Source organism: Eleginops maclovinus, chromosome 22 (assembly GCF_036324505.1).
Source record: "Eleginops maclovinus isolate JMC-PN-2008 ecotype Puerto Natales chromosome 22, JC_Emac_rtc_rv5, whole genome shotgun sequence".
NCBI classification, from domain to species: domain Eukaryota; kingdom Metazoa; phylum Chordata; class Actinopteri; order Perciformes; family Eleginopidae; genus Eleginops; species Eleginops maclovinus.
The window spans coordinates 17646685-17783785 of record NC_086370.1 but is presented as its reverse complement, the minus strand read 5'-3'; the positions used below and the strand labels follow the sequence as shown (position 1 = coordinate 17783785).

The 137101-nt window shown below is 40.5% G+C and overlaps 7 protein-coding genes across 15 annotated transcripts; 4 read left to right on the top strand and 3 right to left on the bottom strand.

Moving 5' to 3' along the window:
- The first annotated feature begins 23332 nt into the window (after positions 1-23332).
- rgs17 (regulator of G protein signaling 17) lies at positions 23333-41279 on the top strand. Of its 3 annotated transcripts, none has more exons than XM_063875238.1 (6): positions 23333-23492; positions 26140-26293; positions 29169-29299; positions 32573-32647; positions 32724-32955; positions 33587-41279. In XM_063875238.1, exons 2-6 carry the CDS (start codon positions 26291-26293, stop codon positions 33773-33775), a joined length of 630 nt encoding a protein of 209 aa, XP_063731308.1. In that variant the 5' UTR covers positions 23333-23492; positions 26140-26290; the 3' UTR covers positions 33776-41279. The 3 variants fall into 3 exon arrangements, with proteins under 3 accessions (XP_063731308.1, XP_063731307.1, XP_063731306.1); XM_063875237.1 differs by having other exon boundaries at positions 26140-26483; XM_063875236.1 differs by lacking the exons at positions 23333-23492; positions 26140-26293 and adding an exon at positions 27767-27865.
- A 1476-nt stretch (positions 41280-42755) lies between these two features.
- pcnx2 (pecanex 2) lies at positions 42756-66074 on the bottom strand. Its single transcript, XM_063875034.1, has 40 exons — positions 65669-66074; positions 64164-64366; positions 63214-63331; positions 63057-63093; positions 61480-61940; positions 61168-61362; positions 60539-61036; positions 60254-60449; positions 59583-59733; positions 59340-59482; positions 58863-58941; positions 58428-58563; positions 57648-57790; positions 57125-57278; positions 56806-56838; positions 56312-56483; positions 56013-56123; positions 55483-55574; positions 55078-55187; positions 54765-54873; positions 54188-54280; positions 53949-54099; positions 53391-53532; positions 53120-53297; positions 52489-52597; positions 52259-52388; positions 50878-50936; positions 50425-50640; positions 49722-49975; positions 49058-49291; positions 48719-48822; positions 48281-48425; positions 47952-48182; positions 47140-47297; positions 46807-46923; positions 45063-45241; positions 44480-44646; positions 44317-44391; positions 43771-43947; positions 42756-43141 (listed from the first exon to the last, which is right to left on the bottom strand). The coding sequence occupies exons 1-40, from the start codon at positions 65819-65821 to the stop codon at positions 42968-42970; spliced, it is 6387 nt and encodes a 2128-aa protein (XP_063731104.1). The 5' UTR covers positions 65822-66074; the 3' UTR covers positions 42756-42967.
- Positions 66075-67095: 1021 nt separating this feature from the next.
- Positions 67096-88715, top strand: map3k21 (mitogen-activated protein kinase kinase kinase 21). Of its 2 annotated transcripts, XM_063875241.1 has the most exons (11): positions 67096-68790; positions 78826-79006; positions 79139-79287; positions 79777-79952; positions 81427-81667; positions 81937-82059; positions 82534-82629; positions 83380-83530; positions 83716-83810; positions 84137-84967; positions 85072-88715. In XM_063875241.1, the coding sequence occupies exons 1-11, from the start codon at positions 67998-68000 to the stop codon at positions 85437-85439; spliced, it is 3204 nt and encodes a 1067-aa protein (XP_063731311.1). In that variant the 5' UTR covers positions 67096-67997; the 3' UTR covers positions 85440-88715. The 2 variants fall into 2 exon arrangements, with proteins under 2 accessions (XP_063731311.1, XP_063731312.1); XM_063875242.1 differs by lacking the exon at positions 82534-82629.
- A 309-nt stretch (positions 88716-89024) lies between these two features.
- Positions 89025-94565, bottom strand: il22ra2 (interleukin 22 receptor, alpha 2). Its single transcript, XM_063875248.1, has 7 exons — positions 94515-94565; positions 94217-94356; positions 92914-93034; positions 92343-92524; positions 91915-92057; positions 91148-91305; positions 89025-90163 (listed from the first exon to the last, which is right to left on the bottom strand). The coding sequence occupies exons 2-6, from the start codon at positions 94278-94280 to the stop codon at positions 91156-91158; spliced, it is 660 nt and encodes a 219-aa protein (XP_063731318.1). The 5' UTR covers positions 94281-94356; positions 94515-94565; the 3' UTR covers positions 89025-90163; positions 91148-91155.
- Positions 94566-96755: 2190 nt separating this feature from the next.
- On the bottom strand, positions 96756-108199 carry ifngr1l (interferon gamma receptor 1-like). 5 transcript variants are annotated; one of them, XM_063875243.1, is made up of 8 exons: positions 104378-104429; positions 102339-102413; positions 101251-101368; positions 100637-100833; positions 99739-99893; positions 99180-99348; positions 98596-98714; positions 96756-98502 (listed from the first exon to the last, which is right to left on the bottom strand). In XM_063875243.1, the coding sequence occupies exons 1-8, from the start codon at positions 104412-104414 to the stop codon at positions 98149-98151; spliced, it is 1224 nt and encodes a 407-aa protein (XP_063731313.1). In that variant the 5' UTR covers positions 104415-104429; the 3' UTR covers positions 96756-98148. The 5 variants fall into 5 exon arrangements, with proteins under 5 accessions (XP_063731313.1, XP_063731314.1, XP_063731315.1 ...); XM_063875244.1 differs by having other exon boundaries at positions 98596-98711; XM_063875245.1 differs by lacking the exon at positions 104378-104429 and adding an exon at positions 103141-103216.
- Positions 108200-109783: 1584 nt separating this feature from the next.
- si:ch73-52p7.1 (uncharacterized protein LOC100321084 homolog) lies at positions 109784-117716 on the top strand. Of its 2 annotated transcripts, XM_063874213.1 has the most exons (3): positions 109784-109832; positions 111474-111588; positions 115930-117716. In XM_063874213.1, exon 3 carries the CDS (start codon positions 116003-116005, stop codon positions 116777-116779), a length of 777 nt encoding a protein of 258 aa, XP_063730283.1. In that variant the 5' UTR covers positions 109784-109832; positions 111474-111588; positions 115930-116002; the 3' UTR covers positions 116780-117716. The 2 variants fall into 2 exon arrangements, with proteins under 2 accessions (XP_063730283.1, XP_063730282.1); XM_063874212.1 differs by lacking the exon at positions 109784-109832 and having other exon boundaries at positions 111475-111588; positions 115925-117716.
- Positions 117717-132970: 15254 nt separating this feature from the next.
- On the top strand, positions 132971-133950 carry olig3 (oligodendrocyte transcription factor 3). The gene has a single exon (XM_063875413.1). It carries the CDS (start codon positions 133072-133074, stop codon positions 133948-133950), a length of 879 nt encoding a protein of 292 aa, XP_063731483.1. The 5' UTR covers positions 132971-133071.
- The last annotated feature ends 3151 nt before the right edge of the window (positions 133951-137101 follow it).

Genomic DNA, 137101 nt, shown 5'->3' with positions numbered 1-137101 from the left:
TGAAACATGCTGTCCCCATACACCAAAACCGCATTGTCAATTATGTCCTCCTCTGTATTCAAGCCATCACTGTGTGCAGGTGCTTTTATGCTTTTAGAATTCTCTCTGTCCCCCCCCATAGCCCTGTGCCTCTCATCGTTTAATCTCCAGACACGAGAGTGAAGCCAGAACAAAAGAAATTAAAAAGGGAAGGATGAATAATATAGTAGGTGAAAGAGATGTGAGGTGACGTCACTCTCTGTTCCCCGCAGAGGTTTTCAACCTTTTGTAACCTAAAACACCTCCAAGGACCAGCTCCCCAAATAAAGGAGAAAAATACTGCCTCTCAGATTGATGAGTAGGGTTTCATTTAAGGACATTTTGCATTTTTGCTTTTGGTCATAACGCCCTGTAAAGTAGCAGCTTTACACTTTGTTAACATACATTTTGAATTCAGACAAAATTACATGGATGTGTCTAGCCATTAAATATTCCTGTTAAGGTTTAGGGAAGGATCATTGTTTAGGGTAAAATAAATTAGTTTCTCACATAAATTAAGTCACATAAGTTGGGCGGTGTATCTCAGTTTGTAGGGAATTGACTTGTGGGTTGAAGTCCCGATCAGAAAAGATTGAAAAATGCGAAGCCTGGTAGATGGCACTGCTGAAGTGTCCTTAGGCAGGCACCGAACCCAAAACTGCTCCCTGGTGCCGAAAAACCCTGGCAGCCTCTTCACTCTGTTACCTCTCAATTAAAAATGCATGTGTTTGTGTAGATTTGGATTTCTATTCATGTGTGTATTTGTACTGTTCACTTTACAGTATGAATTCTACAGTGTGTCAAACTGAATTTCCGCTCGAGCATTGATAAAGGCTCGTCTTCTTTTAGTCAAACGTTAAACGGTAAATGACTGCATCTATATAGCACTTTCCTTTATGAAGTCAGCATTCACCCATTCGTACAGATGCATAGGCCGTCATGCTAGGTGCCCCCTGCTTAGAGAAACTAACATTCACACACCGTTGGTCAAGCCGTCAGAGGAAGCTTCGGGTTTAGTTGTTGCCAAATCTTACATTGAGATGTTGACTGCAGGGTCTGGGGATTTGTGTTTACGGATAACCCGCTCTTTACTCTACGTCACTTGCTTTCCAGTGAACTTACTCTGAGCTTCTCCTAGTGATGTAAGGAACTGGCATGTTATTCAACAGATGTACTGATAAATATAACAGCAGCCATCCAAATATGCGTTTGGCAGTGCAGGCCGGTTTACTGACAACTGATGATACACTCAGATGTAAAGACGTTTTACACACGCATCCAGGGACTTTATTTCATTAGTCTCCATACAGACGTGCTGTTTTAGTCACTATATTGTTATTAAAATCCGTGATTGATATCTTTTTTGTGCTTTAACATGGAAAATCCCTGTCTAACCTCATTGTCACTGACACATTTGGCATCCTTGTTCATTTTGTCACGCTTATTACTTGACAGTTCTTGGTACACTGTCTGAATTTTCCCTGACTCTATACACCCCCCCCACACACACACACACACACACACTGAAACGCATACACACACACACACACAGTAATTTGGCTCAGTATGCAACCTGCATCTCATCCATGTTTACAGTTAAATGGCACCTAATTAGTTCTAATTAATAACCTTTAAGAGAGCTTGTGTTGTCCTCCAGACTCTCGCTGGCTGCAGAGCAGGAAGGACACTTTTAATTAACATCAACTTGTTATGAACGCAACATTTCATTAGTTTACGTTATATTCAGTTTAGTGTTGAGGTTGTCATCAGTCATTATAGAGGACAATGACCATACACCACACAGCCTCCAGAGGGACTCCAGTTTAGCCGAAACACGCTTGCATAAAACTAATACAAAACGTTTTACAAAACCGCTTTCCCAGATGAGACCTTTAGCCAAGGTCTCATCTGAATCCTTTATTTATATTCTGGAACATAACAGCTTTCTCAAAGACGTTCTGCCACTTCAGACAATTGTCTTGCAGATTTGAAAAGAGAAGTAAATCACTACTGTTTAGGGACAAAGCCACAGGGGTAAAAAGCTTTCGATGTGTCTGTTTGAGGCAATTTGTCACTGGCCAACTGGCATATCCTTCTGTGCCAATAAGATAATGGGACTGAGTGGCAGGCAGGTAGCTTGGCAGCAATTTCCGTGCACAGAGTAATCTGATTATTATCCGCATCAACAATCAGGTGTCTGGTGGTGGTTGTTAAATAAGCCTTCCTAAAAAAGCTTGAGCAGAAAGACCTCTAAAGCCGGCAGTGGAGCTAAACAACATGACAACCCTTTTTAAATGAATAGCCAACGTTTATAGCATTCTTGCTTTTCCAAGTAACTATAGTGTAAGGTTGTGGCTAGACCATTGTTGTATTAATGCCAAGCTTAAATTGTAAACTTAATATGAAGCTGCAGCCAGCAGAGGATTTGCATAGCTTAGGATGAAGTCTTGTTATCACTGTAAGGTTGCGATGATTCAATGATGCATAGACCCCAGGAAGTCACCGGTCGCCAAGAAATAGCCAAGTGCATAACCCTCATTAAAATCACAACTTGAAGAACATGCAAGACTTTGGTGTGCAGGCATCTCATCAAACAAGCTTTAATATTGTAATTAGTGAGTTTAAGAGATGTTGTGTAGGTGGAAAGCTCTTCTTTGAGTCGAGCAAGCTGTCTGTTTCCAGTCTGCATGCTAAGCTAATGGCTGCTAGCTGTTGATTATTATGAAAGACATGTCTAGAATTTCCTGCCACACATAATGAAGTTTAAGACAATATAATGTTCAGCCAACTTTGTGTCAAATGTTTGTGGATGGCTGTTTACTGCGAAACAGGGTCCGATGTATTGAAAGATTTGACTGGCTTGCACAAAGCCCCAAACTCAACGCCTCAGAGCACTTTTGGAAGGACATTTGGACACGTCACAGTTGTAAATAATGAAAAACAATGACACAGCTGTGGTATTTAGTTTTCATTCTTTATTTATTCTTAATGAAGGTTCCATGTGAGTCACACACAACAAGAAAATAGTAAAAAGGAAGACCTGGTATTGTGCATGATGGATCACAGCCACACTATCATGGCTTACTGTGACACTTGACTAGAGCAAAGCAATGTGATGAAGACACCTCAGCTGGGACATTCCTGTTCTGTCAAGTCAATATGTCTGCTCTGAAAAAGACCCCAAGGACTTATCCCGCTAAATCCGTACGGAAGCTCTCATTCTCAGGAAGAAATACAACCTAAATCCAAATGTAAAAGACAAAGAAAAAATGCACTCATTGCGTTCATGTAAATAAAATGTTTTTTCCATGGCATAAGAGACCAATACAGTACATCAAAGCTTCATTTATAATTACCATTTACTCTAGCTAAACTCTAGAAACCGGCATGAGAACAATGAATGGGTAATGGCCGTAAACATCTATCTCTGCATCATCACTTGTGTTTTTGTTTCCGTACTCTCATCCCTCACGTTTTTTCTCTCTGTATCTTAAAATCCAATTTCCTTCAAAATCCTTTTGCTCCTTTCTTTTACCGAGGACAAAGGATGATAATCAGTCGTCATTTTCTTTATATATTTATAAATGTCTACTCTGAAGCCCATATGGTGCACCATGACTAAGGCTGATTCATTTTTAATTAAACAATTCATATTCTCTTCCCTTCCCGGAATTTAAAAGCAAAGCTTTGTCGAGCTGAAAAATAGGCAACTTTTACTCGTAAATGACTCTGAGCTGATGACAAAAAAAGAGATCTAATTAAGTGACATACCATATCCTCTCACATAATTTGGAGAAAGGTCTGACATTATAGTTCCCCTCACCAGCTGAATGTCAATAAATTCTGACTGCACTTTAAGTCAAAATAAAGAAAGCTAAATAACAAACAGCACAGAGTAAAAACATGCTACAAGATGCACAATACAGACAGTACATAGCTAGCAGCATATCGCAAATGTATGCTTGTCAAAGAAAGGAGAGGCCTTAAGACAGCAAGAGAGAGGGTCAGTGAGTTTAGCAGTTTTGCCAGAAGTTTTTTGTGAAAGCCACATCATCAATACTGATTAAACACCCTGCTTCAATCAGAAAATTATTTACCAAGTAGCACCATTCCTCACTAAAGAAAATCCTAATCTCTCACTTCTCCTCACACTGATTTAAATTAGAGTGGAGAAAATGGAAAAAGAACAGCAATAAGTCAGTGGGAGGATCAAACTTGTTATTGGTTTCTGGACATCCAGCAACCGCACACAAATAATGAGACGAGGATACGCAATTATTTATTTTGACACAGCATCTTCATTGTGGCAATTGAAACAATACAATGTCTGGATGAACAGAATTTGAATGTGGAATTGTTGTTGTACCTTCTGTTAGCAGGGGTTAGACCAACAAGCAGGTGGCTGCGTGAGTTTAAGGTACTAGGGAGATAATAAATACAATCGAGGGAGTCCAGTTTCAGAAACAGGTCAGTGCTGAAGTTGGTCTTAGCCTTTGCATTAGGGTATAGATAAATTAATTTCTCTGTCGCAGTATATAAGCTCATTTAAACCAGACAGATTGTAATAGGGCATCTGTTTTCTCCTTCACTTCACAGAAATGTATTTGTCACCAATTATGCTGAAATAACCCAGACAGAAAATGACCCCTGCAGGAATTTCATTTCTGTTGTTGATGGGGTCTAGCTGTACCCACAACTGTCCAGCATTGTTGGGCACACTGTGTTTATGAATCATTTGGATTTTACGGGAAAAAAAACAGTGTCAGGCAGTAAAAGCAACTGAACATCTGAACAGCCTAAAGCAAATGTTAGAGTGAAAAGCTTCAGCTTAACATCAAATCAAAGCCTGTGTTGAATATTCATGAACCAAAAGCGCTTAAAGTGATATTCTTTGACTTTTGTTTACGTGTATGAAAAGGAAAAAAAGAAAGGACAAAACCAAGTCCCCTCGGGGTTAACCAGAACATTTCAAGGGTGAGACTTTGCTGAGTTTTAATGTCCTGTTTGGCCAGCATGTAGTGGTTACATCCTAAAGGTTTTGGTTATTTATTCCTTCACAAAATGTGTCCCAAAACTCCATAGCTGTGTCCCAAATGTATATGTTACAGGTACATCACATGTTTGAATAAAGTAAATGATAGCTGCATCCTCTGCAAATGCACAAGCAGTCAGGATCATTCTGGTTCTCTGTTTACTGTGATTGCTGTTTTTTGAGTGTGAGTGCACCGTCAGGATTGCTACTCTATTTCGTTGTACTTGTGTGCAAGGACAATAAAGGAGTCTAAAAAAATTAAAGCTTGATGAAGCAAATTCTTTGTTTTTTAAAGCTTACCATATCATGGCGTCTCAAACATCTGCAATGTGGAATTATGAAAACCAAGAAAACAAATGTAGGCTTTTCCCTGCTGTTTCCTGCCTATGGCTTAGTTTACTGTTTTGATTAGATAACCTTCATCTACTTGAGTGATGATTCCAGCCCCCTCTGATGGTCAATGCATGTAAAAAAAAAACAAGTTAAATACATTACTGCTTGGAAAAATATGCAGCTGATTTAAGGGTTTCTCACCTTCCAAAGGTAATCATTTGAGTGCTATTCCACATGTAAATTCACATCTTCAGACGTGTGCAGGAGGGTGTGTAAGAGCATGCGTTTTGGTCTCAAAAGACCAATTAAAAGTAAGTCATACAGTGACTCACTACAAAGACATTGAGGTTAAACACACACGCTTCCACAGTGTTATACTCATAAATGAGTCAGTCCTGCAGGGTGTTTATTTTATGGATGCACTCCAAACACTCTCCCAGAGCACTACATTAACATATATGATGAATAAAGCAATCAAACACCTTATCTTTACTGTCTTAAATCAGTTAACTGCTGGAAAATAGAAAGAAATCTTGTTAATTTGACAGTGATTTCCCATTATTCTTAAAGGAATTATTTATTTGTCTCTGGATAGCGAGGTCACACTGGCAATACACTCAGCTATTTATTTATATATATTTTTTGTTACTAATTGAACTCACATAGTGCTTTCATCTCTGGCTTTGTAAGTACCCCTTTCAGGAAATGAGTGGCTGAATCAATATTGCACCAAGAGTGCAGGAACACAAACAGAGTTAAAAGAGGCATTGTCTAAAAACACATTTTGTCTGTGTTGCAGACCTGAAGGCAATGGTGAAAAGCGACTTGAGTGATGCATTTTTCTCTTCACTAATTTTGAAGGAAGAGAGCTAGATTTATGTTTTCACATTTCAAGAAAATGTGCATCTATGATACAATGATATACCTTTTGTGTTACACAAACCATATGGTATGGTGGTTAAACTAACTCCACCCAAACCAGTTGCAAAGTATCAAAAGCATACACATTAAGTGAAAATGATATTATACTAATGTATAAACGTATATTCCACCTAGTGAAGTCTCTGCACTGGCATACCTGTCTGCCTCAGCATTGATATTAAAATACTTTAGGCTCTTAAAGGGTCCTATTTTGCTTATTTTCAGGGTCATATTTGCATTTTGGTCCTCTACTGTGACATGTTTACATACATTAATGTTCAAAAAGGTCTCTTTTCACCCTCTGTCTGAAACCAGAGCCCAGTCTGCTGTGATTGGTTGGCTTGCTGGCTCTGTTATGATTGGTCAACCGCTTAGAGATGTCCCTCCCCTTAGCCTATGTACCAACCAAGCTTCTATGTGATGTCCCTATGTTACACAAGTTAACATAGGAGTACAATGGAGGCGTTTCAGGCCGGCAGGGGGGGTGATTGTGGGAGAGAAACTCCCTCTGGAGAGAACTTTGGGATTTCAGCCTTTGCAGACCATTTACATGCTCAAAAATCTTTAAAACACACTACAGGAAAGGGAAAACCCAAAAGGGACCATAAAAAGGCCCCTTCAATGGTCTTAAGCCAAGCGGTTTATTTTATATAGATTTGCTTTTTAATTTTAAACCCTTTGGGGACTCAGGTCATTAGGTGGCCTTTTAATCATAAACCAATGTGTGTTGCTCTGTTTATGAACTGTGTGCTCTTACTTAGGATGAGTCAGCGCAAAGTAAATGCTAATGGTCATAGAACTGCTCTTCGTTCCAAGCAGTTCCTGGCTTAATATCCCTTTGTGTTCTCTTGACAATGCTGTTCGCTGCTCTGTGAACTCAAAACCCTCCGCATAATGAGACATGCCAACATGGGTCATCTGCTCCACCAACATCCATTTGAATTTGTGTATCCATGGAAACAGCACTCTACAATTTCCCAAGCGTCTCTTTTTACTAAGAGCAGGTCAACTTTTGGCCACCTTTCTGTTGTTTACAAGCATCTCATGGGGTGTTTAGTTTTTTTGTTGTTTGTCTCCCACACATCTCCAGACCGGATTTTCCTCCAAAGCTTAAGGAGCTGCCAACACCTCATCTCATTTAGTCGATCTGTCCTGAGGCTGATTGGAATTTATTGGGGCGGACACTGAGGAGCGATAGGAAGCATGGTTAACTTACCAGGAGCCAACTTTGTCACTTTCTCTTTCTTTAGCATGTTCCTTCAGCTCTTGGTGATAAACTGTGTGACCGTGACATCAAGAAAAGCATAAGGAGAGATCGTTTGGTTGAAATTTGGAGTCTCTCCCTCTGAATTCACCCCTCCCTGCTTCCTTCGTGCTCCAACAATTCCAGTCTTGAATTCAGATGTTTATTTTGTTGTTGCTAGAAGTGTAAATTCTTAATAAAATACTTTTTTAATTGGTGTTGCCTTTAGCCAAAATAGCAATGCAAATGTTGAGAGTTAAGTGTAACCTTTATATTTATTCAGAGTACATTTTCAGAAAATAGTTTTCTGCATTTGTGTCTTCAGGGTCAATCACAAAATACTTTTGTTTGTTTTTAAGAGGAAACACAGGATGAATATACATGTGTCCATTTACAGGGGCTCACTGATTCATGATTGCATTCATAAGACTAAAGTGGACCTATCATGCTTTTTGTGGATTTTCTCTTTCCCGTAGTGAGTTATATACGGTTTTTTGCATGGTCTGCAAAGGCTTGGATCCCAAAGTTCTCTCTAGAGGGAGTTTCTCTCCCATCTTGCCGGAAATTTCTCCATTAGACTCCTTTTTTTACCTACCTAACAACATCACACCACTTTGTAACACTAGCGCTTCGATTGGCTAGCGCTCCAACACATTGTATTAGACAAAGGAGTGGGACATCTCTAAGCGTTGGACCAATCACAGCAGAGCCAGCCAGCTAATGTCACAGTAGAGGCACATACAGTCATTTAAATATGAAAATGAGCATAATGAGGCCCCTTTAATGATTAGGCTTAATCTGTGTTAATACTTGTAGCATTTTTTCCGGCCAGCTGCTCAACTGAATGTTCACTAATTGTTTTTTCCATTCAGTGTCCAATATTTCTAAAGCATTAATGATGATGGATGAAGGTGGAGCATTTGCTCTGCTGAGACCGTAACACGATGTGATTGTTGTTGTTGTGTTTGGCAAGGACATTTCAGTGTTGCAGAATTTCCCCTCCAAAATGTATTTTGGGAAGTTATTTTGTACAAAATAACAAGTGAAAGAGGAAGAAATGTTACACTGAGAGCATAGTGTTACAGGCACAAACAACACTGTTGTCTCTATAAGGACAAACAAACACGGAGGTATAAACACACACAGAAACACACACAATGTGTTCCAGGAAGTAGCTTCAGGGAGTTTCTCCTAATCACCTTCACAGCCAAGCCGCTCAGATGAGTGTAATAAACCCCAAAGGATGCTGAGTCATTTTTATTAATGATTGTGCACACACTCAAACACATAAATACACAAATAATAACGAGCACTCCTGTCTTGCTAATGCAGTTTTTTAATCAAAACATTGTGCTTGCTCATCCGATTCAGTGCAGAGTCTGAAGGAGGTTTTCATTGCCGTCCCTGCCGAATTCTTTGTAAATGCACATGACATTTACAGAATCACAAATCCATCCTTCCTGAAACTAATGGCCACAATAACATCCTGGAAATACATACGCAAAACATACTCTCCATGTTTAACTAGCGTCATATGTTTTTTCCTTCAGCAAATAAGTATTTCTTAATTTAAGAAGTTAATAGATCAATAAAAACAAGTGGTTTCTACTAACAGGACCTCACATGTATAAATAAAAGGTAAGGTTTATCATTTTACAAAGTATGTTAGTTAATTTTCTTTCATAGAGTTATAGGAGAATACCAATCTCACGAGTCCTAAGTATTTCTTGCCATCTCTTGTCATCACGGCGAGGTTGCCAGGCAACCAGCAGAGATGCTGCACAGATGTTCGAGACGGATGGGTGAACTGTTGTAAACCACATTACATTACTGCACGTTGTTTGGAATGCCTCTACTGTGACATATCTTCATGCTTTAATGCTCAAAAAGGATAACCAGATAACGAAACTGAAAATCCCTTGTCAGCCAAAGTTGTGCGTCCTGGGTATTTATCCAAAAGACTGTGTCTCAAAGACGAGTGAGCGTGCACTTATAGAATTGTGTCTTTTACAAGCTAAGAGGGCAATAGCTATAGAATGGAAAAATGTGAAGAAACCAAGTATGAATAAATATATTTAGGATCTGTCAGCATGTGTTGCTTTAGAAAAACTAACATACATTACTAAAGGAAAGCTGGCTGTTTTTGAAAATATCTGGGGGAGCTTTATTGAGTTTTTGATAAAGAAATTTGGTAATGATCAATAAAACCAAAGACCGGGGCGGGGAGGGGGGCAAATGGAAAAAGATTATAAAGTGGAGGAGCCCACGTCATATTCTTTCAGATTTCTTTAAGATTTCTGTCCTGTATCATCATCATGTATACTGACCTGTGTTTATTTGCATACCTATTCATTTGAATGTATACTGTATCTGCCACATTGACTGACCGTTTAATGTATGTGTAATGTTCTTTATATTTGAAAACTTGAATAAAAATATTGTAAAATACAAAAGAATGCTCAAAAAGGTCTTTATTTTCCTCATACTGCCTGTGCTGAAGCAACTCTTTTCACCCTCTGTCTGAAACCAAAGCCCAGTCTGCTCTGATTGGTTAGCTGGCCCGGCTCTGTTGTGAATGGTCACCACTTTGTGGCAAAAACAAACTGCATATATCCTCATTCTTAAATGTGTGCTCCTCCTTAAACTGCTGCATGTTTCTGTCACAGTTGAGAAAAACATCCACCTACTGCTGTTGTTTAAAGAAAAACTAATCCCGACCTTTATTCTCCGAGCATTTCTTGAGTGTTGCAGACAGAAGTGTGCCAACAACAAACCAAGGAGCTCAGTGTGATGTGAGATCATGGTTTTGACTGATTGGGCCTTTGGGAGGTGCTGACAGTGATGAGGGACCACTGCTCGCTTCTGGCCATGACTGATTCCTTTGCTTGCAGGAGAAGTTTCTCACTTTAAGTAGTTCATTAGTTTGTTAGGGCGTAAAGAGGTTGTTACAGTGAACACAATGGCAGTCGCGATGCCAGAGTCCCAGTGGATCATCAGTCTGTCGTTTCTGCCATGAGAGGCATCCCCCGGCTGCATGTCCCCTCTCTCTTTCTGCTTCGAGTGGGCAGACAGGACTGAGAGAACAATCATCCCTCTGGTTTTAATTAGGCTTTTTAATTACAGAGTGGAGATGCTATTCATGTAGACTTGCACCGAGGCAACGGCTGAGCAGAGGCGATAGAAAAGTAATCACATCAAAGGGTTCCAGATCTGCAACGCTGAAATCCTACAAGATAAGTTATTCATCAGATGAAAAGATTTCAGGTTTAGAAGTAGTTCACAGCAGTCTGGAAGAAATTACGGTTGTTATGCGTAGCAGAAAGGTAAAGAGGTTGATCTTTTACATAGTGTGCTTCCTGTTTCAGAGTGAAAATCCAAGAAAAGAAGAGAGCGGCATCACACAAGGCAAGCTTTCCCACTAACTCTGTCATTGTCAAGGACCTTCTGATCAGTGATTAGTCATTGTTCATACAAATGATCGTAAGCACACTAAGATTCCTGTAGCTTTAATGAGTCATTTAATCTCTACTGTTCAGAAATTAGGGCTATTATGCATTTGACCTCTCATGGATGAATATCTGACATTACAGTTTTCCCCATTGTGCTCTCTGAATAACAAATCCATAATGTTCTTACTTAGTTTGACGTATGCTCAGTCTTTAACATTTGATGATTCATTTGGCTATATGGGAAATGTTACATTTGACGTGGTAGAGTCTTTATAGCACCTGTAAACCGTGAGTATTCTTTCACAGCGGAGGGTTTTTTGGGCTTAACTCACAATTGTGTGCGTCTCCTCTTTGGTGCAAGAATAACAAGTTTAGAACCATACTTTAAGGTTTGTACTTTTAAGATGATTGGTACAAATGGGAATTACGGCACGCACTTTTGAACATTCTTTGATCAAAGGTATTCAAGGTATTTCCCTCAGTGGTTTGAATTGTCAGAAATAATTGTGTGGAAAGTGGAGAAGAAATAGAGCTTGAGAGAATAGGTCATCTCACGCGTACTTTCACACCTCGGCACACCTGATAAATTGCTGTAAAAAGTCGGAGGTCGTCTGAAAAGCTACGATACAGCTCAACAAAACGACATTGTCAATTACGAGAGAACCTTTTTTTTTTCCTCCTTGATTACAGTTTCTTTACTATTGTGTTTCTGAAGTCACCCTAAGGAGGAAGAGGCTGGTAAGTGAAATCACAGCGCTTTTTCCCAAGAGGCTGTTGTTCATTTCGCACAGGTTGATTTAGTCACAGTACCCTAAGTAGTCGTGAGTTCAGTTTTGTTTCAATTTACAATCACTTGTACAAAACTTCAACTGTAAGCCGGGATGAGCTACATGCTCCCCTCTCTTAATGGAAAAAAGCCATTTAGTTTGTATGGTTACATGCTTTTAAAGGAGACATGATTTCAGATTGTCTATCAGGTTTGTGATCATGTAAAACAATTTTACAAGTACTTAGATTTGAAGTTAATTGATGTTTTCTTGATACTGTCATTTTTCTGACAGTTGACAGGTAATTGTGCGCCATGATTCTACATTGCTTGTCACGTTTTTCTCCCTAAATGTCAGCCAGTTAAAAGGAATCGTGTGTATATGTGTGATTTTCTAATCTGCAATATGCTTGGATGTTTAGACCGTATGACAGGACTAATCCATCACCTCCCACCACCTGTTGTTTTTTATTTTCACCAACTGGTATTTTGACTCACTGCCTGGTTTTCACGTTTCAATTCTTTTTGACACTTCCTACTGTGTGCTGCCTGTGCGGATAGGGAGTGAAAACAGTCATTTATTGTTAGTTTCAGAAAAGGAGGCCCTATAAGCTCCAATGGGGATGTATTTGATAGAGGAGTTGAGGAAGGAGAGGGTTGAAGAAAAGGGCAAGCCAGAAAAAACAAACTATCATAGAGAAGAATACGGAAGAGTGCGTAGTGAAGGCAAAGGCAGGAGTTGCATGCAGATGAGTTAGAGGTGAGAGCTTACCAAGAACAAATGAAAACAACTCACAAAGAAATGATAACACAACTAAAGTTTTGTTTATGAATTTATTCTCTAGTTAGTTAGCTTGTTGGCACTCCAGTGTTAAGCCAATCATGGTTGAATTTATTATTTAGGCAAAAGTGATGGAAACTTTCATTTTATGTACACTTAGAATGGACTTTACATAACATTAGGAGGAATCCTGTGGCAAGCTTTTAAATAATTTAAATGAGCAATGTTAAGATATTGCACAGCTTAGTTGAGTAGTTTATTCTGATAGGTTGATTTAGACATTTCAGAGGTTGTTGTTTCTCGCTAATAGACTGCTGTTAAGGAGAACAGACCGTTGCCAAGGGATGTGCAGTCATATCAATGCACAGAAAGAAGTCTGTTCATTTTTAAACCAGCTGTGGACAACAAACATTTCTCTATCTGAAAACACAAATTGAATATTCAACTTATGATCCCGGTTAAGAAAAAGAATACAAACACTATTAGGGTCAGGGTATGGGCTCTGCCTCGCATTGGGATCACCATGTCTGTGTTCTTTGTTCATTAATGACCGCCTCGCTGGACATTATGCCTTACATAAAATATTGATTTGTCTTAGAGCTCAGTGTGGCTACTCGTTTATGTTTCAATACTTCCTTAAATTAAAAAAACTAACAATGAATGCTGTTAGGTTGATTATAGATCAGTGATGAGCATTACAATGTGTTTCCTGTGGCTGCTTCACAACAACATTCTACTTGCTATTTTGATGTTATGCAGCAGCCGTGGGATGTTCAGTGTGAAAGGGCAGTAAGTGATCATACAGATAACATTGAGAAAAGTCATGCTGGGTCTCACACTTTCCCCTTTTCATGCGATTTGAATCCAGTTCATGCTGTAAATGGTGGACACAACCTGGTTACAAACAAAAAGGGTGTGTCAATCATGGCTATTGCTAAAAAAAAAAGGCGCCTAATAAAAGCTGCAAAAACAATAGAAAGATGATATTTGTATGTCGTAAGCTTTCCATTTAACTCTGGGTCGAGTTTTTGATATTCCCTGTGGTCAGGTTTCTAATGTTAAAGATTGTTGCTACAATCCTCTTTATGCTAATTGAAAATATGCTGTAAAGGAGTTCACTACTGTTTTACTTCTGCTTTGTCTTTTCTTTCGTAGCATAAGTAGACCATGCAAGTACTGCATTCAGTTGGACCACCCTATATCGCAGAATGACAATAAATTACCGTTTAAGCCTTAAAGGATCATACCATTAGAAGATATCATTACTTTGAAGTTTAAGGTAATGGTATCTTCCAAAAAAACAAAACATTGTTAATTTGGACCATTAGATTACATAACCAAACCTCAAAGGCCGACATGTTTATGAAGAGCTACATCATTTTCTTATGCTGGATCCAACACAGAATCTCTGGCTTTTTCTCCTTAATTAGACCTTTTGGTCATATCAGCCCGCTGACATTCATTAGAGTCAAAGGTGAGGACCTGGGGAGAGAAGGGGCAAATAAGGAGAGGAGGATTTGAAGAGCTAAATGAGTGGAAGTCCAAACGTATTATGCAAAAAGAGGGGATGTGGATAATTAGAAGGGAGACATTCCCTCGTTTCTTGATCATTTCCACCTAAGAGCTTCTGAGATAGACATAAGAGTAGCCATGGAAACCAAAGAGTGCATGAGTCATGGGTTGCAACATTAGGGTAGGGGGTGGGTAGGGAATAAATGAGGCTCAAATTATTAGTAAAGGGACCGTAAAACGAGTCAGAGGGAGATTATGGTAGTCACAATCACCAGCACAGGATTAATTTACCAAATGTTCAGCTCATATGATTTTGTTATTAAATATCCCCAACCCTAGCTCCAAATACGTCTGTTTCATTCGTCTTGTATGACAGAAAATACACTCTGGTTTACACATACATTTTGAAAACCTGACACTCAGGTTCAAGCACTTGACATTAATGTCTTTCACCAATTGTGTTTAGTACAGGGTCACAAAAGAGCAGTGTGCAATATTGATTTTGCTTTTAATCTCTATACCTCAGCTGTGACTGTGGTTCAAGACTTAGACTTAGAGTGGACCCCCATGTTGAACACACTGTGTCTTTCGAGGGTCATTTAATTAATGACACAGCTGGATTTTCTATTAAAATTACATTTTCAGAGACTCGGTTCCGGATAAACTTCAGGGATATCAAAGATCAGTTTCTTTTCTCAACAAAAATGGATTACAAATATCGACATTGAATCTATAAATGCACTTGAGCAGGTTAGCATAATGAGAGATTAAACGGCTCCTCTACAAGACTCAGTTGTCATTTAATATAGTGAAAGAAACCAAGTTTAATACACACTGCATTCATAACAACAAGCTACTGGTCTCATGATTCAATTAATCTTGATTTTTCTGTTTAAGGAAACTGTAAATAATACCTCCAAAGTTCTGTATACAATCAGAACAGAACAAAATAACACAAATATCAAGGGCCTCGTTTTTTCTGTACTGTCATGTTCTCCATTTCTTCCAGGGTCATTTACCGCTGAATGATATATTAGGTATGATTAATGCAGACAGGAGAGCTGCAGAGAGCGGGATGAATGGCCTGATCCATATATCCAACGTGTTTGCAGTTCCAATATGTTGCAGGAATCAAGGGAGTGGAAAAGTGCTGCGGTGCTTAAAGCAACTTTCTTAGATTCCAAAAGTCATAAATCAGGTGGAATTAATAAAGAAAGCTAATGGATATTATGTCTAAATTCTAAAAGTATTTTAGTAGAAGACTTTCGAAGGTTATCAAACGCGAGTTCTGCAGCAACTTCTCTTCCTCCAAAGGGCTTACCAGGCTAGCTGTTATCGCAGTTTTCACTCCTTCTTACCCAGCTCTTGGAAAAGGGCATTGTTACACCACAAAATGACATCAATCAAGTGACGCAGAGACATGTGGCCAAGTTGCTAAAAGGTCAAAAGTCTAAACCATCTCTGAATGTACTTAATGAGACCTTTCTGTGAAAACTGGGGAAAAACAACATTCAGGGATGCTTCCTCTGTGTCTGTGTGCATTTGCAATTTTCCATTACCAAACTGAACTTGACAAAATATAACACATCTAATCTAATCTTGTTATGTGGTCATTTCTGGCACAAATATTGTGTTTGGGATATAAAATGTGATCCTGTTGACGTTTCATGCATCTGAAGGAGTGTAATTCAGAAAACTGCTATGTTTTTAAATGTCATCTTTCAAATTAGCTAATGAGCCATGAGAAGGGACGCATCATTGACTTTGAAAGCGACTGGTGAATGTTTTCACTAACTCAATGCATTATGCATTTAAAGCACAGCTTCACAGCAATGAAGATACATTATTATATATATAAATTAAAAAAGGTTTGACAGAGAGCTTAAGAGAAAGAGAGTGAGGGCCAAACAGAGTTACTGTGTGTTCTGACATTTCACTCATACATTATGAGAGATAGCTTCAGAGCACCAGATCGTGCTGCTTTACTGCAGAACTAAATCTCATGACTTTCCTAAAATCTCCACAGCGGCTGTACATCACTGCTGTCAAATGCAAAGATTTTCCATCATCAAAATGTCAACTGAGAAAAATCATACTTGTATAGAGATCTAATTTCTGTAGGGAGTAAGTTTGGGAAAGTTGTGTAGAGTTCAAACCACAACTTTCCAAAACTTACTTACTTGAAATCATGGCTGCCTTTCTCTTTGTTGGTTGGAATTTCACTCAAAGTTAATTTGATTGGGTCTTTTTGTATTTTTTGTTATTATTGAAAATGTAGTTATTTTAGTTATTCTGAAACACAGCAGTCAAAATGCTGCATTGTCAATAGCCATGAAGGCATCACTGCAACAGTCAAAAGACTGCAACTGTGTTGTTTTTGAAATGGGTCATTTTAGGACCAAAATGCAGCACACTGGATAGCAGGTAACAGCTTATAATGATGTTTAATACCAAAGATCAGAGCAGGGCAGCTAATATATGCAGAATACGTACATTTCCAAGCAGGATCACAGACAGGGAGCAAGCAGCAGACAGGTTGAGGCCAGGCAGTTGATCGTGGATCCGGTAAATAGCAGCAACAGGAACCAGGACGCTGAAACAAATCTCTGAGCAGGTCAGTGGCAGACAGGATCAGCTATAGAGAATCAGTCTGTGAAAGCGTGCTGGAAACTCTTGCATGAAGCGTAGAACAATCTTGCAATGAGTGACTAAGGAAGAGAGGCTTACATTCCGGCTTGATTAGCATTGACAAGTATCTGGGGACCCAGGTGGGCTGATTGAGTTGGAGCGGCTGGCTGGTGGTGTGAGGTGGAGGCTGGGGATGTGAAAAATGACTGAGGTGTAGCTTGCAGGGAAAGAAGCAGACAGTGTCGGTTATTCCTATGGAAATTGTTTTCAATGCGGATCCTTTCGAAGCACACCGGTCTGATTTGCATCATGGGAACATGTGCAACCAAGAATAGAACATGTGTGGTACATGTGAGGCGAGTAGCATCATTGGGTGTGATTAGATGCTGCTAGGTTGTGTACAGTAAAGATCTTATTCTGAGTAATGCTGAGAACATCATCTCAGAGCTCAGTCTTTACACCACAGGCACAAGCCATCGGGACAAAGGAAGGATCCTGCAAAGGAAAATAAGAACAGCTAGGTTGAGCAAGTCTTTTGTTACTAGACTGTTAAATACAATGGGACAGTACCTAAACACGGGATTCATAGTGTTTTAGTCAAAGCGTATAATGGTGCAATACTGTACAGATATTTATATTCATTAGTTGATTATGCTGTTGAAGGGATCCTTATATACAGTAAGTGTGTGGGTTTGTGTGTCAGTGTATGATAGAGTGTGGGTGGTTGGAAGTGCTATGTGTGCTTTGTTACCTTGACTTTTGATGTCCATGTTGACACATTTCCTTTTGTGGTTGAAAGTTTAAACAGAAAACTGGATGTAGAGCACCATGCAGCTGGCCTTAGGGTCGTTTTTCTCCCAGTAAGGCTCCTTTGACATTTGACCTTTTTCAGAAACATCATGTTGACTTGGTTGCCTCTTGCTGATATGCCATAAATAAAATGTTGCTTTGGTCTTTACATGAGATGTGTAGATAAGAAGAAAAAGCACAGAGCTGAAATAAAGTTTAAAAATAAAATGCAGTTTTCCGAAACAAGCTTTAATTACTTAGATAAACATGGGGACGATATGATTGATTATAATACATATACATAAGAATGACTTTAAAGGTTTTGATCAAGAACAACACATTCAGTACGTGCTGTGCGGCACTCTGTTGAAACTGTTTAAACACCTGCCATCTCTGAATGTATTATTCAACATATTACGTTCCTGGTTGTTTTAATGCAGCTGAGATTAAAGCAGATTTAATTTCAGGCTTGTTGGACTCCACTCAAATTCTGTTTTCATTGTTGCTTTGACTGAGAGCATTGTGCACATTAAGAAAAAGGGTTTATTTCCACACAAATTGAACTGTCATGTTGAACTACCCACGCTCTCAGTGCTTCAGAAACAAGTTGGGTAGTAAAATGCTTTTATTCTGCCTCAACGCCCGTTGAATTCAAACCCATTCACCTGTGGACCAGACTGTGACTGTGATTCAACAGGACTGTGCCATTACAACATAACAGTTCTTCATAGTTTGGAGACTCATTAATCTTCATCATTGTGAGGTTGAACCGTTCTAGCACTGCATGTACTGGGCAGTTATTTTCTGATTATATCATTAACCATGTCCTTCACCATGTATTACTTTCATAATATGCTTGAGTTTCAGCATCAACACTAAGTTAGAGGAGAGCTCGGTCCCCCTAACCTAAGCCTACACACTGTATCTCCCCAAAGGCTGCCAGGCTGCTTCACTTTTTCACATTCAACTTTTTTTTATAAAAGGAGCAGGACTGGAGGGCATGATGGTGAGAAAATGTTTTTCTGGTTCTATCTGGAAAATGTGTTGAAGATGATCTATTATTTATGCCGCTCTGTCCTTTTTATTTCATCTCTTTCTCAGTGACACACTATATACAGTATGTTGTGGATAAAGTATATCATTATACTACATTACTAAAAGTGAACAAACAATACATTAAATGAGAAGATCATTAAATAGTGTGCGTCTTTTAAAATGCTTTATACCATAATTATCCTTTCATGTTCTTCTTTGTTGTAAGGTATAATAACAGCAGCTATACAGGCCATGACCCTGACTCACAAATACTGTTACTGCAAAGGCACTTAGAGAGCATGGACGAATCCACTTCAAAATGAAATGGGTTCTTCCTTGGCCTACACTTTACCCTTCCAACAGGTTTCATGAAAATCGGTCTATTATTTTTCACCATTAACCTGCTGTCAGACAAACAAAACAAATAGAAAACACAATTTCTCCATCTTTACTAATGCTTTCCCTATAATTAAGAATACCTTTCTCGCTATGCATCACATTGATGTGTTCATAGCCCTGTGAACTTGTAGAATTTCTGTCATTTTATTCCTAAAATAATCAAATAATATATAAAAGTATATAAAGTGTTGATGTAAAAGTATACGGTGTTTCTCCACCAAAGTAGAAGGTTGAGATGTCATAGCAGAGTCACAAAGCAATGTTATACTGTTAAAAATGATGCTATCTTGATTATTATCTAAAAAGCAATAACATATCACACCCATCTGATATTATATAGCAATTTATAAAATACCGGTAATATTGCACCTGCTTTGGACAAAGAGTCTTTATCAGTCAAGCCTGAGGTGTGCAGAGACTCACTGGGAGGCAGTGCTGAAATGTGAAGGGCAATTTCTGAGCTGTCACTTTGTCCCGCTGGGATAATATCCTGCACCAGAAACTTCAACAATTTTGAGTCCGTATCGAGCCTTGAACCATTGCTGCTTTCCCATCTACTGTGTTTTTGAAACACCGAAACCCACTTTAAGGACCAAATGTCAAAGCAATCCATCCAATAGTTGTGGAGACATTTCATTCTAGACGCAGGGAACACAGAAGTCATTACGATCTGGTGATCATGACACATGTCACAATGTGCAGAATTGTATGGCAATCCATCTATGTTGTTTTGATACTCTGTGGGGATAATACAGGTGGACTGAACTACAATCCTTAGAAGCAAACCAAACAACGATGGTCTGATTGAAAAGTTATGTAAGTAAAAATCCAATTTAGTAGAGACTGAGTAAACAACCCAGACAGAACAGCACATTTTAAAGAGGTTGTTGAGATACTGCAAATTGAGATGCCGAGTGAAGTCTATGTAACAGTAAATGGATGAAACTTGCTCAGAATCTCATAAAAAATTAAGATTGAGACAGCCAGAGGATTATTAAGCCTTATATTACCTACTCTTCTCACATAAAAAAAGATTTCACACTTGTGTCGGCAGGCTTCAAATCCAGCTCTGTGGAAAAGGGCTGCAGTGGACGCTTAATGCTTTACTGAACAGGAGCCTTTGAATGTGACGGAGAGATAGCTATTGCATGTTTAACAGCAATCTCATTTATTTTTCATGAGGTGTTTTTTTTTGTTGCCGTGGCATATTAAAAATCCTAGATAGGCACACATCTGGCGTAAGGTGTTAGAAGGCCAGTGTTTCTTAATTATTAAATTGTGTTTTAGTGGGCATAAGGGATCAATGAACTATTTTTGGTTCTTCTTCATCTAGACGGAAATCAACAGCCCTTTAATTTTGATTTTGACCCTCACTCAACCTGTTAAAATCATTGTTTTACGAGTGGCCTACACACACACACACACACACACACACACACACACACACACACACACACACACACACACACACACACACACACACACACACACACACACACACACACACACACACACCGAGGAGATTTACAGACACTTGCTTTTGTTGTGAGCTATTGATTTTCCCAACCTATGCTCTTGTAAATGTGCATTCAACACTGATGAATTCTCTGAGAGACTTTCAGACAAGCAGACAGATAGTCTAACTGCAGGCTGTATGTCCATCACTCCTCCTTCTCTCCCTCTCTGTATCTCACACATACAGCCCCGGAAAAAAATCAATAGGCCACTCCAAATGTTTCTTAAATCTCAATCTATACATATATGCAGCCCTTTCAGTATCTGTTGAATTCAAACACAGAGAAATGTTGTCAGTAGTTTATAGAATACCATTAAACAAAATTTAATAATTGAACTCAAAGACAAACCTAAAAATAGTAAAACCGGAGAGACTGATAATGCTGCCGTGGTCTCTTAATTTTTTCCAGAGCTGAAGATGTAAACCGCAGTGAAACAAATTAACACGCGAGCCCCAGAACGCAGTCTGAACTCGGCTTGATAAATCACACAAAATCAATGACCCCAGGGTGGAAGATAACAGTTGAATGCTGGCTTGGATCAGAGATTGTATTATGGTCTGCAGGTTGGGATGTGATTGAAGTGACACGTGGCAGTGTGGCTCCAGGGAAGGCACTGCTTGTTGATCCACGGCTTCAATCCAGACTGAAATCTCTCAACAACGGTTTGAGGGATTGCAAACCTGCAACGATCATTGCAGTAATTAATAAATCATGGAAAGAAAAATAATAATTAGCCAACCATGCTGATAACTGAGGGTATAAAACAGTTTTTAGCTGCTCAAATGTGAAACAATCCTGCTCTATTTTTACATCATATCTATATTTATATAAGTTTTGGACTAAAATCTTCCCCTTTTACTATTTTCTGGCAATTTAAAGACCAGTGAACTGTTTATATTTAATAGCAAGATGAAACTCAGTCAATAATGAACATAATCATTAGTTTCAGCCATAATGGATTACCTTTCCAAAGCTGTCCAAACCCTTTAATCTCATGTCTTTCAAAGAAATACCCACATGTTTGTCCACACATATCGATTCCTTTACATACAAATGGTATTCTTTGCTTAATTTATCACGCAGAGAATCTGAATTCAGATGCACGGACGTGTTTGGACTTCAATATTCATCCCTTATACACACTGACAGAGTGGGTAGAGAGGCGCCTCTCTCTACCCACTGCTGCGTGTTTGAGAGCCACAATGAAGCGGAGCACTGTCTTAACCTTTTTTACATGCAAATCAGTGCAACACTCCTCAGTGCATGAAGAAACGAGGAGTTGATCCAAGCCACTTTAGATCCCTTTCTATGAGCCAATGTTGTCAGGGAGCATACACATGGTGCACCTTTTCCCCTGCACGCTCCTTATGTAGACTCCCTCATGTCAAGGTGCATCAGATGCATAAGATAGAGGACTGACACTAAATAGCCTAAATAAATACATTCAATACTTCCATTCCAGTATGAATTCCATGCATACGTATGCCTAGTTTTCATAAACACCAAGCCATGAGCCTCTCTTCATGCTCTCCGAAACAAAGTGTGTTATCTGTCAGATAGAAGCCCCTTATTGCCACTGCAGCGGCAATAATGTGTTTTCCATTTTCTTTTCACTCAAAGCTAACATACATGCATAAAGATTTTTCACTGCTGCATCAGAAAAGCTGTGTGTGTGTGTGTGTGTGTGTGTGTGTGTGTGTGTGTGTGTGTGTGTGTGTGTGTGTGTGTGTGTGTGTGTGTGTGTGTGTGTGTGTGTGTGTGTGTGTGTGTGTGTGTGTGTGTGTGTGTGTGTGTGTGTGTGTGTGAGGAAGAGAGAGAGAGCAGAGTTTTGGTGCCCCCCTGTGTTAATGACAGGAAAATATAGTTTGATCAGTCATCACCACTGAGTCTCACTGACTCACGCTGCAAGTAAAATATCCAAACACAAAACCCCGAGAGACACTCGTTCAAATGTTCTCAGCAATAATGATGTTTTTCTTAAAATTGAGACTTCAACTGAGTAGATGATGCATGACTTTATAAGCTACAGAATAGTATATTGAGTCAGAAAGATGCGCTGGTCTCTGATAATATGAAGCAGAGATTACTCAACAAATACATTAATTAGAATAACTCGTATTATTTTTATTTTCTTGTCAGGATATTTTTTTTTAATAGGTGTATCAGTGCTGGAATATGAATTCTCCCACAAATGTACACTAATGATAATCAAATATCCATTTACAGGCCTTGCTGTTTGACTTAAAATAAAGGATTGCCTATTGAAAACAGAGAAACACTGTTTGAAACCATCTCTGTAGCATCCTTATTTCACAATTTCATTTCTAACATTTCACATTTATTTCAGCTGACTGAACACTGTGCAAGTGCAGTTTAAATGAAATCTGACAAAAAGTATTGTATTAGTATACATATATTAAAATGTGGTATGGTCATTAGAACTATTCTGAATAGGCCTCTTATAGAAACATAATCACAGAAGGATATTTTTAAAGAGAAACAATGTAAGATTGTGTGTGACAATTTATTGCATGTCACAGTGTTTGTGGGTCATAGAGGCATTTCAAATATATATATTTAACTGTTTTATAACCTGAGGATGCATTTCCTCTTGTGGTCTCTAAAGGTTATTACTAAGTGACTGTTTCTCTCCCCTTTAGAAAGATGATCATTTCAGATTTTGCAAGGATTTCTGTCATAAAAATGTTTAATATTGAAAAAAAAACTGAATGCAGCAGCGTTTTTATAAAGAATATCCTGTGTTTTGGAGTTGTTGTGCAGTAGCAGTGATGTAATATGTGACCCTCTGTGCATTATACCCTGTACGTGTGGAGCCTCCGCGGTGCATCCCTCTCACTCTGCAGCCCCGGAGCAGCGGTGGTAGCGCGCCTGCGCAGTGCATCCAGGGGCTCGGCGGCGATCGGTGCTGAAGTGGGGCGGATGGCAGAAAAACAGCGGCGATGGACATTACACCACAGGATTCCCATTTATGATGTCGTTAAATAAGCATCGGGACATCGCATTTTCACACCCATCACCCTAGGACACTGACAGCCGGACGCAAAGGGGGTAAGATGCTGATTATTGAGAGTAAAAGCTCCACACGGGCAGGCTAGCTGACGTTAGCACGGCGCTAGCTGCTGCTCCACCTCCTCCTCTCGCTGCAAAGAGATAGCGGATCTGTCGGCTAAAGCTAGCGAGGAGAAAGTGGGTGGTGTTTGATTCCTGAAAAATGTTCGGTGCGACAGTGAGCACCATGCAGCCCTCTCTTGTAATCGCGTTATCGCACCGTGGTGTCAGCTGGGAGGGGAAACTCCTCTCCAGGCTGGTCCGACCTGCAGCGGCGGGGCTCAGATGTTTCGGACAGCTGCAGGAGAAACCATGCAAAACACCCAGCAGCTACTAGCAGAGCTAGTGCACAGGGTCCGATCAGCCTGCTTACTTGTTATCTAAAGATATGTACAGGCCTTCGGGCAGATGCAACGGTGCTGCGACAGCTCCCTGCATGCATCAACCTTTAAAGTAGATTTAGCTCTGTCTCTATCAACCTTTTATTCCTTTACTGTCATGCACTGGTGAGAGAAGGTGTCGTGCACAGCTGAGGGAGCACCCACACTGCAGTTTCCCATGGGTGTGTTGAGTCACAGGAGGATGACCCTGTTCTGAGGAAGGCCACAACGCAATTTTCTTACAATAAACTTGAGTGCTTTTCACTACTACTAGTGTTGTTGACCGTTTGAGTGAAAGGAGCTACTAGATCCTGACACTTTCTGATTCATCTCATTCAGCTTTTACTCCATACCAGCTCTCTTATCTACATATTGAGGGTGTGTGCTTGTAGGGTGGATATGTTTTACTTGATGGATGTACTTCAAACATTCGAATGTACTCCTGTTTGAAAAAGATGAACAAACACTTCAATGATCCCTAAATACAGTGTAAGGGATATCGTAATTGAGCACATAGAGCTAAAATGGCCAGAGGGCTTATCTTTTTTTGATAGATCGTTGTGGTGATGTGGATGCCCAGCTGCATATCATCAATAACATGATTCAATAGCGTATAAGTCAGATATCGTATTAAGTCTGCAGAATAACACTTACTTTCATTATCAATTGATACAGGGATTTTTCTCCTCAATTTTGGTTGAACCATTGTTGACATTTCCAACACTTTGGTAATTATCATCTTTTTTTGGAAGCATACAAGTGACTGGCCATCTTCCTCCTGGGAACTCTCACAAGTACTACACACAACCCTTTCTTTGCACACAGCTATGAAGAACATCACCCTTCATATGCTTCTAATATACAAGGGAGACTTTTGTTTTCAAACCTATTGATGCTTCTCGCTTCAGGAATGGTTTAACAGTATTGATACAACTAGCTGTGCCATATTTGAGGGATTTTGGCTACTTGTGAAACGTTTTTAGGGGTTGACTTTTGCTACAATTTCTATTTGCTGAAAGGGAAAATGATCTACATTCAGGCAAAACAACTTAAGAAAAAATACACAACTTGACTTTGCACACATTTTTCAAAAGTATATAAGTGATTATCTGTTCTCCTATCCATTTGTTCTTCAATGACCTTAACTTTCGGATATTAGTCACAGAGTGTAACAGACTGCTGATAGTTCACAACATAAAGAGTCTCCAGTGTTGCGGTCAACATGTGAACACATCTTATCTGCTGTTATGAGGAAGCAAATTGTCTAATGAGTAATTCATGTGAGAAAACATGAAAACAGGCAGCATGAGAGTGTCCGAGGCAGCTGTTTCCTCAGGCTCTTAGTCAGTTTCTGTCAGGGACAAAATCACGCTAATGGCATCTGACTGTGATTGAGTGTTGGGTTGTGACACAAACGATGGGCCTAATCTTTTCATAATGAGTGTCTAAACTGAGGACAGGTCCCCACATATACACAGGGATTACGCTTTTAAACGTAGCCTTTTCTATCATGATGATTATGCATTTCCTGATTCAGTTTATTTCATCTTATTTCGACCACACCAATGAGCATATTACAGATATATCGTTTTCAGTGCATATGTTAGGAGATGCAACATTGGAAATAGCAGCACAGAAATGCCAAAGATATGGTTGAGGTAGTTTGGATAACAGTATTGAGCTGTAACATATTGTTGTTCCCTATATTGATAATCTGTACATTATTTTTCCAGATAAATACATTTAAAAAGATGTCAGAAAATAAGGGACATTTGCCTGTGTTTCAGATATCCAGTTTATATGCAAATGACATCAAATACCTTTTCAATAACATACAAATAAAATAGCACTTGAAAAAGTATATTTTTCGTTAATGGATGAATCAGCTAATTGTATTAAACAGTAGGGCTGTTTCATCAAGTCTCCTCAGCAGAGCATTTACATTTTATTTTTCAAACCTCAAGTAGACTGTAAACATTTCTGGTCAAAACAAGATGTAAGGGATTCATATCAAAAGTGTTGGTGTATAAAAAAAAGTCTATCTCCTGATAGAATCAATACAAGAGAATTAGTATGCAGCGATAACTGTAGTGTATACAGTTCCTGCTCTTACTTCAGCATTTGCAATATGCACTTATGTCATTGCATAAGCAAAGGATATATTTCCACATTGTTAGCCCCAAAGATACATTTCTGCACCTTTGCCTTACTTGATGGATAAAATGGTTCTGTTGTGATTCTGACTCTTTGTCCTGTGTGCTTTTCAGATGCTGTACTTTCGCTGCACCCTGCACTCTCGAATCCATAAATGACCCTTTCACCGAGATCTGAGGAAGCCTAGGAGGCGACGGCGAGTGAAATCAGGAAACGAGGAGAGGAAGTTGTTACGTTTCACCTCAGCCCTGGTGTCAGTCAGTGATGGTGAGACGAGTAACTTCTCTTCCCTGTGGTGAAAAGACCCTCCCCCTCCAGAGAGACAAACAGCCGCTCCATTAGCCGATAAGACGCCCAGAAACGCACTCCTTTAACCAGCCTGCTATCATCCAGCAACCTGTTACCTCACGCCATGACTACTCTGTCTCACCTGTTTCCTGAAAATCACTAATTCATGGTAAGCTTCACTCCGTCCGGTGTGACTGAGGTGCTGTGTTTTTAATAACTTTCTAACTGAGACATTGTATCTCCAAATTCACGTTGTTTGAATGGGCGAGTTTTAAATTGAAGTCATAATCACCCTTTTGTGTTCAAAATGTTTCACAACGAGATAAAAAAAAGTGTACAAATGAGTTGGTTTGTTTTTTCTAGTCATTTGTTAAATGTCTCCAGCGTGCAACTAAACATAAAGAAACTTTGGGTTTCTGCAGAACAAGCAACATTGACTTAGCGTTGTTATTATAGCCCAGGGCTCCCTATATAGCCCCACGTATCATTTCCTGCATGGTGATAGTCAGCCCCGAAAAATTGCCGTTGCAACAAAAGGTCACTAGGGCACTTATTTAAAGTTGAAACGCTGGAAAACGGAATATCATGAAGAAGCACAGTGGATATTTGTATCTCCATTTCCTGCTAAAATGAGGAAAAAAGGTTTCTTTGATGCATCTGTTAGGTGGGGAAGTTCCCTCAGAGCCCTTGGAAAAAATAAATAAAAGGTCCTATAAATTGGAAATCTCTCTAGCCCCACAGGTGCACAACAGCAGAGGCAAGGCCATGATCTATACTAAATAAAAACATATTTTTAGCATGTGTGTGTTTTCCCCGGGCGCTGCACGATAGCTGCCCACTGCTCCTAGTACTAGGATGGGTTAAATGCAGAGGACTAATTTCACTGTGTGTGCTCTGCTGTGTGCATGCATGTGACAAATAAAGAGGGTTTCATCCTCCGATTCTATCTATCTATCTACTCCTTGGATAATGAGATGGTGGTAAAGCGAGGTGGAGGCTTCAAAAACCAGCTGCATTTTTGGATGAATATATTTAATTTTTTTGGCTGATATTATTCCTCATATTTTAGTCTCAAAACATTGATTCCCTAATACAATTTAAATTATGTCTACATTAATAGAATATAGAAAAAAGTGAGGAGTCGTCTGAATACTTTACAACACCTCTGCACCTCTACACCCCCCCCCCCCCCCTTCTCATCTGGCTGTATTTGTATTTACACTCCATATTTGCATGTCCTGTCAATGCGGCCTCCCTTTATGGGTTCACAACAAAGCTGTTCCCTCGCTGTCGTTTGCATTTACCACTCTGGTTTTCCACTGATGATGTACGGTCGCTGAATAACTGATGACAACTCCACTGGTCAGGTGACAACATTTGCATGTCAGGCAGGTTGTCTTAGCCTTAGACCTGCCATATACACTGTCATTATTGTAGTATATCCCATGTGTGTATACATTGTAGAGCAAGTGAGATATAAAACTCCACTGTTGGTACCAGAGCCCAGTTTAGTGTTTAAAAAGGAGTTTGATTTTAATTATGGCTTTGCAGGTAAGAGTTCTCTTTCATTAATTTGACCAGCCAACAAGACTTATATTTACCCGGTTCATGTTTCACTCTCTGGTCAAATTAAGCTTAAATGACCAAATTGTGAAGTGGAGTTTGCATTCATTATTATTTCTATGTGGTCACAGAGGATGAATTTGTTCTGACATTGTGTCCTTCGTCTGATCTTTACAGTGTCTCCTGATTTTGTCCGTTGGACTGCTTGTGACAGGGCTGTTGTAGCTACAGTAGATCAGGGTTTTCCCGACCAATTTAGCTGATAAAAAAACAGCCAGGTGTGATTTTCTTCCGCTTGGAGGAAAAGGAAAAATAGTATTGCCAGACTAGACTATATTGTGTATCATTATCTCATTAGAGTCTGTTTTTAAGAGAGTGGTAACTTGAGTTAATGAAAGCCTTGCTTAACTGTTCGTAGGAACATTTTTATTAACATTATACAGTCCACCTGAGAGAGCACCTGATCGTGGAAATCATAAAATGATAATAAGACTGTCCAACATTTAAGCACTGAAAACAATTCCAGACTTCTTTTTTTTATTTTTATAGATCTGCACGCTATAATATATAGTGTGTTTTCTGGGCTTTTCATTAACCATTCTCACTCCACAATATTCCTAGAAAAACTCAAAAATGATAACTGTGAGATTAGTCTATTAATCGCTTAGTCAGCCTACTGAAAAGCTAATCTTCAAATATTTTGATAATTTATAAGAAATTTCAGTATTTGATCAAGCAATAACTCCAATTATTAACTTAAAGATATAACGTTTTTATACAAAACTAGCAAACTGAAGACATTACCATGGCCTATAGATGGATTGGCACAAAAATGTATTCCAATGTCTCTACTATTATTATTTTTTGTAGATTTGCACATGAGATCCTTATCTCCCCCTATGCAAAAACAGGTTGATGTGAGTGTGCATCAGTTGGTGTGTTTACTGTAGGCTTGTCCGTGTGCATGTGATGTGTAGATCCTGTGTCTCTGTTTGGGTCTGCCTCCATTGAAATGTGTGTTGTGTCCCTCAAAGCCAAGTGAAAGACTTGGCTGGATGCCAGAAACAAGGCAGGGAATCCTCTCTGTCCTGCTTGAGTGATCTCTCTCTCTCTCTCTCCTTGCTTCATCTCTCTTTCCCTCTCTCACACACACTGTTTATTTCATGTTTTCCCTCTAAGTCATATTGAGAGAGCCAAAAGTACAACATGGGAACCAAATTCGAAATTGATTTATGTGATCATGAACTTGAAGGGTATCTAACGGTGTTTATTTTCTGTGTGCATTGTAAAGCCCCGCAGTGTGAGTGGAGTGGAGATGAGAAAAAGGCAGGCGGCGCACATCGAGGCCCCACCACAGGCCCCCGGTCAGCCCCGACCCAACACCTGCTGTCTCTGCTGGTGCGGCTGCTGCAAGTGTCTCTGGTAAGAAAATACTGCTATGCTATGCTATGCTATGCTATGCTATGCTATGCTATGCTATGCTATGCTATGCTATGCTATGCTATGCTATGCTCTGCAGCTATATACTATACCTACTCTACTCTTCTTCTTTTTATTTTTTAATCATTTGGTATATAAGGTACACTGTGGCCCAGGATAAGAACACTTTTAATACAATCTATATTTTTATAGATTATTTCAAAAAAATAATGTTAATTTTGCCATCAAATAACTTCTGTATAACCACTTCAAGGGCTTACAGACTAAAGCAACTATGTGTCATGATATCTTCTGGTGACTTTAAGCAGGTTTTCTTCAAAAGCCAATTATCTATTTGCAATTGGAAAACAATGTGCAAAGCTGCTTGTAATTCATAAGCTGAGGTTTGGACTTGTGGACTCATAAATGAATTATATTTTTAATTGTTAGAAGTACGATAGTTATAACCCAGTTACAACCAGTCCAAGCAACTTCTGAGTTAAACTTGTTTAACTGTAAAATCATTGCTAGTATACATTACCTTTAAGTGTTATTGGACATCCTTTCACACGTTCATGGTAGTGATTTCTTTATTTTTGTGAACACAGAACTTCATACTTTTTTTATAGTTGATAGTTGTAGTTGTATCTGGAAGAAAAAAAGCCCCCTCTGCCTGACACATGAAACAGTTGCTACTTTAAATCCTGTTGCCTTATCTTCGATGTACACTGATTTTTAAGCTCCTAGAAAAGCATTTGAAGAAACACACAAAAGGCTTCCTCAATCTGTAGACCCTCTGTTCGGTAAGGAAAAAGTCCCAAAATGTTACATGAGATTTTTCCAAGGAGCGTCACCACTGATGTCCAGTTTGCATAACTTTGAAGGCCGGGACTTTATCAGTGGGTTATGGGCTCAGTCACCATTGTGTTACCTCATTCAGCAGAATACTGTGTCATTAATCTATAGGACAATCTCCGAAAAGATGACCTTAATCTTCTGTGACTGTACTCGAAATATATTTGGCTTTTGAAGCAAAACAAGCAATTTAATTGTGTCAACTTTGGGAAATATCCTCCGATTAATTGATAATGGACATTGTTTCAGCCTTACATTATCAAATCCTAATAATTCCAGATTGCAAACCTGCACCAAACTGCCTCTGAGCAAGGCACCGAGTCCAGTAACTGCAGTGTATCGCCCACCGCTGCCTGGCTGCGACTGCACTCTTGCCAGGAGAGAGCAGTGAATGAAACATTGTGTTCAGGCAGTGAATGGTGAATGTGCTGCTTCTTTCACACCACTTCATCTGAAGTGTTGGCAGCTTGTGGACCGAGCCTGCAGTGAGTGCTCTGTGACTCGGCCGTGTGTTTCTCAATCAAATGCTGGTGTCAGATATCCAGAATGAGCTTGGAAATGTTACTTCAGCACCGAATATGTTTATTTATTTTAGCCTTAAGGCTGGCGAGGATAATTAGCTTTTTTTCTGTGCAGGTTTGTATGAGGTACGTGTTAATTACTGAATGCTCTCTGTGTCATTCTATTTTTTTTACTATCAGAGTGGAGTTGTGTGTGTGAGTCATCTGCCTTTGTGGTTTAGTCAGAGACTGAGGGACTAGGAAAGTGTTAATGGGTCACAACATACTGTTACATTTTGTTTTTAGTTTTTTAATTTATCCTTTTTTTCTCTACTTTCTAACCACTCCTCATCTGCCCTTACACAAGGCCCTTATCTAGCTGGGGTTCCTTCTATTTCCATCCACACATCACATGCAAAACAGCTGTGAAGAACAGCCTGTATATTTAGCTGCATTGTGAGGGCGCCCGGGGCTGTGGCTAGCTTAGCCCATTACTGCTGCACAATGGGGACTTTGACAAGAGACAGCAAGAGGAAGGAAAGATCCTCCATGGTGGAACAAAAATAGACATCTCAGTGTGTGTGGCTTTGTGGACTCAGCATGTGTGACCAGGCTACGATAGACAGAGAGGCTACCCTGTGTGTTTCAAGTGTTTGCATAAAGGATTGCACTGTAGCTTTATCGTTTTATGGACTTTTGAACAAGTTGAGTAGAACTGAAATGATGCAAATATTATTTATTTGTGTATCTACCCATCACTTTTTGATCAGAAATTCCTTATTTACGCAATACTTTGGCAAAAAATTGTAAAAAAGTAGTGCTCTAACAATTTCCAATAGACCCAGCTGATATCTTGTTTGTTTTGTCCGAAACAAGTTGTTTTGTCCAAACCCAAACCCAAAGATATTCTAAACCCAAAGATATTCAGATTATCAAAGAAACAAACATCAACTTGTGACTTCTGCTCGAAAAAGTACTTGTAATGATTATAAAAATTGGCTCTGACCAATTTTCCAGTGATCACTTAAATAAAAATTAAGCTTTTGATTCTGAGGTTTAGCATTGGAGAGATTTATGCATAAGGGGCTGAATACTGTGGGACCTGACCCCCCCCCATTGCATATGGTGGTTGACATCTTCATTGAGTACTTGACCATTGCCCTTTCATAAAGTTTAAAGAGCACATTTTGAAAAAGAGACAATATTGTAAAGAGAAAGCTGCAGACGGATACAGTGTATCCTCATTTTAGTCTTAAGTATGTAACCCTGTATTTGCAATACAGGGTTACATTTTTTACATATTTCCCTACAAAAATATAGAACATATAAGAAAAATCTGTCTTAAATTATACATTTTTTTGCAAAAGAAAGGTCATTATCCACAGAATACAAGCATGTGGGATATGCTTATGACTATATGAGATGTCATTTGGGTGAAATAAGAAATAAAAGGATGGACATTTTTTTAAATAATACCCAAATAACCAATAAAGTGTCTAAAATAGTTGTTCTACTTAAGAGGGATTCACATGTTTTTATGTGGTACAAAAATTCCATCCATCTCTGAATCCTGATCCATGTTGGGATCATATGAGGTCATTTTTTATCTGCCGATGCTGATCCTATATTTGAATGGATTCCTCTTTTATTTTCCCCAGTGGAATTTGCTGTGCACAAAGAGCATAGCACGTAATACAGCATCACACAGAAGCGTCATTAAAAAAGTACATAAACAAATCACTTTGGATCTTTTAAAATTCAATATTTATCACAATCAACACATTGTTTCTACTAAATCCTGATCTAAGTGTGACTATCTATGTGCAAGTTTAATCTAATGATAATACCTCAAAGTTACCAATTTTTTATCCTGTCTAGACTTTTGCTTTGCCGAGCTAATCATTTCTTGTGTCCGATCCAGGAACGAAGACAGGATCGAGAGGAGTGAGCGTCAGACCTGCACCAAGATGGACAGCATCGAAGCTGCAGAAGAACAGTAAGTCCAGCCAACCCTCAACTCTTTTGTTTGGTAAACAAATGTAAGTCCTCATTTTTTTTTTTCCGGTCTCTAGACAACCCAGTCTAGACGAAGCGCTGTCGTGGGCTCGGAGCTTTGAGATGATGCTGCGCTCGCTGGAGGGCCGGGAGGTCTTCCGGGAGTTCCTGCGCTCGGAGTACAGCGAGGACAATCTGCTGTTCTGGTTGGCCTGTGAAGAGCTGAAGAAGGAGACGGATCCCATAGTGGTGGAGGAGAAGTCCAGGATCATATATGAAGACTACGTGTCCATATTATCTCCCAAAGAGGTACCGGATGTATTCACGCTGAATCAGCAACTGTAAGCTGTAATCGTATGTTAGAAAAATGGCTCTAGTGATGGTAAAGCTGTTTTTTACAGTCAACCATCACTTTAATAAAGACGGAAATCCATTTTGCTATGAAATATGGTAGCCTAAAAAAAATCTTGATGATGTCTTTTAATAACTTTTCATGTATTGCCTTTATCATTTACATTTGTACATTTTTCAAATGTTTTGTTTTATGACTACACGTTAAGTTATTCCCTCTGCTGTGGTGCCCTTGAGCAAGGCACCGGACACCTCCAATCCCCCCCACTCCCCATTGCTCCCCGGGCGCTGCACAATAGCTGCCCACTGCTCCTAGTACTAGGATGGGTTAAATGCAGAGGACTAATTTCACTGTGTGTGCTCTGCTGTGTGCATGTATGTGACTAATAAAGAGGGTTTCATCCTCCGATTCTATCTATCTATCTATCTTTAACCTCAGTTGTACTGTAGCGTTAGTGCTAATTAAACGTTAGCTAAACCTTTATGTTAGCACGCTAACCCGCTATATTAATCTGTTGAACATGGTAAACCATTGTTGATCAGCGTGTTTAGCTTTTCATTTTGAGCATTTATATTTTGTTTTCCTCAGGTGAGTCTGGACTCGCGTGTCAGAGAAGGAATAAACCAGACCTTGACGGAGCCCAGCAACCTGATGTACGAAGAGGCCCAGTTCCAGATCTACACCCTGATGCACCGCGACTCCTTCCCCCGTTTCCTCAACTCCTCCGTTTACAGAGACCTCCTGGCAAACAGGAGGCGCACCTGCCTCGAGACCTAGACCCCTCACCGTCCCTCATCGCCATCGTACGCCAACGAGACTACTACTTAAACTTCAAATACTACTATGGTGCCAGAAGTCGGGTTTGGAAAATCTCTCCCTCTTTTTTGATTGAAAAGACTGAACGACATCCAAGATAGCTGGTTGTTTTTTTATTTATATTTTTTAAGCAATTTATATCCAGTTCTGCATTGGAGCCAGGTCGGCCTTTGCTGGTTGGTTTTTGGTCAATTTAAGACCATGAATGCTGTCCAGTGATTGTTTTGCTAGCATTTGTGCTGTTTGTTACTGGCCAACCCACTTGTCAGCTGTCGGTTGAAATGGCCAACCTGACGGCCAGCTGCTGGTTAACTGTGGACAAGGACTCCTCAGGCGGTGGAGACAGAAAGAGAGAGAGAGACTAAAAGGACACGCCAACTGTTCCTGTACTGTAATATCTAGACCTCATGCTTTCTATCCTCACTTTTAATACTCTCTCTCTCTCTGAAACTCATTCAGTCATATTGTTTTGCTTTTCTATTTCTGTCACATTCCTCCAATGTGTAAAAAGTTTTATTTCTTCACTGTCCAAACATGACATTTAGTAGTTGGTGGGAGTCGGGATGTCTCTGCCCGTTTAACCAATTGAAGCACTGGCTCTGCATGTAACTCTCTCTCTCTCTACAGTAGCTTGACGATGTAAGCCGCGGACTGCAACTATTTTTGAATATTGAGATGTGTAAAGACAGGGGTCCTGTCTCGTTGTCTGGGTGTCTTTATTCGGTGAAGGGAAAAAGTACACTTCTACCAATTTTAAGCTTACTGCAGTTTTTTTTATTGAGCAGATTTGATGGCTTCTGCAGCAAAGGCAGCAGCACCTACCCATCCATCCATCCACCTGTCCATCCATCTGTCCGTCCAAGCACTTTCCTTCTTTAGGATTGTTGAACTGGGAGAAGTAAGGGCTAGAATTGTGGTTGGGCAGCTACATGTATTATTATAACTCATGAACTTTAGACAAAAAATCTCTCCTTCGAGAAAATCACAATGCCTTTACATGTAAGAAAAGGCAGCACAAGCGCTGCTGGAGTTTTTCTGGAAAGCAACCACAGTTTGTCCAACGATCCCTACCTCCCATCTTTTTCCCTCCTCCCTCCGACTCAGACCATCACAGCCTGACAAGCACAGGTGCCCAACGGTGGGAGGGGGGGAACCACTACTGAAGAAAATTGAAACAAACCCACGTTGACTCCAGATACATCATGAAATTCTAGCGCAGATGAAGGGTTAGGGATTACCTTTTAGTGTTTCAATATTAATTATATGCAGATGCAGCAGGCACTGATCCAACTGATAGGGTTTTTGAGCCCTGGCCTTTGACTGTAAGGCTTTACCTTTAGATGCTGTAGGTTACATAGAAGTCACTGCAGTTTGTTGTCCAGTATCACGCTGCAGATACGAAACCCGGGTGCCAAACATGATTTTAAAGATGCTGTGATATCAGATGTGATTTGCCACCAGGTTGTAGACTCCCTGTGTTTCTGGTGCATGTCGGTGTCTCCAGCAGATGGAGCTGGGAGAATGTATGGTAGACCTTCAGTTAGCTACCGCCCATTCAAGACACTAATTTTTAACCTGAGCTAGTGAAGAGGGTTGGTATAATAATGCTAACAAGCTACCGTACCGGGCTAGCGAAGACGTTTGTGTAGTCATGCTACATGCTAGCCTTCTCGATAGAGGCTAACTAGGTGTTAGCATGCTTTAGGCAAGCAGTCAGCATGCTTGTGCTAGTCATGCTAACCCTCCATCCGACTGCCAGCCCTCACACACTCTGGTTTGTTTTTCTAATCTGACTTTCACAGCATGCGATGATAATGGCTATGTGTGTGTATGGTGTAGTTACACACTTAACAGAAAAATGTAGAAAAAAAAAACTTTACGAGGGTCTTGCCAAATGTCCCATTAACCTGTTTAGTATATAAAAGGACATTTGGTCTTTTGATGGTGTGAACATTTGAACCTTGTTCCTGGCCTGTGGATGTGCAGTAGAAAGTGCATGAGTGCAGTATATGCTATTTTGTTTAATTAACCAGGCCTCCGAGTATATTCATTGTTTAACATGATGGATAGCTGACCTCTTGGTTTGGTGGTTAGTGCGGTCTTAAAGTGTCAATTAAAAACAGTGCCACTCCTCACTGATAAATCTAGGCGTCCATGTTGCCACCTCCTTTTACTACCTGAAGTCCATGTGCCAAGTTTGGATAGATCAAATTAAAGAGTAGACAGTGCAGGATGTCCACAGAGTAATGAAGTGCAATTGGATTTAGTTATTAATTATAGATTGGAGTCTATATAAATAAGAAATCATTTATTTTAATCTAAAAAAGTAGAAGAATAGAAATGCACGTCCTCTGCCAGATCTTAACTCAAAAAAATATCCATAGTTGAATTTTTCTTAACACTTATTTACGTTGACGGTGTGGAAAATGCTAACTAGATGAATCTGCCAAGTCAAAAAAAAGTGGCTATATTCAAACAAAAGTGGAAATCAAATATTGATTTTAAATCGGTCAAACTGACACTGTAAATCAAGAAGACAAGTCTAAACTAAACAGTTTTGCAATGTTCCTTATTGAAATGATGCTATGTTCAACCTTGGGCAACACAGTACTACCTTAATACCCCAAAGGACTTGATAGATATTGCTTGGCGGCTGTAATGAAGAGCTGTGCATGCTTGCACCAACTTTATCAGATCCATAATAATTTAGAGTAATTTGCCAAATCTGATACTGATACATCAGTAATCTCACTTTAGACGTTGCATTTGGGCAACTCTATAACTTTTTGACTGAATAGAAGAATGCCTGTGACTCATTAAAAGCAGAACATGTCTTCTTCTGCACGGTACAGCTACATTTCCTTGTGGCTGACTACACGGTAATTTAACACGAGAATGTTTCACCAAGAACCAGATAATGAAATGATGGTGCAATTAAACCAAGTTTACATTTATAAATAGTGAGATGTGTGTACCTTATTGAATAACCGCGGGGAGCTAACTGTCCTCAGTGTGAGCAGAGAAGCCAGCAGGTCTCTGCCCAGTGCTAACTCCATTAGCACTTTACAGGGTTTACAGGGAGGACAGACGCAGCAGAGCCCCACGATTTCTGCTCACGTCCTTTCCTCATAATTTATTGTGACTTTTACACAGTGGGGAAAAGTACACGGTTGTTTATTTTTAATAACTGCATTTCAAATGTAGATTTTACAAGCAATGATGATGATGTGAAGTGATGTAGTGTCATCGCTGACTCTAGATTTTTGTCTTTAACTTTCCATGGGTTTAAGTGAGTGGGTTTTTGAAACGTGGCTGTGGTTTCATCGACTACAAAGAAAGGTTGCGAGCTAAAGTGTCCTGATGGGTTGGAGGAGGTTTGCGAAGCTTTGGCCTTACTGACACGTTTTATTTTTTTCCTTTGTATAAAATAACAACAACAAGCGTCTCTGTAGGCTTTTCACTACCTCTCATGTTGGTTAATTTATTTCACATCTAGTTGTCAATGTACAAGTTGTTTTTAGATCTACTTGAAGCCTAACACTGTAAACAAAAATGTGCACAGAAAAATGACTATGTATATGACCAGAGGGGTTAATGAGAGCTTGGCCTAGTCGACATTATTTTTTTGTTTGTATGTATGTTTATTTTTAATTATGTTGAGCTGAATTAGATTTTGCATCTCTATAACGAATTCAGGAATCCACTGTCTAAGGGCTAATCCCATTTTTGCCTATGCAAATCTGTTACTGTGGGTGAGTTGGGAAAGGGCGAGCTACCGCACCTTTCACCTGTTTGATGGACCATGGTTTACAATGCCCTTTGCTGATATTCTTCAATCTTATTCAGCAAAAATGTACGCTTTCTTTTTGTTTCTATATAAATATTATACATAAATATCTATATATATAGATATACTGTATATATAACAATTAATATACAGAGAAAATAGTATATGCCTTCATGATGATAAAAAAGAAACCTTGCTGAAAACAAATAAATGTGTTGTTGTCTGACATGTGGCTGTGTGCTGGAGTCTTGGTAAAACGACGACTGGAACGGACGGTGAAGCGACTGACAGAAGAGTCGACTCACTGACTCTCATTACTACAACAGGCTACAAAACCAGTAGCTGACCCTTTGCAGCAATCCCTAACTGAGGGGAAACACATTTTTTCATTTAACTAAAAACCACATCATGACTTTCAAGTACTTTATTCCAGCCCTTAGCCAGTGAGATGAATGAGGTGGTCGGGCCGCGCAGGACTACGTCTTTGTCATTTTTCAGTGTAACATTTGGTCAATTTTAAAGCAAGACTATGTATCTTTTGCTTAACAGAAGCTATAGATACCACTGGAGACAGCAAAGCCAAAACATTGTGTCAAGGTAGCAGAAATAGAGACATGTCATAAACACAGCAACTTACTGTAATATCAATAGAAGGATGAGATCTGGGAAAAGATTGCTAGCATTAGCTAACATTAGCCGCGACAAGCTTGTGGCTACACTCAATCTAAGTAAAGATTTAACGCCATGATATTTGAGCAGATCAAATTGAGCAAATGTTGCGTTTTACTGCTCATTAATTAAGTTTTCATTAGGAATTTGACAGGCTTTGTTACTTTTATTCAAAAGTTGCATAGTCTCACTTTGAATGGCTGAGTTCGAGAAAGGGCACTGTCAATATGAAGTCCCATTTCTTATCCAGTAATCCATTAATAGTATCTAAGAAATGATAAACACTTTATTGTGATAATCTTTTTGTTGTGCGTCAGTGGAGCCTGCACAGATGTTAGTGCGAGTTAATAATTCAAAGTGTGCAGCACCATGTCGTCAGCAAACAGCAGGAACTTATTTTACAATCCTCCATATTCTTATTCTTTATGTAGCCACATCCAGTCAGACTATCACTGTGCTAATACAGTAGCATTGATTTAGGACACATCAGCAGAAGTGGGCTTTCTGTTTTTTTAATAATCCCCTAATGCAAGATGTAAGAAAAGTCAATAATATGTTACTTATAAGACCATTCACTCCTGAGAGCATCTTTAAGCTTCAAGTTGAGGGTTGATTTAGGTCTGATCATTTATTTTTTAACTCTTATTTGTACAGAAAATATGGCTCTGTGGAAACGACAGTAGGAGGGTTGATGTATAGATTTTTCTCCTTAAGTCCTCACAGTGCATCATGACTGAAGAGAGACAGGTTATCGACTGATGGTGGTTAGAAACGTAACCTTCTTTGTGTGATTTGGTGCCTCTTTATGCTTCACAACAGACCTCAAGATCTCTTTCTGTCACTAAAATAAAATTGCAGTTAAAGTGAGATGGTCCCGTTTTACAGCAAAAATTCACCAATGTTTATTCCTCCTACTGGCACCCTCATATTGTCTCTTTTGTACCTCTTCCGAAGGTGTTAGTGCTACTTCAAGGAAGAGATTATATTTGTGCAGGTACCTGGTTGAAGTTTCAACAGTTTAAGGCAATCACTTTCCTCTTTATTGATTTAGATGCCTAAACCTCCTGGTTTTTGTCATGCCTTTGTAGATAAATCACAGTCGTTGAGAGATGATCTGCAGGTGAAAATAAAAATAATGTTACCGTCACTTTACACGATAAAAAAAAAGTGACATTTTTTCTATTCAGCATGCTTTTTGCTAAATAAATGAAATAATTCAGTTATTTGCTATAAACGATACTGTATGAGTATGTATTCAAGTACTGCAGTATGCAGACAATTAAAAATATCAGAAACTCTCTTGAGAGGTTCATATTTTTCTTCTAGTATGTTTCACTAATATTGATGGTTATGGGTTCCTAATTCTTGTTCGAGTGTCTCATGAATTGCCAGAATTACTAAATGACCCTCTCTGTATTAACAAATATACACTATGGTTGGTTAGTCCACATGCATGACTTGCAGAGTAATTTTACCTGGACAGTTCTATTGCAGCGGGCTTTTTAATCAAAAGTTATGTCAGTTTCACGATGTTCCACTGGAAGCTTGACAAGTCTGATTATGGCTGAGATCCTGACTGAGATTAAATATTTTCCTTGTGCACTAAAGGTCAAGAAAATGCAAAGTAAATCAAGAATCATCTTGCCACACAACTTAAATGTGACCTCAAGGTTTCATATGTAAAATGTTCGGATAATGCTGAAGCTTCGAACAGCAGCCAGTAAGCTCGAGAGTGAAAAGATGTTGCCAAGGATATGACGGCTTTCATCATGACATTTTTGAGTTTTTTCAAAAGTAAATGAACCTCAATCCTTGATTAGAAGTCTGGAGTGCAGGAAATCTCTTCACTGTAGCATTGAAAGTGCTTTCCTGTGTTATTAGTCCAACCTTGATTGAACACCACCTTCTGATTAACAGGATTGACTCGTCTCGTACTCATTTGAACAAATTTAACACAACTGAACATTCAGGAATTTGTACATTGAATCATGTTGGTGTTGGCAATCCTCTGCATGAATAGAAAGCCTTTATTGTCATTGTTCAAAGATATACAACGAGATTTTGGAGCGCAACCCTGTCACTAGTACAATACAGATATGACCATAGTTTTCACCAAGGACAGCAGAATCAGGATTCAAGAAATATTAATATTCTTTTTATTACTTACTTTTATTATTCAGATTATTTTGGCTTGTTAAAGTTCACAAAAGTTGCATAATTGTAAAACACACTTTTTCTTGAAGAAAGTTGGAGAAGATGAATACTTCTCTTTTGACATGAGAGTGGTGTTTAACTCAAATGAGCAAAATAAATCGATTTCAATCCTTGTATTAAAGAAATTGATGAGCTACATAAAGTCAAAGGAGAAAGACCTGACACACTAATCAATGCAACTGTCCCAGGAAGTGTATTAAAGAACAAAATGTGCCAAATTTATTACTTTTGATTTCATGTAAAAGGGTCAATGGTATTGTTGGAAATCATGTATTCTGTTGGAAATGTTCCTCAAGAAACACACTTTGTTATCTGTCTTTTCACGTTGCTGTCGTGGGTTTTTGTGTAATTTCTCTGAATCATCCAGATATAATCTACTTCATCAACATGTAACCAACAGACCTTTGTAAACAGCATTTTGACTCATCTTGATTTCATGCAACGTTATCCGATTCAACTGAAATTGTAACTGTCACAAACAACTATTTTAAATATGTTTTGTATTCTTATTTATTTGAACAGCAGGTTTATTTCAGTCGTTGTTTCTTCTTTCAATACAAAGAAAGTGTTGTTTATTCACCTTTATCACCACACGAGTCGCCGTCACATCACCAGCGTGTTCAGTTGTGGTACATTTTGAGGTTCAGTCTCTGTCTTTCTTTACATGATGGCATCTTTTATTATGAGAAAACTCTGATCTACGGTAACTGCCCTTGAATATCTGTAATTTAAATAGTGCTGCTAGAGAAAGAAATCTAAATGTAACAACTTACAATAAAACCTTAATAGATTTTTGCCAAATGTGCCTGTGTCTTTCTTTAAATGGAGGTGTGGGAGAAGTTCCTGTATGCCGTCTTTTCTTTTTACATTGTTCTGTGAAGGTGCAATTCTGCAACTCGACAAATAATGAGGTTTCAACATTTCAAAGGCCCCTTTTTCAGCCCAAAAAAAGTCACATTCACTTATCCATACATAAATGCACTGACATGTGTTTTCATTATATTACATACTGTAAGTGTGTATGGAAGTATTTCTTGTCTAGCCAATCATTTGATTTGTAGACAGTAGTGGACATTTAGTGACTAACTGAGCTTTCATCACATCACGTTTGGCAAGGATTTTAAAAATATGAGTCCAACACTCCTTTTTATCAGTTTCAGAAAACTTTGATTTAAAATCTTTCATTGTATTTATTTAGCTACTAAAGAAACAGTGCTTTTTATTTCCAAATATTATCGTCTAAATGGTGTTTCACAGCTTGCTTTTTTTACATCAAACTGTGCATTGATTTAATACATATATTTGGCCCTCAACAAATTCCAACACATCCAGAACTCTGCCGCCCGCCTCCTCACCCACACCCGCTCTTGAGTCCACATCACTTCCGTCTTTCGAAACCTGCAGTGGCTCCCTGTCTGTCAACAAATACAATTCAAAATCCTCCGCCTAACCCACATAGCCCTCAACAACCAGCCACACCGATCTGCTCCACCACCACACCCCTTCCCGCAGCCTTCGCCCATCAGAATCCAACCTCCTGTCTATCCTCACACGAACCAAGCATCGAACCTGGAGGGACAGAGCATTCTCCATCGCTGCCCCTACCCTCTGGAACTCAATCCCACTACAAATCAGAGACTGCCCTGACCTCCCCACCCACCTCTGTAAAACGTCTTTGAGCACCTGATAAAGTGCTTGAGAAATAAAATATATTATCATTAGAGTAGTCAAGTTTAAACGAATAAAAAATACTTGAAGCAAATCAAATATCATTTGTGTTTTCGTGTCTAATTATAAATGCTAGCTCAAAACTTGGGACCTGCTTCTAAAGGCCTGGAGGAGTTTGTTTGTTAGTAAATTCCTCCATGATGTCAGCCACAGTGTGAAACTGCTCATCACAAGTGATCCGTAACAGTGTTTCCGTTTAGAAAAAAGCAGCTCAGATTGCTGACTCGGGGCCAAAAGGTCTAAGGGATCACATGCTGCCCAAAAAGCGAATATATAGACATTTTCTTCGAAAGTGGAAACAGGAAACTGCATTGTTTGTGAGACATTGGCAGAAACTGCATTGGAGAGGTTTTTGCTTTTGTATAAAGGTTGAAATGGGGATGTTTGCCATTAATGCAAATAGGGTAAACTATGCATGTCACACTCTAATAATCAACAATAAGGCATTTTATTAACAAAAGTATAACCTTCCATCTTATAACACACATTCAAACAAAACCTGAGTTACAAACAAAAGGCAGCCTCATTTAAAAACGTCTTTATTTCATCAACCGGATCCGGGATCATGTTTTTTCAGACTTGTTTACATTCAGACAACAAGGTGAGAGCACATGCTGAGGACAGGAGAGGAGGCAGGTTCGAGTGCATGGGTGCTCTGTCATACAATCTTCTGTATGTGTTTGTGGATATGTGTAACTTTGTCATACAGTCCTCTTTGTATATGGGCACGAGAATGCGTGTGTGTTGTCTCTCTTTCAGACAGTCTTTTGATCCTCTTCCTCCGGAGCTGTTGAGGCAGATTTTGAGTCCTCCTGGGTCTCGTCTAATTCCTGGCTGCAGCCTCGGTCAGCTGACTTCACGCTGTCTTTCACCGTGATGGCTGCATTGGAGTAGCTCGCGTCTATACTTTCATATGGCTCTGATGTCCACTGAGAGAGCACAAAGAGAGGACGCAAGGAACAGAAACACTATTTACATTTTATTTGTTTATAGCCTGTTCTGTGATCACCACATCTGTGTTTAAAGTCAAATAAGCGAGGAGGATATTAATATTTTCCACCGTACAAGAAATATCCTATCTCTGTGTTCTGATACAATGCTTTTGCCTTGCTGGATTTTAAACACTTTCCAGCCTATCCCTATCTGAGTTTTACCGGCACATTTAAATGAATGTATGTTGATATTTGACTTTGAAGTCTAGTGTTCCCCAGAGAATGCAACAATGATTGCACAGCCAATTAAAGTTAGGGAATACAATAATTGTTAACGTTCGTGGAACATTTTACCAGAAAGACGGCTAGAAATGCACATTTTGTCCAGAGGGATTTTCCAATTAGCCAAATGTCATATTGATTTACCCATGATATTTGAATACTTCGGCCAAATGTGACCTTTTCTGCAAATACGCTGCCCGGACCATCAATACCACTCTCTTTATTTTGCTAAATATGAAGCTGCATATTGTTGTGTATATCTTCCTGCTGGCCTGAGTGAATGCTGTACGAGAGAACTACATTTTGTAACAGGGAGTGTTCATGCACCTGTTGAATTTTCCTACCTGCGTGGCTCTGCTGCTGGACCTGTGCGAGGGGCCCATGGCGATGTTGACGCTGGACGACGACTGCGTGTCGGTGGTGTTTCCCCCTTCAGCAGCGGACAGCCCGGATATCACCAGGCCGCTGGAGAAACTACGCTTCCCAAACAGCAAGCTGAGAGTGGACGAAGATGAGGAGACCTGGAAAGCGTAGAGTAGTGTACAGTAAAAGTTTTAAAAGTCAGTAACTGAAGAGGAGATTTTGTAATAATGAGGAAGATGAAACACTGAATTGTTGTTAAACCATGCATTGATAATAACATTGTTTCAGTTCAAATGGAAGACTATACATGTTTATTTTACACATTGAAGCAATTTGACACTAGATTAAAGACTTTTACTTCCTTCTTCTAGTATTATATGTAAAATATAGTAACTAAATGTCACAGAGGCATTATATTTACAGTTATTTAGATCAGCATGTATAAGTAAGAAGACAAACATATATACATATGGCAGTTTTCTTTCTAAATATCCCTGTATCTGCATAGAAGTATAACACGTGTTAACCTGGCTGGAGCGCTGCTGATGCTGCGCTGCCTGGATTTGCGAGTTGATCCCCCCTGCTCCTGAGAGACGGGGGACCTGAAGAGAGAGAGAGAGACATCTCTTACTGCTTTATTCTCCTGGTGTAAGATGCATGCTTTAAGAGTGTGTGTTTGTGGGTGAATACCTGTGAGAATATAGAGGCTATGGAAGTGTTAAAGGACAGCTGACTGTTGGACAGGCGCTGGACGAGGCCGTGGGTGGAGCCTGAGTCCAGGATGGGCCCTGATTGGCTGGCGACGGGGGGGCGCTGACTCTGTGGCTGCACTGACCGACTGCGGTACTCTCTCCTGGCTGCAGGAACACACACACACACACACACACACACACACAGAAGTAGAATAACATACTTTTATAATCGAATACAAGAATAATCCCTGTGTGTATATCTACTGCAAATAGATGCAGTTTATTTTTTAAGGTCAATTTATTTATTCCTAGTTTATTTAAAAAGGGACACTTCACATAAACACACATTGCCTTAAAAGAGTTAGCCACAAGGAAAGTCCCTGGACAGGCATTTCAAAGTCACCTTAGCACAGACATACATACAGTACTGTGGAGTAGAATGTTCAATGTTATTTCGGTGCTGACATTTCTGTGTACAAATATTTTTAGGATTACAGTTTGAAATTGGTTCTGATTTGTGGATTAAATGCAGTCAATAGAGATTTTCCACAAAGTAGACTGAGACACGTTTGTGTGTGTACCTGCGTTGTGGTGTCTGCGGCTGTGTGTGTTCCTGGCTCTGTGCTGGTAGAGACTCAGGCTGTTGGATGTGACGGAGGACGGCCGGTTGTTGCTTAGCGAGGAGGAACCGCCGGCACCGCAGTCCACATCCTCCATGTTCACACCACTGTTACAGCTGGTCAGGTTGTCCTTACGCACCCTGCAGGACACACACACACAAACACACACAGCTCAGATTTACTTATTAAGTTCACATCAGTCTAAGGGACACAAACTAGCAAAGGTCCATCAAAAATGTAGCAACTCTTTACTATTTTAGCTCGTTGAACACACACACAACAAGCGAGAGGTTACGCAACTTCGCTGGCATACACACTGCACACCACTGCAGCCTTCCTCTTAAATTACTTAAATGTGTTCAAGCTGACGAGGCACGGCTCGTCTCCGTGGCTCCTCGGCTACTTACTGAAATTAAGAATACACCTTTTAACTCGAGGCCGATGAAACCGGATTTACAAACTAATCTAATCTGAAAGGAAAACTCAGCCTCTAAGAAGCTTAAGAGCGAGCCACACACACACATTAACTGACATGCAGAGGTTAATGCAGAGCCCATACAATAAGCTGGGCTGTAGGGACTGGGTAAAAGAGAAAAAGATAGAGGAATGTAGGGAGGAAATGCCCAACAAGAGAACAACTTTGGCTGTCCTCCCACTCTGCAATCCTCTTTCTCCCACTGCCCTTGTGTCTGTGTTTAAAACTACATTAAGTTGGCAGTCCCTCCCCAGCACTGGCTTCCAGTAAGTCAATAACTGTAAATGCACAGAGAAGCACTGACTCAGCATTACACTGTGGAGTGATTTACACCAAATACAACCAGCTGAATTATAAATAAACATTTTGAAGTTACTTTAATCCCTTTTTCATCATCACATCTTTTCCCATCATCAAGAGATCATAAGCATTCCCTTGATGTTCTGTGTTCACTCATTATTTCGTTATTTGGCTACATGTTTTTGTAAATTATGTTGATGTTTTCTAATTGGCTGGGTAAGATTAAAGCTGTGTAGATCTAGAGCTGTCTGTTTGTGTGAACTGTTTTATAGCTGAAGTAAAGGTGGGCGGGTGAGTAGGTGTGTGATCAATACTGGTGGTAGAGTCTATGAGTAGTGATGTTTTTGTATTAAATAAAGATACGAGGCACTAGCTAAACATTCTTCAATGTATACGTTGCTGGCCACAGTTTGAATAACATGAACATATCCTGGAGACCCCAGACTCTCAAACTGCTCAAAACATTCTTTCTGCCGTTTTATCAATTTAACACTTCAGGAACTTTTCTAATTCAACATGAATTGCTTATCACCGGATTTATTGTCTTGTCAAGAGCAACCTAATGGATTGTATTTGTGTGCAATAATAATTACATTTATTTTAGTGCAATAATACCAGTTATTCTAGTGCTAAATTATATTGTATTTATTTATTCCACGTATGTTTAAGTTGTTTCGTTTTTGAGGCAGAAAATGAACCCATGATCTCTCAGTTACAGCGCTGCCTTTTTACCCACTAGACCGAACTTAATAAAAAATGATGAGAGACTTTAGCATGCGAGGAATGTTCATTTATCAGTGCACTTAAAGGGAGACTTCATAAGGGAGGTTGAGTCAGAAAAGGCTAGGAGGAAAACACTGTGCTCTTGACTGTGATTGGAATATAACGTATGCTTTTAAATATGCAGAAATGTATTTATTCTCTACTGACCGTAACCATTTAGAGCAGAGCCAGGATCGTATGGCGTCCAAGCTTAAAGCGCCTCCTCCGATGCTGCGGAGCGTACGATGTGTTCCTGCATACGATGTTGTCAGTGGGGACACATACCTGAGAGATAATAGAAAAGACATCAGCAACAAGAGACCCCCTGCACATAGACAGAACCATAACGATGAGGAAGTTAAACAGAAAAAAGTAATAGATTTCATTTCATTTAAATATCCAAAATGCATCCAACAACAACGATGCAAACATTAAATTCAGTCCTGAAAATGTGCTATGTTGGTGTCATGATCTACACATCTAGCTGTGAATGACGCGTACATGGGGTATCCCAGCGGCTGGTCACAGGACGAGTTCACCATGTTCCTCAGCGCCTGCTTCGAGTTCTGGATGCTGCCGCGCTCCGGGTTTCTGTTTCTTAAAAACACCAACTCCTGCTGCTGGCCTGCCCACAGTCCTCGCACACACTCCTTATTGATCTGCAGGGAGAGATTCGATCATATCAAACAAAATTATATATTATAACTTTTTTAGTAAATTATGTTTCATCATCCTCCATTGGCAAAATATTAACATAGCTTTTACTATTCTCTGTCACAACATCTGACATGTTTGTAAATCCCTATACCAAGAATGTCACCTAGAACAGAGATTAATATGAGGAGCTAAAATGTAAACCTGGAAGCAATTACAACTATGTTGTCATCGTTTCTATCAGCTTGATCCATGAGTGAGGAAAGACAGATAGAAAAGTATTTGTGTCGGCTTAGATAAACCTTGTTTTTTTGTCCTTATTATGTTCATTTTCAGGTATATTTGTATTTTGTGCCTCTTCTGTGACATGTTTACAAGATTCAATGTTCAAAAAGTGCATTATTTATTCGTACTGCCCGTTCTGCAGCACCTCTTTTCACCCTCTGTCTGAAACCAGAGCCCAGTCTGCTCTGATTTGCTCAGTGGTGATTGGTCTATCCGCTTACATATGTCCCGTCCCTTAGCCTATCAAGTACAATGTGTTGGAGCGCTATCCAATAGAAGCGCGAGTGTTCCATGGTGATGTCATTATGTTAGAGAAGTAAATATAGGAGTCAAATGGAGGAAACTCGATCTGGATTGAAACAATTGACTCTTACCTTGATGACCTTAAAGCTGAGGTGGCGTTTGTACAGCATGATGATCTTATACTCGTCTGTGCCGTCGTCGATCATGTGTCTCAGAGTGAGCAGCGTGTCGCGGCTGGATAACACCGCCTTACGCCAGGCGGGGTCACTCTCGTGGCAGATGACCAGGCTGCTGCGGTAGTTTGTGATGGCGTCGTACAAGATGGAGGCCTCCTCCGTCTCCTCAAGGCAGGTGAAGTGATCCTAAAAGGCATAATGAAGCATTTTAGTATTTTGATCAGATTTTAGAAAACAGTCGCAGCGTTACAGCAGCAGCCATTTGAAAGTGTAGTGCCCTTTACCTGATGCAGTTTGAGGCTCATTCTGACTGCAGGAGCCACCACTTTCTGCAGGAGGTCAAGATCAGCAAAAACCCACTCGTCTTTGGTGGCGATGCGGAAGTCGCCTTTAAACAGGGTGTTGAAACCGTACAGAAAAGATTCCAGACTTTGTATTGGAAGGCAGAGGTTTGCGGGGATAATTAAGATATAATAGGAAAGAGGAAAAAAGAGGGGAGAGGTTATGAAACTGTGTAGTATTTTTAGATTATAAAACCACATGAAGACAGAGAGTCATGAGTTCAGCATTTGGATCAAAAATTGGGTTCTATCGCCCCCCTCAGGTGAAACTATAGAACTGCAGGCAACACAAATAAGACAACGAGCATCAGTAGAAGTAGGTTCCTGCTACTGATACTTGATATACTTTTAGTATTGCTCTTTAGCCTGAATATGGTTTACCTGTTAGACATGTTGTGTGATGCCGTGCCGAGGGATCTCCTCCCCAGGACGGACAGAGCGTAAGACAGAGTGACCAAGGGAGAGTCTTCATCACTGTCAACAGGCTGAACACAAGCACAAATACAGGGGAAACATGAAGACACTGCCATACAGAGGAATGTATACACAAAAACAAGCAATCCTTCTCAAATGTTGGTTTTCCTATGACGTTAAAATGTATTCGGAGATACATTATCAGTATAATTCATATTTAAACACTGAACAAAAAAAACAGCTGATTGAGGAAACAGCCAGTGTTTCTCCTCTGAGCCAAAATGAGGCTTGAAAGAAAATCTGTACCGTCTCCATCTTCCCAGCACAGTGCTGGATCCACTCCAGGTAGACGTTGCAGAAGCTGGCGCGCGTCACTCCCTGCAGGCAGTGCACGTAGTCCTCATCGATCTTCACACTAAAGACCTGAGGGTCGCGCTCGATGTGGTGCCACTTGGTGTAGGACTGCAGCGCCTCCTGCACCGTGACATCTTTCAGCCAGGTGGAGAGTTTGGGGGAGTGGATCAGGTAGTAGATAATACTCTGGGGGGAGAGATGGGGAAGGACCAGACAAAAGCAAAACACTGAGCACAAATGAAAGAGATGGATGTGTGTTGTAGATGCTGGACACATCTGGAGTTTCTTTTGGCAAGCTGTCGTTTGTTTTAATGATTAATGCATAAGATACCAGTTTATCTATTTAACCTTTTGGCATTCAAATACTTAAGAACCTTTGAGACAAGAAAGGGTGATTGAATATGGCAAAGGTTGATGCCTTATTCAAGCTGCACAATGCTCCTTTCCATAACAGAGACTCAGTTCATTTAGTGTATTAAAATATCATCTTATTAACAATGAAAAGGAAATAACAGGAGTGAGTGAAATATGCTTTGGTGTTTCAACATGTGAATGGGTCTTGGGCCTCTACATTAAACTAGGCTCACACTCATCTATACAAACAGATGAAGCTTACCTTCAGGTAGTAGGTGATGAGCAGCTTTCGGAGGTCGTACACTTGCAGCATGGTGGCGGCGTTGTTCTCGCTGATGCTGTAACCCTCCAGTAGGTACTTGGTGGCCATCACTTCCCAGGCCAGCCAGCGCAGGTTGAAGGCCGCGTTGCAGGACAGCATGTGGGGCAAGTGACCGGGTTCACAGCAGCAGCAGGCATCGTCCTCCTCCACCCCTTCCGTGATGGCCTCCACCTCTCGCTGCTGGCAGTATGTACCTGGGACAGGGAGAGAGATGAAGGTATTTTTTTCAGAGAGCGAGTTGGCTTTTTAACTACAAGGGGTCATATAGGATGTTATCACCATAAAAACATGTACAAAAATGCTTGTTTTATGTTTATTTTATTCTCTTGGCTATTTCTTAGTGACTGTTTTGAAAGGTATTCAAATGTTATTTTATAATGTGTTTCTGGTGCACTATATCTGAATGCTTTTAATATTTGAATTGCCTTGTGTTGAAATGTGCTAAATGAATAAACTTGCCTTTCCTTGGAATTATTATGAAGATTCCCTACATCATGTTTAGTAAAGGGTTTCTTTTCAAAAACGTTTAGACATGTTTTGATTTTCAGGATCATATCGTGAACAGCAATTCTTTCTGGCAGGATTATTGTAACTTTAAATGTTCATATAGTCCTTTGCCTAGGTACGGATGCTAAGACTGTACCTCTGAACTCCAGCCCCCTAAGCTGGAAAGTGACCAGCCCGTTTCCAATCTCGATGAGGTGGACCAGGGCGTTGAGGTAGTCAGAAGCCAGGATGAAACAGTCTCCGGCGCTGTAGTTGCCCCATCGGCCGAGCATGAGGTCGCCACAAAGCGAGTGCTGCAGCGAGCGGGTCAGGTACTCGTAAAATATTGAGTTTAGGTTGCTATCATCACACCCTGCAAGAGAAAAGACATCAGGAAATGTAATAACAGATAGATGGATGTGTGTAAAGAAAGGACAAAGATGGCGCGCAGCAGTCTGGTAGCTTCCTTTTCTAACTGATTATAAACTATTATCCTAATTTATTTAAGAGCTTCACAAGAAACACTTGATATACTACTGCTGGATTTAGGTCAGGTAATTAAAAAAAGAGGCAGCGTTTAACTGATTGAAGTGTAGTTAAAAATACAAACCTGTCTCTTTATCCACTTGGGACACCAGTCTGCTGTTTGAGTTGTCAATACGCTTTGTGCTAGAAGACACGAGAGACAAAACACAATTAAAATCATATGTTAGAGCCCCCAAAAAAGCTCAAAAATTACATTAATGCTATGGTCACAAAGCTTTCCGAAGAGTATGTCCTGTAACATAGTGTGAATAAAATGTTGCAGCAGATGGGACACCATCCAAATAATATTGAAACCAGCTGATAAGGGTAATGAATCTTGTTGAAATCCTCCTCAGACTGTATAACCATGTCAGGAAAATAAAGATCTGTTACCTCTGCAGCCATCAGATAGTCCGCAGCTAAATATTTTAAGACTGAACTATTCTGTAGTTGCTTTCGATGTCTTATTCCTTGTTGTCATGTTCTCTCTGTGTTTGGCAGAGGTCTAAATCAACAAACCTGTACAACAGCTGCTAAAACACTAAGATCAGACTCAGTCAGTGATTTAACTGCCACAAGTTTCAGACACCAACATCTAAATATAATCACACAGACACCTTCATGTCAAACCACTGAAGTTTAGAGAACACAGTTACAGGAGTAGTTTTGGCAGCTCTCAGCGAGCTGAACTACAAACAGCTTCTCACATCAATAACTTACAGTGAACAGAACAATGTACATTGTGTAAGTGTGAGCAAGAGAAGAGGCTCTATCTGTTAACCTGACTAGCTCGACTCAAAAGCATTGGCTGGATTTCTCCTTCTGCATAAAATATGTAATGTTAATATTGAGAATTTATAGGAAAGAAGTCATTAGTTACAAATAACTACATTAATTTTGATATTCCCTGCTGTGCTTGTTGCTCTCAAAACCAAGCCAATTTCTTTCTCAAGCTGTAAGTCTATTACACATGTCAAAAATATATACTTTTATTTCAATAAAAGGCTCAATACGTTCCTAAACAGATGGGCACTGTAGTTTTCTGAAAACTAAACTCAAACAGAATGAAAAAGCAATTGTTTGGAGTGTGCTAGTGACTATTTACAGCAGCAGGATGGGATTACAAAATACACTGCAGTGTGTGTGTTAATATTAATGAATGAACATGTAATGAAGTGCATCAGTGAGGCTGATTGATGTCTTTAATAGTTGTTGGACAACAGTTGAGGTCAATGGCACAGATAAATAAGCAATTGTTAATCATCCTGTGTGATAATATGAACTTGTTGCAATATTGGTTTTAGTATTTTCATTGGATTTATCGACACTTGAGACTATTATTTAAGTAGCAGCTTGTCGGGATTTTCTTAATCTGGACTCACAATGCGAGTAAACAATTTCCACACACCTGCAGGCTGTTTAGGAAATTCACACTCGCTCATTCACACACATCGTCAGGGCCTTACTTGTAGTTTCTTTCCCAGAACTTGATGGGCCGTGGATAGGAGGAAATGAAGATGGCGCTGCCCAGGAAGGGAGCCAGAGGAATGTAGAAGATGGTGGTGAGCAAAGTCTGGAGCAGCAGCATGGCTGAGTCTAGACACACACACACCAGTCAAGGAAAGAAAAGCAGGTACTGATGGAGTCAGACCCACATACACACACACTCACTGTACAGGTCTTAGAGAAAGGATACGAGGCACAGCGAATGGCTGAGCAAAGGCATGGAAAGCGCTGCCCCAGGCGATCTGCCAGGGAGCGATGTAAATCAAGATGAAATGAAGCTTCAGCAACAGCTCACGCATCTAGAGAGAAACAAACAACACACACTCAGTCGCCTACAAACAAACCCCGTCAGACCAGGAGTTGTATTTTAAGGGATACTAAAACATTTGACATTGACAAGACCAGACCAGAAAAAACACAAAACATAAGGCAGTTCAGTTAAAAATGTCCTATTTTATGATCTCCTATGACAAAAGATATATCAATTGTGCCAGATCTGTTTCTGACTATGAAGATTTTTACTTCTGATCATTACTGATCCTCCATGACAAGTATACGTACATGTCTTTGAAACTCTCCACATTTCATTTCTAACACAGACTTACTGTTAAACATGCACTATCTCACACCACAGCCAAGATGTTGCCATGTCCTCATATCTTCTTTTTGTTTGTCAACTTTACTGAATGAGTTTGTTTCTATTTCTGAGAAGCTGTTGGATTCTGTGTTTAGTGTATGAGTGTGTTTTTGTGTGTTAAAGAGAGATTACAGTTTGTCTCATTTACAGACAAATAGACACACACAAAAACACAGTCACTCACCTTGTGGAAAACAATAGACATGATGAAGAAGTCGAGCAGGAAGCTCTCGGAGGCGCTCGGACAGTCGAAATGGAAAAAGACGAGTGTGAAGAGCAAGGTGAGGAACTGGAAGCTGGGGTCGCAGAACGATGAACGCAGGAGTTTTAGTCCAGCGACAGTCGTCAGCAGAACGTCACAGCTGGAGGTGGCACAGAAAAGAGTTTAGACAACAGATTCAAGAAATGGATTGACACACACATGCTCTGTATTTGTGGCTGTGTGTGTCACTCACTGGATTCCCAGCTTCTTGCGGTGACTGAGGGCGAAGCCGTCATTAGTGAGCGCGCTCAGCACGATGGCGGGGTACACCACGTACTTTTCAAAGCACAGGAGCCCCACGTACAGTCGCTCGAACCACATCAGCACGGCATCCTCTGTAACACAAGAAATAACAAAATAACAAAATAGCAGACCAGATCCCAGATTTATACAGAGAGAACTAGTTCAGAGTTTCTACAAGGATGCTTTTTATTTTGTACTCAGCAGACAAGGTCACAAGAAGACTCATGATCTTGTTGATTGTTGTTATTTCTGCCAGGGAAACCGCGTTTTTAGCCATTTAAGATTGTTTACCTCGTCTTTGGCTAAAAGAATATCCCTTTAAATACTGAAAACATTACCGTTAGATTTGAAATTTAGAATTCATGCAAAATATGAAGCCATTTCATTAGTAAGTGGTAAAATAATACATGTGGACACCTTTAAAGCCTCAGTAATTATGTTTGCTCTTTGCAGGTACTACTTAATTATTAACAGAAACCTCTGGTGTATATACAGTATGCATGCTGACCTCTGGGTTCAAACTGGTGGTACTCCTTAGTCTTGAGAACTGGATGAGAGATCCACAGCCAGGGGTGATGCTTCCTCAGCTGGGGGATCAGGTAGTGGGTAACAAACCCCACCGTCCCCGCCAGAGCGTACAGCACAATGGTCACAAAGGGCTGGATACAAGTTGGTATATCAAGGAAACATAATGAGGATACATAATTAGAAGCTAAAACACTTGGGGTGCTGTTCCTGTTATCTCACCTTGAGAGACAGAAAGACGGTACTCGCAGTGATGGCGAAGGTTAAGATGTAGGCAACAGAGCACACGACTACATCCGACAGCAGAATCTCCTTCTGCAGAGCACAAGAGAGCGGGAGAGCTGCAGTCACTAATGATCCACACCGAATGAAAAACCCACTCCCTCATCAGACTCATTTAGGTGTGAGATTATATCTGTCTAATCCAGCTGAGCCTCTTACGTTTGAGATCAAAGATGCAACAGCTGGAGAACACTTTTACAATCGACATTAATACTGTACAAGGAGACGGGAGGCTTGTTTTCTCTGATGCATAATTCCCTCTAATCACACACGATGATCGACAGCACTCAACACATACACGAATAAGATTTCTAAAACTGATATTTAACGTTTTAACAAGGAATTGATTTCCTGATGTGATAATTGTAAATCTTCATGAGCTAAATATGGCTCTGGGCTGCAGGAATTTAATAAAACTGTTCACTTATTACTCAGAGGATGAAATTTAGCAGCAGTGTCAAATGTGTTTAGGATTTCACAGCAATGGCAGATTATAAACAGAACAACCTTTAGTTACCATAGAGTTCTGCAGTTTCTCTGGCAGTGGGTCTTTACTTTCCGTGTCTTCTTCCTCCTCTTCCTCACTCTCTACCAAAGTTGGCATGATCTTTGACTTGACCAAAGATCTGTAAATAAAAAAGCGTGAAGGACGAGACATTAGAAATAGTGTTTGTTCTACGATATAAACAGATGCTATATTCAAATAAAAATGAAGTTTTATCTTCAATAAACTCATTTCCTTCTTCATAGACAAAAAGAAATGACAAAATTCTCTAAATAAAAATAAAAACTTGTGCATTAAACACACAAACACACGCTGTGATACTCACAGTAGTACAGAGGGGTCGCTGCTCTGTCGGCTGAGGTGGTAGGAGAAGACCACCAGAAGGCCACAGAATGCAGAGAACAGAGCTGGTGTGTGCTGCTCATCCCACGGCTCCTATAACACACACATGTATACACACACATACATCACTGCGAATCATATCACCATCATGCACCACATAATGATTCTAGATCTCCACTCCTAAAACCTTCTTCCTGCAATTGATATCTTGTCACTTTTAAAAATGTTGCTGCAGCTAGAGGGAAACTGCCAGGCTGCACGCTATTTTAACCTGAACTTCCCTCCACTTTTATTCCTATAACTAAGCTGATGACCAGGAGAAAGGGCTATATTCACATCTCCTACCTGCTATATGCTCCGTTTTGTTTTACATTCAGTTCATTTGTACCTTTAGAGCTCCGAAGCAGAAACCGTAGAGCAGAGACACAGCGATCAGACTGCGCAGGATGCCATAGACTGCAGAGATGAGACTTGTAGCAGCTGAAACGCAAATGAGAGAGAGGATGAAGAAATGTGCATAGGAATTAAACAAGGAGAAGCATGGTTAAGCATTTACTCTAGTCTCTTGTTTTCTCAATAATTTTGTTTTCATACATAAATATACTTTAGCGGCGAAAGTAAGAACCGCTTTGGACATTACACTAGACATACATTTCCTCTTATCAATGGGTGGTAGTTTGGGTAACTAAAACTCTTATTTATTTACATGCATAAATCTTTAATCTCTTATAGAGAAGATTTTCAGCAACTTGTATACAGTTTACAAAGATTACAAACCTGAACCTTAAATCCACTGATGCATTCAGAAATGACTGTTTACAGTAAACACAGAAAGAAAATCAACATCCAATTCAGATCTGGAATAATGGGAGAAAAAAGCATGACTGAAATCCAACGATTAAAAACACTTTCACCAACCTGTCCCTCCAAATAAGTGCATGTCGATCTGCTCAAGCAGGTAGATGGTGAAGGTGTTGATCTGGGGGAAAAGGCCCACCAGGAAGGTGATTGGGAAGCAGTAGGTGAAACCTGTTCAATACAGAAAACATGTTTTAGTGCTTATTTTTAACAGGCAATAAAACAGGTAATAAACAACAACAAATAAAATATATGCCGTACTTGCAGCCTCAAGGCCATCTGAAACAAATCTCAAATTGAGAGATATATGTGTCGGTGTGTGAATTTTATTGCACGTCTCTACTGGTATTCATCCCTACCCACTAGCAGGTCTCGTAAAAAGCCCAGGGCGTCGTGACAGGCGATAGTAACTCCGTACATGGTGGAGACGGGCAGGTCTTTGCTCCTCAGGATCTGCTCCAGCAGCCAGATCAGAGCACAGAAGATGCAGAAGTAAGCCGCTCGACTGTAGGCTACCAGCTGGTTGTGACCCTGCAGACAGACAGAGGTTAGGATGTTATTAACAGTTAGATATTACCATCTACTACTAACTAATACTTATCTTATGTCATTTTTATGTATCTTCATAGTGACATGATGCAAGAGAACTCCAAACGAGGTAATATCTTCAGTAGTTACATTGTTTGGGCCTCAGTCAAAACACAGCATGACAGCATGCATCAAATCAGGAACAGCATTGTTTCCTAAATACTGTAAATGATCATGCATCCGAAAACAGTTTTGGAATCAATATGTTTTGTCTACAATTTAATATTTCCTCTGAGATTCAGTGACAAGGAAACAATAAACTTACATGTGTGGGTGAAGCTGCATCTGGTTGAACGCTCTGTAAAACAAAACCACAGGCAATATCAAATTACCATTTTACCATGAAAACAGTTTTGATCCATCTAAGAGGAAGTAAGCATTAACAAAAAGGAATTGTCAATGTATGAGATCTGTGTTTATGTAATCTACATTAGGTAGCAAACATTCTAAGCTAACACATGAATTATTCCTTAACTAAGAGGGTTTTAGTAGTGAATGGTTTTCCTTAAACCTTCACAAAACAGACACGCTTTAGTCCAAAGGTTAAGATTCACTACACAAAGCCATGGCTAGGTTTTTTTTACCTTCAGTAATGAATACTGGCAGCTGGCGATGACCAGACAGAACTGGAAAACCCAGAAGTCCTTGAAGCAGCCGTGATTGAGGAGCACAAAACCCAGGAAGGAAACCATGAAGGCCATGAAGATTGCCACTAGATTCTCCAGAAATTCCTGGTTTCTAAACAAAAACAGCACAAACAAAGGCAGAACTAATGAAGAGCATCATTCCTGCATAGTATTAATGACAGAGATATATTAAGGGGCTGATTCACTGCTCAACTGATGATTACATTGAAAAAATATGACACTGAATGAGGAAAGAATTGACCAAGCACAAATTAGCTGACTGGCATTATCTGGGTCAAATCAACTGGTTTATCAGAATTTGGATATATTCAACTTTGACAGAGAAAATATAAAAAAGATATAAATACTAATGTCTATTATAAATATTATATGTACAGTGTACTTTTGCGAATTGAATAACATGCATGATATTTGATTTTTAAACTTCTATACAACCCGATACAATGGTAAAAAGAGTTACCTGTCCAAAAGGGCAAGCAGGGTGAGTCTGTCATATAAAATGTTGATCCACCTCCCGGGAAACAGTTTGAGTTTGTAATAAATCTTTCTGGTGGATTTCTCCTGAGTGGATGTCTCTGACGACTCATCCAAAGAGTCCTCTTCCTGACACACAAACATAAATAATGAATACCTACCAGAATTCATATGCCATAATCACAAGGAAACAAGTCATGTTTTTTTATCTACATGATTTTCCATCTAGGATACTTCGCGATCATCATAAGAAGACATATTTTTCACAATGTGCAAAACACACACAAAGTGGTGCATTAATGATTCAGCAGAGAGTCTGTGTAGTTTCATTTTAAACGTCGTTGTCCCCCCTGCTGGTCTGTATGCAGCACTGATGTAAACTGATTCACATCAAAACATCAGCTATTTATTTCCTTTTTACGCAGTTTCCTTTCATAGCCGTGTTTCCTTGCTAACAGACCTCTTGTTCACTCCTTTTGCTGGCACATTGCTACAATTCTTGGCACGTTACCACCCCCAACTGTTGAGTAATGCAATAGCTTAAACAACCCAGAGAACCGGGTATCAAGTCACCCTCATGCATGAACAAGAAGGCTCCCCAGAACTTCTCTAAACTACTAAAACCCACAGGATTTTGAAGACCCAAAACATCCTATTTCAATGTATTTGTCATTTAATAAACATCTTATCTTTAGTCTTTGCAAAACATTGTTTTTAAATCGATGGTGTGCAGAAAAAGAAAGAAAATATTAAAGCAGATGGATACCTGGAAGATCTCAGGATGTGTCCTCCGGGGCCGGAGCCGGTGTGCCGGGATGATGCGTCGCTGGAAAGGGCAGTCAGTGTGACCGGCCGCCAGGCCGTCCTGACCCTCAGAGTTAGAAGAGGTTGACAGCAGGTCACTGGAGACACACACACACACACACACACACACACACACACACACACACACACACACACACACACACACACACACACACACACACACACACACACACACACACACACACACAGAAGAGGGTCACATCTCTGCATAGGCAGTGAAGGTAGTTCGGAATGAGATGCAAAGGAAGCAATATGGTAAGATAAAGTCTATGAAAGCACACAGAACAGGTAAAAAGGGATGGAAGAAATTGATTGAAAAAGATCAATTTTAAGGAAGAAATAATGAAGAGGAGTAGGAAATATTTGACAGCAGTACCACATGTTGCCAGTGATGAGCTCTGCTCCTAGGGGCAGGTTGAGAGCTCTCTCTGCGTATAGCTTACGAGGACGGTCTCCTGTTGGTACAAACACACACAGAACTCGTGTCAGTGTATAATTAATATGAAATAACAAACAAGTGGCTGATGATTAACTAACATAATATGTAGGAATGTATTTAATATTTTTAGCACTACAGACAAACACCCAAAGAATAACTGAATATTTTATAATTTCTTAAATATTTTTAAGCAGATTTAAAAGTTAATCCATCAGCTGCTGTCACTAATACTGTGTATTTGTTCGAAAGATCCAAATATTGTCGGACCGCCCCAGCATGCAGTCTATGGAGCCAGCACAAATAGACTGCTAAAACTGATCAGGGAACTGCTGCATGTGATTCATCTCACTTTGTTTCCAGCACAATCATTATATAACATTTTAACTGCTGATTTATTTTTTAATGGCTGCTTACTGTGTACAGTATGGAAGGTGTAGGCATCTTCTTTGTTGGTGGCCTCTGGCCTGCAGATGACCTGCAGCATGGAGCTCTCTGACTGAGAGGTTTGGGAAGGCAGCGAGTCGTAGTCCGGATCCTTCTCCCTGTCCGTCTGTGGACTGCAGACAGGAGAAACACTATAAACTAATGATGCTGGATGGCTGAATTCAGCACTGTCCATATTTTTATTGAAGTGTGTGGGTGTACAGGCATGTGTACCTGTCAGGGGACACTATTGGGATGTGTATGGGTGGTATGGCCCGCGGTGTGTCGGTAGGCAGACTGGTGGGTGGTTTGGGTCTCTCTGGCTTGTTTTCCGTGGTGGTCTCTGTTATCGTCTTCTCTTGTCTGGAAGTCACACTCAGATTCTCTGCAAGCACAGAGAAATCAAAATGCTTTTGGTTTAAAATAACAGAGCTGATCTTCCATTGAGAGAAGCTTGAATGTATGTGTTTACGTTTTCTGTTTTCCTTTGTTCCAACACAAATCTGCTTTTGTTTCCTAGCATGGGTCTTGCCTTTTAGCTACTTTGCCCGTCTTTTACACCGCTTTAAGTTGTTATTGAGCACCACAACTTGCTTACTAAAAGTTGTGCTTTCAAATGTATCTAATTCAACCAAAGTGAAAAAAGAATTAGGAAACTGATTGACAACATGCCCAAAATTCGCTAAAAGCACCACAGTCATTTGAACTAGACAGAATTGTTCAAATCAATGCATTGTTTTAAAATATCTTTACAACGACAGTATTAGTATAGAAATGAAACCTTATATAGTTGATGGGACCATGCACTGCAGCTCATAAACAATGCTGACATCTCATTGAATTTTTTGCACCTGTATGAAAATGTGCAATAACTCTGACCCTATTTAACACGTGGAAGAACAAACCTTCTTGCTGAGATTCCCCTTCCTCTGAAGCTTCGGCTTCCTCTTTAGTTTCAGGCCCCTCCTCTTCCTGTGAAGTGGCCCCTGCTCCTCTGGTACTGAGTGACCCCAACAGGGATACAAACTCCAAGAAGCTGGATTCGTTGGGAATCTGACCCTCCTTAGCTTCCAGATCTGACTTGGAACTGGTCATGGTGGCCTGATAAAGAGACAAATATTTGTACTGTATGAATAGACAGATTGATGGAGATAACTAGAAATAGAAACAGAGACAAACTGCCAACATACTGTGTTATGTGAGCGATCTGAAAGCAGCACAGCATCTTTCCCGCTATCCATGCTCAGCCCGCGGATGTGAGTCCTTCCCCCGGGCCCGTAACGGCCCAAAGCTGGCGGCAGTCGCAGAAAGCCGTGTGAATCCACAATAGGGTCCAGAGGATCTGTGTCGTCGTGGTTGGAGTGGACGTCGATACCTGAAGAGCTGTTATCATTGGTCAGCTGTGGGCTTTGTGTGCTGTCATCAGTGATCTGCACACCAAGATGTTCCTGTTCTGGATCTGGACACTCCAGTGTGGTGAACTCAGAGGTGGATGTTTCTCTACACAGGTGAAACTCTTCACTTTGGCTGACTGTCGGTTGCTGTTTTGGTGTGCGGTCGTCCTCTGAGCTAGCTGGTTCTTCATCCTCTTCCTCTCCTTCCTTTTCACCCTCTAGCTTCTCCTTCTCAGGGGAGTCAAAGGTGATGACGGGGATCTTGATGTGACACTCTCCTGCATCCTTCTGAGCCTGGTAGGACACAAATGTCACACACACTGTATTATCCAAACCAGGTTATCATTTAGGTGAATTTAAAATCCTGCGAAAAAGGCTGAAAACATCAGAACAAGATATTGACATTGGTCTGAAACGATTCATACCTGTGCATTATGCAGAAGGCTCTGCTTGACGCTCTCCTCTAGCTGAGCAGCAGTCTGAGGGTCACAACTCATGGTGATTATGATTTTGACTGTGTCGCTGTCGTCCAGTCGAACCGACACAGGCCCGGGGGCGGAGTTGTCTACCAGAACCACTTCAATCTCATCAGAACAGTAAGTCTCATCTACTGGATCAGCCTTAAAGACAATGCAAAGACAGAGTTCTACTAATGTACAAAATAAATACAATGCAATGAGAGCACAATCACTTTTTTAACCCTCCCAAATATAACAACTTATTCCTTGGAGTCCTACCTGTGGATGAGGTCCTGGGATGTCGATTAAATCCTCTTGACGTTCCTGGGTAGTCTCCAGTGAGTTATTGTTTGCATCTGGGGGCTCTTTTTGCTCCTCACTCTCCTCCTCGCTCTCATCTCCACTTCCCTTAGAGGGAGGCAGACCTTCATCAGCTGTTTCCCTGTCTGCAGTCGCTTTATCCCCACAGTTGTCTTTTCTGTCTCTGTCAATCCCCGTCATAGAGCCCCGAATGTCTAGTCCCTTTTCCTCAGTTTCAATTATTTCTGCGTCCATTTTCCCTGTCCCGCTCCCAGATCCAGGCCGCGTCTCTTCTCTTTCAGCCCTGGATGGGGTCCTCTGCTGGGCCTGCAGCAGGGGAGCAGCCTGGTCTGGATTTGGGCTGGAAAAGTCATCTGGAGAAGGGGTCGGGTTCAGGCTTCCCTCCACAGGCTTCTCCTCTGCTGCGCCATCACCCTGTCCTGGAATGAAACGAAATGCAAATTCAAATTGATTTGATTTAAGATGTAATAGTAATACAATCCTACAATACATGTCATGGACATTTTGTATTCTCTGGAGTGACAACACAACAAAATCCCTGTTGTCTACAGCAGTATTTACTAATGACATCCTAAAAAAAAGTGCCAAAGGGGACCATTCCCACTGCTTCTAAAATCTGATACACTTTAGTGCAGTTGTTTTCTGATGCATTTTACCCCAGAGTTTGCATCCTATTAGGAATAAGCTGACTTTCTTTTCTGACTAATCACCAGCGCATTAGGTCATACACTTACTGGAAGCAGTCAGCTAATCTTGTGTCTGACTATTAGTTTTGTGCTTGTCAGAGCATATTTACAACAATGATTAACTGTCTTGCCACTACACAGAACACATGTTACTCCAAGTTACATACAAGGCCTCAATAGTGACAAAAACCATTAGGACATCAATTGAGGATGACCTGGGTGTACTGCCGTGCAAGTGACTGTCTTTCTACATCCTGTTTTCATTCTATAAGTGTTACCTTATCACCTTGTAATATTGTTATTGTTATTTTAAGCATACCACAAAATCAACAGGATGTCCTCTCTCTGAAACAGTTTTAAAAAAACAGCTTCATGTAGCCCAATCATCTGTGCCTTGATACAAAGACTCACAATACTGACCAACCAACACGATTAAGTTAGAGGTAAACCAACAACATATGTGTTTGGTCCAGTGGCTTTGAAGATAGCATAGATGGATACAGCCGCCTCACTTCCCCACATATGGTGTACGCTTAAACTGATGTTGAGTTTTGCAATAGTCATCTAAAAAATAATAGCGTCCACAGCGATTCATTGCTTAGCCTCGAATATGTTACTTTTTCTCTAAACTGGGGGCGCAAAGCTTTCCATTTGCTGCATGTGTTCCATTTAAAACATCATACAACCCTATTTCCAAAAATGTAATATATCCCTTTAAGAAGCCACAACATCTCAGTTTTTCCACAGTCACTTAGTGGCTTGTCTTGTTTCCCATGCACTCATTTATTCAGATATTTCCTTTGGTAATTACATCTGTATTTCCTCAAACCAGACAAAGATCAACATCACCTTCTGCAGTCTTCCCTTCGTCTGACTTCGAGCAGTCCTGTATGGAAGAGAATTCAGAAAACACCTGATTAACATTCAGACATAATGTAGGTCAACCCAGTGTTTTCTGTGCTGCCTGGTTCTTTTCTCAGGTGTCTATCTTTTAACTTTCACTCACCACCCCTATTAGTCCTGGGTCAGTTTCAGTCTGTTTCACTGTCACCTGGATCACCGGACTGGTACGTTTCCGAGCCAACATTGTCATGGCAACACTGTCCGGGACTGTACTGCTCTTCCTGTGAGACAAAGACAACAGACGGGCAGAGAAAATAAATGATGAGGCTAGAGAGATTCAAAGATAGGGAGTTTTGTGGAAGTCCATACATAAACGCTTTATTTTCAGAAGAAATCATCTGACCTTCAATCCCAGACGTATACTTAAATCCAGTAATTCATTAGTATGAGAAAGCAGTAAAAATCTGTGCCTCTGCTATTGCTGTCTCATCTCTCCACAGGCTTAAAAAATGAAAATAAATACAGTCGCACAGGGAACAGGAAGTGATAGACTTTTCTCTGTGTGAAGTATGGCGGAGAAGCCGACTGAAGATCCCTGACCTCCCCTCATTACCTCATTCACCAAAGCTGTACTGAGCCTTTGATCTGAAGTGGAATTAGTCTATATACCACTCCAAAACACTTGAGCCAATATGATCTCATAGAAAAGGACGAATACAAACATAAAAAGTGGAGACTTAAACTGATTAAATAAGAAAAAAGGACGTCACCAATGGTAACACACTCAGTAAGTATTAGTTCAATTAGTCTAAAAGGAGGTCTCAGACCCAAATGTACAATTTTATGTTTAATAATTAAGTAGTATCATTAGGGATTTAGCCCTCTGGCCTAGATATGCTAATGTCTAACTTGGCAGGGAAGCAGCTCGAGATACAAGGAGCAAAAATATTGGTTTGTTGAATTTAGGTTGCTGCATGTCTTTCTCAAAAGCCTCCAATACGAAGTAAAGTAAGACCATGTCTATGGAATTGTGAAGGAATGTTTCAGCTCCCTTAGATTGATCCCTCTGACTGTAAAGTAGTTTCAGCATTATAAGTGTGAGAGAGGGTTCACCTGATGGTGGCGGGCAGGCAGGAGTCCGAGGCATTACTCTTCTTCTCTGGAGGCTTGCTGAGATCAGAGAGGCTGCTGCGGACCACCCCCTCGCCCTCGTCGAACATCAGGTGCAGCCGATAGTTGGCCAGCTTGATGAGGATGAAGAAGACGGTGATGGAGCTGCAGTAGAGGCTCAAAGCCATGGTGGTAGGGGGCAGGGCCTGTGAGAGGTAAGGAGACAGGAGCTTCCTCATATGTACAATACATTTTTTATTTAATGCTTCATGCAGTGCGTCACTTCTGATCTTATTGGTGGATTTTTGCAAAAGGTAAAGCTTATTTGCAGCCACACAGTTCCTGGAGTGAATTACATGCTCAGTGAAACAGAAGATCTAATTTGATTAACTGGTGGATTAATGAAGGTTATTGATCCCCAGGGGAAGAATGGCCTATGGTAAAAAAAAAAAAAACAGGAAGATTAAAGACCCAGTATCTGCATCATGCTCATACATGTCTCATACTGTTCTAGAGAGATGCTTGCTCTGTTTAAAATAGACTCTCTTAAAATCTGCAGTTACAGATGCATAGTGTCTTTTGTGCTTACATTCCTTTGTTATTCAGCTTGGTACTATCACTTGCTGAGTGCTGCAAGCGACCTTCAGATAAAATTGCTTGTAAACTTGAAATTTGAAACATCTCTCCCAGAAAGTTTGTGTTGTTTTTGCAGGGGAACCAGTGGGTGTTTTCAAACAGACTGAAAAGTGTCAGCAACAACATTTTAATGGTGGGAAATTTCCTAAATGTGTCACTCTCACACCAGAATAGGTTACTTGGCCTGACTAACACTCATAAAAGGGTATCTAATTTGGGGTAGCCCACAGTTCCTAAAAATGAGTACTGAGTTATTGTGATGAGACAGGAAAGCAGAAATATTAAGAGCAATCACATCACATAATCTGGATAAAAAGGTTAACAATTGACATTGTTCCATAAAAATGTTATTGTATAACATTGTCACAAACAATACCAGAAAAGCTGCCATTAATCTGCCATCAGATCACTAAGCAGTCACCCTATTCGTACTGCACATGGCTGTTGTTGTCTTCATACTACACAGTTAAGGTTAAGCTATTTCACCCATAACAGTATCCTATCCTATGCCTGCATCATTTTAAAACCGCTTTTGTAAGTGCCTCATTCTGGATGTTATTGTCCCTGGGAGTATGGCAGCTTGCGTTTCAAATGTAAATATCAGTCAAACCCAGTGTTATGCCTCCTGAATCTCACACTGTCACATCCATGAGCAGCCATGCGTTCCGTCACTGCATGCAGAGGAAAATACTGCGACAGGGCTGTTTTCCCAAGCCTATAGTACTTCACTCAGTAGCAGCAACCAGACAATGAGGGACGTTGGAATATCCAAGCAGGGATAACATCGCACATGAAAAAAACGCTATGGCACCGCGAACATCTCACACCCCCTGAGAGGCCTTGAACGTCATGTTCCCCCATAATAGACTCACCAGATGGAGAGACAGGGGCAACATCAGGAGGAATATCCACAGATAGAGGTGGCAGGAGTTGTTGAATTTGTTCTGGTCCGGGTCGTGGTACCAGCCCCCGGTCACAGATGCCCACACTCCCTGACGCAGGGTCTGCACAACCTGGGAGCCCATCTCTCCTGCTATCTCCTCTTCTCCTCCGCTCAGGCTGGAAGGACGGATGATGCTGCTGCTAGGCTACAATGGTATGATCTCCTTTAATGCATGCTACTGTCGCTACGCCTCCATGTTGGGGCGATGCAGCACGTCTCCTGATCCTTCTCTTTCATGCCTCTTCGCTCTTCTTCGGTGGTGTCCTCTCGTCTGCCGTTTCCCATCCCATTGTCAATTCGTCCATTGCTGCAGCCGTGGTCCTCATCTTGTCCTGTTCGTCTCTCTCCTTCTCCCTCTCCTCTCTCCTGCACAGATGCGCAGCTCCGAGCGCCTCCCCTCCCCTCCCACTCCTCCTCTCCGCCACCTCCCCCTCCACCCTTTCCTATTATGAATCACACCTTCAGTGTTTGTCTGACACACGCAAACAGTTTTCAGTATAAATCTGTCATTTTCTTTCAAATACCAATCTGTGAATAGCTAGGCTGTGTGTTGACTACGAAGTGCAAGCATGCACACGTGTATATTTGTGTAGTCTATAGCCTATTGTTTAGTAATGTATGATATGCATTGGATAAAAATTATGAAAAGACGATAATAGGCTGTAAATATGATAGTCAGATAAAATAAGATGTCTTTCCCTGATTGAGTCAAATATAAAAAAATGAACGAATAAAGTACAAAAGGTAGTCTATGATACGTGGCCTTCAAGGCAAAGTACAGAAATTAGTGCACTAACAGAAACATATACATTCAGGTAGATTAAATGAACAATCTAAAGTGATGTTTTTTTATTATTTGTATTATTATCAGCTTAATAATAGTAGTACATCATACAGTAGGCTATAGGCCTGAGGCTTTATTTATTTAAATGGATGTGTTGTCTTTGTCTAGCAGCATGTCCATCTTCCTGTAGGTCTCTACATTGTTCTTGTCACAGTGTGTAAGTGGGTTATACTGAGAGCCACTTGACAACATAGGGAAATTCTTTGTGTAGGCTACCTCCATAGAAGGCGAAAATAGCTTTGGTATTACTAGTAGTCGTTGTTTTTTCACTTTGAAATTGCATTCTTTTTCACATGCCAAGTGTGTGCGTTTGTGTGGGTTTGTTTGGTGTATGTGTGTGTGTCATTTTACGAAGTCCACTATTCCCATAATTTCCCTGAAGGCGCGCTCTCCTCAAACATTCCTATAGTAGCTCCTCCCCCCTCCCCCTACTGCTGCTGCGATCACGAGTCCGGTAATCCACCAATCAGAGTGCCCCATAGGCAGCAGCGAGAGCAAGCAGCAGCAGCAGCGTCCTCCTGATCCTCCGCAAAGCCACTGCTTGGTCCGACTTCGTCTGGCGACAACTGCGATGGAGTGGTTGTTTTGATAAAAGTTGAAGGATTTTTTGAATCGAGTTTGTATTACCACATTCGTGCGTCCAGCATGTTTTTGGGGCTTTCCGTGTGTTCAACCGTTGATATTTCTTGAAGTCGCCGCAGGACAAACAGACGGACGTTGGAATAACCGATCTAAAAACTTTTTTCAACTGCCTTACTAGTCAGTGGACTGACCTATGCTAAGCTAACCCGCCAGCAAAAGCAGCTCACAAACCTGGTAAAAGTTCACAAAGGAGCAGAGGAACTTTGTATTTCGGGATTCGTGGACTAAATGAGATTTTCTGGTGACTTTGTGAGAGAAACCTGCCTCCCTGAGCTTTGCTTTCGCCGGTCTGACTGGACGGTGCACCTTTTGCAGCACCTGCGGTAACGTTAGCTCCATCGGTACTGAGCTAGCTTTAGCTTGTTAGCATTCAGCAGAAGCAGAGACTATACTGTGGACCGGTTTATCTCTCATGGCATAGATTATTTGAGATGTAAGACATGAGGTGTTAGTTACAAACGTTATACTGCTGCTCCGTCAGTCTTTTAAGTGGTGACATTAGCTGAAACATATTTCGGCTAACCAGCAACCTCGTTAGCAAGTTATTGACCCTAATACATTTACCGGAGTGGCGACGTGGATAAGGGTTGTGGACGCTCTCTCCCACAGGACTTTGGACACGGTTTGATCCTCTGCAGGGAATGCCACTGTGTTCTCATCAGCTAGTCTCGTAGATGTGACAGCATGAGGATTTCAAAAAGTTGCATTTCACAGTTTTAAAGTTTTGCTCTAAAAGCTCTGCACCCTATGGTGCCGCTACGGCTACCAAGAAATGGATGTCTCGCAGGCCGCTTTCCCAAACGGTGAAGGGCGGCCGGGCGGCGAGGGGACAGGGGAACATGCCTGGACAGATTGCCCCACAGCTCGGGCGTGGGCTCACTCTGCCCCGCTGTGCCCAACCCGGTCCCTATGGACGGCAGCGTATGACTACGAGGCAAGCGGCGAGGACGAGCTCAGTCTCAGGCGAGGGGACGTGGTGGAGGTGCTGTCCAAAGATGCAGCAATCTCCGGGGACGAGGGGTGGTGGACGGGTAAAATCAACCACCGTGTCGGGATTTTCCCCTCAAACTATGTCACATACCAGCCAGCTATTTACCGTATCCCTACTACGAGTGGGTCTGATGGGACACGAGAACAAGTCCCAAGCGCACCCATCAATATCCCGTTCAGTGAACTGGTACTAGAGGAGATCATCGGCGTGGGTGGATTTGGCAAAGTTTACCGGGGCACATGGAAAGATCAGGAGGTCGCAGTGAAAGCGGCTCGGCAAGACCCAGATGAGGACATAGCAGCCACCGCCGGCGGTGTTAAACAAGAAGCGAAACTTTTCTCCATGCTGCAACACCCCAACATTATTAAACTGGAAGGAGTGTGTTTGGAGGAGCCTAACCTGTGCCTGGTCATGGAGTATGCCCGAGGCGGGACACTGAACCGGGCGTTGACCGGAAGGCGCATCCCTCCACACATCCTGGTTAACTGGGCTGTGCAGATTGCACGCGGGATGCTCTACCTACACGAGGAGGCCGTGGTACCCATCATCCACCGTGACCTGAAGTCTAGCAACAGTAAGCCAAGATTAAAGTGTGCTTGATCGTATGTGTTTGTGACACAAAGCATGATGAATAACATTTACTTATAGAAGAGTCCTCATGGTTGGAATCCACCTGTTGCACATGCATCCGTTCTTATTTTAGTTATACTATAACTATTCATAGTTCTGTGTTGGCCGATGTTCATGTTTGTGTAAGTTACTTTCAGTGTTAGTAACTATAGCAATTATTTAAGGACAACTACTTCAGAAATCTCCATGTCAACCTGTCACAGATAGGATTGTTTAACATCATATTAATGACTTTGGGCATATGGAATTATTTACTTCATGCTCATATGCCATTAGAAAACACATTTCCCCTGAACATATATTTCACAACACTGCCCTTTACTCTGGATGGATTTAAGAGGTGTAAAAGGTCTGTGTGGGTGTATGAAGTGGTGGGGGATACCATCAAGAGGATGTGAAATAAAGAGTTTGCTCAGCTGGGCAGCCCCCCACCTCCCTGCATTCACCCCCTCCTCCTTTAAAACACACACACACACACACATACACACACACACACACACACACACACACACACACACACACACACACACACACACACACACACACACACACCTTCCCAGCCCCCTCAAATCTAAGCTGAAATGTTGTTCAAATAAAGTCAGTGATTTACCAAACACATAAACAGACACACTCAGTCCACACTATCAGGCCATGTGCTTGACCAACCAGAGCTAATACCAGAGGTCATAGGGTAGAAAGAACTCAGGCAGAGAAACCTGTCCAGGTTTAAGAGAAAACTCTTCACTTCAGGAATTTATGTTATGCATAGTCTCACAATTATTGCAGGTGTGTACAATTAGAGAACAATGATGGTTGAGGTTTTGTCTCACTTTTGAGTAGTCACGTTGTAAGAATTGGTTCTGTGCTTGCTCCTTCATGGACTGTTCAGTGACAACAAGCCAGCACACTTTAGTTTCCCTGGACTGAATAATGAATGGATAGGACTCGATGAGGAAAAAGAGTCTGAGTCATATACCCACTGACACAGGCGGCCCACTTCAACTCAGGTGTGTTTATGTGTGTAATATGACTCCAAAGACTATTTCTCCCTTTGTGATCAGAGACTTATCAACCTGGGGCCATGTGGGGAACCACCCTTGTGTCTGTTTATCTCTAGCTGTGAGTGCTGGTGTGTGAAGGTAGAGATCAACCATGTGAAATGTACACAAACAAGACCAACCTTAATCAGTAGATCATGATGTTTTGATTGGGTTTGAGAAAGAAAAAAATAACCCTACCAGTGCTTCACATTAATAAGGGATCCTGTTTTGATTGCCCACTTCTTACCTACATATGCCCAGTGATCGTATGTGCTTCAACTTGTCCTGTACACATGCTTATCTTCGCTGTTAATAAACAGCAGGGATAGTTAAAGCATGACAGTGTTTTCAGCCTCATAGATCTAAAAAATAACGTCTTCCAAACCTAATAATAACAATTTGGAATATATTTGATTGACAGTAAGTATGCATTCTCTAAGATGAGATGACCTCATCATTTTGTTGTGGACAAACAGTCATTGTGTCCGGAGGTATAAATATATTACTTTGAAATAACACATTTTATATGCATTTTGTGCCATGTATTGAACAGTGCAGAGGAGCCCAACCCTGAAAGTAGTCTTATTTAGGATGGCAGATTTGTGTTAATTACAGTCTACAGCAGATGGAGAGAAAGGATTTAATTGCCATTCAGACTGTTAAAGCTAATCGGATGTTTGGTGAACATACAAAAACAAACTCCCCCGAGCAGGCACAGTGCTGCTAACATAGGTCGGTGTGTTTGTCCTGCCACTTCACTGTGACATAAAGACAGCATAAGCTTTAGGTAAAGAGGGAAATCTTCAAATGTAGCTTAGGAGAAACCATTTTGCTCAGCTGATTGCATTTCTGGGCTCAAGTCAAACCTGGGAACTCGACAATTAACCTTAAGTTTGTAAGCTTGTTGGATACATATTTGTTTATATAAATTCATTCTTCTGTTCGCAACTAAGCTGTTTGCAACTAAATTAGACCCACAAAAGTTAGATTCTACCAACAATGTTACTAGTTGCAGGTTGTAGCTCGTCCCAGGGTCAGACTTCTGAGTATCTGTAGTCATTATACGGTCTCAGATAAAGAAAGAAAGCTGAAACAAGCTGTATGTGTTTGCTTTGAACCAGGGCAGTGAGTTCTCAAAAGACTCCTACACACAAACACACACACAAATGGCACCCTGTGGTGTGCTGGGTTGTTTTCCCAGTAAAAACCTAGAATAATGCCGCTTAGAGAAGTTGTTGCATCTGCTGGTTAGGGTCTGTTGTCTGTCTGTCTTGGCATTGTGGGTGCGTCAGTCAGTCCAAAAACATAAAAGGACTGAGAATTAGCTACGCAGGGGGTGGAAAGAAAAATGATAACATTGCAATAAGCGCTTGTTTATCAGCAATCTGTCACTTTTTCAATAAATAATGAGCAGCATGTTTGTTGGCTTGGCTGTGTGTCTTTTCTATTTTGGTCTACACTTTAAAGTGGTTTCATTCCGTGGTTTTCCTCAACCAGCACACAGACAGGTACTCCTGCACCTTCACTGAACCACTCGGCCTGCCGTTTATCAACTTGCAGTGTACACATGCTCCACACACACAAACATACAGCTATTTGATCAATGATTAGCCTGTAAAGTAATATGTTGGAAGTCAGCAAGATTTGTCCAATCTCTTTTGTGTTTTTCAACCTAATCTGAAAAATCCCAGCCTGCAGGGAGGAATGTTGCTAATGAGGGATAAAAGCTTAACATACGTTTGCACAATGGACTGGTCAAGCAGCGGTTGCTAGGCTACTGTGGCCAGAAGAATGGCTAGGACTCGGAGGGTCTCAAAGCCCTCGTTTTGTTTTGTTCCGTTCATATTTAATCTCCCAGAGAGCAGCGGTACTCTTTTATTGCCACAAACTGAGGGGGTTTCCTTCTTACTTCGTTATTTTTCTCCTTACTTACCTTTCTTCCCTTGTTCCTTTCTTCCCCTTTTTGCTCCTTGTTATTTTTCATGTCTACTTTTTGGCCAATGCTATTTTTAAACTTTAAGTGTAAAGAAAAAGAATGAAACTGACTGAACAAGTAAAACACAACCAGGAATTTATCCTCCTGAAAAATATTGTCTGTGTAGCTGCAACCTGATGTAGCAAATGCCTGTGTGCCGTAGAGCTCAGTTGTCAACCAAAATGACTGTTTGCTAATAGTTTTGCACTGGTGTATTGTCATATTAATTCATACAAATGAGTATTAGCATTGCAGTTTGTTTTGAAATATGTAGCATTTTCAATTTCCCCTAAATGGCTACATTTTCACAGTGCATGCTCAAAGTTGTGGATCCATGTTTACAATGTTTTGAGACTGTGATTTTGACAAGCTTCGAAAAAATAAACTAGAATGTCTATAGTCATTCCTAAATAATGTCCCCTAAATACAATAGCAGCAGAGATGTGTGGATACAAAACATTACATATATTATACATTCTGATAACAGGCCTTTAGGGAATTAGTTTTATCCTAGTCATTTGCTTTGCATCTTTGCATTCTTCCCTATTTGCAATTGTACAATTTTGATTCAAACCCTCCCTTAAGCTTGGAATAGAGGTTTGTATAGATAAGAGAAGAAATCTCACTGAAACTTGGTCCTGAGCCAACCAGCATAACCCACATCAACTCTGGAGTTTCACTTCTTGGTGCGAGCGATAGTATGTCAGGAATGCTAAAACGCTCCTAAATCTGACGGCGTTCAGTTTGGAGCGTGTGCAGCAGCATTCTCCCATCAATCTTAGCTATTGTTAGACTTCATCACGCTGTATCTGTGTCTCCCCCCCCCCCCCCCCCCTCCTCTCTGTGCCTTTATTTACTCACCCATCACTCAGTATGTTTCTGTGGCAGAGTCGTCGAAGCACATAACGGATTTCTTTTTTTTGTCAGTGCACTAAAATGAGCTCAGATTCCATTCATATGTGAAGCACATTAAAATATAAATAAGAGAGATAAGAGTGATGATTGAAAATCTCCTCAACCAGTTAACAACACAATGCACACACACACACACATAGGGGTAACTGTGGCTGATTAGAAAATGTAACATTACCTAACCCTATCCCCTATAAACACATTTTCCATCCTGAAAATAGACAGACACTGACTACCGGTGCCAGCTTATAGTCATGCATCCTTCATTTCTTTTAGCATGTCCTCCTACTGCTGCACACTTCTGTATTAAAATACTAAACAGTGCTATAGGTTGGTGTTTCCCTTTCGGGGAAACCCTTATTTGTGTTACCGAGTCATCTTCCTCCTGTCATTTTTCTGTTGTCTTGTTTTATGTCTGTTATCAGTGGAATTTAAGAGGAAGCGTTAACAAAGCTTGACTAGGTGTAGCAGGGCAACTTTTCTCAGGCTTCCCACAATTACCCCTGGTGACACACAGACAGTTACTGCCTGTCTTTTCTCTGACCAGAGAATGGGCAGAGGGGAGAGAGGAGGAGTCGAGATGCTTTCACTCTGTTTTTTATGACCTCTCCCTGACTGCACCTATTGTTGCAGGGCAGGGTGAAAAGGAAAAGGGCCCACAGCTGAGCATAGCTGCCTTCCAAACCAACCAATCCTCTCTGTAGTGCTCTAGCACATTAATAGATGCTAACAGCAAAAGGTACTGCTTGTACACCTTTTAACATTAGTCATGTTTTCATTCGCTTAGTTATGGGTCAAGCTTAAATGGACACAAACTAGCAGGGGAAGAGGACGGACAAAGAGCAAGTGGCCCAGAGAGATGCGACCATGATAGATGGATTTACCCAGCCATTAGCTCTGATCCTTTTCCCATCAACCAGAATGCCTGGGGGCACTCTCATTTCAACCGGGAGAGACGGACCAGTCGGGGAATGTTTAGCAGCCTTGGTTTCTGCTTACTACAGGAAGCCCTCTTACTCTCATGCTCAGTCTGTTGGCACAGTTACGAAAATACTGCCACGTCAAGTTAGGGGGAATCACTCCGAATTTCTGTTGCATCGATGCTTATTTATGCCACAAAAAATGCTGAATTCATGCTTTAATTTGAAATGAAATGAAAAAAGTTTGTGTTTTAAGTTGTATCATAAGGATCATAGTTCACAGAGCTCTGTCTGTTGCTGGAGAGAAAATACTTTAACCCTTTTAACTAGCATTGTGGTTGTTTTTTAATTCATTCCTCAGTACAAAAGACCTGTTACTTTCTTAGCTGTGCATATCTGATATATGTCTCATATGTGTGAAATACAAAAGGTACAGATTAGCTGACTTGTACAGGGAGATTGCTTCAACCAAACTAATACAAACACACAAATGAACCCAATTTAGGAGTTAAGATCAAATATATTGTCTTCTGGATAATACACAAATTTGACTGCAAATGTGCAAATCTTCCCAAACTCTTTTTAAACAAGCTTTTAACTTTGATTTATCGCTTAAGGTTAGTGGTATTTTAACTGCTGCACAGTTACAGAAATGGCCATGTTCGCCCATAAAGAGTATTGTTTTTCTTTTTTACCTCGAGGGTTTGAGAGCAATGGGAAGAAGCGTGGGAGCTACTTTTAAGGCAGCAGCTCGGCTTCTGATCTTCCCACTGTTCCACCGTGAAGGATGGGACTGCCTGAAGATCCACTGTTGGAAAGGGGAATTAAATGGGGCTGGACTGAGGGTGGGGTCTGCCTTCAAGGCATATCCATCTCAAATTGCATTGAGCTGTTATTAGCTAAAAAACCATTATCTTTTCAAAAGAATGAGAAAATCTAGTGAGGAAAAAGTACGGAAAACAAAGACATTTGTAAATGCAACTTACAGAGGATACAATTATCCCAAATCATTCTGAAACAAAACAGGTATTACACACACTTGTTACTTATTCAGCTGTTAAACTTAATAATCTAAAAATAATCACAACATTATTGACTCCTACATACGTGACATTTATTCAAGTAAACTTGCCTGAAGCTAACACAAGCATTGGCCCTTTAGTTTATATCCCTTTTCGATATAGTATTCAAAACAAATATCTGAAAGAGATGATAAGCTTTTTCATCAATTGACAGAGTTAGGTTACTTTAAAAAAGACTCTATTTTACCAACAATTTCAAGGCTTTTGTTGCATCATAATCATAACATCTGAAATAAATTGTTGGTCCTGCGTTGTTAGCTTTTATGCATGTGCCATAACCTCTGGCTATTTACTTATTTATGTAGCAGTGACTGTGCTGTTCACTTTAAGACGTCCTAGGCTTTATTTAGACGGGAGTTTAAAGCACAAGATGTAAAAGTAATATTCACGGTTCAAAGTAGGGCTGAACGATTAATTGCATTTGCGATAATATCGCGATATGACAAAACGAGATTTTCCAACCGCAAAGGCTGCGATTTGACTGGTCACGTGACTTGCGAGCGAGCGGAGCGAGCGGAGCAGGCAGGGAAAGAAGTCAACGCTGGCCTTGAACCTGTTGCACAATGGCCTCAGGCTCGTCAGAAGAGTGTACGGCTGGAAGTTTGGAACCAAAGAGGGGCGGCACGTCAGTTGTGTGGAATTATGTTGGCTTTAAAAAGGAAGATGCTGCGCAACGTCAGGTATTGTGCAGAACGTGCCTCGCTACTGTTGCTACCTCACGAGGTTCACGATTGTAATCACGATTGATTTATTGCTTGTGTTTGTTGAAAAATACATGAGAAGAGGACCTTGAAAAAATAATCGCATATTAAATCGCAATGGCAATATTGAGGGAAAAAAATCGCAATTAGATTATTTTCCAAAATCGTTCAGCCCTAGTTCAAAGAAGAATTTAACTCTCTAAAGAAGCACAATAAATGCCAAGACAGATTTTGTGCATTTTTTGTGCGCTTTCGCTCTAAACGCGCTACATGTACTAATTTGTAGCTAACACAGTCTGAATCCAGTGAAGGGGGGGGTTCAGCCTCAGGTCTGACTTTTAGGATTATCCTTACCTAAAAAGAAGTCACCTAGAGCTTCTGGGTCTGGATCCTATTTTGCTTTCTGAATGAAATATTGAAGCTAATTGCATTTATTATCACACAACTATTGATGCTATTGTTTCTTTGTCATTTTAATGTTATACTAGTTTTGATGTTTCTGCTTCATAGATAACATGTATCTATGTATTCATGCATGAAACATCAAACAGGCCTTTGCCTTTTCACTATGTCCGGACATTGTATTGAATAACAATTTATCAATGAATCTAGAATATAATCATGGCTGCAGTCCCAGACAAAGGTCAACAAGCATTGGCTAGGTAGTGAAGATCTGTTATGAGCTTTGCTGCTAACAGACTCCAGTAGCCAAACAAAACAGCTAGCTGGTCTTTGTAGCATCACGTCACCATGGAGTCAGGTGGAGAAGGTCCTTTATAATACATTTCTAGAGGGCTGACACTGAAGTATCATGGCCCTACAAAGAAAGTATTTGACGTGATATTCTATAGGCCAACCAACGCAGACGGGGTTACACCAAAACCAGTATTCTTCTAGGTTGTGTAACCAACCCATCATAAGTCATTTTAAACCTACAGAGCCTGCTGGGAGGAATCTATGGAATCACTGACAGAGGACTTGACAACAGGAAGTATATCATGGTGTAGTGAGACCTGTTTGTAATGGAATTCCTTTTGTTGCAGCCTGGGTAGAGGATCCCCTCCGTGCCTTAGGCTAGTAATGGCACCAAAACCGCTGCTATTAGTGGAGACCCATCGCAGTCACACTACGGCTAACGTCCTGCCTGAAATCATTTCACACTCTGAAACTGTCTTCACTGTGTCTAAGGAAAAAGATCAACAGTGGGAATTTTCCATTCATGTTTTACTGTTAACATTTTGACTATTGGTTGTTGCAAAATCAGGTTTTCATATAGAGTTGCATTTGTTATCGTACTGAAAAGTTTGAAATCAGCACCGTTTTTTACTTTTCCCCCCACAAATATCCCTTTGGAGCGTCTCTATTCCAATTTCTCACTCACTATCTGTTGTTGATTGCAACAGTTATCGTCCTTACTCCCCCTCCTACACCTTTCTCAGTAATGCTTTTCTAGTCGTGACCCATTTTTGTGTAATTACTGCATGGAATTGTATGTGGATTAAGGATCTGACTGTAGGTACACCATACCAACTGGGTCACAGACGGCTAAATAAAGAAGTGGATTTATGGCTGTGGTTGAGAATTTTAGCAAAGGTTTGTTTGGGTATGTGCTTTGGCAGCTTTTAGCTTGGTACGGCTGCGGTGGAGGAGGAAGTCCAAGGTCAGTGAGTGCTGTCATACATGGAGCACGCACACATAGCTACACACCACAGCGCCCCTGTTAAAAGCTGTTAACAAATAGCCTTCAAACTAATACACTGTTTCAAGTGTCCCTTGTGATACAGTATGAAACTCAAATGCCTCGGAAGTTTATTCCAGCGCTTGCACTATGTATCTTTATCCTCTTTTTTTCCCATGGGAATATTACCAAGGGAGTGTATGTGTCAGCAAGCTTTGTTTTAATCCTCACACCTGAGTGCCTCTGTCAATCCACCTTAAGGCACATTTAGACTCTGAAGTTGTAGTTTCTCTGCTGGCTTGCACACAACACAGCTGATCGGACGAGATCCAATTGACTTGAAGTGTAAAGTACTGCATGTAAATAATGAAATGGGACGGGTTGTAATGTGAGGAGATCTTGGCAGAGGAAATGTTGAAAATAATACCAAGAGGATCAAAAAGATCCAAGATTGTTGAGGCTTGGATGCACCACTTCATGGAAGTAGCATTACCATTATATCAGCACACAGAGAGAATGTTTATTCCTATTGAAAAGAAACATTGGAACTATATTACTACAGCCCAGTGGTCGCATAGTCGTGGGTGGCACACAGTCCTTTTTATCTTGCTTACTCTTCTACGAATATTCACTATTCCGTATTTCATTATTACGTTAACTTATGATGTAGACGGTTTACTTCTCTTTCAGAACCAGAAGAAACTCAGAAACAGGTTTATTGCCAAGTAGGTTAACACATACGAGGAATTTGACTTGGTGTTATGGTGCATACATTTACATATATAAAAATAAAACACAAATTGGGACTGTGATAAAAAACTATTATAGGATAACTATAATAGCATTACAAATATAGAAATATTTACATTGAAATATAATGGGTAGAAATGAATGTAAATATTTCTAGATTTTGATTCATTTTCCTTTTTGAGGATTACATTCGAATTGACTCGCAAACTAAATGTTTTTGTTGTTTGTCCACGTTGATATTGATATGTTTAATTGAAGTGAATGTATTTGAAGATTTCTTGCTGTCCTGAGTTTGTATATTCATGGTTGACAGCACTTACAGCTTTGGATAAAAGCATAAATGGAGTAATGTGTATCCAACCGAGTGTAAACTGGTCTAAAATCACACACAGCTGTTTACCTGAGAACATAAAGGGGATTTGACACATAACAGGACCTCTCACATTATGTGGGTGTAATATTATGGCTGTGTCGTAGCTTCACCGTGGCAAAGCTCTCAGGATGGGATAGTATTACGGGCCGCTTTGGAGGGCTCCGGCTGTCTTTAATGTGTTAAACAGTTCTAGGACCTGAGGACAGGCGCTTTGTGGCGCTGTCAGCCTTCTGTTTCTACAGTAATAAATGACCTGCATACCTGTGTTGGCCCTTTTCAAGATCCACTATCATCCCCTCACCTGCACAGCCATCATCCTTTCTGAGCCCCCACTCTTTGTATCTGCTTTTCTCTTCACTCCTCTCTCTCCTTTCTCGTTTGACCCCCCCCCTCACATGTGTCACTTTCATCCCAATCCTGTCTTTCCACTTTTCCCCTTCCTCATCACTCATCGCTTGTTATGCCCTCATATATCTTCCCTTTCTGCCTCCGTCTTTCTCCCAGTCTCCTCCATGGCCCCTCCCTAACGTGTCCCTCTCTCTTTTCAGTTTTATTACTTGAAACGATTGAGAATGACGACATCGGGAGGAAGACCTTGAAGATCACAGATTTCGGCCTGGCAAGGGAGTGGCACAAAACCACAAAGATGTCCGCTGCAGGCACGTACTCCTGGATGGCCCCCGAGGTCATCAAGTCATCGCTCTTCTCCAAAGGCAGTGACGTCTGGAGGTATGACCCAGAACATACTGCAGGATAAAATACCTTCTGCTCATCATTTGGCTGACATTAGAACCAATTCATTTCTGTTTAATATCCCTCCCTCTCTCCTTTTCCTTCCTTTCTTTGTGCGTCAAACACCAGCTATGGCGTCTTGCTGTGGGAGCTGCTGACAGGGGAGGTGCCGTATCGCGGGATAGACGGCCTGGCTGTTGCTTACGGTGTGGCGGTCAATAAATTAACGCTGCCGATCCCCTCTACTTGTCCGGAACCCTTCGCCAAGCTAATGGAAGGTAAAAAAAAAAGTATTTCAAAGATATTTTGTTGATTGTTTTATTTGAATTTGAGTTAAATGTATAGATCATAAATGTAAGCTTTTATTTGTTGAAAATAAAGTTCCATATTCATTAAAAATTTATTTTCCAAGAAAGCCTCAGTACATGAGGCTATATTCACCCCTAAATAATCATATAACTATCTATAAAATTGGCCTTGTCTTCAGTTATACCTTTAAAATGCGTATTGTTTACACATTAAGGTAGCTGTACACACAGGGCTCTGTTACTTTAAATTCAATTATTCTTGTAGTTTTTCATTCGGAAATATTGTATGTGAGGGATGTGTTGGGTGAAATGAGTTCCCTTTACAGATTGAGCATAGACTTTTTATTCTTAGGCATATTCTTAATCAACAGCTGTCAGGGCTTGCCTCCAGGACTGTGTCAATATGTGATTACTGGAACAATACATGCTGAGGCTCTTCACTGCATTGTTTGTGTCCAGAATGCTGGGACCAGGACCCCCACGTGCGTCCCTCCTTCTCCTGCATCCTGGAGCAGCTGTCGGCCATCGAGGAGGCGGTGATGGCCACCATGCCCCAGGACTCCTTCCACAGCATGCAGGACGACTGGCGGGTGGAGATCCAGGAGATGTTCGATGAGCTCAGGACCAAAGAGAAGGTAGAGCATGTGATGAACAGACATCCATATATGGAGTCCGTGACAATACACCATGGAAACCTATCCCTATTGTACTCTTCTCTACATGTTGAGTAATCTATCATAATGATTTATCTAACCATGCAGGGTGGCTTGGGACAGTTTTAACGGACTAAAAGCTTTAATTGGTTACTTTCAGTGAAAAAGCTAATCGGCATTTAAAAAAACAAGTGATTAATGCCAAGGTGCTTTGGTGTACTTCCCCTTGTTAAAACCGTAATCTCCTTCCTGTATAAATCCCCCATCGCTGGATTAAAGAGGGGGGGTTAATTAGTGTTTGTGGAAACAGCAGGATCAGCACACAGAGCTGGATCAACGCATGGTGAACTGAATGACACGTACTAAGAACGCCACAGGTGTTTTCTTTTGTGTTCAAATAATTAATTTGTGCCGTATATTTAATAACTTGTATATTCTTTGCATTATATAATGATGTATTCTATCTGTTTCTAGTCAGATATGCTAAACCACCTTTTAAACACGTATTGTTTAAACACTGCACTGATATAGTTATATGCCTCACAGTGACATAAAAACCTGATAGAGTTGGCCCGCTTTTTAAAGATTTCCAAAAATAAGAGAATAAATAAATATACGGTATAACTTTAGGCATAATCTAACATCTTCCCCTGCAAGTTTCATAAGATTTCATGTAGAGTTATCCACTCCACCAGCAGATTCCCTGTACACGGCACACAGTAATCTGTGTCTAGGTGGGTGGCTGAAGTGGCTTCACTGTAAAGCTGCTTTATGGAAGTCATCCAGTTAGGATTATTATAACTCAGCTGAGAGCAATTAAAAGGAAAATGGAGGGAATGAAGAAAGAGTAATCCATGGGAGGAGACAAGACTGGTTAGCTTTGTAACACGGCCTGAAACAGCAGGCAGTAATCTCCTGAAACCGAAGGCGTTATGGAGCAGACAGCTCACACTCACGCCCGTCTCACAGCTGTCTGTCTGCAGGAGCTTTTCTCTGGTGATGTGGGAATATCTGTGAACCTGTGTGTCCACGTGGCCACGTATAGCCATAATAAAACTAACTTTTTATTAGAAAGTATGACGATTAGCACACATCAAACACACATGACAAAAGTAAAAGCAGTGGGCTAAACATACTTTCTGGATCCATATGGCACTCAATCAGAACCAGACATACGTTTTATATGTGATTTGTTTTTACTTTTAAAAACCTGCTACCTACATTACCCATAATGCAACGTGACTGCCTCCGTTTTAAAGGCTCTGCTCATCTGTTGTAACCTGGAACAGGGCTCACTGGAGGGGAAGATAGTCTTTCTTTGTGTTCAATTGTGCGTGAGACAAAGTGATGCACATCGCCCTGGGCCTGTCGGTGTGTCGGTGTACCCAGGAGGTCATGACAACACAAGCCTGTGTGCCTCTTTAACCATACGTGTCTCATTACCGGGTTCTTCCAGGAGCTACGTTCCAGAGAAGAGGAGCTGACGCGGGCCGCCCTCCAGCAGAAGTCTCAGGAGGAGCTGCTGAAGCGGCGGGAGCAGCAGCTGGCAGAGCGGGAGATCAATGTGCTGGAGAGAGAGCTCAACATCCTCATCTTCCAGCTCAACAAAGATAAGCCTAACGTGAAGAAGAGGAAAGGCAAATTCAAACGGTCCCGCCTCAAACTGAAGGATGGAAACCGCATCAGCCTGCCCTCAGGTGAGCGGACAGACAGATTTCCTGACCTGTTTTTATTCATTATTTTATTATTCCTTAATTTCCAGACATTGAGACAAAGTTAGAGACCATTTCAGGGATTCTTCTTGTCAATTTATTGAAAATTAATTCTCTCAAGTCCTCAGAGTATGTACAAAACGGTATAGTATCTGTGTGCCAGTAGTGCTACATTAAATAAACGCTAATGTGTACATTTCAGTGTTGGTGTGTGACCTCTCTAACTTTAACATGAGCGCATGTTCATTTTCCAGACTTCCAGCATAAGATCACGGTGCAGGCGTCGCCCTCCATGGACAAGAGGCGCAGCCTTCACAGCACCAGCTCCTCTCCCCCCAGCAGTCCCACCCTCATCCCCCGCCTACGAGCCATTCAGCGTGAGTCTGTAGTTTACCTCGGTGTGAGGTCTGCTGTTCTCCTCCACCTGGATTAAAAACATATTAGTGTTGTTAATAAATCACTTCAGCGCTCTGAGAGCGTCATGTGACCTGGGAACATGGGAACAGTGTCACAATGGTTCGAGCTGTGCGAACAAAAGCTCCAGAGCCACAAGTAGTCAGCCAGTTGTTTGAACAGTTGGATGATGGTGTTAGCCTCGCACCAACGCCCTTGCAATAACTGGAACAAATTCCTCTTGAGCTTTAATGGTTGGTGCTGGTATTCAGACAGATTGTTGCTCACTGTATTTGTTATGATACGCCTCAATGAATCAGAATTCCCAGAGCTTCTTCTTTGTATCTAATTTTTGCCGCATGTTGTGTTTCCAGGAACATCTTAAGGTTGTTCCTCGCTTACTTTAACACTGGATAGTTAATGATGGTCCGAGGTAACATGTATGTTTTCCTCCTCAGTGACATCCCACATTCGAAAGGACAGTTTGTATGTTTACCAACAGGAAGTTGATCTGACCAGCGAGCTCACAACTTCCTGTGGGCTCAGGAGGAAAGGCAAGCTATTGGCTAACAGCACCAAGCGCTGCATGTGATGCCTCACTGACGATTGAAAGGGTTTGAAGCCTAACAGCTTTCAATCACTGGGGCCTCTGATGATTGACAAGGTGTTCCTGATGTGATCCTTTTAACAAACTTTGGTGTTTGCTGCTGTTTAAAATTATTCCACAGGTACTTTATTAATATGCAACAATGATGAGGGTATTGCCACAGACTTGGGCCGTCAGCTTTCATATTTGTTTTTTTATTTAGATTAAAATATTTGTCCCTTTTTTAAAAACATACTGGTATTTATCGGCCCAAGTCCGTTGCTCTGACATCTTTTGTGGATCATCTTTCCCTCACATCTTCACAATGACTAACCCGCAGCTATAAAAAGCTTTTATAGCAATAGCATTTTGGGGTTTGGTTTCTTCAGCTTTTTGATTTCAAATGTTCTTAAATTAATAAAAAATCTGAATCTTCCCTGAATGAAACTCTGTTAATAAATAATTACAAGCGCATATCCATCCAGTGTAGAATGGCATTAAAAAACCTCAACATTGGGGTATTCAGACTTCTTAAGTTCTCCTTGCGACATATTCTCAGCGATAAACAACAAGAGGAAGAGTTCTACCGATGCAATAGTAGATTTTAAATCATACTAATATGTCTACAGCAGTTTTCCTGTCAGGGCTTGGGTGGTTTCTGATATGCTTCTTCAGTACTTTGCCCTTTATGGTAACATTTCTGGTCCTGTGTCAACAGTAACTCAAGATGAGAGCAACCGTACATGGGGCCGCAGCACCCCCTTCAGGCCAGAGGAGTTTGATGATGTGAAGAAGGGAATCAAGAAGAAAGGAAGAACCTGGGGCCCCAGTTCAGTCCAGAGCAAAGAGAGGCCCGCTGCTGCTGAGAGGTAGAGTGTACACACACGCATTTTTGGTTCCTGTCACTAAACAGTATTACATCCTTATGACTAAATGTAAAATAAGAAGTGATAAGATGGGTTTCTTTTACACAGAAATATACAATAAAAGGTAACCTAGTACCACAGGCTATAGGCTGCTACAAGTTAACATTTTTAAATGTTCATGTTTTCAGAGTGCGTCCTCTGTCAGACGGCAGTAACCCCTGGTCCACCAGCCTGGTCAAATCCCAGAAGTCAGTGCCCCTCGCTGCCCTGTTTGCTGAACAAGGTCAGCTGAAAATCCATTGTGAAGATTTTAACATGACTCAAGTGAATAATCTAAGTGTTTGTTTACTTTTCGTTTACATTGTTTAAATATTGTGTGATGTCCGTGAGGTTTATCAGACAAACACCGTTCATTTATTTGTGGTCGTGGCAGGCACCTCTATCTACACTGCCATAAGATATTCCCAAATAGGGAAAAAACATGTATGCAATGCAAGCAATATTCCCACAGATATGGAACCCTCTGCATGTCTTGAAATAACGGGCTTGTTTTGAAAATATAATTTCCTATAAATAGTTTAGAACTGATTTCCTGTTTTCTGTTTCCAGCGGGAGGCGGTAAAGACGAGGGGTTCTCCCAGGATTCTCCTGACAGCTCCAAGCCAAAGCAGCTCAAGTTCCCCAACCAGGTGTATATCGATCTACCTCTGTGGAGGGACGAGCAGCAGCCTCAGAACCCCGCCGGGCATTGTGGGTCGGGGGATTCTGGGCTCGGTACAACAGGTCAGGGCGGCGCTCCAGACACCCCAGACGACCCTTACACCACCACATCCACCTCGTCCAGCTCCACCACCCCACAGCTCACCCCCACCAACAGCCTGAAGCGGGCGTCGACACGCCGTAAGACCGACTCGGCGCTGTACGGCTGCGGCTCGCTGCTGGCCTCGGTTGTGCTCGGTTATGACATTAGAGAAGCTCTGAAAAACTCGGCTCCTGGGGAAGACTGCGAGCCCCAGCGTGAGGAGAAAGAGAAGAAGAAGAAGGAGGGGCTTTTTCAGCGGGCTACCCGGTTCCGCCGCAGCACCTCGCCACCAAGCGGACGACCCCAGAAAAACGAGGCGTCATCGAACCCCACCGCCGCTCAGCCTGTCAATCTCATCTCCATGTCGGCCATTATGGAATGCAACTCCACCAAGTGCCTCGTACAGCCTCAGGAGGCGTCAGTGGTTAGGACCAGCCCGGGGAAGGTGGAGCCTGTGGCGACCAATCATCACACAGAGACATCCGGACCCAGCACAGCAGTTTCTACTGAAGGCCAGAGTAACAGTCCCACAGCTAACACACAGACACCAGAGCAAACCAAAAGCCCGCCGACAGACCAGAGCAACCACATCACAGGAACACGTCTGCGCAGAAAGAAATACTCCCCCAATCACAACAGTGAGTATCACAAACGCATTGGAAACACAAGGGAAATAAGCATGTGAATACGGCCTAAAATAATATCATTTATGCTCAAACGTATCTCCCCCTTCTGTTTCCAGCCAATGGCCCACCCACCCTGCCTCCTCCTGCCACGCAGAAGAAGCAGGAGAAAGGGAAGGAGGTTTCAGAGAAGCCCTCTAAAGGGGAGGCCTTCGCCAGGCCACGGCCGGTGTCATTCAGGGCCAAACCCCACGCCTGGGCCCTGCTGCGGGGACGCAACAAGAGCTACTCCCTGGGCCACTACTCCGGGGAGAAGGCGGCGAAAAACATAAGCGTGGTGCTGTCCTCCGACGTGGGGATGGGCTGCTCCCTGCTGGACATGGACACTGAGGGCCAGAAACGAGACTGCACCGTGCCGCTCTGCCGCATTCAGAGCTCCCCGGGGCGGCCCTCCGTCTTCGAGCTGGAGAAAGAGTTCCTCTTGTAGGAGCTACATGCAGTGATCTGCTGTGGTCATAGCTCATTCCGTACAATCTGAATTGGTTCAGAACATTTAGACAGATTTTTGGCCTAAAACTCCTGGAGGGTTTAGAACCTGGCTGCCTTTTTTCTCTGTTTTTTCAAAAGTTCTATAACATTAAACCCAGCTGTGTCTTAGTTCTAGAGCAGACCGAGGCTGTGTCTGAAATTACTCACTCGCCATATCTAAACACACTCCCACTGAAAATACATGTATATACAGTATAGAGTCTTTATAAAAAAGCTTTATAGAGCTCTGTGGAAACACCACCCATTATCATGTCTTATTTTCTGTCCAATAATATTAGTGACATTGTAAGATAAATCAATACCAAAAACGTCTTTTGAAGATGAAGATGAAGATTCAACTTTATTGTCATTGCACAGAGTACAAGTACTAGGACAACGAAATGCAGTCTCTGCATTTGACCCATCCTAGTGTTAGGAGCAGTGGGCTGCCATTATGTACGGCGCCCGGGGAGCTGTGTAGGTAACCAGTGTCTTGCTCAGGGACACCACGGTGGCACTTGGTCTTTCGGGGACTTGAACTGGTGACCTTCCAGTTCCCAGGCCAAGCCCCTATGGACTTCGCCACCACCGCTTTTGAAGCTCATCCAAAATTATTGAATGAGAGCAATAAAAACGATACCATGAAAACCAGTAATACAGGTTGGAGAACTTTACCTCAAATACCTAAAGTTTGGTAGTGCTAAGTTAAAAGTCATATATGACATAAAGCACACCTTTGAGCATATTTAGAAAATGATACGCAAGAATCCAATACAGTGACAAATACTCAGCATTCATTAGAAAAAATGTAATTGAATTTGCATTGTTTTATTTTCACAATGCATTGTGGGATACTTTGAGTCCATGACTTCCGACTTTTCATTGGGGAGGCACAGGGGAATTAAAGTCAGTCCGTGAGTGGTGAGTGATTTTGGACGCAGCTCGTGTTCTAAAACACGGAACACAGCCAACACAGGAGTTCTACAACGTTCCCCCTCGGTCTAACACAATGCCTTGTCCCATTTCGGAAAAATCGGAGTTCTGAAACCCAGGTGGAGCGCCCCGAACATCCTGTGGTGCTCCACTCTGCTCGCTCTCCTCTCTCCCCTTTGTTACCTTCCTCTCTCGTTCTGTCGGTGCAGCTAAACGTTGACCGCTGCTGCAGCTTTCGCAACACAGTACCCTCACCTTTTTATTTATATATATATTTTTATAGGTAATTTAATATGAAGAGACTCGACCTTACCTTAGCTACCAGCAGGACATACATTCCATGTCAGTTTCAAGAGTTGTACGATCACGCTTTTAGATTTGTTGACCTGGGAAAACATGCATGCATGTCCCCTTAAAATGTTGAACAAAAAAAAACCTTACGCCTCGTTTGTAAATATTTCTTTACATCCCATTGTCGGCCTGATGCTGGCAGTTGTTTTCTGTTGCATATATGCTGTTTAAATATGATGTGATATGATTGTTTTAAAAAGTCACAGGTGCTGCAGTACCGTTTGTGTTCTAGGGACGGTTACATACTGGATCGGAAGTGTGCTTTCTTCCCAGAATGCCCTGACGATTTTAGCCATGCAGTTAGAAAAACACGGGAAGTCCTACAAAGCAAACGTGGAATGTTTTTCATGTTATTGGACTAAACTCAAAATGACCGTTGTGGTCAATTTTCTATTTATAGAAACTTTTTTTAATCTTTAATATTTCCTATGCTCGGCACACTGAAGGAGAGTATGGAAACACTTCAGCCACAAATGCTTTTGTCTGGAAGACCTGCCCTGAAATAATGATTTTATAACCCCCCCCCTGGTGTCAGCTGATTGGCTGGACCTGTAACATACAACATATATCAGATTGAAGTCGTGGAAGGATTCATAAACAGGCCGGGAGGGGCCACATGGGAGAAAAATGTTCAGAACACTGAGTGCACGAACTGTCAATGCTGACTGTAAACACACCCTGTGCCTTCTAAGAACAGAAATCCTCTTTTATACCCTTCAAACTGAGCTTTGAAATCCAGTTGAGTGAGAGTCTTAGGGTTGTTTTATTTCTATTTAAAGTAGCATTAAACAAGCAGCCACATGTCCATCTCATCAGTCAGGAGCATACAGAGAATTTTGCTAGAAGACAGTTTTTCATTGTTATACATGCTATGAATCTAAAGCCAGGTGACCGGCTTCCTCAGGATTAATACCGGGTTAATTACCCCGATTACTTTTTCTCCACCTGAGATCTGACTATGCAGGAAATACACTGTACCTATTCCTATGGTCACTCCCGGGCCTCTTCTCCTAAAATTTAACAAATGAACTTCCCATCCTTCGTTAATAATGACTGATTCTTTAATTCCCCCGACTTTTATCCCCGTCTTCCATCTAAAAAATTGTGTCCCACTTTTGAAGGAGGAACTTTTAAAGTAAGGTTTGAACTTCCAAATGGTGTAAATATAATTGTGATTCCTGCTGTGTAAATCACTGTGGCGTCTTATGATGATTTAGAATGTGAAGTACCCCATGTTCTGTGTTTTTATGACCTCTGACTGTCGAACCGACACTGTAAAGGCCTTACTAATCACCAAGCTGTTAAAGGGGCAGTTTACAAGCCAAGATATCACTGGAATTACCCGTTGTTATTTTATTTTTTTTACACATGAAGGGTCTTCTGTAAATACCATGACACACTGGTGCTGTTTATTCCCCTAAAAATAATGTATTCCAGTCTAAAGCCTGCAGTTTGTCGTCTACAGTAAGAAAATGAAAGGTCTATACGGCAAACGATGACTGGACATTCCCAAAAACACATTCCACTATTTGACAAACTGCAGCATAATATTTGTGATGGCGGTTTTCCATGCGGTGCATTCAGGCGTCTGGCTAAGGGACCAAATTGAACTGTACCAGCACTAAGGCCTCTGTCTTCAGGACCAAAACCACTAAATGAAGTAGCTGCTAGTGAGGAGTTCTCGCAAAGAAAACGACTCTAAACTAAAACCTCAGAGGCGCAGTGCGGCCCGTCACCTTCCAATCAAACAATACAACTTCCTGTTGAATGCAACACTTCCTTTAAATCCCCGGACATCTCTGCTGGCACTCTGAGTGTGTCAGGTTAGCTTTGAGTACAACTGTTTCAGTGAGCGTTTTTTATTATCATTACAGTATTGGTTATTTCACGCCTGATTGATCAAGAGTATCAAGTTTATCAACATTTTGAATAAAGTCTAAATCAAGACTAATGAAAGGTCTTTGTTTTTCTTCTGACGGAAAAATACTGCAATTATTTCACGCTGTTTTCTTCTTCAGGGGACTTTCAGGTTCATACATGTGATTTATGTTTCCAGAAGAAAATGTTTACATGCTTTAATGTGCATTTAACCACATTCATTTTCTCATACGGAGTATACTTTAAAATCACAGCTTGTCTTAGGAAACGGGAGGTCCAAGTATTGAGCGACAGTATAAAAAGATGATGAAAGATGAAGGGAGAAATAGAGAATAACAGCAATGTCATTATAGTTTCAAACAACTGAAGAAGGTCAACCAAATGACACTTGCAATATTTGGCTTTTATTTGTAACACATGAACAAAAAAAACAGGAGTTCAAAGTATTGCCTCTGAATAGTGTTGTGAAATGTTGACTGGTGGCTTCAAGTTAATGCTGTATTAATATATATATAATACACTGCCCGGCCAAAAAACAGGTCACAAGCCTGTGGGGGGGCAGGGCTATGATCTGGGGTTGCTGCAGTTGGTCTGGTCAAGGTTCAGCAACGTTATGTGCCCAAAGAATGAGGTCAGCTGACTACCTGAATATACTGGTATACAGGTTATTCCAGCCATGGATTGTTTTCTTCCCTGATGGCACGGGCATGTTCCAAGATGACCAATGCCAGGATCCATCGGGCTCAAATTGTGAAAGAGTGGTTCAGGGAGCATGAGACATCATTTTCACACATGGATTGGCCACCACAGAGTCCAGACCTGAACCCGATTGAGAATCTTTGGGATGTGCTGGAGAAGACTTTGCACAGTGGTCTGAATCTCCCGTCATCAATACAAGATCTTGGCGAAAAATTTATGCAGGACAGAATAAATGTTGTGATGTTGCAGAAGCTGGTGGAAACGATGCCACAGCGAATGCGTGCCGTAATCAAAGCTGAAGGCGGTCCAAAGAATATTAGAGTGTGACCTTTTTTTTTGGCCGGGCAGTGCTTTTTTTCACTTTATATACATGTTAAGATGGCTACATACAGCTCGTGTGAATTGCATACAAAACCAACCAGTACATTATGTGTTGAAACGACATATCTACTCCAAAATCAAATAAATAATCCTAATTCAAGGTCCTCTGACTAGCTTGATCTCGCATCATTTGCAGGTGGAGTTTGCTTAATAATTCACTGAGAAAAAAAAAGCTAGGGAGTGTAACTCAAGTTGGAATATTTTATCATACAGCTATTTCTGATTAATTTCCACAAACAACATTTATTTAAATCAAAACGATGGATCCTGGATGCAGATCATTCAGGTCCTATGCATTTCAACATGTCAGATCCCTGATGCTTTGGGGCATAAAGCCCATCTCTCATTGGCGCAGGTATTTATAGAAGCAGCTTTCGAGGTAGTGATGGATGATAGAAGCTGAACTGATGGGAGGCATTCAGTGTCACGTGGGTCGTTTGTCTGCAGCAAAGAGAAGAAAGAAGACAACGGCGAGCAGTGAGACGGAGACGAGAGTAATAACAGTCCACCTAACATTGTCTGTGCTCTACACATCCATTACCCAGATCTAAAAATAGCGCAGGGCGTGGTGAGCACAGGTAATTATAGTGATTGTGGAGGAACTCTTATATTTCTCCTCACAGGAGTTTCATGTCCCCTCACTCTCTCTGTCTCGCCGCCTCAGGCCGTAAATACCTGACTTCTCAGTTGGTGGTATTTAGTTTCACTCACATAAACACCGTCACACACAGCAGACACCTGTACACAGCTGTGGATCATACCTAAACACAAGTATTTTTATTGAATGCTATTATAAACGTCTACTTCTCTACATTTCAGCGGCGAATATCCCACTTTTTACTCCACTACATTCATTTGAACACACAAAATAAAACACGTGATATGCTGATCTGTTATCATGCAGTACTGTGTGACTAATATGCACAGTATTTAAAGTATCTGAAGTTGGTCCACGTTGACAAACTACAATACTGAAGGGCTCTTAAATGTATATACACAGATCACATATTAACCATAATAATATAATTGTGTGGAAACCCGTATTCTGCATAACTACTTTTTCTTTTGGTACTTGAAGTACTCTCTGCTGTTCTGTACTGTGTCACTCTGAAATGGCTCATTGTGCCGATTAAGCACTTTTAGTTTTTGCACTTTAACTGTAGTAATTGTTACTTGTAGTAATTTTAGTGTAGTAGTATTTCAAGACAATTGTATGTGAACTTCTACTCAATTTAAGGATCTGGGTACTTCTTCCACTCCGGTACACTGCCTGTACCGCTTTCTCACGGATAAAGTAGCTTTTTACTGCAGTGATCTGGACTCTGACTCAACAAACAACCTTAAATAAACAGAAATGTGTGTAAATATTGAGAATGTCTTTGGCAGAGGCTAACACTAACACATAGTCACTTTGTGTGCTCATACCTGTGTGGTCAGAGTGTGGTGAAACATTTCAGGGCGCTCCGAGCGCTGCTCTTGGTCTGCGCAGGGATCAGGGTCTGGGCTTGGAGGCAGTATTTGGTCTTGGTCTTCAGATCCTTCAGGGTCAGCTTTTTGGAGCGGCAGTCCACATCAAACACCTTCTGCAGAGGAGAGAAGAAGACAGGAGTCATGAGAGAGAGTCTGGTTCTGGACTGCACATTTTTACACGTGAAGCTATCTCAACCAAAGATCTGAGCAGTCTTACAGCAAATGTAGCCTTAAAGGACCTTAAAGGTTCTTGCTTTTCCCTTATTGGTGTTATTATGAATTTTGGTTTGATTTGATTGTCTTCTTGTCAGCAGGATTGTAGAAAACCTTCCAGCCCAATGTTCATGAAACCTGTCTGATGAATTTGAATCCATTTTTTATTGTATTTTTCAAATGGAAACGGCGTTGGCAGATGTCTGTGCTTCTGAGTGCCCTCCCAGTTGTTCTTGTTTTTGTTCTTGTTCTTGTTCTGCTCTTCCTCTTCCGCCTTCTCTCCCTCATCTTCTTCCTCTTCTATTAGTAGAGGGAGTTTTGATGGTATTTATTTATGGTGTACACATAGTTATATAGTTCATGTCATTGATCACGGGTCCTTTTCTGATTCCAGATTCTTGAAAGGTGACAAATACCATTTTGTTTTTCGGTTTTGTGTCACTAACTGAATATCTTTGGGCATCGTACTGGTGTTCGTACAGAACAAGACATTTGGTTTGTGTGTGTACCTCTTCTCCACTGCTGTGTATGAGGTAGATCTTGTATTGCAGACTGTTGTGCATCTTCCTGACGAGCAGCCTGGGGGGCTTCAGACGGACCACAATGCCTTGCTCCGTGGAGTTCAGCCGCAATAAAGGAGAGCTGATTTTGGCTGCAGATAGAGAAGAAGTATCTTGTTAGTTTAATGTCTTTTATGTATATTTTTGTCATGATGATGAATAATGGGAATGAAAGTCATAAAACAGTGTACGAAAAAGACCAAATGTCCTCTTCTGGAAATCCAACAAGAGCTACTTATAATAACAAAAATGTGCATCAGTTTGGTGAAGCCAGAGGACAAAAAAGAGGAAGAGGAAGATGATGATGATGATGATGATGATGATGATGATGATGATGATGATGATGATGATGAAGAGAAAAACCGTGAAATACTCACTGTCCCCGCGCGGGCTGAACCTCGGGGAGAGAGTCCAGGCTGATTTGCTGGCAGGGGGAGAGGAGGCGTGCACTCTGGCGTAATACCACTCTCTGAGGTCAGAGGTCAGGGCGCTGAGGTCACACTGAGGCTTCTGGATCCTCTGACAGCTGTCCACATCCAACCACTCATCCTCGCCATAACTGAGGAGCAGAGAGAGGAGCGTTAATATCCCTCTGTGCAACACGGATCATAGGGGCATGTCTGATGTGCAGTAAGGGAAGAAGTAATCAGAACCTTTACTTGTACCCTGTAACATGCATGCATTCAGCTCATTGTAAGTACTTGATATTGTACTTTGTGAGTACCAATAAAGTATTGTATTAATTTACAATATCAACCAGTCATAATTGATTGGTTGATATTTTTTGTAATATGAATCAGATTTTGCAAAGTAACTGAAGTCAGAAAGTGTGTGTGTGTGTGTGTGTGTGTGTGTGTGTGTGTGTGTGTGTGTGTGTGTGTGTGTGTGTGTGTGTGTGTGTGTGTGTGTGTGTGTGTGTGTGTGTGTGTGTGTGTGTGTGTGTCTCACATCTTCCACTGGACGTAGTACTGCAGTGAACTGCTGTTGGTGGGCGGAGTCCAGAGCACAACGTTTTTGTAGTCCACGGAGTCAAACCTCACCTTGGTGGGTTTGGAGAGCATCTCTGGAGCTGAGGATGTAATGGATTATATTATGGTTTATTAGGTCACAAGAGCATCAAGTGCATACATAAACAAGTAGGTTATTGGTTTCTCAATAAAGAATAACAAGTAACAGGATAGTAGAACACAGAGAAAAATACAACAATAAGAAATGGAGTGAGGGGGAAAAGGGTTCAAATGAAAACTTTGCAGCCATACAAAAGAAATTCAAAAACGGCTTTGAAATTATAACAGAAATACATTTGGTTTGATGCCACATTGGACATTTCCAGAGCCTTTGAGTGACTCTTATAGGATTTGTTTTAGAAAGCTCCTTTTCACATTTGAGTAAAAACTGGCCCTGGTCATCTGTCGTATATAGATAAAATGTCCAAAAAACAAACAAGTTAAATATGTTAAACCTCAAATAGAGGAGGAATGAAGCTGTAGGTCCACATTAATATTGCAGTTTCCTTTTGTGCTGTATTTCACACTCTGGGATAATTTGTGTTTCAATTAAAAGGATTTTCCTTGCAAATGATTTCTAAGAAATTCAGTCATCAGTCTGGCACGGTGACACTCACACACTTCCACCTCATGATGCATACCCTTGTTCCTGAAACACTGGGGCTTTTAAGTTTTTAAACCTGGCCTGAAATGAGTTCCTCGAAATCTCAGATCATATCACACACACATTACTCGCTGATGTCAATCTATCCTGAACCAGAACTAACACATTTATATATATTTTTTTACCTAGTCTAAACAAAGAAGGTTCCTGTTTTGTTGCTTATTTACAATAAATAACTAAATCGAAGTTCTACTGATGTATGAAACTGATTTAGAGACACTCAGTACCCATAGTATCTGACTACATTTCACTTGATTGACTCTTTAATCAACTCTTATTCTTTCCCTTTAAATGTTGCCTTTTATTCAAGTGTGTTTAATATAGTATTAGTGAGTTATTATTGGTTGGCTTATTTTAATTAGAGAGCAATACCTTTGAAGTTACACTGCTTGATTTTGTAAAACAAGCATCAATCAATTTCCTCTCCGCTGAGTATTGCTGTATTTGCACTCAACAAAGTGAATAAAACATCTGAAACTGCGATCTGAGGTAGAAATTAATGTGTATTTTGGAATAAAACTAGTCAGACAGTAACCATCCTTATGTCATAAATCACATAAAAATGAATAATATATCTTACCTGGGGCGTTGCAGCAGACTACCAGGTTCCCCAGCAGCATGGCTCCCAGCAGCAGACGGGTCATGGTGTTGATGTTGGAGGACGAGACACAACTGATGCTGCGAGAAACACGGCGACCTTTAACGTCCCGTCAACTTCCCCTTTTAAATGCCATGATGCAGGGTTCATTAATGACGTGACACGATGACAGTGTTACATGTTTTGACACAGAAGTACATTTTTGTAGCAGTACGTGAGAGGTTTCCTTACCAAACACTGAACTATCACTTAACAAATGTTTTTGGGAACATACACAAACCTGATGATGCATTCACTGACCCCCACCTCCAGGTGAGAGGGTTTAGAAGTCCTTGAGTTTCATCAGGTGATTGAATTCCTCTTTATAAGAATCAAAGAGCACTGACAGGTGTGATGTCTTACATAAAAAAACAGACATACATTACATGTGTATATATTGTCACCATTAATCGTGAAGTTAGTTAGAAATCCCATCGAGTTTAATTCAATTAAAATAACATCTCTGCTGAAACACTGACATTTTAGATGTTATTGTAAATACTTAAAGGATGCATCTAAATAATGTGAAAACAGGCATCCAAGTTTCACTTTAAAGTCGCTTTTTAAAAGAAATGTTGGCTTATTATACAAGAAATATAAAGCACAAAAACAGATTATTCAGACGTCCCAGTAAACCATGACATGTGACACAAACAACACAGACTACAGGCAAATCAAAAAAAATGACCCCATGCTAAACCTCATTAAGAACCACTAGAACCCACATGAACAATAAATAAGTCTTATAAATAAACAAACTAAATAAAAAGTTGTTGCTTCCACAATATGCCAGGACCTTGACACTGAAGCAACTAAAATGAATGTATCTATCATTAACTTTGCAATTCACAACTGACCTCTGATATTCATATAAGTCTGTGAAAAAAGGCCTATTAATAAATGATTCACAATGATAATTCATTATCCTCTGAAGGTGAGCACGAGTGCTTCCTCAGGTTGAGAGCTACGGGAACAAATGATAACAGTTTACTGGAAACGTGTTGCCCGATGAATCTCAGTGACATAAGAGAGAGGGAGAGAAACAAGAGGGCAGAGAAAGGATCGACTTATTTGAATGCATTTTATGTTTACGCTTTGTGTAAATATGAACTGATATTCCTAAAGGCTTTACAATGATCTGGCTCTGTGCTAACTTTCAAATGATGCTAAAAAATACAATTCATTTGAATATTTATTTTCAACAGCTTTCATGCGATCCAATGACTCAAATCCATTCCAGTTGTTCAAACTAAACTGACGAAAGCCACGTCTGTTATATTTTAGTGCGTTTTCTGTCTTTTATCAATATTTTTACTTAAAGTTCAGCTTTTTAGAAATTAACGCTTTTCATAGCAATATAAGAGAAATAGAAAAAGCACTAAATCCAACAACATGAGGTGTGTCCTAATTGTCCAATGTAGTTGTAGTTATAAATAAATGATAGTCACTTGGTCACAGGACATGGAAGCTATTGAACAGAGGGGACATATATTCAAATAAGAAATGCTTTATGTTCAGGAAAATATTCATTTAAATAGAGTGCACTAAAATGCAATGATTTTCTATTGAAACATTTTGTAAAATCAATTCATGACACATCAGTTGTGCCTCATAAGCCATTTTATATGAGTGATTTCTTAGCATTATTTTCACTAATTTAATGTGACTCAACTTTAGGTCTGCCCAATACATAGCTTTTATTTACAGGTTTTCATTCCACTGCCATCTGTTCATTTATTGCAGTTATATTGCATAGCACATTACAAATGTTACAACAGTTCAAAACTACTATTGATCAGCTTCGTCTCTACTATTGTACATCAATTGACAAGCCACACAAAGTTGATCTTCACTTGAAGGCGTCCAATATTTAAACCACCTTTATAACTAGAACGGACCGGAGAGTCCACATGTAAGAGAGTGATGTACCGACTAAACATTCATTTTTAAATGGAGTTGAAATGAACACACTGTGAACGTGAGGGCTGGAGTTGATCTGACGGGGCTGTGTGATATATCGGACAGAGCTGCTGCAGATTATCAGACTGCACTAACTGCAAGATGGCATTAGAGGACAGGTGGCTACAGTAATAGTGAAGTATGGAGTCTTCTGTTACTGGAAATCAAAAAGGTCTCCATACCCAACTCCCACACACACACTAAAGAGGAAGGAAACATTGCAAACAGATGTCTACGCACCCACACACACTCCTATATAAAAGAGGTCTCCCTGAGTACTGGACATACTGATCTAGAGGAAGGAACATGAAACAGGGTTCTTCTTCCTTTACATAGTGACACAGCAGAATCATACATTATAATGAGTAGTACTAGTAAGTCAATAAATGTAAACTGGCTGCTTCACTGCAATGAAATACCAACTTCCTTCTTTGAAGCTTTTCACATACAGTAATTTGGTTTGTACAACATCCTCTTTAAAACCACATCCTTTAGGATACAAAGAGAAGAAGGAGAAAAAATACCCGTTTCCGATTTTTTATTGAAATTAAGTCAAGCTTAAAAATCACAGGAGATAAGAAAACAAACAAACGGTGGTTCACAGACGGAAGGGAAACATTATAAAGGAGATAGGCACAGAAAAACTGAGGAAGCAACAGTTAATTCACAAAACGAGAAAAAACAAGTGCTTGAGTTTAATGGTTAATGCGACGGACACTTCTCAAAATCAAACGTTAACATTCAAACATCATCAGACCAACCCTCCCGGCTGGTAATCAAGGCGGTCATTTTCTTTTTGAAATTGCGGGACCGAACTGTTTAAGAAAAATAAAAAAGCATAATTTCCCTGTTTCAAAAGCAGCCTCTGTATAACAGTATTCTGTAATGGCTGACAGATACCGAACCAATAAAAAGAGACCCAGTAGCTTTGGTTGAGGTTGATTTACTGAATCTTCTCAGTTATGTTTTTGGGTAAAACTGCAACACAGATGAACACACATATTACAGTACAGATACATGAAATACACTCATTCACCACAAATGAAGCTCAACAATGAACTAAATTACCCATAGCAACTTAACTAGCCTCTTGCTAACTGTTAGCGTCGCGATTAGCATTAGCATAGTTAGCACGGTTTTCGTAACTTAAAATAAATGCCTCAACATCACCTTAAAGATCACAGTGTCATAAAACAACTAAAATAAAACAACTGCATCTCTACTCACTGTTGGTTCCACTCCCAAAGCTCAGACAAGCAACTCTCTGTGGTGGAGCACTCTACGCATGAACACTGAACACTGAAGGTCCTGGTAATTAAGGCTGCAATAACTCAAAAACACCACCAGGGGGAACTTACTTTTGCAGTCACTGACAGAGTCAGAACAAACAGATTTACCTCGTAAGGCTCATCAACTAATACAGTTTTAACTTATTTACAAAACACAAAACAAAACAAGTTGAACACAACAATAAGCAACTAAAAGGCAGATGTTTAAATCACAGTAATGGGGCACAGTGTTACATCACTTCCTCCTCTGGTGGACCGATCAACTCATGAGAAAAAATTAATTCATTGAATTCCATAAATTCATTTAAAGGCTGGGTAAAAAAAATGAAAAACAACATGTTGTAACCCTATGTTACATGTTCAATTAACATGCTTTATTTGGCAACAAATAATAGTGTTTTTAATAGTGAAGGACCAGCCATCGACACAAACTGGTGACTGAACTGATTTTAGCGATTACTTTAATACAGCTGTAAGGCCGTTTGAGTTTGTAACATTAGTTGCAGTTGCTTGCTCTGACACATACATGCAACGTAAAATGTAACTGATGTAAGGGAGAACCGACAAGAGGGACGTTCCTGATTCTCTTTTTCCATGGCAGTCAGATGGTCTGACATCGTTACAGCTTCAGGCGCAGTATCCCTCCGCCGGTTCACCTGGAACCAATGACACCAACACCGGACGCTTCTCGTAACCAGAGATCCCCTGATTGGAATCTAGCAGCTCGTCTGCTTCCAAGTCTCTGCCGTGCGTGTAGCCGGATCCTTCTTCATTCGTTACCTCCACGCTGTCGGAAATGCCTTCGCCCTCTGCCGACACTCCTAGGCGCATACGTTCGCCGGGCTCATCAGAAAAAGGGATAACAAGCTTGATGTCTTCCTCCTCGTCCAACTGTGAGGGTGAGCGGGACGTCACTTCAGGCTCATAGATGGTCTCTTTCAAGTCTCTTTGGATGTCAGGCTTCATTGGGTCTGTGAATGTCTTTAAAGACAAAAACAGAAATTGTCAGATGGAAGTGTGGAATAAAAAAAAAAAGAGTTTAGAATATGCATTATATCAACAGGAGTTGCCCACCAAAAAATCTGGAATAGCAATTGCGGCATTGGTCTTTTTTCGGTAGACCATGAAGAGGACAAAGGCAGCCGCACTCAAAGTCAGCAGGATGCCCACCACGCACCCATGGACGAGATCTACTGCAGACAGATATGAAGTTAATATATTTACAGACTCTTTAAACACACATTTTTTAGCAAAGAAAACAGTAGTTCTGAATCTGTGCTCAGTCCAACCCCTGCAGTCAGTGGGACAGAGTGTCCTTGTGCAAGATATTGAACCACAAATCGCTCCCATAACAATGTCTAGGAAGTATACATGTCCTTTTTCGGATAAAAAAGTGAGCCAAATGAACGTTCAGAAACACTGCATACAATCGTCCTCCTTCTCTTAGCCTCCTGACAAGTGAGTTTTTGAAGACTTTATTTTTAAAAGCTTATTTCCAACAATTATGGATTGCAAGCAGAATACTTTGCAAGACAAAATCCATTGTTTTGAATTTAGGAAAATACTGTCTTGACAATTATCTTTCCTAACGTGTTGCTGTGCATCTTGACTAAGAGACAAACAAAGATAAAAAAAGAGATTTAAAAATGTTACTCAACAGCTCGATGGTTCTTCGAATGGCACGGTGCATAACTGTAGTTGGTTTCTAACTGATATCTTCTTCACAGATCCAGAGATCGTCAGACAGTGTTTCTTCTGAGCAGCGTCCACTAGGAGTTCTTGCTCACACACACTCTCCTCACACTGGGTGCTATGTGGGTGCTCCTTCTGCACGTACACACAACACACACACAGACTTAAGGAATTGTGAAACTATTAATAAAATACTACAGAACTGACTAGGATTACTTTCACTTGACATGTAGTGCAATGTACTTCATGGGTTTACTTGTGTTTTGTTTATATATTGAGACTTGTAATGTATCGTTTTGTGTTACTTTCCAATGGAGTACGGATGTAAATTAGCATTTTACATCATGCATTTTAATACTGATGTTCATTAAGTTGCACTGTCACCATAGAATAAACCAAGACAAATAATAACTGGTCATTCCTGCTAACTGCTATGACCCGGAGACATCTGCTCATGCTTTATCGACGCCTTCAGAAAACTTCAGACGGTGTTGTTAGAAGGTGTGAAACTGGGTGAGGCCTGACCTCGTCAATGAGGGAGACACTGTATCGAAACAAGGGAAGGTCTTCCATCTCTGTATCGTATCCAGGGTTGTACCACAACCAGGGATGGGTGAAGCGAAGCCGGACAGTGCCAGCCTTTAGGACGGTGACATTAACCAAAGGGAAGTCAAGAAAACCTGAAACAACAAACATCACCATTTTAATTTAGGTTTCATGTTGACTGTAACATACTGAGATCATGAACAGCTAACCAGTGCTTGCGCCATAGCTCCCAGTGGTCAAAACCTTCACCTCATACTTTTAAAAAGGGCTCTATTCTGTTCATATTCTTCTACTGTGACATGTTTCCATGCGTTAATGTTCAAACAGGTCTTTATTTCCCTCATACTGCCTGTACTGCAGCACCTCTTTTCACCCTCTCTCTGAAACCAGAGCCAAGTCTGCTCTAATTGGTTGACTGGCTGGCTCTTTTGTGATTGGTCCGGGGCTTAGAGATGTCCAAATATTGTTTACACCAGTCGGTGAACTCTTTTTAAAAAGTGAGAAATGCTCTGATAGTAAGCATAGTCAATAGGAGCAAACGCAGAGCACGGGTTGTAAAAAGCGTCACGCTAATCACAGGAAATACAGCGCCAGCAAAGCAGCATGCCGAACATTAAAAAAATAACTAATCAATTCAGCGTCTGAAATGTATCAATATGAAACATGATTAAGGCGAGCCTTTACATTAACGCCTGACCAGCGTTCTGACAAGCTATCATAACATGTCTGTTACGAACTTGACTCAACAGCAAAGACTATAGCAGTGTTTAGCCTGTAACCACACCTGCCAGGCCAACAGAAACCCAAACCTAAATATTAATATAAAATATTAAAAAGGGTTAGTGACGTTTTCTTCTATACTGCCACCAATGCTCACATTTTTGTGCCGATTTCGACATGAATGGAGCGTTCTCAAAATAGCTGAATTCTATGTTTTCCGAAGGGGCAAAATCAGACTCATTCCTTCCAATCCCCGCAGTTACGGAGACAGAGTAGATGTTTCTGGGATCAGAATAAGGTGACAAGTCGGCTTGTAGCTCCGCTGGTGGTTCCACCAAAAGCATATCCAGTTTTCTGTGGAAACCAATAAGATAGAAGAGACCGTATCAAGAGAAGATGATGAGCAAAGATTTAAATCATATGTCTTAAAGTTTCAAACATATCTAAAAATAGTCAATAAATGCTTTAAAACACACTTGTTAGGAGCCAATGATCAAGACCTTGAAGAAAACATTTTCAAACCTTAACCTCAAATGAGATTTGAACATGACCATATTTTAAAATGTCAAATTTTGATAAACGAACGTAAAGATACCTTTATGTTCAACATTCGTTTTGATGAACAATTCAGTTTCTTATCCCACAGAGTCTACATTTAAATGTTACAGTGTTTGTTTGTACAGTTTAAAGCAGAGATCATCTTAAAAATACACTTCTAAACAGGCAAAGACAGTACTTCAGCAGATAATGCGTACAAAGGACAGCACAAACCCATTCCAGGAGCGGACATATACTTTGAATATCATCTCGGGGACGAGTTTGTCATAGTTCCACTTCAGCACGTTGTGCAGGTTGTGGCAGTGCAGGGTGACGTTGGTCGGTGGCTCCACTGTGGGGACACAAATGTCATGGTTAGGATATTTTAAAAGGGCATTCGAATTTTACACTGAAAGTCAAAACAGCTAAAAAAAAACAAAAACGGTAATATCAGTCCAATAAATGATTAACTATTCACTACAAGTTTAAATAATTTGAACACATTCTTTCTCTGTGCAGAGGAGTGCAGCATTTACAGACTCTCAGCGCACCCTTCTCAATTTTAGTCCGTGAAAGGGAAGGATGCTGGGTATTCACACTAACACAGACCGCCCACTAGAGGGCACTGCATGCAAACATATACAATACACTTGTGCTCAACCTCTTTGGGTACACACAGACTGAGAAGCTTAAAAAAGGGAAACATTTCCGGAGATTTAAGGGTTTCTGCCGAAGTGAAAACTACAGATTTGTTTATTTCTTTACAAAGAAACTTTATGCAAGGACTGCTCTGACACTGAGAAAAAAGAAACTTCCCAAAGCCTGCACATACTTCCTCAATTCCAAAGAGTAATACAAAACACTGATTTCCCTTTACCCATCTTGGGAGCTGATCTTCACTTCAGCTCTGTCCTACACAGCTTCATTTAACATAAAAGAATCCAAAAGGTTTTCAAAACTGCGCCAACCATTGTGATGTTCACTTCCTGTTACAGGAAACAGCCATGCCTCAGAGTATTGCACAGTTACTGTCCATCCAAACCCCACAAATAATTACTAATACATTCTTTTTTATAGAAACAGAGATGTATAGATTAACACCACAAAATAAAATGAAAAACAAAACAACCCTCACTGTCCTGTTTGCAGCTCAATAAGCTCAAATGTGAATAATGACCTTGGCATGGGAAGGTCCTTTAAGACAAAGGCTAATCAATCTTTTGCTATGCTACATCACGTTACTAAACTCGCATCCTACACTTCGGTTTCAATTCCTCTGTAAACTAGCATTTATGTTCAGTCACGTGATAACAAACACTTACACAAATACCAAAGCCTCCGAACTAAGTTGAGTGGCGGGACGTGCAAAAGTGAAATCTCAGACGGAGGCGTGTGAACTGTAAAGAGATGCGAGAACCGCAACAGTTAAGTCGGTCTGTGAGGCGTTAACCACAAGGTAGCACGGGACCCACACGTGTAACCACGCCATTTCACTTCATCATTGAACTTTCCCTTCATGTCCTCGTGATGTTTTCTGAACACCATCTGAAAAAGCAATATAAAATGAATTACTCTGAATTGAAGATAGGCCTATTAGTGTAATAAATAAGTGTAAACCATTACATGTACTTGCTTAAAGAGCGACAACATAATCCAAAATCCAGTGGCAATGTGCGGAACTTTATGTACTGTAAACAATATCTAAAGTATGGCTGAACTTTTCCAAAAGAAACTTGATTATTAAATTCCTAGAGGCAAATTATTTCCATTGAGTCTGTTTAATCCCCCCAAAAAATAGTTTTTCAGGACAGTTTTTTAGAGGGTCCATGTTGAAATGTGTATTTTTTGACAAATGTTAGTGTTAAACTTGTGTTTGATGTTATATAGTTATAAATATGTTTCTTTTCATGTGTTAAAAAGGTCACTTTAAAACAATAAAAAAGCAAACAACTTTAAGACTACAAGAAGCAACCATGACATCACAAACTTGACAGAGAATATTAAAAAGCTGTCCTATGAAAGTCTGGTGTTAAATAAAAAATGACACAAATATGTTGCAACGAGCGCTGTGAACAGGAACCATTGATTTACTCAAAGGTCACAAGGTGAATGAATGATTCCAACCTTCCAGCTGAAGGTGAGTAGAGGAGTGCTGAGGAGTGTTTACTCGACACTCCGCATGCATCTCAGTTCATACGAGTGCAGCCGCAGACAGATTTGTGCAAACAAAGCAAAAACCTTCCTCGAAAGTAGGAAGACAGAGCAGCACAGTTCAGAGAAAAAAAAAAGAGGTCACTGTTGACGTGTGCTGCTATCGGCACAAAATAGCTGAAAACGCTCTCTCGAGTGCTTGAGTAAACGCAACGCTTTCAAACTGAGTTTAAAAACATGTTGTTACCCTGAGAACCAGTTGTTGTTCACAGAATAAGATGTGAACTTACTTTCTAAACCTGCAAAATAAAAATAGATGTTATCAAAAGGGAAGCGTATTTGTCAAGAAGGAGGACAAATACGCGTCCGGACGCCGGAGAGGGCATTGAAAGCCAGACTGTCCAGCCTAAGCCGGACGTCTGGCCACCCTACCGGTGACGCGGACATGAGACAGCTTCACAGCGGAGGGAAAAGAAAGGACAAAGAGGAAATGGTTGAAGCGATACAAGTACAAACTGCACAAAGTTGTAATCTATAAAATCTCAAAACCATGCAGCTACACACCCACACAGCTTTCCTGTGCCTTGGGCGTGCATCTCAGCCAGATTTAATCTGTGAACCAGATATATTTTTGACTAACATGCAAAGCTCTTTACAACCACTACCATCAATAATGGCTGCATTCAATGTAGGTATTTAGCATGACATGATGAGACTGTGCTAATAAATAAAGATTTAACAAGCAACACAACCTCTGCTCTGATCAGAACCAATGTAAAGTCATGCAGGCACTTCAAAGACTTGTTACAGATACTCATCTGGTCTTAGTTTAACAGCAGACTGGTGGATGTAAGCAAATGTCTAACTGAATGCTGACAAATAGAGGCCTTGGATCGTTTTTCCACCCCAGGCCATTTCTAATTCTCAGAAATATTATCATGTTTTCTACAAAAAGAAACGGACAAAGTCAAAGTTCTCAAATGTTAACACAAAGACTTTGCATACAAACACTTATTTTACAACATTGTACATCTATTTATACACTGCCCCGACAAAAAACAGGTCACAAGCCTGTGGGGGCAGTGCTATGATCTGGGGTTGCTGCAGTTGGTCTGGTCTAGGTTCAGCAACGTTATGTGCCCAAAGAATGAGGTCAGCTGACTACCTGAATATACTGAAGGGCCAGGTTATTCCATCAATGGATTCTTACTTCCCTGATGTTCCAAGATGAAAATGCCAGGATCCATCGGGCTCAAATTGTGAAAGAGTGGTTCAGGGAGCATGAGACATCATTTTCACACATGGATTGGACCCCACAGAGTCCAGACCTGAACCCGATTGAGAATCTTTGGGATGTGCTGGAGAAGACTTTGCGCAGTTCAATACAAGATCTTGGCAAAAAATGAATGCAAGACAGAAATAAATGTGGTGACGTTGCAGAAGCTTGTGGAAACGATGCCACAGGGAATGCGTGCCGTAATCAAAGCTAAAGGCGGTCAACCGAATATTAGAGTGTGACCTTTTTTTGGGCCGGGCAGCGTATATAAAATCAGGAACACTAACAACATTACAAAGGTGACCAAACATTAATTTTTGTTTTTAAACTAGGAAGAGAGGCACATCCTCAAGACTAAAAAGCCTGAGTTTGGTCCTGTTTGGCAGTTTACTTAAACTAAAAAAAAGGAAACGTAAAGACTCATCCGTAACCACACTGTTTAAAGGTCTGACAACAGACTTCCAATAAAAGCTGACAGGTCTATGCTCCAAAAAAAGTAAATGATTCCTGCCGTCATTTACTATGTATTTAACCGGTCACACTAGTGGACTAATAGCGTGTGCATTGTGTCTCCTGCTAAAGGTCTCCACAACAGGATTTATTACTGTAGATGAAATGAGATGAATATCTATTCTAAAAGGCATAAACGAAAGCAAACTCTATAGGCAAGGTGTTTATTTCCCTGGAAAGCCCCACTCTTTGTGACACAAGGAGTGTGATCGTAATGGTTGACTCATCACAATTGTCTACATTGCTTCAGGGGAATATACAATATCCGCCTCGAGAATATCTCGAGACTCCACACAAGACGACAGGAGATCCTTACTATCCAATTGTGTTTTTTGACAGACTGACGACACTCTTAACTGTAGAAACACACCTAGACTTTGTGAAAGCTGCGGTGGATTACCAGCATTTCACACCAACCAGCCCCCTCTCTGACTGACAACATGAAACACACCTTTACCACAATACACAACGTCCTGTTTCAGAGGATGTCGATGAACTGAAAGTAATCAAAACAAATCAAATGTAGGTGAATAGTGCGCGATACTTGAAAACGTGTTCAGAAGAAAAACAGCCTACATCCCACCTGTCTTTAGGGTTTCATTTATTTTGTTGGAAATTCGTTCCTTAAAACAGAAGCCTCAGATTGCTTATAATAAGAGTAAATATGAAGGTTTAATTTCAAGCTGGTTACAGAAATACGGTTTTTTGGTTTTTTTAATCAACTAAGATTTGTTAGAAAATGTTTTACATTTTAAATGACTAAATTTATTTGAAAATTGGGCTCATTAATATATTTGAACATATATATATTTGAGAAGTACAATATAAGACAAGCAAAAGTTTAATTTGTGGGCCATATTGCATTATACTTTTAGAATTAACAGAGGGCCGATTCAAAATGGCCTGCGGACCGCATTTGGCCCCCGGGCGGTAGTTTGGACACCCTTGATTTAACCAATTAGCTTGTGTCTGGCTGTGCCTGTAATATCCCAGCGTCCTAGGAAAGGAAATCACACCCAACTAAGAATGTCACATTGCAAGGAACATTGAAATCAAAAACAATAGCAGTGAAATGACTCGAGTCTTGAGACCACCGTGAAAAATAAAATGAAAATGAATCTGTTGAACCTAAACATGAACTTCTTTATTAGAGCTTGCATACTGGCTCACAATTTCATCAAAGTGTAGGGGTAATAATTAAGTATCAAATCCTGATCTGAGGTAGGAGTATTATAGTCTGATGTGAAAAGTGTTTGAGTATTTCTCAGAAGTTTGAGCAAAACAGACCAGTTATATCAGGCAGTCATGTGAGGAGAAATGCTTGAGAGCTTCCCGAGTTGCTACTTCTGAGATTTCAACTCCCACCACACATTTTGCTTCATATGTGGGGAAACTCTGGCCTATGCAATGGTAAACAGGAAAAGAAGCTAACTCAACTTTTGTCATGTTTTAGGTACTATGGGCTGCAACATTTGATATTGAGATTGATAAATGTTAAATTGAGAGAAGCATATGCCAACAGATTCAATGATATGTTTAACAGTTGCAATTTTTGATTTGATTTGACTTTTTTATTTAAAGGACAGTGCACATTGATCAACATTTCTGTAAACGTGCCAGTGTTAGCCAGCAGGCCTCACCGCCTCATCAATAATAGAGCTGAAAGTCATGAGTATTTCCATGTATAAAAAACAGAAACACAGTCACAACTGATTAACATTTAATCCATAATCAGCAGTCATCATATTCCTACTGTGGTCTGCACCTTAATATGTTCTTAATAGAGTCCGGTTGCATTAATGCTTGTGCTTAGAGCCGTACCCACAGACTGCAGAGGGTAGAAGACATACAGGGATTACATTTCTTTAAATGATGATAGGTTGTGTTCCAAAAACGGTCATTAGAGTTGTTAGCACTCATCTCCATCAGCAAGGGCCAAGAGAGGCATTAGTGCATTAGTCTGTGAACATAATGAGAGGCAAGATTTGACCAAAACACTGTCGACAGTAAATCATCTGGGCTGCAGAGCAGGTTACGAACGGCCCCAGTTTCAATTCCTGTTTTTGATAACATCGGTTGCCCAACTTTTTGTTTCAAAATGCCAAAGAGTAAAGAACGGCACACCATCTTCTTCATCCAATTCGAAAGTTAGCATGTGGCAGTTATGGCTCAATATTCCTACCACTTTCCAAGGCTTCTGCAGGGTTTGATCCGTGCATGTGTTGGTATACGGTCTGCATACGTGTTTTTAGTCAAAGACAAAAATTCAGAAATTGCACAAACACAGCGTCTTGGGAAATGCTAAAAGCTACAAAGAGGAAATAATGGCCGGTTTGTTCAAACAATCAGCGCAATGTGATTCAACAAGAGCCTACGTGTGTGTTTTCGTTCAAATGTTCACACACATCAGTGGTATAAGTAACTATAAGTCAATTCACTCAAGTACAATTTTGAGGTAATTGTACTTTAATTGAGTATTTCATCACAAGCTACCCGCAGTATCACACGTGATTAAAGCTAGGTGCACATTCAGTAATAATCTAAACTAAAAACACGTCATAATTGTTCTGAAATCTGCATCACAAGTCCTTTTGTTACTTCGAGTAACATTTTGATTGCACGCCTTTTACTTGTTACTGAGTATTTCTACACTCTGGTGCTAATACTTTTACTTAAATACATTTATGTATATGCCCAGACACTTAAGACTTAAAATCGCACTCTGACACAGACTAATAACCCTGTGTGTTGAGAAATTATAGGAAAACCCCGAACTCCCCGATACAAGCATGAAGAGCACTGCCCGCTAGCATCACCTATCACATATTTATACTAAACATTCATTAAATGCCACATAGAACACACCATTCGGTTAAAAAGACCAATAATTGAGTCGTTTGACACATCCTTATTAATTCAGCTTTATATAAGTGTTGAAAATATATAACATTACGATGTAAACACAGATTTAAGTGGTGCGTAGTAAAAGGTACATAAGCTAGTAACGTAGCCACAACTTACCGTGGCCCAACACAACTTGTACCAAGGGGAGAAACAGGATGACGGGATGAAATGTCGCCATATCCATAGTGAACCGGAAGTCAAATGTTTATGTTATTATGTTGTTATAGTTTGTAAAATGTGAACTCTAACGTATCTAGAACCTCATCGGGAAGCTGCAGGAAACAGCTACAGTCTGAGCAGCCCCACGCCTCCCACAAGCAGCAGCTTTGTCGACGTGATCCGCTGGAGTACCAAAGCGGATATGACTTTCCTTAATGCTACCTTTCCCAAACCTCGTAATTTTAGACTTCTTATTATTCCGATGCGAAAGTTGCTTGTCATTATCCAAATGAGCAGTTGCATAAAGTAACTAAGTGCATTTACTCAAATACTGTGCTTAAATACAATTTTGAGAGACTTGTACTTTACTTGAGTATTTCAATTGTGTGCTGCTTTGTACTTCTACTCCACTACAGTTCAGACGTAAATGGTATACTTTTAATCCGCTGTATTTATTTAATACCTTTAGTCACACACTTAATTATGAATTTAGTTACACCTGTAGTAACATTCACATGCTGTCCTGCAGCATACGAAATACTCAAAACCAGCTGAACGTATACCAGCTATGATAACATTGTAATGCATCAATAATTATAATCAAAACATAATACATATAATTCTGAATGGGCTAATCTGCTAAATAAGTACTTTATAAGTTTTATAAGTATTTTAATGCCAATACTTTTGTAATTTACTTTACTTAAGTAAGATTTTAAAAGAAAGTTTTACTTGTAACAGAGTATTCCTACCCTTTAGTATTTCTACTTTAGTACACAATCTAAGTCTTCTACCTCTGAGTACAAATACATTATTGTCATAATACTCTTTTACATTACAAGTAAAAGTCTTGCATTCAAAATCTTACTAAGTAAGTATTATCAACAAAATATACTTAAAGTATAGAAAATAAATGTATAATCATTGTGCAGAAAAACAGCTTTTATGTGTGTGTATAATATACTTAGGTGACATTTATAGATAATACTGTTGAATCAAGTAGCATTGACTTGACATTACTGTAGAGTAGACAAACAAAGTTCTGATGGACTGTAGGTGAACTATTTAAATAATTTGACTCTTTTGTGACTTGGAGATGCATTTTGATTAAATTAGCTAAAGCTGATAAATAAATGTAGTGGAGGTAAGTTACATTATTCCCTTTTAAATGCATTGCAGTAGAGTATAAAGTAGCATAAAATGGAAATAAACATAAACATCGTATATCCGACAGCACTTGAATGCAGCAGAATTTGGCTCAAGTTGTCACGTTCCCAGGAAATAACCACATATTCCAAAGTGCTCCCAACAAATTCACTGTTGGGAAATAGTTATTCTAAATGACAGTGTATTGGCAAACTAATGTGTGAACTTGACGGATATATACATTATTAAAAATGTATATAGTATTTATTATCAGTCTGTTTTTTTAAATACAGTACAACAACAATTAAAATTAACAAGGAAAAAAATCGTTACAATTGCACGTTACTTGGCGGTTGGAAGCATCAAAGAATGCCGTCTGTTTTTAAGGGTGGCAAATCGGTCTATCACTCTGTTGTGACTCACATGCTGAAGCTCGGCTTTTTCAATTGACATGACTGCAAGACTGTGAAGGCTTTTTTGACCCATTGTTTGACGCAGCCAGGAGTGCAGACGACACAGTGCACTAAAGGACCTTTCACATGAGCAGCTGCTTACAGGCACTGTTAGGGCAACTCGGATGGTTGCCTTCATAGGGGGAAACATGTCTGAATCAAGGAGGTTGTGCACAGACAATATATCTTCAGGTGAACATCCAGCCTCTGTTTTCCAGGTAAGAAAGTTTTTGGCCACCAGAACCTCCTCTGTTTTCAGGTCAATCCTGTAGTGTTTTGCAAGTTCATTCAAGTGTGATTCACACAAGAAGGTCTCACATTTAGAACTGCATGCCTGGATGCCTTTTAGTAGCCCTGCATCTACACTGCAAAATCTTTGTTCGAGCTCGCCAACCATCCTGTCCACACAAGCAAAAGTAACTCTCTTTTCAATGTGTCTGAGTTGTTCAGTTCAGTGCGTGAACCTGCAGTTGCCTCCAGCACAAAATCCTCCATTCTCCTCTGTTTATGCCTTGTCTTGGCACCTGGTTCTGGGATACTGTGGGTGGGTGGCACAGGGCTTTGGTTCTCTCATATAGCTCTGTGGCAAATGCATCTGTGCGTTTGCCCTTAAGCCTGTCACACAGTGCTTGTTTGCAGATCAAAGTTTCTGTCAGTTCTGAAGTCTGTTTCTGAAGGAGCTTGTGAAGTCCTTCGGATACAGACAGAAGTGACTGAAACATCAGTAGTGCGTAGAATGCTGAGAACTTATAGAGCTTTGCTCTGAGACCAACAGCGATGGGGGATCGAATGGCAGAAAGGCACTACAAAATGGCAGGCAATGTCTCAAGAACTGCATTGATCGATCGCAACTGACATGCCCAGCGAGTGTTTGAAAGTTGCACAAGCTCAGTTGTTGTCAACCCAAGCCTTGTCTGAGCCTCCATGAACTTATGATGATTCACTCGGGAGGTGCTGAAGAAATAGTACACACATTCCAACAAGCCGAAAAGCTCCACAGCCTCTGAGATGGCCTTGCAAGTATGGCACAACACCAGGTTAAGTTCATGAGCATAACAATGCAAATAAATAGCTTCAGGATGGAGCCTTCTAAAATGTGCTTGTACACCTCCAGTGGACCCACTCATGATGGCTGCACCATCATATGTTTGTCATATACTCTACATGGGAAGCAGAAAGCGGTATTCTGGTTGAATGAATATTTTAACCAGTTGTGCTTTTCAAACCAGCTGTGGTGAAATGTTCGCTTCTGCGTACCAAAACTATCTTGTGGGTAGCTCTTCAGCTTTACCTGTCTGGGCCCCGTGTCTTTGTCACCTAAATCAAACCCTGTAGTGGAGCGCACCAAAGGGGCACCGTACATTACGAAGTGAAGGGAAACTGACAGATTTATGATCACATTTAAGTCCTTAATGAGAGGTTATATGATTATTTATTCAAACTGATATACTGGCCGCTTTTTATTGAATTTGTTGGCTTTGTTGGCTTCAGCCCCCCTAAAACAGGCCTAACGACGCCACTGGGCTTCAAAATGACCATATATTTTTGTAAACATATCTGTATGGGATTGCTTATAAAAGATCATATACTAAATTGACCTGTAGACATCAAATCTTATAAATGTTACTTTAAATGTTTTTGATTAGCCAGGCTACAAAATGCCAATACAGTTTTGTATACATTATGGGATTTCTATCAAAAGATAATATGCTAAATGGACCTGCACACATACTGTACAATGGCCTATATAGATAGGCTATGAATAGTATACGTTTTGCTTCAGGTCTGTTATGGTAAGACCACATGTTAGTCTGCACTTCTTGAGGCTGAACTCTAACTGCACTTGATGTGAGTTACAGCTTCCTCTGAAAGACACTTCCCCCATCATGACGTCAGCTGGATGTGTGATTTTTCCTCCCCATCCCAGCCTCAAACTGACGCATTCACATATCAGCTCTTCAGCAGCAACATGAGGTGAGTTACACCCCAGAAATCTGGAAAACCTTCTATCTGTGTACTAGCATTGGTGATCACTTACTGTAATTTACTGCAGTTGGACCGTCAAAGAAAGAGAAAGACAAGCCTTGCTGTATATTTTCACATAACATTACAGAGCATTTACATTCCTGTGTATGAGTTATGCAATAGAAACATTCCTGCAGATCTGTTGTGATGGAAAAGTGTAAAATATGTCACTGAGAAACACTGCAGCTGCTTATGATGCCGGATTGACCGTTAAATCTGTGAAAGTTTGCTTTGTGAGAATAAATGGTAGATGTCTTACTGGGCAAACATTTGTCTTTATCCAAATCTTTGAGGTTTGAGTCATTTTATTTTCAAGTGAGTGAATCATAGCTCATCCAGATATGTGCTCAGGCATTTATTCATTTTAATCGCTGTGGGTGGAAAGTCTTTTAAATCCAGGAAACAACCACTTTCTTCCTGAAAGAAACCAAACTGTGGCTATCTAAAAGTAAATCTTCACAGTTTTCCACAAAGCTGGGCAGAGCTAGGTGGTCGTGACAGTAGAACTGAGCTTTTGTCAATAAGTTTTTTCTAATGCTGGTCAACATCTTGCTCATATACTGGTTTTCCCTTGGTTCTCAGTATCAATTTGCATAACAAAACATATCATTTCCATCTTTTGAAATAAAAAAGCTTGATTTCTTTCCTCTAATAGCATCTAGAGGAAATGTGTGCGGTACGGTTGAGTGCATTATGCCCATAGCTTCAGTATGAAGAGGCCATGGTTATTTAAGTCATTTGTTTTAACAAAAAACACTTTAAAAAGAATACCTCATAATTGGAGGAAATATGCTTTCTTAGGGAGATGATAAGGTGCTGAACGTAAAAATGTGGTGGACATTTCCATTGAATATTGAATAGCTAATTTTCCTCACATTTGAGACAAAGTTTTAAACTAGTTTTGTGTAATTTTAAGAAATATGTTTATATGTAAGAAAATAAATAAAAGATGTTAAATTTGTATTTTTTTAACACCTTTGTCTCTGTACAGATGAAATATCCCATTTAAAAAGTGATATTTTTATAGGTGCTGGTTGGTGGTTTTGCTTATTTACTGTATAAACCTTATCTTGTTTCTCTTGTCATCCAAATTTCAGCAATAAATTAATAAGGTTTGTTTCCCAAAATGTCAAAATGTAGCTTGAAAGTAAGTCTTGTAAAGTCTTCCAACAACAAACCCTGTTGTTTGTCCATGACCTCTAGAAGAACACCCTTCTAGAGTTGAAAATAAATCCCATATAATATGGATAAGGTTTGAAAATGACTATTTTGTTTTTGCCAGGCAACCTCTGTCAGTGTGGCTTCAATAATAAACACATGGTTAAGCTCCGGGAACGGTCGTGGTCAAGCTTTACAAAACAACATTGTCTCGCGGTCTTTGCTCCCATCATAATTACTAGGGCTGCTAGAGGGATTGTTAGTTCAAACTTTTGTTGCTTTTTGGGCACTGCAATCAGGGAATCTGTTGCTTTTCTTAGAAGGAGATTCTTAACTATTGCTGGATGTTAAAATGGATCATCAACCAAATATGTAACTCATGATAATCAAAGTCTTCTGTCTTAAAAAAGGTGGCTCTATAAAGTGCGTGACTTGCTCAGTTTGAATTTCGGCAACATTTTAGACGTATCACACCAGCTACTGTAAAATAATCCAATTGTATTTCATTTGTATTTAAATAATGAAGGAAGCAATTCAAGCTTTTTTGAAGGACAAGACTGCTGATATTCTTATATGATTAGAGACCACCCATCACAGTGTACTTTACAACTTCCCCAGCCTGTCTAAGGCACTAAGCCAGGGGTGTCCAAACCTTTTCCACCGAGGGCCACATATAGAAAAACATACGACAGGCTGGGCCACTCAGTAGAGGTGAGGTATATTGTTCGTAAGTTAATTGATAAGTTATCAAAGTCAATCAAATGCAGGTATTTTTGTTACAAGTGTTGGCAGCTCATTCCTTAAAACACAAACCTCAGATTGCTTATAATAAGGGGAAATATGAGGGGTACATTTCACATGTGTTTTACAAATAAGTTATTGGGCTTTTTTTATCAACCAAGATTTGTTAGAAAAAGCTTTTCAAATTGAATTGAATCATTTTATTTGAAAAATTGGCTTATTACTCATGAATACTACTGTGTAATATATGCTTACATATGTATTTAATAAGTGCAATATAAGGAAAGCACAAGTTTCATGTGTGGGCCATATTCCATTATCATTAGCTGAGGGCCGATTCAAAACGGACAATGGGCCGCATTTGCCCCCCGGGCCGTACTTTGGACAATCCTGCACGATTCAAAACGGACAATGGGCCGCATTTGCCCCCCGGGCCTAAGCCTTTTCATAGGACAGACATACAGGTTTTATAAAATTGGTTTAGTGATGAGAAATACGCTATTAAACTGAATGCATTCGAGGACCACAGTGTCATGACATTATGTCTGAAACTATGTCTGTCTTATGATACTCTGCATTTGTATTGTTACAATTCATAAAGATCTTTAAAACAAGGCACTGTTGATATGAGCAAATGTTACACAAACAGAATCAAATATTGTAGTTGCAATTTTTTAAGCAGCAGGATGATGGATGACCCATTTACGCAAAGTAAACAGCGGTTCCTGTGTTCAGCATTTTAAAGAAACATGTCATGACGTAGTTCAATTGTGCCATTACAGTAATACTTTTGGGACCAATGGAGGTCTATAGCTTTAGGTAAAAGCTTGATACCAAAAGAGTCTTGATATTTTGGTGTTTTTGTGGGATTTGTTAACCATACAAATGCAGAGGATCATAAGACGTACTTTAAGCAGCTTCACACCTTATGTCAATAACACTGTCCGTCAAATGTATTGAGTCACTAAATACATTCAGTATGTTATTTACTGTGAGATATTTTTAGAAGCAAGCAAGCTCTCTCTGGCCTGCTGTGGTCGGTAAGTAAAAACTAATGCTATGCAGCCAAACATTGTTCAGACCCTCCACAGTGTCTCCAAAAACATCAGTCTGACATTTTTGTATAAATGATGCACAAGCCTTTGTATTGAATTGTGCCGCCATAAATACTTTTAAGCGCATACTAATACTGTCAGACAATGCAAAATAGGATTTTTTTACAACCTTTAAAGGCATAAAAAGGGGATGAGAAACAGGAAGTTAAATATACTGTAGATAATTCACTTCTGTTTTAATGTCACATGAGGCCAGAGGAAGAATGTGGTGGTCAACTCTGCCCTGGCTTCAAAACGAGGCAGAGAGTCATGTTCGTGGCCCAGGCCTTTGTGAAAGCCAAGATTTCTAAACAATGTTTTCCCTGGAATCTCAAAGCAATCTTCACAGTTATAATTTTCAAAATGTGTGTGTATGTGTGAAATTCAATGAGGGCTCCAAGTGCCAAGCCATGTGCAGGAAGGAACACACCCGTTTGTGTTTATGTGTGTGTGTGTGTGTGTGTGTGTGTGTGTGTGTGTGTGTGTGTGTGTGTGTGTGTGTGTGTGGGTCAGAGAGCTGATCCAAACCGGCTGTCAGTGTGTCCACATCCCCTCTCTTCACGTCTTAGTAAGGCCATACTTAGTGGATGAGAGACACCGGGGAGCAACCTCTGACCATTTCCCTCACATATCCAATAACACGAATCTCCCGTATGAAAGTTGAACTGCGCTGAAAGAGGACTGAGTTTGTTTATATGACCCAAGCATTTTTATTTTCATATAAACATTTCTTTCACTAATGCTGGATTTAACAGCAGTTGAACTTTTGCCACAAAAATGTCAAAATTACTATCTTATGTCGAGATAACTTTATTATGTGTTGATGAATTGAAAGTTCACACCAGCACCCCGGGTGGTTGTAAATCATTAACCGGAGTAATAGAATCGGACATTGGGAGGACAAATGTGTTACCAAAAGATTAAATTACAACATAAAAAAGAATCCTGGAATGCAACGAAAAGTATTCAAATATTTCACTTAAAGGGGCCGTATTCTGCTCATTTTCAGGTTCATATTTGTATTTTGTGCCTCTACTGTGACATGTTTCCATGCTTTAATGTTCAAAGAGGTTTTTATTTTTCTCATACTGCTGCAGCACCTCTTTTCACCCTCTGTCTGAAACCAGAGCCCAGGCTGCTCTGATTGGTTAGCTGGTCGTTTCTGTTGTGATTGGTAAACTGTTAAGGGATGACCCGCCTCTTAGACTATCATGTACCCTTTAATATATAAAGTGTGTAAAACGCTGTTTAGTATTTCTCTGGTATTAATTGTGTGTTCTCTTTTCTCTAAGATTAGCTGTATGTTTCTGAAGACACACACACACCCCTACATGAGTCAACATGCTCCCTGAGACTCTCCTGCAGCAGTGATGGCTGCCTTCAGCCCCCCCGCCCCTCTTCTGTGTATGCTGCTGTGTGTGTCGGTGGCTCTGCAGCGCTCTGACCTGCGTCTGGCCTATGTGACCCACAACAGCTTCTTCTACTACTCCTGCAGCCACCTCCCGCAGCCCTGCAGCCTGTCGTCCCTCACAGACTGCAGATGCAAGGACATCAAGTCGTATTCGACTCCTGTTTTCGGGGCAAGACGTTTAACAGTTTGGTTCACATCACCGCTAAACACGGCACGTCTACTCAACAACTCTGAGGTTAAGCACCTTACTCTCATCCACTGTGGATCCAGAGAGACGCTTTCTTCGTCGCTTGAGGGACATTTTTCTGTGCAGCACCTGGAGAGACTGACAATGGTGAAAATGGCGCAGAGGCCCGTTTATCAAAGTCCAGATGTAAACACATTTAGAAACACTAACAGTGACCCAGACAGGGATAATGGAGCTCACTTTGACACAAATAGATACAACAGGGATGAAGACACAAACATGGACGTGGTTGAGGACCTGCAGAGAGATTCCTTCGATTTTTCCCCATCTCAGATCCAGGACATCTTCCTGGGAAGGGAGCTGGGAGCAGCTTTTCATGAACAGGCCCGACTAGGAGTCATCCACAGCTCGGTGCTGGAGTGGGGAGCGGAGGCCAAAGCCTACACTGTCCAAACACATATAGACAACGACGGCATGCTGCCCTTTCAGGACCTCCACCTGCCGAAACTACCAGAGACTTCTGTCATATATGTCAGCTTTGTGTACTGATACTGAGCTACTCAGAACAACAACAGGAAGATGATCCAGTGTTCCAGACCTGCAAACAATCACTGTCATGCTCAGCAGGGGTCCTGTTACAAAAACAATCTTGTTTCTTAAGTTATCATGGAAGATTATTAAGTCTGGTTTTTCCCAATTGCTTTTCTCTTGCTTATCAAACATGTCTGTTAACCAATGGCTACCAAACTTTTCTGTTTCTCACATGACCGGGCTAAATTACTTTGTATTTTTCATTGTCACATACTAAAAAATACATTGACAAATACAAAGATTGAGCAGCAATCAACACTCAAACCTGAGTTAGATAGTTACGTATAAAGGAATGTTGACATTTTTAATTACATTTAGGAACTTTTTTCTTTTTTTTCTTGCAGGCATACGTCCCTGATTTACATGGATAACTGTTTTACTCCAGAATGAACACAAATATTTGCAGACACTCAAAAACAAGAAAACTAAACACAATTTTTATTGTCAAATAGCTTTAATTGAATTTTCCCAAGTAGCCTAGAAAGCATGCATAGCTGTTTTTCAGCATGATAGGAGAAAATATATCAACTAATGAGACCCTCTGAGGGACCATAACAGCAGCCAACCGCCTCCAGCTGACGAGTCCTTTGTTTCTGAAATGAGAAAATGGTGTAATCCCTAATATAAAATGATATTGGAGATCTGGTGGCTTTGTGAAGTTTATTCTCCTCTTGTTTTTCCTCTCCACGCCACCAAAGAGAGCTACCATCAAGAAATTCATCCAACAAAAGTTCTGAATTCACACTGACTGAAAACCTGCTGGCTGTTTTTTCTACTGTTCAGAATGCCACGTTTATCAGATGAGAAAAACAGAAGGGTTTAGTATCCAAGCCGAATTGGAGGGAGGAAATTCCACAGATTTGGACTTTGTTTCAGAATAAATCCTTCCCAGCTCTGCTTTTTTCATTTTCTCCCTGTACAACCCCTGTGTTACAGCACAAGACCTTCTCCTCTGGGATCAGTGAAGTTTGATTTGAAATGCATGCAGGTTTAAACCACAAGATGGCAGCAGATACATTTCAGCCAAAGAGGAAAACGCAAACTGAAGTGGTGAGGAAGGACTGAGCTGACTGACAGCAGGAGAAAAAAAATCCAGTAAACATTAAATTCAACAAATGGGTCATGAAGCATCTCAGCACTTTCAAAGCTTGGGATGAAGGTCATTTCTTAGGAGAGTGGTACATTGTTAATAGTTAATGAAGTGTGGCGTGATATTATTTGTTTACAAAAATGAAATTAACTATGTCACTTGCACTTGTTTACAACACAAACAGAAATAAATGATCAACTCATGACTTGTGAATTTTAAACCAAACCAAACCAAAACTTGGTCTGTCCAAATCGAATCAACTCCACCATCAGACACATAAAGTCTGAATGTATACAATATACATTATGTTTACATGTTTGGCAAGTCTAATATTGTCTATTAAACCACACGAGTTTATAAAGGAAGGCTTTGCATAGGTCTGCTCCGGAGGTAAATCTACCTAAAGTCACGTTTTAAAGGTGTGAACAGTCTGAAACTACACAAATAAATTGTTGTTGCTTTTCCTTTTTATATTTACATCTGCTCATTAGGAGGCACAGCTGCATTTGTCATTTAAAAAAAAGACGTGTGTGTCTTTGTTTTCATTTGTTAATTTGATAATGATTGCAGTCCTGTTTAAAGACGCTGCATTCGTGTGTGTGTGTGTGTGTGTGTGTGTGTGTGTGTGTGTGTGTGTGTGTGTGTGTGTGTGTGTGTGTGTGTGTGTGTGCTGACACCTGCTAGAGAGCTGCTTATTTGCATGATAAACGTGCGGCCCATCTTGTTAAGCGCCCTGAATGTAAACTGATGTCGCCTGTTGATCCTGCACCTGAGAGGTCAGCCCCGCCCACTACAAAAACCGGGGGCAATTACCGGAGAAATCCCCAGATTTGGTCTTGAGGCAGCCCCCTCTTACAGAAATCCATCCTTAAAAGATTGGGGAGAAACCGTGACCTCTACTTGGGTTAATATGAAGACGAACTACCAGTGGTTTAAGAGTACTTTAGTACAATTTTGAGGGACTGCTTTATTTGCTTCTACCACTTCACTACAATTCATAGGGTTTTATTGTGCTTTAGTTAGAGATTTGGATTAATAATGTGAAATATAAACAACACCTAAATAAGACCAACACTATAGCTGCCTCTTTACCTGCTTTGATAAACAAATGAATGCATCAATAATTACTGCATAATCAAAACACAAGATATATATTATTCTGAAATGGACCAATCTGCATAATAAGTTACGTTTGGTATTTTAAGCCTACATTTTGATTGTAATACTTTAGTAGGCTACTTTTACTTGAGTAACATTTTGAATGCAGGACTTTTATTTGTAACATAGTATTTCTAACATCTGGTACTTCTCCTTTGACTTAAGATCGGAGTCATTCTTCCTCCTCTCCAAACTACCTCCAAAAAACCATATCAATTACATGTTCAGTCTGATAGTACTGTCTGAATGCGTAATATGCGCGTCTAACAAGGTGGACAGGCGGGGTCTAAACCGGATTGATTTTAGGTTCCTCCTTTAACCACGCTGCCGCCGTCTCCTCACCGGCAGTTTAGCAGTAAAACATTTTTATAATCAGACGTTATTGTTCGCCGCCTCCTTGTGGGAGATGCGCCCATGTTCATTTTTTAAAAGGGCAAATCAGCCATAATTCAGTTTATAAACTGCAGCGCGCAGGGGAGAAATGCCTGGATGAATATTCATTAGAGTCCGCCCGAACTGCCACGCTCTGTGATTCATTGGGCATATGTAAATATCACTCACTTTAATTGCCCCTAAACTGACTCAACATAATGTTGTCATTAGCAAATTATTACTTATTTGTGATACTAATGGTACGGTATGGCGTGCAGTGCTGAAACCCCACATATATGATTGCAATTATAGCTCTTTTTATACACTAGTGTGTGTGTGTGTGTGTGTGTGTGTGTGTGTGTGTGTGTGTGTGTGTGTGTGTGTGTGTGTGTGTGTGTGTGTGTGTGTGTGTGTCTAAGGTGCCAACGATTAATTTCTCAGACACATGCACAGAAGATTTCATTCGACCCAGTCATTAAACACACACACACACACACACACACACACACACACACACACACACACACACACACACACACACACACACACACACACACACACACACACACACACACACACACACACACTTTTATGGACATGTTAATGTATTTTTTATGTATCTGTATCATCTGGACTGATTTAGATTTAAGAGGAAATAATTTCTCCTCAACTTCTTAAACCTTAATTTAGTTCCTTATTCATTATGCTAATTAGATCATAGTTAGTGGTTAAATAAAAACAAATAAAAATAAAGTTAAGTGAATGGTTATAACAGACATTTATCTGTGTGGATAATCCATGAGATACTCATCTGAAATGAAATGTAAAGTTATTTCTGTGTATATGAACTATAAAAACATCACAAAAATAAAACGAGCGTATTGTTTCAAAGTACGCTGTGTGCAAAAAGATCCAAATGTCTTTATTTTGATAATTTATCATGAATAAAACTACACATTTTAAAATATAATTAGTAGAAACTGGTTTTTGTATCTACATTATTCAGAAACTGAAGTTTACTAAGTCTAAAGTGCAGTTCAATTCAATTGAACTAGAATCTGCATACAAACCCTAGCAAATTAAAGATCTTTAAAAACAACATTTCTGTATGCACAACAAAATATGCGCAAGTTTGATAACTGCTGTATTTGATAAAATAAATAATCTCAAAAAATCACAACAAAGGTAAAAACATTTTTTCCTAGAGGCCCAGATTGATACTGCTGATACGAAATGACCACATTCAAACACTTAGTGGGTGAAGGAAGAGTTAAGTTCATGCAGACAATATTAAATACTCAGCTGTTGCCAAAGGTTTTTGTATCCCCTCAAATCTCCCCTAAAAAGTGTCTCAATTTATGTTAATCTGAAGAAAAATGAGCAGGGATTAATGATACTTTGTGGATTTACTATTGCAAGATTTATTGATTTATGCACAAACAAAAAAAAGTTTGCTTCAGAAAAACAAACCCTGGCATCAGATTCTTGACATTTACCTAAATCCTCTGACTCCAAACTCCTCCATGACTCATCCTGAAACCCGAGGCTGTCGCAGTTTTTGAAATAATCTATTGTTGTATATTTTAAAAGAAAAATCCCTGCCTGTTTGTCACAGTCTGCACAACGCGACACGGTGTGGAGTTGTTTTATAGAGGCAGCAGCAGTTTAAAACAACAACCATGACAAAACAGGCCAACAAAACAGAGGGAGAGAGAGAAGGACAGGCGGGGACAAATAATGATGTGTGTGTGTGTGTGTGTGTGTGTGTGTGTGTGTGTGTGTGTGTGTGTGTGTGTGTGTGCATCTGTGAGAGACTGTGAGGGAGCTAATAAAGTAATGTGATGGATGATCTCCTTTCTCCCAGAGGGACCAGCACCATGTAAATTGGCCCACACAATGCATTATGGATAAGGCAGTTGAGATTATAGCTTGTTAATGTGTCCCTCCCTCTTCCCCTCCCTCACCTCTCTCACTCGCTCTCTCTCTCCCTCCCTCCCTCTCCCTCTGCTTCGGCTCAGGCAGTGACATGGTCACCTCATTGTCGGGGCACGTGGGTCTTTTAGGTGCAGATGGAGAGGGAGAGGAGCTATGGCAGGCTTAGTGGAGTAAGTTTGTGCATCTGTGTGTATAAGTGTGGGGACCAAACTGTGTTTACAATCACATCAGGAGGACTGACATCCCTTATGGGGGCTGTCGTTTTGTCCCCACAAGGTTCACTTTTAAAATGTGCTTTTTAAATACAGTTTTGGTTGCAAAAAAGTTAAGTGTGTATGTGTGTGTGTGTGTGTGTGTGTGTGTGTGTGTGTGTGTGTGTGTGTGTGTGTGTGTGCGAGCCGGGCAGCCAGCATAGACAGTCGGTCGGCAGGGGCCAGGGCTGTGGACATATGTCTTCTACCTCCCTCCCTCAACCCACCCCCTCCCCCCCCCCTCTGTCATCCTAAAAGGGTGCCAACCCCCAGCAACTTCCCTCCATCCCTCTTTAACTCCCCAATCCTCCCACACTCCCCCCTTCTTGCAGGCCTGTCCAGGGACCAGTCGGGCCATCTGTTGAAGCAGGACCCGAGGAGCTGGTCTACAGGAAATGCTACTGTAGCAAAGCTTTGTGGCTAGCCGGGCTGTCGCTAACTAGCATGAGTGTATGTGTGTGTGTGTGTGTGTGAGTGTGTGAGATGGTTGAATGGTGATGTGTGTGTCACGGCATCCCAGGGCAGATGTTCCTCAGCACATTTGTCCAACAAAAAATTCTGTATTTTTTGGGGAGACTTTTTATTATTTAAACGAGGTCGTAAAGGCACCCCACCAATAAAAACGTGAGCATACATAAGTTATTAATGAGCAAACAGCACATTATCTTTCTTTTATATATATAAAGGCCTAATTTATAAGCAATTTAGCAGCAACCTACACCTGTTTTGTATAATCCAGTCCCTTCCTACATGCACCTTGTTACATTAATTAATGAGCAATTTAACAATTAAATATTTCATTAAAAAGAACACAGTGGCATCGTGGAAAAGGATAGTGTACATTTGATTATCACTTTACCAGTCAAATCTCCGACCTGAGGAACTCACATGTGACCAAAACAAATTGGAATCATTTTCCCTGACTGCCTCTCTTCAGTAAGTTTTCAGTTTCGGCGTTAATAGTTTAAAGGTGAAGTGAAGAGACATTTTTGGCACACTCCGTTAAATGGTCAGCAGGGATGTGAAACATTAAGCAATCTGTGCCTAACTGGTCAACAACATTCAAAAGCAGCTGTACGGTCCTTAAAGCGTCTAATAAACAAGTGTGCAGGAAGCAGCAGGAAAATGGCTGAATGATCCCACTGAGAGCTCAACACCTGCACACACTCAGCTCACACAAACAGCCGCTCTGATACACTGGGATGCTTTACGCTGCTCAGTAAATCTTTGTTTACTTTAATAATCTGTAAGGCACGGAAACCTGATGACTTTGAATGTTCTTACATGGAGATATTTGAGCAAACATACAGAACTTGCCAGATATCTCACTTTCAATGTAAGAACTTTCTCACGTGTGACTAACCTGCATCAGCAATTTGGTGGTGAATCCAAAAGGAATAAAGATAATTAAACGTTTGAACCATTACACATTAAAATTGCAAAACTATTCTTATTACTGATTAATCCGTGGATTAATTACCCATCTGTGAAATGTCAGGATAAAAAAGAGCTTGTTTTCTGTCTTTGCCTCTGATAAACACGAGAAAAACAGTCAATCCTCACATTTTAGAAGCTGGGGAATATCAGAGAAAATCGGACCTGTACCAACTGGTCTACCAAGTGATTACTCAATTAATGAACTAACTGTTTCAGCATCAGACACGTGTTTTGACTCTCTATGCTGAAAAAAGCAGGGCAGATTCTCAACAACCTTGAAATGGGTTATAATGGGGGTTTAAATCACGTAGCGTGTTCCCGGCTCGCTGCGTCTTATTCAGACAATCTAGACTAAGCAAGGCCAGCTTAGTGGATCTGATGTTTTTGTGTGTGTGTGTGTGTGTGTGTGTGTGTGTGTGTGTGTGTGTGTGTGTGTGTGTGTGTGTGTGTGTGTGTGTGTGTGTGTGTGTGTGTGTGTGTGTGTGTGTGTGTGTGTGTGTGTGTGTGTGTTGGCTGGACCCTCCACGGCTGTGTGTGTGGGTGGTTGCCTCCACCCATTAGAACGGGTCATCTCTCTCTCATGGAGAGTTTTCACGGCTGTGGAGCGGATTAGGAGCAGGGAGAGAGGAGGAGGAGGAGAGATTATGAGGCAGGCTGGAAGGAGGAAGGAGAGAGTGATACAAAGAGAGCATTAGCATCTACACTTCAGCATTTGTTTGTGGTATAGCTGACACTTGTCCGGAGTGCCTAGGTTTACAGTGAGGACAAATGGAGGAACAAGTGAACGCTGGCATCTCGTCACAAGTGGCCTTCAACAAAGACGAGAGGAGGGCTGAAGACATGAGAGGGGATTATGTTGGGTTAAAGAGAGAAAGTCTTTAACACGGTTATAATTATATATTTATACCACGACACTTAAAAAGAGAGGAAATAGGGTTCCCATCCAACTGTCAGGTTAATTATACTGCATATTAAGTTGTGCAGGTTGTTGATGTTCCATGCTTTGATTCATCGTGCTAAACTCAATAAATGTTGCAGACATCTATGACATTCGTGGGGGTTGAGGTGATCATTTTGCACATTGCACATATTTGTCATACTTTCATCCATTGTACATTTAGAAAATATATTGTTCACATCCCATCGTCTTTGTTTTAAACGTTTTACAGCCATTTTCTTTTTTAAGTAGATATATCTTACATTGTTTTTCGTAAACTTCTTCATTTTTGCATTACGTTTCTGCCTTTATCTTGAACCAAAATACCAAAAAAAGAGGATTTTCTTTTAAAAACAAATTGTTCTACTTAGTTAAAAACCTGATTCCGGTTTTAAAATGTCATCGTTGTAAAATAAACCTTAAGTACATGATACTGTATATGAGGTGAATGCATCTTTAATATTCTACCTCTGGATACATTTTCATCACCATTACCCAACCTTTCTTTAATTAAAATTGAAATAGAAAGGAAATATTTTATAAATGTAAATAACTTCATACACTTAGTAAACATTTGTTTTGTATGTTTTCACTGTATGCTCAAAAACAGCAGCAGCGAAACAAAGCGTTACAGGATATGTTACAAGACTATTCATTTGCTGCTGTCAATAACTTAATTATAAAATAACCCTCTAGTGTTTTGTGAATTTAACTCTTAATGCATTTCATATCTGACTGTGTTGTAGTGGTGATAAAAAGTTAACTTTCTGCTGTACATTAACACGCTTCCTCAGGGGAAACATCTGTGAACATGCCAAATCACACACTCACTATAAAGAAACAAAACCAGCCACCTTAAAGTGTCACCATGTCCCGTCTCATAATCATAATGAATTGCTGCTGTGATAGTCAAAGATGCTTTAATGTGAACGTATGAACTTTCTTTATACAATATTTACTTCACATCTTAGTGGGTTTCTGAATGGAGCCTGAATGTGATTAAGACTTAAAGTGAACCAAACATTAAACCGGACAAAGTTTCTCATTTACAATTACAGTTCCTAAACTGCTTTCCTTTTTCATACACACACACACACACACACACACACACACACACACACACACACACACACACACACACACACACACACACACACACACACACACACACACACGACACCAGCCGCCAGTTGGTCTTAAAGAGGCAAATTCCTCCGCAGCATTTTCTCAACATCGTAAAGCGTCTGCCGTTAAAAGCGATGTTTTTTCAATCCGTCTGCTCTCCCTGACATTTCCAGATAACGTTGGCGTTAGGTTGATTTGGGGGAATTTGCACACCATATGCTGCTGTGTCAAACACCTTTATTTAAGCGGGCTATGGTTCTGCATTCCCTAATAGCAGCATCATTGGAGCTTGTTTATCTAATGTGCCTGTTAATGTTATTTATTGAGAGTCTGCCCGCTATCCAGTTCCTCCATGCATGCTAAGGAGATAGACATAAGATATGCAAATGCTAACGTCGGCCCAACTTCACGGCAGTAAAACGAGCATTTGCATTTGATGTAGCACATAATAAACTGGTTATTAGCATTTTAAATGCGTCAAACAAACTTGAAAAATGTGGCCTGTGCTGGTGCGTTTTTTATTATTGCTGCGTGCAGTCAAAACACACAAACACACGGCACACATGCCTTCAAACACGTACAGGAAAGTGAGCACGAGCAGACACATAAATTAACAGTGCTGTACACAGGAGCAAACTGGTGTCAAAAGGCAAAGCGTCACAGGACAGATGATGTGTTTGATGAAGTCTCTTTCTCACTCACGCCATAAAGTTTCTCTCAGAGCATTAAAATATGCAGACGATTCATTTCCTTAACGATTCATCCTTCAGGCCCCAGAAAATTAGGTCTGGTATCAGCTTTGATGAGCAACGATGATGAACAATCTGATTTAACAGTAACTGCTGTTGTCTCTGCACACAAGGCATGCTGGTGATCCATTTAAGAGGAGTCTTGACCTTTGGATATATTGAAACAAAACCCTGTAAAAGTGATTCAAGAAAGTGTGACACTTCCTTGAATGGTACCATGAGACAGCAGGTCAAAGAGGGTTTTTTTTAACATTTGAATTAATAGGCAAGTCATGTCTTCGTAATCCAATATCACAAATCACAAATTTGCCTAAAGGTGCTTGACAATCTGTAAAGCATATGACATCATCTGTCCTTAGACCTTTGATTCAAACAAGGAAGAACTCATGAGAGCAAAGATGACATGGAAGACACTCATGAGAGCAAAGATGACATGGAAGACACTCATGAGAGCAAAGATGACATGGAAGACACTCATGATTCCCTAAAAAATGAAAGCGGTAAAACTATATAGATATTGTTTGTATGATTTTTCATTAGCAGCTAATGAAGTAATAATCCCTCTTATAGTAACCAATCTTTACACCCTGCAGGCTGCAATACTCAAATGGTGTGTGTGTGTGTGTGTGTGTGTGTGTGTGTGTGTGTGTGTGTGTGTGTGTGTGTGTGTGTGTGTGTGTGTGTGTGTGTGTGTGTGTGTGTGTGTGTGTGACAATATACAATTCATGCCTCATAATTATATGGTCAAAACCTCAGTTTGTCATGATCTTGTTCAATATTGATTGAGATGGATGGATACACACACACAACACACACTCATTCATGTACATGCAGCAGACCTGATCCGAACGTTCCTCTCTATATGTAACCTCACCCTCACACCCTCACCCCGTCTTAAATCCTACATGTTAATCTCTCCCCTTCTCTCCCTCTTTCTCTCAAACGCACACAAACATACTCGCTTTCATTCCCCGCTTGCAGAGACCCCTGCTTCATTTTCTGGTCATGTGCACCCATTGCGAGGGGGCGAAGCGGACACAAAGTGACACAGGGAGCAGTATGGAGGGAGAAGGGGGGGGGGGGTCTGGAGCTGCAGCCTGAAAGGAGGCGATGGGAGGTGTTCGATTGTCCCGCGCTGAAAGGGACAGTTAAAAGGAGAACCTTGTTGCAAAAGCTGGTGGGCTGGGCTGTAGGCTGGTTAAGTGCTGGTGGTGTGTGTGAATGCGCGCGTGTGTGTGTGTGTGTGTGTGTGTGTGTGTGTGTGAGTCTAATGAGGAGAAGGAGGGCGACTGATGACCGAGGTGAGGATGATACCGGCGATGATTGGCAGAAAGGTTGAAGGAATAGTGTGAGATTTGTTTTTGAGAAGATTGATACCACTTTGGTCTGTTAAATATAATGCAGCGACAGCAAGTAGCTGATTAGCTTAGCTGATCCGAAAGAATGTAAACACTGGAAAACAGCTAGCCTGGCTCCGTCCAGAAAAAACAACATTCAAACACCTCTCAATCTCACCAATCAACCACAGCTTGATTGTTTATAAAAGCCAAATCACAAAAACTACAATTTGCAATAATTTCATTTCTACTTCTTGCCTCTAAACAGTTTTGCAAGACAACCAGTGGAAAACCAAGGAATTAACTTATGACCAAGAAGAGAGCCTGACTCATAACCTCCTTTTAAAAAGGGAGAAACATCATTTTTCAATTTTTGTTTTGTACAGATTAAAGTAGGACTATTTTTGAAAGTATCCAACATGAGAAACATCCCAGGCTCTTCCTCGAAAGACACGCCACCCAAATAAATGATCGTGCACTGCCGGACTACTGCTGGAGTCAACAAGAAAGCGTTTGGGAGAGAAGTAGATTGTTGTTGTCATCACAAACCGTATCCAACCATCACCCAACATTATCATTAAGAACATGTTAGTACTCACAGATGCCTTGTTGTAGAAGATCACGTGCAATGGGTATGCGCAGTTAAGCCAGGTAGAAGCAGGTAAACCATCCAATAATTTAATGCAGGACTAAAAAATGATTGACCATGCTTACTGCATATCTGTGACCCAATAAATGCTTCTTTTTTTTAACAGTGTGTTTGAATTTTCTAATTGTGATATAAAGATAATTTTATCAAATAAAACCACAATAAGCTGAGGGTTGGCTGTAGCTTCATATTCAACTATTTGGCATTAAGGAAACATTGTCCATTGATTTATCATCAATCTAATGGACAGACAAGGGTGGTTTTGATCTTCTCCAACTCTCCTCCAGAAGGGGATAAGCGTATCGCCCTTGCCCCTCAAAAAAGTGTTGAGGTTAAACTTCAATTATTCATATGTATTAGGTGAACATAATTTGAGCTGAAGAGGGATTTGTCTATGTTGAATCTGACCTTGAATTGGGATTTGAGATATCTTGCAAATCAAAGTTAGAAAAGAAAAGTTTCAAAACTAAATGAGGACTTTTCAAACTGCAGAAAATACTTCTCTTTTCAAAAAGAGACAATAAAAAAAATACACAACTCGAGCAGTATGCATCGGGATGGAAATTAATCCATAACAGAAAACTTACTTCTGTTTGATAAAACTCATCATCAACATGCTTCAGAAAGCTTTGAGATGCCAAATTTGAATCAGAGCGTGATCTGACAGAGAGAAATAAGAACATGAAGGTATGTTTCTTCATTAATGAAATGTTAATTTGACTTGTTTCTGCCTAATTAACACCAATGCCTTCCAAGAACAAAACAGCCTCACAAATATTAATTAGGACCTCAATATTCATGTTGGCGGAGACGCTTGTGAGGTCTGTAATTAACGAGCTTTTAATTGTTTGATCGTCTCCTTAATTAAAGGCTTGCTGTATTATGAAGGTTTGTTTACTATTTCACAAAACAGGAATAAGAAAGACAGAAATCTTATTGATATTCTCTTTTACACAGAATTTACCAAGAGTAGGGAAAACCCAGGCTTTTAAAAGTTAGCCAAACATTTCTGAGAGTTGCAGCGCATCTTTTTACTGCTTTAATTTAAAATATACAGTATGAATTTCGGCACTATACTTTTGAAGAAGGCTGGAGGGTTTTACGCTCAGATCTCTATCGTGTTGCAGTCTTCCATCTGACGTTCACATCCTCCAACCTTTGTGAAATCTCTCTTTGTGCAACTTCAAATGGTGTCTTTGACAGGCAAAATAAAAAGGAACATAGATCAGCAGTAACTCAAGCATTTGGCACAATACTGTATACCATAAATCAACATGATGCAAGCAAACTGGCACATTCTTAGTTGATTTCCTTAACAATACACAGTTAAGTGATTCTCTCCAAAGCCAAACAGGCCGGTCTTTTGTAAACATCCCATTCACAGTTTGAGGGGATGATTTTATCCAAGGATCATATATATTTTTGGTAAACTCAAACAACTCATTTGTTGTTAAACAGAATAAAAAACTGTAGTTATCTAAAAACAGGTGGGACACAATTTGTAAGATAAAAAAATGAAGTATGTGAAATAATGAACAGCAGCGGTTTATTTAGAACTTGCCGGCATGTTTTAGACAGAGCGACAAATTGGAGCTATTTTCAGTAAACTGACACCAAAAACAATCTCTAACAGGATGAGATTCCAGTGTTAAATTACTCAAACAGAAAGTGCTTGCATAAAAGTATTGGTATATCGCTCCCAATTGCCACAAATATTCAAAAACAGTAACTTAAATGAACCTATTTATTGTGAATTTGACATGAATTTGAAAAATATGGTGGATTTAAAGAGATAATGTTCCACTTTAATAGCAACCGTGACACCTTTGGCTGCGACCTTGACCTTGTGTCTCTCTCTGACTGTGTATTGCGTGTTCCTTTCAGCACAGAGATGTTTAAATGACACTGCTTTTGTTTCAGGGACGGTGAACCGGACGACTATACTGTCCTCACATGCTGCTGAAGGGACGCCTCAATTAACTGTTTACTAACCTGAGCTCATTAAAGGGGGTGTAGTGGCATGGCACATCCAAGAGGGAGACTTGGTGGGGAGATAGGTTGTTCCTAGAGAGAGTTGATGCATTTAAAACCTTGAATATACAGGTGACTTGTTTCCTCACCTTAGAACTTCAAAGTTATCATGTGACAGAGCAACATCATCATTTATTTGGAGTTGTGTTTGAAACAATTGAAAGTCCAATATTTACGGTTAGCTTTGGTCATCAGACACTACTGCTGAAAACATCTGTCTCTAAATGCTCATCTTATTTCACCAGCTAGTCTCTGACTGTGTCTTTCTACTGTTTATTACAATGGGTTTATAAAGCTTTACTGAAAACTGTTGCATGCTGTGGCAAGAAATGATGCTAGTCGTGAGAGTGAACCAAAACAGTGAATATGCGGGATGGACCTTTAAACAAGGAGCTGAAACTCATAATAGCTCTAAACTGAGGGAAGCTGCGTATTAAAAGAGGAAATCACATTCAGAATACATCCTATATCTTTCTGACAAAAACGTCGCTGTCTGATTAATTTGTGCTGAAAAATCATTCCCCTCCAAAGTGTGAAGCTAACCCAGTATTGACCCACATTTTTGATCTAATGGCTATTAGCAGCTAACTAGTTGTCCTTTTGCTGCCAAAAATAATCTGAAGTGAGGGCAAAGAGCCACTTATAAGAAGAGAGAAAGAGAAAAAAACAGTCAACAACCGGGGAGAAGAAAGCGAGAGTATAAGCGAGGAACAGTTTGAGAGGAGGAGAGAGGGAAAGAGATAAAAAAAGAAGATACGAACAGAGGAATAAAAGGGAAAGCGAGGAGCTTACGCAGTGAAAAGAGCACATTAGGGGCGACCTGCTGCGACAGTCTGTGGGGAACGGTGAATAAACCAGTGTCCTGGTGGTGTGGAGCCAGGGGCCTCAGATGGAGACACACACACACACACACACACACACACACACACACACACACACACACACACACACACACACACACACACACACACACACACACACACACACACACACACACACACACACACACACACACACACACACACACACACACACACACACACACACACACACACAAAGCATGTGCTTCCTACACAAACTGATACCTGACACACACATGCTCACACACCTCCTCTCTGGCCCTCTCATTCACACATTTCTCCACATTGGCCGGATTAGGAACACTTTCTCTTGGGTGTGCGAGGCTGCCCCGCACACAAAGAAACACTTGGGGACAGGATTAGTAGGCTTACAGCGGATTCACATATGTCCAGTTCAAGCAATTGGTATTCAAAGCTTTACACTTTCAAATGCCACCAAGAGAGAGCAAAGCCGACCAGCGCTTTTTCTTTGCATTGGCAGCACCTTTATGAGAAGGGCTCTTTTGCAGGGCCAACAATGAGGCCGGGAATACTCATTTTTACTGTTCTACCAGGGGGATCTCATTGGCGAAGGATAGAGCAGAGCAGAGTTTGAGACAGACTTTATTATCTGGGTTTGAAGTGCTGGGTGGGTGGGTGTGCAGACGGTTGGATGGACGGATGGACGGACGGAGGGATGGATGCTGAGGTGGTTGTGCTTCACTTACTTCCACGTGTTATTGTTTGGAGGCCTGTTCCTCCACTCCACCTTCACAAAACAGATCTCGAGGAGACTCTTCAGAGTGGAGAGAGCACTCTCAGCAGCTCAATATAGACAATGCTGACTCAATTTAGTGTATTGTTCTATTCATGAAATACAAAAACACCTTTAGTGATCTGTCTGATTACTTAACTAATCAATGAAATACATTTTAAGAGGATAAATGTTGTCTGTTTATTTTTCTAAATAGGGTCATTGTGAAAATATAGTGGATGATTTTATTTTATAATGTTCATTCTGTGAGTTTCTTATTATTAAATATATTTAAAGTTTGGCATTTGTAACATCCTACATTTGTGTGTAGTGTCTACCTCAAACAGCACCTTAAGTGAAGAATTGTGAAAATGGTATAGCTTTTTCATCAGCAGATTTTGTTCCGTATTCTGAATGACTTTAAATCTACATTTTTTATGATTATTTGCTAAATATTATTATTCAATATATGTTTTTCCATTTTGAATTTTGTTTGGAAAACAAAGTCATAAGCTAAGAAATATTAAATATTGAAAATGAAAGAAATTGAACGAAAATGTTTAAGTACATGACATGGGAGCGAAGAGAGGTTTTATGAAGGTCCAGACATGAGGCCCACATGCTGCCATATGGCCAGCAGAGTGCGGGGAGTCGGAGCGGCCTGTTACCTCTCTGTCCCAGCGGAGGCCCGGCTCCCCTGCGGCACAAAAGCTGCTGAATGGGGAAGCAATTTCCCTTCATTCCTCCTCACTCCCTCAGGCAACCAGAGAGAGTTTGCTTTAAGATTTGACCGTCTGAAAAACACTGAAAAAGGGCAATGAGTGAGATGCTGGGGAGGTATTTTAGAGAATGGTTCTGACTTTTCTTGCTGCAGATTACCCCAAAATTATGTATTGACAAGAAACACTTTTCGTGATGTTATATTTGCGTATAATAAATGTTATATTTGCGCGTAAAAGACAAAAATTGCGCAGCACACAGAAATGCCCAGACAACCATTATAGGCGTTTCGCTAGCCTTTGGATCAAATATAGTATAACAAAAATGTATTTTTAATGAGACGACTTCCATGACATGTCTTTTTAAAAAATCTAATAAAAGAAGCAATTTCAAAACTAACCATGTTCGTCCCCGGAGGAGCAACTTTTCTGATCCCAGGAGAAGAGGAAGAAAAGAAGAGAAGAAAAAAAGGAGAAGAAGAAGAGAGGCGCGCGGTGCCCCCCAGCAGTGTCCTGACAATGGCAGTGAATGGTTGCGCACCGCGGTCACTGGGACAGTCAAAGCACACCGCCCCCTTTCTAACGGGCACGTCATCCTCCTAACTAGGCGTTATGCATAGGAAAGCCACTTTTGTTTCCCTGCGTGTATAAATACCAACTATCAGTGTCCTCCTCACCGCAGAGACACAGAGAGGCAGACAGAGAGAAAGTGGACACCGATGAGAAAAGAGGGACAGAAGCGTGGGACAGGAGGGACAACATCAGGTGACCAGAGACAGAGAGAGAGGGAGTTAAGAGAGAGAGAAAGAGAGAGAGAGCGAAAGTGGGAGAGACCTCCTACAACAACCTCTGAAGCCAACCCATAAAATGAATTCAGACTCAAGCCAGAGCAGCAGAGCATCTTCCCCGGACATGGACGTTATGTCACTTCGAGAACATCATCCACACCACCACCACCATCACCTACACCACGTTGGCTCGTCCGTGTCCTCCTCCACACAGAAGCTTAGCGCCAGCGACCTCCTGAGATCCGGAGACCCGAAATCCGTGGAGAGCAGCAGCAGTAGCAGTAGCAGCAGCAGCGGCAGCAGCAGCAACAAGTTTAAGCTGAAGAAACAAGTCACGGAGGAGGAGATGTACCACCTGCGACTCAAGATCAACGGCCGGGAGCGGAAGCGCATGCACGACCTCAACCTGGCCATGGATGGCCTGCGCGAAGTGATGCCGTACGCGCACGGGCCCTCGGTGCGCAAGTTGTCCAAGATCGCCACGCTGCTCCTCGCCCGAAACTACATCCTGATGCTCAACAGCTCCTTGGACGAGATGAAGCGGCTTGTGGGGGAGATTTACGGAGGTCACAACTCGGCTTTCCACTGCGGCACAGTTGGTCACGCTGGGGGCCCAGGTGGGCACGCCGGTGGCCCCGTAGCTGCTGCTGCCGCCGCTGCAGCCGCCGCAGCAGCCGCGCACCAGGTGCACCCTCTTCTCGGCGGCGCACTGTCAACACCCACATCCTCCACACTGTCCAGCGCGTTGCCAGGCCTCACGTCTATCCGAGCCCCACACCCCCTTATGAAGGGCTCCCCGGCTGCACCCCAGCCCCTGCAACTGGGCCCCGGCTTCCAGCACTGGGCCGGACTGCCGTGCCCCTGCACCATCTGCCAGGTGCCTACTCCTCCACACATCCCCATCACCTCCTCCAGCCTTACCAGACTCTCAGTGGAGGGCAAGGACCTGATGAAATGATGCCCGCAGACCCGCAGAGACTGAGAAATGTGATGGTGTTTGTAAATAGAGGATTCAGGGCATGAGGGGGGATTTGGTCTCACTGGTGCATGTTGTTGTTTATTCTGTTTTCTTGTTGGGCGTATGAGAAAAAAAAAAGTTATTTTCCTCCTTGTAACAAGGACTTTAAAGACTGCTGATTTTGCCGATCTAAAGGTGAAAAGAAATGGGTATGCCATCACAATTTCCGTGTGTCTGAGTTTTAGTCTCACACCACAGTGTAAAAGTGGAGGGAAGCTGCATGAACATTTGGATTTTATTTTCCTTTTTTTGTATCAGGCGTCATTTTGTGAAAACGAAGAATGCTCTCTGTGCCTTGTACCAAGGATTTTAAACTTGAGTTGTAAATGAAAATAGTGACATTTATGTATTTGGCTATTTTTTTGGCTATATTTGTTTTAAATTCTCATTTTATTTGGTGGCTCACAATGTTTGTCAATTTGTGCTCTGATTTCCATTTTTGATTGTCAGTCGTTTTTCTTTTTTGCATGACAGTATAATTATCACAGCATGATTGTTTTTTTTTTGTGCTGAACTTAATTTGTTTTGCCAAGAGACCCCGTGTCTTTATTTTTGTACATTGTTGATGACTGATGAAATATTTATTATCGCCCAGCGTCCCTGGATGAAATTTCAATAAAAATGAAATTATGGATCTTATCTCACTGTCTTCTCCTGATTGTTCTAATTATTACTGGATACTCAAACAATTAAACAACATATTGAGTTGAACTTTTAAAGGATAGTTTAATTCAAATATACTATTCTTTATTTCATTTATTTATATAATAACACCTTATAGCCTTCAAACAAACAACCTTTGATTTATTTAATATTATCTTTAAATTATTTTTGATAAATTTGGATGAAAGCAAACCTTTATTCCACCAAATACTTTCCTTTAATCCAAATAAAAAAGTATTTAATTATCGCATTTTATTATTTAAACTAAATATCTAAAATTGTTTTGTGTATTATTTCAAAGGCCTCCTCTTTAAAAACATTACGCTGAGTTTCCTTTTACAGACAACCTTTGGCACGTATTTGCTAATTTAATTGTTTAAATAAACAAAGTCATTTTCAAATAAAGTCCTTTTTTAAAGGAAATAACCTATGTTGATTATTAACACATTATTTAAAACGCAAACCCAAAAACTAAATTCACTTTCTGATAATTTGCTTTATTCTTCCTCTTAATTTTCGTTACTGAAATTTAATTTCCCTGGGTAAATAGGGGAAAAGCAGCACTTTAAGGATTATGTTCGCATGAAACAACTGTAACATTTAGTTAGTAAATCCCTAAAAATGTATACAGGTCAATTTCCTGCAACCACACGCCACTTGAATTTATTTTTAAATCTGATTACGTATTATCAGGTATTTAATGTATCTTCTGTCTCAGCCCATGTTCACAATGACACCAGTTTATAAGCCAAAACAGATACAGGGTCAGACAGCATTTACTCAATATTTTTGAGCAGCTGACAGAATGTTAACGAAAGGGAAAATGAGGGACTGGCTGCGGCTAATGGAGCCCGGCTGAATGGAGCTCCGCCTCGGGGAGCGCAGAGCAGTTTGTCCGCCGGGTCCCTTGGGTGTTCCTCCATCTCATCTCTGCAGCGACAGAATGTATGTTTGTGGAGATTACAAGTTAATTGTTCATGGGGGACCAAGAGGAGAAAATCACATCACAGGAAAGGCGTCGGGATTACAGGCTACTAAATGCAGGAAGATTATACATTCAGACCCCACCTCGGCCTCGGTGCATGCAAATGAGTTAGTGGATTAAAAAAAAGGAAGAAAGAAAGACAGAAAAAGAAAAAGAGAAGCCCTTTTGTAACTTATTTGGAGGGAAGAAAACACAAGTCTGTGGCTAAGTTGAGAGAGTGAAAGAGTTCTTGGTTTTTGTCTTTAGGAATGAGTTCAGCCTGTCTCTCGCTCGCAGGCTGCCAGATGGGATGTAAATAGCTGGGTAGCTGCAATGGCCTTTTAACCACACAACACTGAGGAGGATGTTGTCAAGGGAAGCTGGCGGTTTGCGAGTTAATAGTCATGAGTTGGGGTAATTACTTAAGGTTTATTATGCTCTGGTTTCAAAGGAAATGGACTCTTCAATGGGCCGAGAAATACTTCTTAATTCTGGCTAATTAGGAGCCGAGGAAAGCTGAGACAACTGCTACAACTGCTGCTGCTGCTGCCGCTGCTGCTGCCATCAAGCACGGTTACATTCATGCAGGGGGATCACTTGTAAGTAAGCCAAAACATAATGCACAATACACTCATGCAGATGCAAATAACATGCACAGGACACATGCAAACCATGCCAGTAGAATGTTAAAGAGATTAATGTAAATCCCTATCTTTTCTGTTGCGTTACAAATGCAAATCTTACAATTTGGTCGATGCTCATATGGCAACCGGAGTATTTATGCCATGCAATCTGAAATTAAAAGATTTTCCCACTTTATTAAGCCAAAAGCTCCACAAGTTAATGAAAAAAGTAATCAAACACTTGCAAACAGTGATTGAATTATATATTTTTCTGCCACTACTGTTTATCATAATGGTGAGGCTTATCTTCCTAGCAGGGTTCACAGTCATTATCCTCATGAGACTCTGATTTTTATTTATACTTTACATAATCATGTAAATCCCACTGAGATTCTTGGTTTTCATTAAGAAATACCCAGCAAAGACAGAACGTTGTTGATAATGATGCAACATAAGAACTGAAACTAAGTGAAACTGATTCTATTTAAAAAGGGAAAAGAATATCGAAAGGCAGAAAGCTGTGAAAAACTGCTTTAAAATGCACGAATACTTGTTGTTTCCACAGGTATTTAAGCAACCTTTTACATTGGCAATAAAATAAAATAAACAGTTATATTTGTTTTCTGTTGCCGTTCTCTTTATTTATCCTGCTTTGGAAAAGTCTGCAGCAGGCATCACAATCTCAAAAGATACATCACGAGTGAAAAAAATCATAAATGTGCCAAAATAAATGATTTTAGTTCAAAACTATTGCCACTGCAACAATTGTTTTAGTGATCTTATTGTGCAAATGACAGCAACTTAACAACACCCATCAGAATATAATCAAAATGTGGTATCA

Coding starts and splice junctions, on each gene's coding strand:
- rgs17 (XM_063875236.1), top strand. Junction 32,648..32,723: donor ATCGAAGCTGCAGAAGAACA/GTAAGTCCAGCC, acceptor TCCGGTCTCTAG/ACAACCCAGTCTAGACGAAG. Junction 32,956..33,586: donor CCATATTATCTCCCAAAGAG/GTACCGGATGTA, acceptor TGTTTTCCTCAG/GTGAGTCTGGACTCGCGTGT.
- pcnx2 (XM_063875034.1), bottom strand. CDS start 65,821: ATGGGCTCCCAGGTTGTGCAGACCCTGCGTCAGGGAGTGTGGGCATCT. Junction 57,279..57,647: donor CTGCTTGCCCTTTTGGACAG/GTAACTCTTTTT, acceptor GTTTTTGTTTAG/AAACCAGGAATTTCTGGAGA. Junction 52,389..52,488: donor TCAGCCATTCGCTGTGCCTC/GTATCCTTTCTC, acceptor GTGTGTGTCTAG/ACTCAGCCATGCTGCTGCTC.
- map3k21 (XM_063875241.1), top strand. CDS start 67,998: ATGGATGTCTCGCAGGCCGCTTTCCCAAACGGTGAAGGGCGGCCGGGC. Junction 81,668..81,936: donor CCGCATCAGCCTGCCCTCAG/GTGAGCGGACAG, acceptor TTCATTTTCCAG/ACTTCCAGCATAAGATCACG. Junction 83,531..83,715: donor AGGCCCGCTGCTGCTGAGAG/GTAGAGTGTACA, acceptor TCATGTTTTCAG/AGTGCGTCCTCTGTCAGACG.
- il22ra2 (XM_063875248.1), bottom strand. CDS start 94,280: ATGACCCGTCTGCTGCTGGGAGCCATGCTGCTGGGGAACCTGGTAGTC. Junction 93,035..94,216: donor AGTCTGCTGCAACGCCCCAG/GTAAGATATATT, acceptor TTACATCCTCAG/CTCCAGAGATGCTCTCCAAA. Junction 92,058..92,342: donor GTTCAGCCCGCGCGGGGACA/GTGAGTATTTCA, acceptor CTCTATCTGCAG/CCAAAATCAGCTCTCCTTTA.
- ifngr1l (XM_063875245.1), bottom strand. CDS start 103,201: ATGCATGCGGAGTGTCGAGTAAACACTCCTCAGCACTCCTCTACTCAC. Junction 99,894..100,636: donor GTCGAAATCGGCACAAAAAT/GTGAGCATTGGT, acceptor TTGTTGTTTCAG/GTTTTCTTGACTTCCCTTTG. Junction 98,715..99,179: donor ATTCGAAGAACCATCGAGCT/GTTGAGTAACAT, acceptor ATCTGTCTGCAG/TAGATCTCGTCCATGGGTGC.
- si:ch73-52p7.1 (XM_063874213.1), top strand. CDS start 116,003: ATGGCTGCCTTCAGCCCCCCCGCCCCTCTTCTGTGTATGCTGCTGTGT.
- olig3 (XM_063875413.1), top strand. CDS start 133,072: ATGAATTCAGACTCAAGCCAGAGCAGCAGAGCATCTTCCCCGGACATG.